This window comes from Cervus elaphus, chromosome 8 (assembly GCF_910594005.1).
Source record: "Cervus elaphus chromosome 8, mCerEla1.1, whole genome shotgun sequence".
In the NCBI taxonomy this organism is placed as follows: domain Eukaryota; kingdom Metazoa; phylum Chordata; class Mammalia; order Artiodactyla; family Cervidae; genus Cervus; species Cervus elaphus.
Window position 1 is genome coordinate 648428 of NC_057822.1, and position 138106 is coordinate 786533.

Below are 138106 nucleotides of genomic sequence, written 5' to 3' on the forward strand. Positions count from 1 at the left end.
TCAGCAAAGTATATCTCTTCTTTTTAATATGCTGTCTAGGTTTGTCATGACAAGGCTGTGATCCATGAAGGGGCTGGGCCTGGGTAGGGATTCAGCAAATCTGGAGATTCTGGACAGGTTGACATAGACCTGAGCCACTCTGGGGAAGTTGGGGGCCCGGCCCATCTCCTTACTGGCAGAGGTCAGTCAGCCCTCCTCAGGCTGGGCCAGGGACACCACAGGGAAACTGCCCTTCTCCAAACCTCACACCCCTCCTCATCCCAGACCCTAGGGATTGACCCAAATCTTGGACCACAGCTCTCAGGCCTGGCCCAGGTCGCAGCCTTGCTTGCATCATCCCCAGGTATCAGAGCCCGAAGGACACATTGGCAGCCCCTAGTAGTTTCTCAGGTGTAAAACCCAGGCTTTGACGAAGATAAAACTACCATTTAGTGAGCTTCCCAGGTAGCAAAGTGGTAAAGAATCCACCTGCCGAGCAGGAGATGTGGGTTTGATCCCTGGGTCAGGAAAATCCCCTAGAGGAGGAAATGGCTACCCACTCCAGTGTTCTTGCTTGGGAAATCCCATGGACAGAGGAGCCTGATGGGCTACAGGCCATAGGGTCACAAAGAGGTGGACACAACTGAGCACCACCACCATCCATCCCCTCCTACCGGTGGGGAAACAGAACCATCAGCTGTAGGCCTGCTGCTTTTCTTTGTGGGAATTTACTTTTTTCCAAATGTAAAATCACAAAATTAAACATGCTTTTTCAGATAAAACATTCCTTCCTCTACCCTAGAGATTCAGACCTACCTGCCTCCCCCTTTTGAAATGGATCCAGTGCCTTCAAGAATGCAGGGAAGTTGAGGCCCACTGAGAGGATGGACATGTAACCTACTGTTAGAAAAGACAGGATGCATCGCTGTTTAGTTTCAAACCTGCTTTCCTCTATGGTCTCATCTCCATTCCATGTGGAGAAGGCACCCAAGCTTCTCAGACTGAAGGGGCAGTACGTGGGTTTCTGCCATTTTACCCACGAACAAGCTGAGGCCAGAGTGCCTCATCCGCGACTGCAGGACAGTCAGGAAAACAAACATTCTCCCCACAGGTCAAGTAACTGATGACTCCCAATGCTACTGTGGGCTGCGTAGCAGGGCTGGCACAGCCTCAGCCTGGTTGGGTGATGGGTCGGGGCCAGACTTTAGGAGTTTAAGGCCTCGAAGGCAGGGCCAGGGGGCACAAGGGCTTCCCAGGTGGCACAGAGGAAAAGAATCCTCTTGCCAATGCAGGAGACGGGAGTTCAATCCCAGGGTCGGGAAGATCCCTTGGACAAGGGCATGGCAACTCACTCCTGCATTCTTACCTGGAGAATCCCAAGGACTGAGGAGCCTGGTGGGCTACAGTCATGGGGTCACAAACGGTCAGACACGACTTAGTGACCAAACAGAAGGGGACACAAAACCCCAGACTGCCACTGGGTCTCGTTTCCAAGTCGACTGTACCACCTTGCAGCTTCCAGGCCCTGAGCTTAGTCCAGGCTTAGTCTTCAATTTCCCGTTTTGGCATAAGGAGCTAATAATCCCTGTTTGGGGATTATTACTGTCCGGAGCAGTAAACGCAACCCTGTGGGAAAAGCCCTCCGTCCAGTGTGGCTCCCGGATCAGAGCCCGCCTTACGCTCCCTGCGACCAGCCCCGCCCCGGGCCCAGGGCGCGCCCCCGACGCGGCACGACGCGAGGACGCGGGCAGGTTGGGCGCCGGCCCCTCTCGACCCCGCCTCTGGCCCCGCCCTCCGACCCGCCATTGCCCCGCCCACCTCTGGTCCCGCCTTGACCCCGCCCCCCGGCGCGGCTCGCTCGGTCGGCGCGGCAGCGGCGTTGGCGCGCGAAGGTAGGAAGCCGGCGGCGCGCGCTGCCGTGGGCCAGGGGCTCGGGCGCGCGCGGCGGGCGGCGGCCGCGGGTGGGGCGGGTCGCGGGCGCGCGCGGAGGCGGGGAGGCGGGCTCGCGCGGAGGCGGGCCGGAGCCGCGGTCCGGGGGCCTAGGGGCCTCAGGGCGGGTGCCGCCCCTCGCGCTGCCCGGCCCGCCGCTGGCGGAGAGCGCCCATGGCCTCTGCGGACGTCCTGCCCGCCGTCCGTCTCCAAACCCCGCCCTATCCCCGCGGCCTAGGATGGGCGGGAGGAGGCGGGGGCTCGCCTGGGCCTCCAGACGGACGCCTCTCCGTCGGGGCGTCGCCTCGCGCGCGGTTGGGCAGGCCTTTCCCAACTCGGCCACCAGCAGGCATCCCTTTTTGCGCTTCCGGTGGGCCAGGCGCCGGCCCTGCCCCCCATGCTTGGATTTTGTTTCAGTGCAGCCTGCGAAGTGGCAAGAAGCCCCCTTTTGCCCGTGAGGAGACTGAGGCCCAGCGCGGTCCACTGAGTTCCCCAAGATGGCAAACCCTGTAGGGATTTGGGCCCACCTGGGGCCTCTCACCGTGGGGCCCGAGACCCCCATCTCTGGGGTTGCCCTTGTGAGCGGGCTCCCTTGTGATTTTTATGCAAATACGAGAGTGCAGCACTCTGAGCCAGTGTCTGCCTCCTTGGGGGCCAGTCTCCCCAGCTCCCTCTGGGACCTCCACTTATCCAGGGGATTGGCAGACAGTTGGAGGGAAGCGACAGTAGGGTACCATCTGTTCTCATCTGAGATTTCCTGTTTTCCTTAGCTAAGCTCACAGCAGGTGTTTACCAACCAAATCCTGTGGCCCTATCAGAGCGGAGGCTAAGGCCAGGGCAGGCTCCTCAGGAAAGACCTCAGGAGTCAGAAACCTTGGATCTTGGAGGTTTCTTTGACTCCTCACTGTCTTTCTCTCAAGCCCTGGGTCAGCCCTTGGGGACTAGGTACCCCTCCCACCCGGGACTCCGCTGTGGGGGACTTGGCCGGGTTTTTAACTTGGGGCTCCTGAGATGTAGCCAGTGTTGGATATGTGTTTCCTGGGTCCTTGTGGGATCCTCTGTGGAGAATACACAGGCCAAGACTTGCCCTATGTGACCCCCAACAAACCCAGGGAAATTTTCTTTTCCTTTCAATTTTTTTCTTTTTCATTTAGTTTCCTATATTACTACTTGTCTCCTAGCATTCCTTCACTCACTCAACAAGTGTTTATGGTGTTTGGGGCCTTAAGCTCTGCAGAGACAGCGGTAAGCAAGGCCGACTTGGTTCCTGCCCTTGGAGCAGAATGACAAGCATACTATAGGAAAAAAACAAAAAAGCAGTGAACCGCTACTGGCAGGAACTGCTATGGCTGGAAGATCAGGGTTCACACTCTCATAGCGTGACATTTTTGGCCGAGGTCTGGTTGAGAAGCAGGAGTCGGCCCTGAAAGGAAAGGGGAAGAGCATTCCAAGCAGAGAAGGTGACAGGTGCAAAGGTCCTGAGGTGCAGCGTGCTTGGTGTGTTTGGGAATCAGGAAGGCCAGCAAGGCTGGAGAGGAGTGCCCTGGGGGAGAGGAGAGATGAGGTGGAGAGGTGGACCAGGGCTGGATCGAGCGGGCCTTGTGGGCGTTGTAGGACTTTGAATTTTATTCTGAGCGTGATAGCTGGAGTGGGGGTTGAACAGAAGAGGGATGTGTGAGAACAGACTGGGGTGGGGGACGAGAGGAAGTAGGGACACCCATGAGGAGCCATCTCAGCAGGCTGGGCAAGAGGTGGCAGTGGCTTATATAACACACATCAGAAACCTCGGGTGGTGACTGGCAGGCAGTAAGGACTACATAGTGGTAGCCATCGTGTGATTGTTTAAAACTGGAACTAGGCACACGTGGGTCTCAGCTGTGGCTTCAGCTCTTCATGGCTGGATGTGGTGTTGCTCAGTCGCTCAGTCGTGTCCCACCCTTTGCAACCCCAGGGACTATAGCACGCCAGGGCCCCCTGTGCCTCACTGTCTCCTGGAGTTTGCTCAAGCTCATGTCCATTGAATTGGTGATGCCATCCAGCCATCTCATCCTCTGTCACCTTCTTCTCCTTCTGACCTCAGTCTTTCCCAGCATCAGGGTCTTTTTCCAATGAGTTGGCTGTTCTCATCAGGTGGCCAAAGTATTGGAGCTTCAGCTTCAGCATTAGTCCTTCCAATGAATATTCAGGGTTGATTTCCTTTAGGATGGACTGGTTTGATCTCCTTGCTGTCCAAGGGACTCTGGAGAGTCTTCTCCAACACCACAGTTCAAAAGCATCAATTTTTCGGTGCTCAGCTTTCTTTATGGTTCAACTCTCACATCTGTGCATGACTGCTGGAAAGACCTGACTAGACTGACCTTTGTCGGCAAAGTGATGTCTCTGCTTCTTAATATGCTGTCTAGGTTGGTCATAACTTTCCTTCCGAGAAGCAGTTGTCTTCTTACTTCATGGCTGCAGTCACCATCTGCAGTGATTTTAGAGCCAAGAAGAGGAAATCTGTCACTGCTTTCACCTTTTCCTCTTTATTTGCCATGAAGTGATGGGATCGGATGACATGATCTTAGTTTTTTTAATATTGAGTTTTAAGCCAGCTTTTTCACTCTCCTCTTTCACCCTCATCTAGAGGCTCTTTAGTTCCTCTTCGCTTGCTGCTATTAGAGTGGTATCATCTGCATATCTGAGGTTGTTGATATTTGTCAACAATCTTGATTCCAGCTTATAACTCATCCATAACTGGATGACTAAGCAAATAATTTTTGGGGCGGAGAGGAAAGGAAAGATTTATTACTTGCAACAAGTAAGGAGAACACATGGGATTGTTCCTAAAATAGTGTTTCTGAGCAAATCATTTAACTCCACCCAGGCTGATTGTAATCTGTAAAGTGGGTGGAACAGTAGTAGCATCCTGGGGCTGTCAGGAAGGTTTAACAGATAAGGTACAGGTGCAAAATTTTGGCACAGGGTCTGGCTCATGGTAGGTTCAGTATTTTTATTATAATTTCTAGCCAGCAACTGGTGAATAAAGGGATAATGGGTAAGAGCAGCTGGTACATTTGAGATACATGAGTAGCCTTTGAGGGACTTTTTGGCTAGTGCCTGCAGCTGGACCTGGCAAACGGCAGCTTTGCAGGGTGGGCAGAGGGCTAAGCAAGAGTGGGGAGGGAATGAGTGCAAAGGGTGTCTTCTCTGTATTTATTCACCCAAAATGGCTGAGGGCCTACAGTGCGCCTGGCAGGGTTCTAGACTGGGTCCTGGGAGGAGCTGGTGATGCTAGTGATGACAGCACCAGCAGCCAGCACGAAGGACTTCCGTGACCTTCCGGTGGTTGGGACTCTGCACTTCCACTGCAGGGGGCAGGCATTCCATCCCTGGTGGGTGAACTAAGATCCCTCATGCTGGCAACCACAAAACAAACAAACAGTATTCACTAGGTAACAGTGGGGCGTCATTTAGGTAATTCTGGCTGATGTGATGGGCTTCCCTTGTGGCTCAGCTAGTAGAGAATCCGCCTACAATGCAGGAGACCCCGGTTTGATTCCTGGGTCGGGAAGATCCCGTGGAGAAGGGATAGGCTACCCACTCCAGTATTCCTGGCTTCCCTGCTGGCTCAGACAGTAAAGAATCCACCTGCAACGTGAGAAACCCTGGTTCGATCCCTGGGTTGCGAAGAAACCCCTGGCGGAGGGCATGGCAACCCGCTCCAGTGTTCTTGCCTAGAAAATCCCTTGGACAAAGGAGCCTGGCGGGCTACAGTCCATGGGGTCGCCTAGTCGGACATGACTGAGTGACTAAGCACAGCACAGCTGATGTGATAGTGAAATCCAGAAATCTCGGTGGCTTAGCACAACAGAAGTTTATTTCTCATTCATGAGAAGTCCTGTTAAGTGGCATTCTATATGGTGACCCACAGACCCAGACCCCTTCCAGCTTGTGGCTCTAGCATTCTCTAGGAACCCAGCGTTATTTCCTTCTAGCTGGGGGACAAGGAAGGAGAGAAGTCCTCGTGGGAGGTTTTTATGGGCCAGGTCTGAAGTGGCACACTTTAGTTCTGTCTTAATTCTGCTGTTGTTATTCAGTTGCTCAGTTGTGTCCGACTCTTTGTGACCCCATGGGCTGCAGCACGCCAGGCTTCCCTGTCCTTCACTATCTCCCGGAGCTTAAACTCATGTCCATCGAATCGGTGATGCCATCCGAGCATCTCATCCTCTGTCGTCCCCTTCTCCTCCTGCCTTCAATCATTCCCAACATCAGAGTCTTTTCTAATGAGTTGGCTCTTCGCATCAGGTGGCCAAAGTATTGGAGCTTCAGCTTCAGCATCAGTCCTTCCAATAAATATTCAGGGTTGATTTCCTTTAGGATTGCCTGGTTTGATCTTGCAGTCCAAGGGACTCTCAAGAGTCTTCTCCAACACCACAGTTCTAAAGCATCAATAATTCTGCTAGTGAGAACTAGATTACATGGCAAGGGAGTCTGGGAAATAACTTCTAGCCATTTCCCATAGAAGAACTGGAAATGTTTTTTGGTGAACACATAGCAGTTCCTGTCACACCATGTCCCGGTACACAGCTAAGCATGGATCATCTTATTTAAACCTCATGGTAAAAGCAGGCACTGTTATTGTCCCATTTTACAGATGAAGAAACTTGAGGCTCAGAGAGGCAAAGTCATTGGCCCAGGCTGATGGGGAGGCACAGCCAAATCCTGGCAGTTAGATGCTAAAGCCATAATACCCAGAGCCTTCTGGATAATTGTTGTTTGAGAACTGGATGGACGCTCCGAACATTAGAAAGTGCACATACACACAGGGTTTAGATATGGTTTCTTGGGCTCTGATAGAACCCAGAAGGACTGACGGGGAGAACTCTGTGGGCAGGGCCAACGGTTCTGGCATCTGACTCCCTTCCCCCATCCCCTAGGGCCCTGGCTGGGGAATGATTTAGTTCAGCTCACCAAGCGCGTCTGGGCCCCCTCTCTGCCCATCTGGGCAAGCAGGGCTGCAGAGCTTGGCCGCAGAGCTTGTGGCCCCTCTCTGCTCTGGCTGTGGGTGTGCAGCCTGTAGGGGGAGTTCCTGAAGGCTGTGTCTGGAGGTGGAAAGATGGAGCCCCAGGTTTTTGTGGTGAGAGCTCCCTGCCTCTGAGTCTAGTTTTGCCTGAATCTGGCCTTGGTTGTCATGGCAACATCGAGGCACTTATTTTTTTGGCCCTGTGTGGCGGTTCCTGGTTTTCCATTCCTGATTTTCTATTTCCAGAGCAGATTCCCTAGTTGGGGGCAAGGGTTTCAGGCTCAGTTACACGGCACCTGCTGCATTCCTGGGTCTGACCTAGACAAGGTTGGTAGAGCCTTGGAGTGCAAATGCCCCTGCCTTGCCCTCAGGCCCTCTGGGAGGCTGCCTGGCTTAAGTGGAGAGTTTAGGGCTGCTTCCCCTTCCCTGCAGCGCGGCAGTTTGGATTAGGTGAGAGCCCCCAGCTCTCTGCGCCTGCTTTTCTCATCAGGAAATGGGTTGAGGTGAGAATTCAAAGTGACCGCGCGAATGTGACACAGCGTTAGGGTAGAGAGCACCCAGAGGCCAGGGGTCAAGAGGCAGCAGGAGCCCAGACGGGCGATGCCAGCGACGGCGGGAACAGCAGCCGCCTTGCGGTGGCTGCCCGTGACGTGCCAGCCGTGGTCAGACCCTTACGCAGTGCAACCCATTTAATGCTCGCTGTGACTCTGGTCGGTGCCGTCAGTTTCGCGAGAGAACTGAGCCTCGGTAACTCGTTGGTCACACGGCCGACAAGGGGCAGAGCGGGACTCCTCTGTGGCCCTGATTCCGGAGCTGAGCCTACCCGCTGCACCGCACAGCCTCCTTGCCCCAGGGGAGGAGCAATGGGAGGCTGGGGGTGGAGCTCGGAGCCCCAGGGCCCGGGTACAGCGACCCTACGGGTCGGATTTTCAGATGAAGGAAACCAGTAATGGCTCACACGTTCACTCTAAGCCCGGCGCTCAGTCACACGCCCTTTGCCGCCAGACGACGCCCCGAGACGGGTGCCAGTGTTTGCACCTCGTGCGGGAAGACTGAGGCTCAGAGAGGCAGAGCCGCTTCCCCTGGGAGGGAGGGGTGGCGGGAGTTGGGGAAGGGGGATTCGGTTCCGTGCCTGCGCTGGGCAGTTCCGCAGCCCGCTCCTGATGTGAGAAGTCGTCGGAGCGCCTTGTAAACACATTTTCAGCAAAGCGTGTGACCCCTTTTCTGGGTCAGTAAAGATGATCTCGAAGACTGGCCTTTCCCGCCGCCTGGATGTGTGTGTGGACCCAGCAGCTGGAGAGGGTGTGCATGCGTGTGTATTGGGGAGGGTCTTCTCCGCCACGCCCTCCCCCTCCCCACCCTTCCCTCCGTTTCCCACTCCTTCCTCCCCTTCTCCTCCACCTCCTCCCCTTGCCACTTCACCCCTTCTCCGTCCTCCTCCAACAGGCTCCCCTCCCCCACCCTCCTTTCCCCTCCCCGGCCCCGCCCACCCCGTGATCACGTGGGGCCCGCCGGATTTAAGCCTAATCTGCCCGACGCTCCGCCGGCGGTCTGGCTGTGGGGGAGTCTGGGTTGGTCTCTGGGACCCTAGCAGAGGCCTGGAGAGGGTGCCCAGGGCCGCCCCCCATGAGCTTGGGGCTGGAGCAGTCGTTGGAGGTGGTTATCCAGGTGGGTCCGGGGCTGTGCCCCGTGCAGGACAGGGGCGCGGAGCCTCGCCGGAGAGGGTGAAGGGCGGCGCGTCTCGGGGTGCCGGCGTGGGTACGCCGGGGGGCCCCCGCTTGCAGCTCTCGCCCAGGGTGGGGGCGGAGGGGTTCTGGGGTTCAGTTCCGGGCCTCTGTCCAGGGCCCCTCGAGTGAAGGGGAGTCCCCATTTCCAGGTTTTAGGGTTGGGGTGATCCCTGCTAGCACTGTGGGGTCCTCACCCCTCTCGGGCGGGAGCCCCCAGCACCCCGCCTGCCCGAGGCGGGGTCTGTGAGGGGCCCCCGGGGGCCTCCTTCCCAGGGCAGGGCGCGCAGCGTGTCCTCCCGTTGGGCTTCGTGCCAGTCTGACGCCCAAGCTTCCTTCCAGGTGGGGGTGTCCTGAGCGCCTCCTAGGCACCCATGTCTCGGGTGGAAGCACTTTGTTTCTTTGCCACCCACACCAGGGAGCCCCGGGTATCAGACCCTCCCGCTTTCCCCGCAGACTCTGGAGAGGAGCCTCCTGGGGTCGGGCCTAGAGGCGGGCCTGAACGGGAGGGGCCCGGCCCAGGACTCGCGGCCCGCCGGCCTGCCTGCCCGCATCAGGGAGATCGTCACCCGCAGCCTCTCCCAGGCTGAGAGCGCAGGTACCGCTCCCTGCCCCGGCCCGCCCCAGACACTCCTGCGTCCCCGGTTTCCCACGTCCTCTCCACAGTCGTGACAGCTGTAAGGACTGCAGCTTCCCTTCTTGAATCCTCACTGTGAGGCAGGCACAGACCCCAGATGGAGGGTCCCATTTTACAGATGAGAAAATGGAGGCTTGGAGGTGGCATTTGCCTAGACTTGTCTCCATGTGCTGCTGTGAGAAGGCGGGGCTGAGCATCCCCTCCTTGCTTGCAGGCAGCCTGCTGCGAAGACTTAAACCGCAAACACCACGTTCTCTCCCAGGGAAGGGGTGAGCTGGGTGAATCCAAGACAACAGGGAGAAGGCAGCTCAGCTTAGCTCAGGGCTCTGTAGATGGCCTGGGTTGGCAGTGCCCGTTCTCCACCTGGGCAGGAATGCTCATGGGCCCCCATGCCCCTGGAGGGCGGCCCCCACAACCTCCTGTGTGCTTTGAGAGTCTGGGAAAGGCCCCCCTCAGCTGCAGCTCCCCTCGGGGACCCCATCTGTCTTCCTGCCTCCAGGGATGGGTGGGGCACCTGTTGGGGGAGGCGGTCCCTCTGGACACAGGTGGAGGCCAGTCGTGTGCCCGCTGTCCTTCTGCAGGCCCAGCCCCCGAGATGGCCTCCATGCTGTCACTGCAGGAGGAGAACCAGCTGCTGCAGCAGGAGCTGTCCCGTGTGGAGGACCTGCTGGCCCAGAGCCGGGCCGAGCGCGACGAGCTGGCCATCAAGTACAGCGCGGTCAGCGAGAGGGTGGGTGCTGCGGGGCTCGGGGCTCCGGATGGGGAAGGTGGGCCCTGGAGCCAGGCGGCCTGTGTTCAAGTTGCAACTCGGCCCCCTCGAGTGGCCTTGAACATGTCCCTCCACTCTGCACGCCTGCTGCCCGCAGTGGGGACAGTGACGACATGGAGCTGCGAGGAATGGATGGGACGAGGGGATGAAGCTCCAGGAGCCTGGGTGTTTCATCCCCAGCTGTCCCTGGCATGCTTGGGGGTGGGGGAGGCGGAGAACAGGACCCTCGAGAGTCCCCCACCGCTCCTTGAATCTCTGGGCATCGCCCTGTGCCCCCATGTACCTGGGCCTTGGGGTCCACCCAGCAGGCTGGGGTGGGCACAGACCTGCCCTGCTCTCCCAGATGAGGCCCCGCCAAGGAAGGAAGGGGTAGCCGGGCCTGCGTCCAAGTCCAGACAGGGTTTGTGTCCGGGGGCCTGTGCCGTGGGGCCGGGGCAGGAGGTCGGTGTGCTGGGCGCAGGTTGTTCTTAGTGCGTTGTCTCCTTTAGGCCGCCAGGCTCGGGGCAGGCGACCCTGGGGCATTGATGGTGGCTGCAGGTTGGTGAGAGAGCTGCATGAGGGAGGGAGCGTGTGTGCCCGCGGGAGGGGGTGTGTGGGTGGTAATGCAATAACACATAATAGTATCTGTTAGTGTTTGAGGCCCCGCTGTGTGCCAAGAGTGTGCTGGGAGGTTTACATTTAAGATACCAAGGTTGGGACCGTTAAGATGCTCACGTAACAGAGGCGCTCCCCGAGGCTCAGACTCACACAGCCCAGGGCTCTGCACTGTGGCTCTGTTTCCTGGGGATGGGAAGAGGCAACTGGGCTGGGAGTTCCAGGGGGCAGCTGGTCCTGGGAAAATGGGAAGGACCTCAGACGTGACCCCCTGTTACTGCAAGCGGAAGGCTGAAGCCTGCAGATTGAAGCTGGCCCAGGGTCCCCTGAGCAGGACTGGCAGAGCCAGGGTTGCCCAGGACTCACTGAGCTGGGCCTGTCTACACGAGGGCTTGTAACCCTGCGGAGGGAGGAGGGAGCTGTGTCTCCCTGTGGGTGTGGGCTGTGCCCGTGTCCTGGCATCCGCCCGCCGGGATAAGACTTGTTGGGACTTGCAGAGAAGCAGGGCAGGGGGGCCTGCAGTGGCCCCTGGTGCTGGGCACAGGGCGGGGCTCGTTTTCCCAGAGTTTGCAGGGGGTGTGGGGGGCAGGCTGGACTAGTGCACATTGTTGGTGGCGGCCGAGCCAGCCCCTCCCCATTGAGGCCAGTCATCTTGGGGCTCTTGGCACAGTGTCGGGCCGGGTGGGGGGGTGCTGCCTCTTAAATGCCAGCTTCTAACCGACAGTGAGGCTAGCACAGCCCCCCCACCCCAGCTGGGAGGGGAAGGGAAGAAGAGGTGGAGGGGGCCGCTCCCTTTCCTGGGAGGACGCAGCTGGGGGGCTGCGTTAGTCTAGAAAGCTCCCGCCTGTGGCTGGGATAGCGTGCGGAGGGAGCCTAGCATGAGACTGTCCCCTGTCTGCGATGGTGTGCATGGGCCCCACCTGGTTAGATGAGGATGACTTTGAGGCCTGTCCTGGGGGTGGGTCCCCAAGGAACATCAGAGCCTAGAGATCACCTCATCAGAGGTGGGGAGACAGGCCCAGGGAGGGCATTGCGGGGCCAAGGCCGCTGGTAGAGCTGGGCTGAGCTGCTGGTCTGGGCGCCGTGGCCCTGGGGCATCCTCCCTCTCTGCGCACATGGCCTGGTTTGAGGTTGTTTGGACCCCTTTAGCCCCACAGCACCTCAAGGAGGGGTGGAGCTGAGGTCGTGGTCTGTATCCTGCAGCTGCGTGTGGGGAGGCTGAGGCGGTGACCCCTCAGGTCCCTGTGAGGCCCCCACTCTCCCGTCCCTGAGGAGCAGGTGTCGGGCCAGCCCTGCTAGCGCAGTGTCCATGGTAACCTGGACCCGGTGAACGGAGCAGCAAGCAGTGGGGCGGGGGTTGCTAGGGGAGACAGTAAACTTCTTTCATCCTTGGCTTGGGAGCAGCCTCCTTCCATTTTGACTTATGAGTGAAATTGAAAGGCTGTTTTGTGAGGGGCAGAGTCTGTGGAAAGGGGTGGGGTGTGCCCGGAGGGGCAGGGGTCTGGCTGTGAGCCCTGGGAAGCAGCGGAGCACCGGCAGTGGCAGGACCCCTCTAGACCAGAGAGACGGACAGTGCCTGGTTCGCACAGCTGTGCGAGGCACACGCCGAGGCCACGACAGGCCCTTTCTACACGCACGTGGTGCAAGTTGCTTCAGTCGTGTCTGACGCTTGCCGACCCCGTGGACCGCAGGCCACCAGGCTCCTCTGTCCATGGAGTCTCCAGGCAAGAATACTGGAGGGGTTACCCTGCCCTCCTCCAGGGGATCTTTCCAACCCAGGGGTCGAACCCAGGTCTCTTACATCTCCTGTACTGATAGGTGGGTTCTTTACCACTAGTGCCGTCTGGGAAGCCCTTCTATATACACACACCAACACAACCCACCAAGAGGATACACTCGGATCCACAGAAGCTGCACCAGACACCACACCATCCCACCGCACGCACAGCCACACACCGTGGCGTATCTGGTGTGCCCACACTGCAGACAGCCCAACACTGGCTGGTCATCTACAGCCAGACACAGGTGTGCACAGAGGCACGCAGACCCACCCTCGTACGACTGTGCACACAGGCGTACAAGTGCATGGACACACGGGCACACGCGCAGATGCACCCATCTACTTCACCACAGTGTGCGCCTTGGACCATAGGCGCCAGCTCCCCCAGCTCCCCATGAAGGCCCAGCCACAGACACACAGGGTCACACATGGAGACAAACGACAAAACACCCCACCCACGTCCAGGACGCACCTGCACTGGTGCTCGACGCACACAGCATCTCGGTGCCGCGGCCAGCACGCAGGCGCTCTGCCCTTCACCTGACTTGGGTGGGCTCCACGCAGATGCTGGCCACAGGCTTGCTGCCCACCCTCCAGGCAGAGAGAGACCCCCTGCATATCGCCTGCTCCCGCACCCTCAGACCGAGTTCCCCCAAATGAGCTGCAGCTGCCACGCGGCCTCCATGGGCACAGTCGCCCTGTCCCAGCACTGTCCCCCGGGTGGGGGTAGAGACGAGGTTGTTCTCAGCTTGGTGGCTCTCTGAGCCTCTCCTGGCGCGCTGCTTAACTCCAGCCTGGAGGGCCGGCTTGGCCTGGGCCCCTGGTCCACGTGGGTGACGGTCATCGTCCTTGCGGTGGGCTTCCCCAGGACCGGACATGGGTGGGCGTGTGAACGGATGCCCCGTCCCGCCTCTCGCAGGCTCTGGGCTCGGCCCTGCACTGTCGGTCCACTCTGGGCACCATCCTCCTCTGAGCCCTGCTGTCCTCGGCTGCCTCCTCCCTCCTCCTCTCTAGGACGGATGGAGGAGGCTGGGGGCCCCCTGGGACCAGCAGGTGCCTGGAGGAGTGAGAGGGTTTGGGCTAGTGGAGTCGGTCAGAGCCGGCAGGCGTCCTGCTGCTGACCCCAGGGTCGGGTGATGAAGGGGCTGCAGGCTGCCTGGGCGTGGGGAACAGGGTGGAGTGGGGTTCCCCCCAGTGAGGGGGAGCGGGGAGCTTGGGGCCAGGCTGGGCATGGGGGATGGGGTGGAGTGGAGGTCCCCCCAGTGAGGGGGAGTGGGGAGCCAGGGGCCAGGCTGTGCTGGGAGCCCGTTCATAAGCCACGCCGTGTGTCAGAACAGTTGTGCTCGCCTCTTAGAAACCTGAGCACTGTGTGTGTGGGGAGTGGGAGCCGGGTGAGTCCGTCTGTGTCAGCCTGGGGGTGTTTGAGACGACCTGTGTGTGTTGTATGTGCGCATGTCTCTGAGCTCGCATATGTGTATGTGTATTGATGCCTCTGAATGTATTCACGTGTGCTCATGCTGTTCATTTGTTAGCATGCTATTCTAAGATAGCATGTTCACCATTTTAAGATACAGTGGGGAACAAAATCGAGGTTTCCTGAGGGTTCGGGTGGGGAGACAGGGGTGTGGATCTACTAGCTACCCACGCAGGGCGCTGGGTGACTTGGAGCGTGCCCAGGGCCTTTAAGGTTTGCCCCAGGGGCGTCTTTGTGCTTTGCGTGCACACGTGTGTGGGCCCACCTGCATGTGTCCCTGCACACCCAGTCTGTGCACACCCACTCTGTGCACACCCAGTCCCTGCACACCCAGTCCCTGCACACCCAGTCCCTGCACACCCAGTCCGTGCACACCCAGTCCCTGCACACCCAGTCCGTGCACACCCAGTCCGTGCACACCCTATCTGTGTGTCTGTGCTTTGCCTCGTCTGTGTTTATGCTTGGCCACGCACACTGCGTCCTGGGCTTGCCACCTGGGCCTGCAAGGCATTGTGGGTCGGGGTCCTGCCTGGCGCCCCCTACAGAGGCCTGAGGCTGCCTTCCGGGGAGGCACAGGACTCTCACCAGGGGCCCTTCCCTGCAGCTGGAGCAGGCTGTGCGGCGGGAGTCTGGGGAGCCAGAAGCCCAGGAGCCCAGGGGGCTGGCCCTGCAGAGTGTGGAGCTGCGGCGGCAGCTGCAGGAGGAGCAGGCCTCCTACCGGCGCAAGCTGCAGGCCTATCAGGAGGGCCAGCAGCGGCAGGCACAGCTGGTGCAGCGGCTGCAGGCCAAGGTTGGGCCACCGCCCTGCTCCCTGCACCCTTCTTCCCCCCCCACCCCCAACCCCCGCAGCTAACCCACTCTCCGGCCACCCCCAGATTCTCCAGTGCAAGAAGAAGACCTCAGAGACAGAGCAGCAGCTGCTGGAGAGATGCGCGGAGCTGGAGCAGCTACGGCTGCGGGTGGGCACCGGGGGGGCAGGGCTGGCCCTTCCTGCCCTGCCCAGCCTGATGCCCCTGCTTCCCCACCCCCAGGACGCAGGGCACAGCCAGGACCTGGAGAGCGCCCTCGTCCGCCTGGAGGAGGAGCAACAGAGGTGGGCCCGCGGGGGGCGCACGGGGGCCAGCCGCCTTCTGCTCAGGCACCCACCGGCTCTCCTCTGCCCCGCCCAGGAGCGCCAGCCTGGCCCAGGTGAATGCGCTGCTCCGGGAGCAGCTGGACCAGGCGAGCTCGGCCAACCAGGCCCTGCGGGAAGATATCCGCAAGGTGACCAGCGACTGGGCACGCGGCCGGCAGGAGCTGGAGCAGCGGGAGGCTGCCTGGAGGCGTGAGGGCGAGGTGGGCAAGGGGGCCACGGGGCCCGGGGGTCTGGCCTGACCCCAGGAAACGGCCTCGCTGGTCTGGCAGGGGAGGGGCCTCGAGCCAGCTGAGCCCTTTGATTCTCCAGCAAGAACACCCACGTGGGTCGTCATGCCCCCTTCTCCAGGGCATCTTCCCGAGCCAAGGATGGGACCCCGGTCTCCTGCACTGCAGGCAGATTCTTTACGATCTGAGCCACCAGGGAAGCCCCATTAGGGAGAAAAATGGTTGTCATAACAATAGCCTTGATTAACGCATACTATGTGAGAGGCCGGCATCTTCTCTGATCCTCTTAATAACACACATGGATGGTGCTTCCGTCCTCCTAAAGAGAGGTTGAGCTGCTGCCCGGTCATGCGGCAGGCAGCTGGGATGCAGACCGAGGTCTCCGGCATCTTCTGCCCTTTCCCGTGGAGGCTTTGACACCCGGCTCCCTGGGCCAGGGGGAGGCATGGGTGGTGAGCGAGGCAGCTCCGACCCAGCCTTGCGTGTGAGCTGGCGTTGGTCACGGCACGCTCACCCCCAGGGCGGCCCTCGGGATGCTGGGCATGGGTGGGACGCGGGTCGGCCGCTCCGGCCCTCACTTCACTCTTCCGTCCCCCAGTCTTTCAACGCCTACTTCAGCCATGAGCACAGCCGCCTGCTCCTCGTCTGGAGGCAGGTCGTGGGGGCCCGCCGGCTGGTCAGCGAGGTGAAGACGGCCACGGAGAGGTGAGGCTGGCGGCGGAGGGGGCGCTGGCGGAGGCGAGGCCGCAGCGGGAACAGCCCTGCTTTTGATCACTCCGCCCAGCTGGGCTTCGGTCCTACCTGACCCGCCTGCTGTGTGCCTGCCCTGCGGAGAGGCAGAGGCACCTGGTGATAATTAACTCTTACCAGATCAGGGCAGTCATTTCGTATTTGCTTAATGTGTTTACTAAACTGACTGACTGTGACTAAATAGTCATATCTTACTAAACTAAAAACTTGCTTTTTAGTAAATTATTTTTTTTAGTAGTTCTAATAATTTTTAGTAAAAAACTAATTTTTTTTTGGTTTAGTAAACATATTTTACTAAACTAAAAACTATTTTAGTGTTTAATTTACCGTTTCCTAGTTACTACTAGTACCCTGGAGGAGGCCATGGCAGTCCACTCCAGTATTCTTGCCTGGAGAATCCCCAAGGACAGAGGAGCCTGGCAGGCTGCAGTCCGTGGTGTCATAAGAGTCGGACCCGATGGAGCGACTAAGCACAGCACAGTCATTACTAGTAACTAGTAAACATTTACTAGATATTTGCTTCTAGCTAGGCTCCTTGTGCCTTTTATTTCATTTCATATCCCCAGTGTTCCTGTGAGGTAGGAACTGTAATAGTCCTCACTTGTCAGGGGAGGACATTGAGGCTCAGAGAGTTAGAGTGACTGTTCACAGATCACAGAGCCGTAGGAAAGAGGCTGGTCAGGGTTTATCAGCCTGTTTTTAGTCCACTAGACTATTCAGTGTCCACTGCCGAGGACCTTGCAACCTTCAGGGAATTCCCTGGCAGTCCAGTGGTTAGGACTCTGTGTTTTCACTGCTGAGGGTCCAGGTTCAATCTCTGGTCAGGGAACTAAGATCCCGCAAGCTGTGTGCAGCCAGAAAATTGAAAAATAAAAACAACGGACCTTGCAGTCTCTAGATTGAGGAAGTGAGTGGTCAGTGACATGAAAGTGGAACAGAAAGGATGTCCCAGATGCTCAGAAGGATAGAAGGGATTGTGAAAGTAAAAGTTGCTCAGTTGTGTCTGACTCTTTGTCACTCCATGGACTGTGTAGTCCACGGAATTCCCCAGGCCAGAATACTGGAGTGGGAAGCCTTTCCCTTCTCCAGGGGATCTTCCCAACCCAGGGATTGAACCTAGGTCTCCCGCATTGCAGGTGGATTCTTTACCAGCTGAGCCACCAGGGAAGCCCAAGAATACTGGAGTGGGCAGCCTATCGCTTCTCCAGGAGGTCTTCATGACCCCAGGAATCGAACCGGGGTTTCCTGCACTGCAGGCGGATTCTTTACCAACTGAGCTATGAGGGAAGCCCCCAAGGGAAGGGGTTGGGAGGCCGGAAAAATGCTTCATAGGGAAGATGGAATTTGCACTGACCCCAAAGGATAGGTAGAGTTTTAACTAGCAGAGCTAAGGACCCTCCAGGGAGAGGGAACAGCAGGAGCAAAGGCTTGGAGGTGGGAGAAAGTGGCAGACAGTGGAGCTGAAGCAGAAGGCAAGTGAGTGGGAGGTCAGGTTGGAAAAGAGCCTCACAGGTCCCTTCTGCCCCCGCCCACATCCACCACACACAGCTTGTAGCATCTTAGTTCCTCAACCAGGGATCAAACCTGTGCCCCCTGCACTGGAAGCGTGGAGTCCTAAGAACTGGACCACCGGGGAAGTCCCTTCCTACTTGCTCTTTAAGCAGGTGAGGCTGTGGGGAGAGCCCAGAGGCAGGCAGACCAGTCTGTCTCCTTTTGTGCCTTAAGCATTTGTTTAAGTAATGACCTTTCGGTGAGATATCTCATATTCGCTCAGTATCCAGATTTCCAATTGATTCATCAGTATCACAGATGGTTTTACTTTGGTTTCTGCCTTTAAAATTGTTTGAATTGGGATCCACAGATGTTCACAAAGTGTGATTTGTTGATTTGTCTTTTAAGTCGAATATTTTATTTGTTACAGAAACTGGGACAGTTGTCCTCAGAGATTTCCACAGTCTGGATTCTGTGGTGTCCTTTAACACCTTTGTCCCCTGTATTTCTTGTAAATTGGATGTTGGATTTAAGGCTTCATCAGATTCAGGTTCGGGTTGTTGTGTTTTGACACAACTTTTTCACAATGCTGTGTACCCTGCCATCAGGAGCCTCTCTTTTTGTGTGTTGGCAGCCCTTGACACTTGCCAAGGTCCAGACATTCTTCAGAGATTGCAGAATCGTGATGGTCTCATTCTGTCACTGTGTCATGTATTAGCTGGAATTCTTCTATAATAAGGCACTTCCTCTTCTTACCATTTGATACCCAGTGGTACAGTTCATTCAGGAAAGGGAAGAATTTAACCTATTTGATATATTTTAAGTATGTATTATTTTAAATTAGCATTTAACATTTTAGCACCTTGCTTTTGAAGAATTCATATAAGCCCAAGGTTCAAATTTCAAAAGGTGTACTGCAACAAGCCCCTCCCACCTTTGACCCAGACACTGAGGCACATTTGATAAAAGCAAATACAGCAGACTGTACATGTCTCCCTCTCCCCTGGCTTCCTCCACTGCTTTTTTGAAAAACAATATTTATTTATTTATTTTTGGCTGTGCTGGGTCGTAGTTGCCATGAGGGCTTTTCTCTGCAGCAGGTGGGGGCCACTCCCTCATTTTGGCGCGTGGGCTTCTCATGCGGTGGCTTTTCTGGTTGCAGAGCACGGGCTCTTGGGCGCTTGGGCTTCAGTGGTTGCAGCTCCTGGGCTTAGTTTTTCCACGGCACATGGGATCTTCCCAGATCAGGGATCGAACCCATGTCTCCTGCATTGGCAGGATTCTTTACCACTGAGCCACCAGGGAAGCCCCCGTTGTCATTATAATTTACACTTGGAAGTCCACCCCCCCTCATCCGACCCCCGTTCTGTGTCCTCTCCACCAGGGACCTGCTGCAGCTGGGAGGGGAGCTGGCCCGCACCTCACGAGCCATCCAGGAGGCGGGCCTGGGGCTGAGCGCGGGGCTGCGGCTGGCCGAGAGCCAGGCTGAGGCGGCCCTGGAGAAGCAGGCCCTGCTGGAGGAGCAGCTGCGGAGCAAGCAGCTGCAGGAGCAGGAGCTGGCCCGGCAGCAGCTGCAGAGCAACCTCGACAAGGCCAGCCTCAGTGCCAGGTGGGTTCCCGGAGGCACCGCTTGAGGCAGGCCTCACTGGAGCGGACGGCCGGGGGTCTGGGGCGGAGGGGTGTCTGTTCACCAGTGATGGGCCCTTCCCCTGTGTGCGCTTGGCCAGTCTCCCCAGGCCCTCCGTTTGGCAGAGGGGAAGACGGAGGTTCAGAGGGCTCTTGCCCCAGGTTGAATTTCATGTTTGCAGTTCAGCCTCTGCTCCCAGTGGTAAAGAACCCATCTGCCAGTGCAGGAGATGTAAGAGAGGCGGGTTCGATCACTGGGTCAGGGAGATGCCCTGACCAGGAAGATCCCTCCTCCTCCTGGAGGAGGGCATGGGACCCACTCCAGTCTTCTTGCTTGGAGAATCCCATGGACAGAGGAGCCTGGTGGACTACAGTCCACAGGATCGCAAACAGTCAGACATGATGAGTGGCTTGGCGCCCAGCAGCACTCTACTCCTGAGATCTAGGCAGGTCCCAGAGTGCTTCGCCGTGAGATAAAGTGCCTGGCACCTCATTCTCATTCCGAGATGAGAAGTCTGCAGCCCAGAGAGGAGACACACTTGCTCCAGGTCACACAGCAAGGGAGGCAAACCCTAGTGTCCCTGCCTCAGGTTTGGGGGAGCTGGGGGTTTGAGGAGAAGCTGGGTGGGTCTCCCGTTCACCTGTGTGGCTCCCCCACCTCCAGAGTGACTGAGTTGGCTCTCACAGTAGAGCGCCTTCAGGACCAGAATCTGGAGAAGGACCAGCTCAACAAAGCCCTCAGTGAGAAGCTTGAGGCCCTGGTGAGACGCGGGGTGGGACGGGAGGGACTGGACACAGGCTGAGGGCTGGGTTGCTTGGGCATCCCACTCAGAATCAGCGTCTCCCCTCATTAACTGAGCACCTAGTGTGTGCCAGCTCTAATGTGAGCACCTAGTATGTGCCAGCCGTAGTGGTTAGCACATTCACTTCCTTTATCCCATTTCATCCTCTCAGCTGTTCTGTAGCATGATCCCCATTATACAGAAGAGGAAGCTGAGGCCCAAGAGAAAATACTTGTTCAGAGTCTCAGAGCCATGATGCTGGCGAGTCAGGACTGGAACTCATGCCTGTGCCCTGCTAGCCCAGGGCTCTTTCTGTTGGAACTCAGCTGCCTCCCCACCAGAGGGACACCCCTCATGGGTACTGCCTGGGTTGGTCATCCTGTGTGAGGTCTAGCCTGGATTCCATGTCCAGCTCTCTTCCAATAGGCTGTGTGGTCTGGGGCAGACACTGTACCTGTCGGGGCCTGGTCAGTTCAGTGAGGGCGCTGGTGCCGCTGTGGGGTCTCCCAAGCCGTTGGCCTCTGGGCATGGCCTTCGAGGCGCCCTGATAGGCAGTGGTCCGGGTAGGGAGACCGTGGAGTTTCTGACTAGGGCAGAGACCCTGACCACTCTTTCTTTGTCTCCCCAACACCACTCCAGGAATCCCTGCGGCTCCAGGAGCAGGCAGCCCTGGAGACAGAGGAAGGAGAGGGGCTGCAGCAGACCCTGAGGGACATGGCACAGGTTGGAGCCAGGCCAGCACTGGTGGGGGCCTGGGCAGGGCCAGGGCAGGTGGTCCTGGACCACCTCATCCCTTGGTGGCCTTGAGCTGAACTGCAAGCTGTTGAGGGTGCTGGAGCCCTCCCTGCTGTTTAACACCCCTTCTATTAATAAATAGCTCAGCTAAAACTCTGCCCAGGAGAGGAGGCACTGCCTGTTCCCTGCCCATCTGAGAAAGGCTCTGTGGTGTCTTCCCAGTAAATGGAAGGCGTCCCGGTGGGCTGAGGGCTGTGATCAGGAAGCCATTTGGGGAGGGGGCCTAGGGTGTGCTGCGGAGTCTGGGGTGAAGCTGGATGCCAGGACTCCAGTGGCCACGCTGCGCCCCACTAACCGCGCAGCTCCCCTCTCCCACTCTCTGACCCGCCCCCAGGCCGTCCTGTCGGACACGGACAGCGGCGTCCAGTTAAGTGGCTCTGAGCGCACAGCGGATGCCTCGGACGGCAGCCTGAGGGGGCTCTCGGGGGCCCGGACTCCGTCCCCGCCGAGGCGGCCCTCGCCTGGTCGCGGCCGCTCCCCGCGCCGAGGCCCGTCCCCCGCCTGCTCGGACTCCTCCACGCTGGCCCTCATCCACTCGGCCCTGCACAAGCGCCAGCTGCAGGTCCAGGTGGGACGGGGCTTGAGCGTCCTCCGCTGGGGCTCCAGCCCGGGGGCGGGCCTGGGGCCTCCGTGGGTTGAGCCTGAGCACCCTAGGGAACCCTAGGGAGAGCCAGAGCCTGGGGAGAGGGCAGACAGCCAGGACTCCGAGGTGGCCGAGCTCTCTGCGTCTGGAGTGGGAGGGGCTTGAGCTGCTGGGGGCAGAGCCTGGGGGGGAGCTAGAGTCCCAGTATGGGAGGGGCTTGAGCCGCTGGGAGAGGAGCCTGGGGGGAGCTAGAGTCCTGGTGTGGGAGGGGCTTGAGCTGCTGGGGGCGGAGCCTGGGGAAGCTAGAGTCCTGGTGTGGGAGGGGCTTGAGCCGCTGGGGGCGGAGCCTGGGGGGGCTAGAGTCCTGGTGTGGGAGGGACTTGAGCCGCTGGGGGCGGAGCCTGGGGGGAGCTAGAGTCCTGGTATGGGAGGGGCTTGAGCTGCTGGGGGTGGAGCCTGGGGTGGAGCTAGAGTCCTGGTGTAGAGGGGAAGACGAGTGCCCACATAGACCAAGCCAGAGAGCCTTGGGTGAGGGCGTCAGACGCGGGGTGGGGAAAGAAGTGTGCTTGGTGTTTGGCAGACTTGGGTAGGAGTTGCCTGGGGCCCCAGGAGGTGGAGGTTCAGAGACCTGGCAGAGGTGTCAGAAGGGTGGGAGGGCCCCGTGGAGGGGAGTGGAAACTGAGTCTATGGGCTTCGCTCCACTTTGCCGCCCAGGGATGGACACAGGTCTGGGTCCCAGCACAGGCTGGTGTACATCCTGCCGAGAGCAAGGGCTTCCCTGGACTCAGTGATTCTGCCGCAGGACATGCGGGGGCGCTATGAGGCCAGCCAGGACTTGCTGGGCACCCTGCGGAAGCAGCTTAGTGACAGTGAGGGTGAGCGCCGTGCCCTGGAGGAGCAGCTGCAGCGTCTGCGGGAGGAGACCGACGGGGCCGCCCGGGCCCGGGAGGACGCGCAGCGGGAAGCCCAGCGCCTGCGCAGCGCTGTCGACCTCCTGAACAGGTGCCGGGGGCCAGAGGTGGGGCGCCCAGCCCTGGGGATGAGTTAGCCTGTGTGTGCTGGATTTGCATTAATATGGTCGTAACTGGCCATGTGTGTCTGTTCAAATACTCAACATTTACAAAAGTAAACATTCAGCCCCGCAGTTGGATTAGCCTCGTTTCAAGTGCGCCTGTGACTATGAAACATTTCCATCAGCCCCGAGAGCCGTATTGGCAGTGTCATTCTAGACTCTGTTTCTTGGGGATTTCAGAGACAAGAAATTATCCATTCTTGGTTGCCTGTTCTTTTTGATTTTTTGTTCTTGGTTGTTTTTTTTTTCTTTTTAAATGTAACTTCATAATAAAAAGGTTGAAAATGGAGGAAAATAAAAAGGGGAAACCTCTTCACAGCCCTCCCCCCCACCCATCTTGACCCTGTTAATGTCTTGGCTATGCTTTCTGTTGTGTTTCCTGACAGTTTGCAAACGTCCCCTGTACACCTGTGTGCCAGGCTCATTGCAAGTCCTTCATGTGTATAGTCTCAGTCTTCCTGTCAAACCCATGCAGTTCACCATTACTGTCTTGAGGTTGAGAGACTTGCCCAAGGTCACACAGCAGTGTCGCTGGGGTAGGAGATGGGATCCTGGTCCATCTGATAGCAAAACCAGTGCTTCCCATGCCTTCGGTGCTTTTATGTAGTTGTATTCTTAGGAAGTGCTTCATTTTGCATTCTGTTTTTCTTAATTTCACATTGTTATGTTTTCATCTGCCTACTATGAGCCTTCGTACCTAGTGTATTTACAGGTTGCCATTTTGAGCAAAGGGGAGTTGACACTGGAGGATATGACAGCCATCAGCTCTAAACCAGAAACTCCAGTCTTGGAAGGAGGCTCTTCCCTCCCTTGCCCTGGCTACCACGTGCTGCTGGCCTGGGCAGCAGACCCTGTGGGATCTGGACACACCCAGCTCTGTTGGGCCTCCCAGAATTAAAGGGCATGGGTGCTGTAAGGGGGCCTTTCCTGGCTAGGTGGACTAGCAGAGCTGGTGGCAACAGTGTCCACATGTCTCAGGAGCCTGGCCTGGCCTTTTCACCCAATGGCAAGGCTTCCACCCATTCCTCTGGGCCTCCAAGTGGGCTGGATGGGGGAGAAGGACGTCTGGATTCTCTTTACTGGAAAGAGTCAGCTCCAGGGAGACATGGATGAGATGAGTGGGCCACGTGCAGGGGCAGGAGCGCTTCCTGGAGGCATGGACCTCTGAAGGCAGCAGTCTGTGGCTCCTGGCTAGGACAGTAGCGTGGCCATCCTCCCCGGTGGAAGGGGCCCTGGCAACCCCTCCAGCTCCCCTTCCTTTCATCCTGCAGGGAGAAGGACAGCCTGGCCCACAGCCTGCAGGCGGCCAAGCAGCAGGCCGAGGAGCTACGGCAGGAGTGGGAGAAGCTGCAGGCGGCCCAGGAGGAGCTGCGGCGCCAGCGGGACCAGCTGGAGGAAGAGCGGGAGGACACAGTGCAGGACCACACGAGGACACGCCGGGAGCTCGCGCGCAGGCGAGTCGCTTCTGGCTCTCTGCCAGGGCCGCTCGGCTGGGCCCCGGGGCCCTGGCTGTCCCTGGGGGCTCGGGAGCATTGACTGTGTGCTGGATCTCCTCCCTGCACCCCTCTGCTGTAGGGTCTTCTAGCCAGACCCTACAGGAAGCGGGGGCTCGGGCAGGTAGAGTCGTCTCCCAGAGATCAGAGAGCTGGTAGGAGGTAGAGTGTGGATGATGATAATAACTAATAAAACAGGAGTTACTTTGTTGTTCGGTCAGCCAAGTGTCTGACTCTTTGCAACCCCATGGACTGCAGCATGCCAGGCTTCCTTGTAGTTATATTAACTATATGCATAACATTTATATGTAACATTAATATAACAGTTATATATAACTTCATATATAATATAAAGTAATATATAACATTCAGTTCAGTTCAGTCACTCAGTCATGTCCGACTCTGCAACCCCATGAACTGCAGCACGCCAGGCCTCCCTGTCCATCACCAACTCCCAGAGTTTACCCAAACTCAGGTCCATTGAGTTGGTGATGCCATCCAACCATCTCATCCTCTGTCATCCCTATTATTTAATTAAAATGTAACATTTTATATGTAACTATTATTTTAATAATATTAATATTATTTTAAAATTTAAAATTATAATAATAAGACTAATACTAACATTACAAAGTACCAGACGCCATTTTAAGCATTTAGATTCTCTTATTTCACCTTCATAATAACTCTGTGATATAGGGGATGTTATTAGCTCCATCTTATCAACAGTGAAACTGAAGCACAGATAGGTCATTTAACTTGCCCAAAGTCACACAGCTAGTTAATAGAAGAGCCAGGATTTGAACCCAGTCACTGGGGCTTCAGAGTTAACCTCTTAATCACTGTACTGTTCATTTATTTCTCTGAGGCATAAGTAACAGTGATGTTTAGTACGTTGTGGCAGTGGATATTATCCTTGTTTCTGAAGGCCCTTGGGGATGTATGTCAGGTTACAATAGGACACATGTCCTTTTAACAACTTCATGAGGTGGGTGTTACCCCATTTTGCAGATGTGAAAACTGAGGTTCAGAGCCACTGTGGGCTTGGCTGCCCTGTGGGTGAGGCTCCTGCCTTGGGCCTGGCCCTCGCTGCTCCAGCATGCCTGGCTGTGGGAGGCTGAGGGGAGTGACCTGGGGCACCCCCCTGCCCTCTGTCCCACAGCCACAGACAGCTAGAGCAGCTGGACGGGATTCGTTCAGGGCTGGCGAAGGAGCTGGTGGAGGTGCGGGAGGCGCTGAGCAGTGCCACGCTGCAGCGGGACATGCTGCAGGCTGAGAAGGCCGAGGTGGCCGAGGCGCTGGCCAAGGTGGGTCCCCATTTGCCACCCTGCCACAAGCACCCCTCTGCCCTGGGCCCCAGGCCTCCTCCCTCTGGCCACAGACTGACCCCCTCCTCCTGGACTCAGGCTGACCTCTGACCTGGACCATAAATGGACCTCTGATCCCGGCCATAAGTGAACTGCCCTCCAGGCCTGGTCATACCTCTGCTTTTCTAGATGCTTCTGGGGCAGGGCCTGTGGCTCAGGGCGTCCAGCCCCACCTCTGGGCACAGGTCCTGGGGTCTGTGAGGGCCGGGGGCACAGTTCTTGGTTGCTGTGTGTCCTGCTCCCTGTGGTCTAGGCCCTGAGCAGGCCCACCCGCGATGCCACTCTGGTACCCTCTGACCTCGGGCGTGCCCCGTGGCAGGAGCCAGCTTCGTCGGCCCTTGCGCAGCTCTGCGCGGGCAGCAGACCGTCTGCAGGGATTCTTTCCGGCTCGTGTTGTGTCTCTCTCCTCAGGTCCCCACCCTGTCTGAAGGCCTTGTCTCCCCCTCCACTCCCCCACCCATCTCTCTGCCTTTCTCCTCATCATTCCTCATCTCCATGTCCCTCGAGTCTCTTCCCCCATCTCTGTGCCTGACTGTCTGGCCACTGGTCCCAACCCTGCAGGCAGAGGCCGGCCGCGTGGCACTCGAGCTGTCCATGACCAAGCTGAGGGCGGAGGAGGCCTCTCTGCGGGACGCCTTGTCCAAGCTGAGCGCCCTGAACGAGGGTCTGGCGCAGGACAAGCTGGCTCTGAACCGCCTCGTCGCCCAGGTACGTCGTGGTCCGGCGGGCCCTCCTGCCTCGCCCCCGAGCCCCGCTCCTCAGAGACCCCACGGAGGCATCCCCAGGCCCAGCCCACCTCTCCTTGGACACCTCCATCCCTCTGTCTTGTTCTGTCTCTTGACTCCATCTGTCTCCTCTCTCGTGGTCTGGCGGAAAAGAAGGTCCGCAGGCCCTGCATCTCCTCCCCAGTGGTCTGATGGCCTCTGGCCCTGCACTTGGCCCTCGGGAACCTCCCCTCCCCGCCGGTGGGGGTGATTGATGGGTGGGCCCCCTCCCGGGATGAAGGCTGGGCTTGCCCCTGCTCTCAACCCCACCTGACCCGCAGCTGGAGGAGGAGAAGGCAGTCTTGCTGGGCCGGCAGCGGCAGGTGGAACAGGCGGCTGCTGCGTCTTGGGAGGAGCAGGAGCGGATGCAGCAGGAGCGGCTGGAGCAGGAGGTGGAGCGGCAGGGCCTGGAGGGCTCCCTGCAGGCAGTGGAGCGGGCACGGGAGGCGCTGGAGCGCCAGCTCCCCGAGCTGCACCGTGAGCGCTGCCGGCTGCAGGAGCAGCTCACCCAGGTGGGTGGGGGGTGGGGGGGCGCAGCGCTGGAGGGCTTCTAGACACCAGAAGTCACAGGCGCTGGAGCCTGATTCCCAGCTGAAATCCAGCCCTGCCTCTGCAAGCTGGGACCTGGAGCAAGCTCCCCAAAGCCCCCATGCCCCGATGGCCCCATCTGCAACACAGGGATGATAGTTCTTATCCCAGAGGGTTGTTCTGAAGAGTGCACCGTGTAAACACTTGGAGAAATGAGTCACCATTTAGTAAAGATACAATAATTGGTAGAGAAGTTCAGAACTGGAATCTTAGATGTGCTGGGAAACCACAGCTGTGAGGAACCTTAGGGTATCTGTCCCAGAGGGCCTGGCTTCCTGGGAGGGGTCGCTAGCAAACAGACCACGAGGTGCAGGGAGCCAGGGTCCCAGTTCCCTCTCTTGAGGCCTGCAAGGCAGCTCTCCTTTGATCTGTTCTATGTATTCACCTCTGGACATTTTGCGGGTACAACAAGCAAGAGTTTGATTACTGCCCAAACTGAGCGAGGACCCTCAGGTTTGCATGCAGTGTGCACTGCAGGTCCAGAGAAGGCTGTGATTTGCCCAAATAAACACAGCTCATCAGGGTAGACCCTGGGCTTGAGCCTGGTCTCCTGCCTGCCAGGCCGGGGCTGGGTCAGGCCCAGGGCTGGGATGCTTCAGGATGAGCCGGGGAGACCCCAGGGGTGGTGCTCACTGCACCTGGTGGGGGCCAGCTCTCCCGGCAGCTGAGCGAGCGGGAGCAGCAGCTGGAGCAGGCGCGACAGGAGACACAGCGGCAGACGGAGGTGCTGGAGCAGGCGACCCGGGAGAAGGAGGCGCTGGCCAAGGAGCGGGCCAGCCTGGCGGTGCAGCTGGCGGCTGCTGAACGTGAAGGCCGGGCCCTGTTGGAGGAGGCCGCACGCCTGCGGTAAGGCCTCGGGCTCTGCCCGGTCCGCTGGGGGTACCCACCCTGGGGGGAATCGGCCAGGGTTGCCCGCTGACCAGCCCCACCCACGAATTGGCCCATAGGGGCAGTTACTTAGGAGCCAGGGCTCAGGCTTCCCCGGGGAGCGTGGACCTGGCTGGGCAGGTAGGCTGGCACCTGGCCCTGCCTGGCCACGCCCTGGAATCTGCTGAGGCCCAGGGGGCTCAGGCCTCAGGTATTGCGTGTGCTGCAGCTTGGAGAAGGAAGCCCTGGAGAGCAGCCTGTTTGAGGTGCAGAGGCAGCTGGCGCAGCTCGAGTCCCGGCGGGAGCAGCTGGAGGCAGACGGGCGGGCCCTGCTGCTGGCCAAGGAGGCCCTGGCCGGTAGGCAGGCCTGGGGCAAGGGGCGGGGAACAGCAGGCTCTAACCCAGACTGCACCCCATGGAGTTCTGGGCTCTCCCTGAAGTTGGGTTCCTTGGCTTCGGCTGACCTGGCTCCCAGCCCCTCCTCTTTCTGGGCTGCGGGCTCCTCATCTGACAGTTAGGAATGAGGAGCCCCACCTCCTGAGACTTCACCAAGACGAGGTGAGGGAAGCATGGCCTTGGCATGATGCCTGCTGTTTATCGTCACCAGGACCCTCAGAGAGCCCTGAACTCTCTGTGGAGCCGCCGTCGGCTGCTTTCACGATGACTTTCACTGCCCCCAGTCTCTGAACTCGGGGTTTTTTCTCGCTCAACAAACACTGAGCACCTCAAGAAGGGAAATGCCGACAGACCCTGGCGGACCTCCAGCCCCCAAGGTGGTTTTTAGATTGTCCAGAGTGGGGTGCACCCTCATCACGGTCATTTTCATTAGCGCTGACAGTCCCCCAAGGATAGTATGGCAGTCAGTCATTAAAGGTGGCGTCTTACGGAAAGCTGCGCTGCCTTGGGAGGTCACCTGTCTCCTCTGAGCCTCCCTGTCCTCATCTGGGAGTCGGGGGTGAGCCGCCTAGTTGTGATGTGAAGCTGTGATGTGCCCGCCAGGTGCCTGCCAGAGTAAGCACTCGGTGACGGGGGTTGCCGTATGTTTGCGTCCTCCCCGTTTTGATGCCGTTCCAGGTCAGCATGGCCACTGGGCCCATGCAGCAGCCAACGGGGAAACTGCGGCCTAGAGAGGGCAAGGAGGTTCTCTAAGGGAACTCAGCCTTGATACCAGAGGGACGCTTTCCCCTCTGGAACTTTGCCCCCGTGGCTCCCCTGGCCCGAGTCTGCTGGCCCACTGGGGAGTTCCCCTCCAAACCTGACTCCATCCCATCTCTCCTGTACAGGGGAGCTGGCGGGCCTGCGGCAGCAGATGGCAGCCACAGAGGAGAAGGCTGCTCTGGACAAGGAGCTGACGGCCCAGAAGCTGCTGCAGGCTGAGCGGGAGGCCCAGGCCTCTCTGCGGGAGCAGCGGGCAGCCCACGAGGAGGACCTACAGCGACTCCAGCGAGAGAAGGTTCGGGCCGCTGGCTTGGGGCGGGCTGGGGCGGGCTGGGTGGGGAGGGGTGGCTCTGAACCACTGGCTTTAGCTCCTCTGTGACCTCAGGCAAGTCAGCCTTCTCACTCTGCCTCAGTCTCCAAATCTGTGAAATGGAACTTCAACTGTGTTTCAGAAGCCCTGGGGGCAGCTGGGAGGATCCATCAGGGGCCCCTTCTTATCAACCATGCAGATTCCCAGGCCCCAATCTGTTCTAGCCCTGGTAATCCAAGGCAGGAGGTCCACAGACATGTTTGGAAAATGCTGATCTAATGTATAGCAGGAAAGCACTTTAATTTGCGAAGAAGTGCTATTTGCATTTGAAAGTAAATTCTGGGGACCAGAGTACATAGGAAAGTGAGGGCCCAGGTCACTGAAAGAACAGAACAGAAGTATCTAAGAACACTGGCTCTGGAGCTGTATTGCCCAGGCTTAGACCTGATCTTGGCCACCTGCTGCTTCTGTTACCAAAGGTCTGTGCCTTCACATCCTCATCGTAACCATGGGGGATGGTGATAGTCTGAGGCTGGCCAAAAAACTTGCTCGGGCTGGTGTGGCACACCTGAACGAACTTTTTGGCCAGCTGAACTACATGAAGGGCTTCACACAGAGCAGGCGTTTTATGGGTGCTGTTGTGGTCATTGCGCTGAAACACTCCCAGGCGGGCCTCTGGGCAGGGCCCTGCGTCACCCGTCTTGGACTGGGCTGCCTCTAACAGAGGGTTCGGGCTGTGGCCCTGTCCACCAGCGGCCCATGCACCCCATCTTCTTGGATTTGGGTGGATGGAGCCCCCCTTCCCAGCAGGGGTGGCACCGCGTTTTAGGCAGGCAGTCTTCACAGCTGTTAGGACGAGTGCGGGGCCAGGCGTCCCCCTCAGGCCCCGGGGGGGCTCTGCCTGTGGGTCTCACCCACCCAGTCCTGGTGGCCAGACTCCATGCCCGCCCTCCCTCCCCCTGCACCCCCAGACTCAGCCTCTTAATGTCAGCAGATCTGCGGCTCTCAGACCCAGGCCTCCTCAGTCCTCACAACTGGCCCAGACCCCTAGGCCCAGGCCTTCTTCCACATACTGCGTGTGTCCGTGCTAAACCACTTCAGTTGTGTCCGATTCTTTGCAACCCCATGGACTATAGCCTGCCAGGCTCCTCTGTCCATGGATTCTCCAGGCAAGAAGACTGGGGTGGGTTGCCATGCCCTCCTCCAGGGAATCTTCCTGACCCAAGGATCGAACCCGAGTCTCTTACATCTCCTGCATTGGCACATTGGTTCTTTACTACTAGCGCCACCAGGGAAGCCCACAACAACCCAGTGTTCTAAAATTCAGATTGCCCCTTATCACCCTGGCTTGAGACCTCTGCTGTCCCTAGGAATCAGATCACTCCTCCCTAACGCCCACTGGTCTGGTGTGGTCTGGCCTGACTGCTGCCTGTGGCTCTGGCCCTGGCCTTCTCCCTGTCCACCTTGTAATTCAAGCTCCAGGGACCGTAAATATCATGGTTTCCCTGTTCGTCTTCCTCCTTCCTCCGAGCTATCTCTGGGGCTGTACTCTGGCCCAGGATCCTTTTTCTTTTTTCTCTACGTGACTGCTGCTCATTTCCTTTAGGAAACATTCTCTGCCCCTGCTCCACTCAGCCCCCATCCTCCCAGCCCGCTAGCCACTGCTCCTTGGGGCTTGCACAGCCCGGCATGTCCCCGGCACAGCCCTTCCTCTCAGCCACCCCACCTGCCCCGCGGCCCGGCCGCCCCCTGGGGGTGGAGAGCGGCTGCCCACCAGGCCGCGTGGGTCATGCACACCTGGGTCTGGCCCTCAGGAGGCGGCGTGGCAGGAGCTGGGCGCAGAGCGGGCTCGCCTGCAGGGTCAGCTGCAGCGGGAGCGGGAGGAGCTGCTGGCCCGGCTGGAGGCCGAGAAGGAAGAGCTGAGTGAGGAGATGGCCGCCCTGCAGCAGGAGCGCGACGAGGGCCTGCTCTTGGCCGAGACTGAGAAGCAGCAGGTGCGTGGGCTCCGGCGGCCGCCCCCTGGGGGCTGGACCCACTTGCCACCCAGGCTTGCGGCCAGGAGTCCTTTCCCGGGCCTCGGTTTCCTCACCACACAGTGGGAACTCAAGGGGCGTTTGTGAGGCGTCACCAAGACCCCCATGTCCAGCGGGTGGGTCTGGCACACGGCGGGAGCTTACCGAGTGGCCACCGCAGTCTTGACACCATGAGTGTTCCTGAAAAGCTGACCCCCTGCGCCCACCCCTCCTCCACCCTGGGCCAGGCATGGCATCCCTGTGACTGCCTCCAAGCAGTCCCCACAGAGCCTCTGTGCGGCAGCTGACCCTCCTCAGAAAGAACTAACTCCTGACCTTCCTGTAACGTAATGGAGACAGGGCAGGCTGCATCCATCTCCTCACACCCGCCGTGTCACCCGGGGCAGGTCACTTTACGCCTTTGAGCCTCAGTAGCCTCATCTGTAAAATGGGACTAATGAAAGGCCCTTCAGGATGTGTGATCTCCAAGTTGTGTCCGTGTACAGGTTGTTAGTGCTGTCATAACAACAGTGCAACAGCTCTTTCCTGGGGCTGCGCCGTGGCCCCGGCTCCACCTGCGGTGGCCCGGTCAGGCCCCATGCCCCCCGGGGAACCGTTCCCAGGGCAGGGTGGGGGAAGGCCCGAGCATCCGCGCAGGACCTCCCAGGGCCCTGAGCCCTTTGCTCCCGCCTCTCCCCAGGCCCTGTCCCTGAAGGAGTCCGAGAAGACGGCGTTGTCCGAGAAGCTGATGGGGACGCAGCACAGCCTCGCTGCCGTCTCCCTGGAGATGGAGCGACAGAAGCGGGACGCCCAGAGCCGCCAGGAGCAGGACCGGGTAGGGCGGGGGCCAGGCGGGGGGCGGGGGGGGGAGGGGGGGGTGCGGGGTGGGGGGCGTGGCCCGGGGGCGGGCAGAGGACCGGGCGAGGTGGGGGCAGGGCAAGGAGGCGGGGCCCGGGGAGGGGGGCGGGGTATTGGCGGAGGTCGGGGCTGGGGTGGAGCGGAGGTGTGGCCCCCGGCGGGGTGGGTCCGGGGCTTGGAGGCGTGACTGTACCCTGTGGCAGCTTCCAGGCTGTGCGGGAGGCGTCACCCTTCCTTGGGGGTCCCCACTGGAGGGAAAGGGCACAGCTGGGCCCTGTGAACCCCTAGTCTGAGGGGGACAAGCTGCGTGCAGAGCACCTGCTGAGTGTCAGGAGATCACAGAGGGCCTGATGGGCCGGTGTGCGGGGCTGCCCTGGGAGCCGACAGTGGACCCCAGCTGCAGTCAGGGGCGGGCTGGCGGGGGCAGGGCCGGGGCGGACACCACAGGGCCAAGTCTGAGGAGCCGTCGGTTCTAGAGCACCGTGAATGCTCTGACGTCCGAGCTGCGGGACCTGCGGGCCCAGCTGGAGGAGGCCTCCGCGGCCCACGCCCAGGAGGTGAAGAGGCTGCGGGAGCAGGCTGGGGACCTGGGCCGCCAGCGGGAGTCCTCCCTGCGCGAGGTGAGCCGCCCGCCCGTCTGCTCACCCCTCCGCCGCAGCACAGATGAGGCCGCTGGGGGTCCCAGAAGGTGCCCTTGAGAGTAAGGGAAGGAAGGCAGAACGGAAGGCAGCAAACATTTATTAACAGCCTGCTGTATATGTGGAGCTTGAGCTCTCACAGAAAGGTTGGTGGGGTCCCCGCCTTCTTAGCTCATTATTGACCAGGGATTTTTGCAGAAACTAATGCCTGTGGCCAGCAATTTGTAAGTGAATATTGAAACGTCTTTGGTCAATGTATTCAGGTAACAAAAGTTGTATTAATACATCTTTGGTCAATAACGTGTTAAGGTTGATCTATAGGATGGTTGATCTTTTTGGGGGGCTGTGTTGCACGATGTGGCAACTTCTCCAACCGGGGATCACACCCGTGCCCTCTGCAGGGGAAGTGGGGAGTCTTAGCCACTGGACCACCACAGAGGTCCCGCAGGGCACTCTTGATTGATGATTAGGTAGTAGTAGTATTAGTTGCTCAGTTGTGTCTGACTTTACAACCCCAGGGACTGTAGACCACCAGGCTCCTCTGTCCATGGAGGCAAGAATTCTCCAGGCAAGAATACTGGAGTGGGTAGCTGTTGTGCTTTCCAGGGGCTCTTCCTGACACAGGGATCAAACCCGGGTCTCCCGCATTGCAGGCAGACTCTTCACCATCTGAGCCACCAGGGAAGCCCCGATTGATGATTCTTTCAGGCCAGAGCACCCTTGACTCCAGCATGCTTTGCCCCAGATCATAACCTGCTCACCTGCAGGCCCAATTGCAGCAGAGGGATGGGGCCGGCGCCCTGTGCCCAGGGAAACAGGGATGGGCGGGCTCCCACCCAGCCCATGGGGGCCTAGCCCCCAGCTGTGGACACCCGCTGTCCTCACAGGCAGAAGAGCTCCGGACCCAGCTGCGCCTGCTGGAGGAGGCACGCGGCGGGCTGCGGCGGGAGTTGCTGGAGGCACAGCGAAAGGTGCGGGAGGGCCAGGACGGCCGCGAGGCCCAGCGCCAGGAGGCGAGTGAGCTGCGGCGCAGCCTGAGTGAGGGCGCCAGGGAGCGTGAGGCCCTGCGGCGCTCCAACGAGGAGCTGCGCATGGCCCTGAAGGCAGCGGAGAGCGAGCGGGTCAGGTGGGCCGCGGCCGCCCACCCCGCCCCTCACCGACCCCCGCCCCTCATGGTCCTCAACCTCATCCCTGGGACTAACTCCACCCCCAGGGTTTTGGGGGAATCGTACAGGTGGGGTGTCCCTGTCCTCGGACCAAGCTCAGACTTGATTCATTTGAGGTGATTTTCCTTCCCTGCAGGAAGGGAAGTGGTGGTGGCCAGTGGGCGGGCGTCCAGACCCTGGCCCCACCTGCCGGCATCACCCTGGAGACCAGTGTGCGTTGTTGGTCCACCTCTCCCGGACGAGGGCCTGCTCCCCGTCCCTGGAGGGCCTGGCCCAGGGGAGGACCGCGTGGCAGGCGGCACTGGGCACCTGTAGGCAGGAGGCTCCCAGAGCCCCTTCAGAAACCAGGCAGAAGGGCTGCTATATGGGGTCACTCAGGGTGCCCTCCCCAGGACCTCAGGCCACCTCTGCCCTCTGCTCCCTCCAGCCTGAAGCTTGCCAAAGAGGACAAGGAGCAGAAGCTGGTGCTCTTGGAGGAGGCCCGGGTGGCTGTGGGCAAGGAGGCCGGGGAGCTGCGGGCCGGGCTGCAGGAGGTGGAGCGCTCGCGGCTGGAGGCGCGGCGGGAGCTGCAGGAGCTCCGGCGGCAGGTACTCCCCTCCCCCCGTCCCCCCGCTGGCACGTGCTGTGGGCCCCGAGTCCACTGCACCCCCTTCCTGGAGCCGAGGCCCCTTGTGTATTTAAAACCAAGGGCTTGAACTGTAACAAGGCCTGTTAGCTGTCCTTGGCATTAATGGATGGTCTTCAAGGAGTCCTCAAACCCTGAAACTGTGTGCGTGTGTGTGTGTGTACGCTTGTGTACACATTTGTTCACATATCTCCAAAGATTGGGTCCCGGGCTCCTAGCCAGTTCTCAAAGGGATCTGTGAACAACCGGAGGTGCAGATCCCATGAACTAGGTCAGGAGCTGGCAAACCCTTTCTTGTAAAGTGCCCAATAGTAAATATCTCCAGGTTCCTGGGCCTCTCTGTCACGACTACTCTACTCTGCCATGTAGGATGGTACCTACATGAGTGGAGTGTGTTCCATTAAAACTTTGCCTGTGGACATTTAAATTTTAATTTTATATACTTTTCATGTGTCAGAAATATTTTTCTTTTGCTTTTCTTTCAACCATGTAAAAATGAGTCATTTTTAACTACTTAAAAACATACAGACCATCTTTAGCTCAAACCGTTATAGAAACAGGTGACTAGTGGAATTTGGCCTGTGGAATCTTGGTCTGCAGCTTGCAGAGCACTGACCTAGATGACCTCCAAGGCCACCAACAGCAGCAAGCACTTAACAAGTGCCCGCTGTATGCTGGGCACTGGCCAGCAGGACAGGAAACAGCCCCCTTTGGCACCCAGGCTCTGCCTCCCCCAGAGATACTACAGCCTGAATAACAGATCCCGCCCACCTTCCACCAATGCGCCCCTCTACCCAGGCCCTGTTAGGCTGAAGTCCTGGGAAACCACGAATCTGTGAAGGGAACTCACATCTGTGTGCCAGGCTCTTGCTGGGGTTTTGTGTGCCATAGCACATTTTCAAGTTCCCTGCTACAGTGCTTCAGGGTATGTAGGCCTCATCCTCACCTGCTCCTGGGGAAATAGGGGGCTAGAAACATCCGTTTGATTCTACTTGTCTGAGATCAAATCCCAGTGTGCTGCTTGTGGGCTGTGTGACTTTGGGCAAGTCACTTCACCTCTCTGAGTTTTCATTTTCTTGTCTTTAAAGAGGGATAATTTTAGTACCTATCCTGTATTAATGAGTTCACATGACCAAAGTACTTAGAACAGGGCTGGACTTGTGGTAGACACTCCATAAAAGTTAGGCATCATTGTGGAGGTGAAAGATGACCTAGAGTCCCTGCCCTGCAGAACTCCGAGGGGCTCAGCACTCCCTACCCCCACTCTCCGTGGTAGGTAGCTGTGATTAGGTGGTACACTGAGCTCACTGGTGCCCAGGTGCCTGGCCTTGCTGGAGTTATCAGGCATGGGCTTCCAGTGGATTAGGGTTGTGTTCAGTGTATGTATCCCTAGGCTCCCTAGGTGACTCAGTGCTAAAGAATCCACCTGCCAATGCAAGAGGTGTGAGAGATGTGGGTTCCATCCTGGGTGGGGAAGATCCACTGGAGGAGAAAATGGCAGCCCGCTCCAGTGTTCTCGCCCAGAGAATCCCATGGACAGAGGAGCCTGGTGGGCTGCAGTCCACAGGGCTGCAGAGGGTCCGACACTGAGCACGCGCGGCCGTGGTCTCCAGAGCAGGGGGTCCCAAGTCCCCTCTGCCAGGTTTGGGCCAGGCAGGTACCGGGGCAGAGCTGGAGGACTGCCGCTGGAGCTTGTGGCCCTCACGGGCACCCTGGGCTCGAAGGGAGCACGGGTGCTGAGAAGGGTCCTCGGTCCTGCCTGTGCCCATTCTTTCTCCCAGATGAAGATGCTGGACAATGAGAACGCCAGACTGGGCCGAGAGCTGCTGGAGCTGCAGGGCCGCCTGGCGCTGGGCGAGCGGGCAGAGAAGGAGGGCAGACGGGAGGCCCTGGGCCTGCGACAGAAGTTGCTGCGGGGTGAGGCCAGCCTGGAGGCCCTGCGGCAGGAGGTAACCAGGCGGTGGGCAGGCAGCCTGGACGGGAGGACCCTCGGGGCAGTCAGAAGGAGCGGGGGACTCCGATAGTGGAATCTTTTTTTTGCCCACACTGCTTGGCATGTGGGATCTTAGTTACTCGACCAGGGATTGAACCATGCCCCCTACAGTGGAAACAGAGTCTTAATACTGGACCACCAGGGAAGTCCCTGCTGGAGTCATTCTGAGAGATCATGCTTTAGGACTGGTCCCTGATCCCCACTCCTTGGGATTCTTCCCCAAGTATAATAATAAGAATAATAACTGCAAGAACTGGGTAGCAGGGGTGGGGAGAGCTTTGTAGACAGAAACTTGTTTGATTCTCCCAGCAGCCTCATGAGGTAGGTATAATTAGCCTCAGTTTAGAGAGAACCAGATACCGAGGCTCAGAGAGGTCAAGGGAACTTACCCAAGGTCACAGAGCCACCCAGGTCTGTCTGACTCCAAAGCCGACACTCTTTCCACTCTTTTCTGGCACTGAGTCTACTGTGTGACCTTGATTAAGTCACTCAACCTCTCTGTGCTTCAGAGCAATTACAGGATAGGGGCTGGCCCAGCCGGGGGTGTACACCAGGCCCTGGTGCAGGTCTTGGCATCCAGGAGGCGTTTCAGTGAAAGTAAGGGCAGTGAGCAAGAGGTTGACTCATTCTCTGACCCAGAGGCATGTGTCGTGTATGTCATCATGCACATGGCTGGCAGAGAGTTCTTTCAGCACCTCCTGTCATTGTGTGATGTGTTGGTAAATTCCGTGCACTGAGAGGCACTGGTCTAGCGGTTAAGAGAAAAGGCTCCGGAGCCAGGGTGGCTGACTTTGAATCCTAGCTCTCGGTTTTCTAGCATTGTGGCCTTGAGCAAGGTACATAACTGCCCTGTGTCTCAGTTTCCTCATCTGTAAAATGGAGATGATTCATAGTGGTAATTAGACTTGATTTTCTAGGTGGGGGGGGCAGTACTTAGTGCCTGGCACTAGTAAGTCCTATCTGTGCAGACCTTAGCTGCTAGTTTATTACTAGTAAACGGTGTACACTGCAAGGCACATACAGAGAAGGAAGAGAGAAAACAAACGCTAACCGTTTCCTTCCATACTCCCACGACGTTCAGGCATCTCCGGCTTGGGTGGAGACCACAGGTGCTGCGTACCCTACTTTTGGGCCCGTGGGCTCCAGGCCGGACCTGGGAGGCTGGATGTCGGTTGAGGGGTGGCCTTGCTGACCCCTACTCCCGGGCCTTGTCCCCACTCCAGCTCCAGGGGGCCCAGCGGAAGCTGCAGGAGCAAGAAGGCGAGTTCCGGGCCCGGGAGCGAGACCTGCTGGGCTCTCTGGAGGAGGCGCGCGGCGCCCGGAAGCAGCAGCTGGACCATTCCCGCAGCCTGGGACTCAAGCTGGAGGCCGCCCGGGCTGAGGCCGCGGACCTGGGTCTGCGACTCAGCGCAGCCGAGGGCCGGGCTCAGGGCCTGGAGGCCGAGCGGGCCCGCGTGGAGGCGCAGCGGCGCGCGGCAGAGGCCCAGCTTGCCGGCCTGCGCTCGGCCCTGCGCCGGGGCCTGGGGCTCGGGGGGCCGGTGGCTGGCTCCCCCGCCCGGGGCGCGCCTGCGGGAGGTGAGAACGGAGGTGGGGGTCTGCACGCGGGCCTTGCGGGATCTCCGCCCCTCGTCCGCCTCCAGGCCTAGCTCTGTCCTGCCACGAGGCACCCTGGGCTGGGCTGTACCTCCTCTGATGACCCTGCCCTGCAGCTGGTTCTGATGGCCTCGCTGAGCCCGCCCACCTGAGGTCCAAATCACCTTCAGGCCCCTTAGCCGGGCCTCCTCCCCTGAGCGCATCTCAGCCCCGCCCCCTCACGGAGGCAACCGGGCACAGGTGGATTGATTGCTTCTTTTTAAAGGAAGCAGAAGGTGCATTTTTTTTTTAATTGAATTATAGTTGATTTGCAATGTCATCTTGGATGTAGAGTGACGTGATTCACTTATATGGATGTAAGTGGGCTTCCCCGATAGCTCAATTGGTAAAGAATCCGCCTGCAGTGCGAGAGATACCGGCTCAATTCCTGGGTCGGGAAGATCCGCTGGAGAAGGGAAAGGCTCCCACTCCAGTATTCTTGGGCTCGCCTGGTGGCTCAGCTGGTAAATCATCCATGTGTAGTGCAGGAGCCCCGGGTTCCATCCCCGGGTTGGGAAGATCCCCTGGAGAAGGGAAAGGCTCCCACGTCAGTATTCTGGCCTGGAGAGCTCCGTGGACTGTGTAAGTCCATGGGGTCGCAAAGAGTCAGACACAACTGAGAGACTTCCACTTCACTTTATGTATGTATGTATATTTTAAAATATTCTTTTTTGTTATGGTTTATTACAGAATATTGAGTATAGTTCCTGTTTATTTATTCTATATAAAATAGCTCGTATCTGATAATGCCAAACTCCCAGGTCAACACTGTCCTAACCGTCTCCCCCTTGGCATCCACAGGTTTGTTATTCATTTTTGTGACCCTGTTTCTGTTTCATAAGAGTTTATTTGTGCCATATATTTTAAAAAATATTTACTCACGTGGCTGTACTCAGGCTTAGCTGTGGCACGCAGGACCGTCCTTCTTCGTTTTTGGCGTGCTGGATGTTAAGTTAGCTGGGAGAGTTCCCTGAGCAGGGATTGAACCCTGGCTCCCTGTATTGGGAGTGCGGAGTCTTAGCCACTGGACCGTCAGGGACGTCCCTGTGCCATATTTTAGATTCCACATGTAAGTGAAATCATACGGTATTTGTCTTTCTCTTTCTGACTTGCTTCACTTAGTGTGATAATCTCTAGGTACATCCATGCTGCTCCCAATGGCGTTGTTTTATTCTCTTCCATGACGGGTAGTAGCTCATTGTATACACGTACTGCATCTTTATCCATTCATCTTTGATGAACGTTTGGGCTGCTTCCGTGTCTTAATACTGTGAATAGTGCCGCTGAGAACACAGGGGTGTGTGCATATTTTTTAATTATGTTTTTTTCTGGGTAGATGCCCAGGAGTGGGATTGCTGGGTCATATGGCACCTCTAATTTTTAATTTTTTGAAGACCTCCTATACTATTTTCCATAGTGGCTGAGAGTGCTGCATCTTAACGTCCTTAACTCCTCTGGGTCTGTGTCCCTGTCCTCTATAATTGACTCCTGCCCCCTCTCCACCAGCTCCTCATCTTCTTCCGTCTCCCATCACAGCCGCCCACTCCTCCGTTCTGGCCTGTGGCCACTATGTCTACCCTAGAAAGATACACACTCAACCCAACCCCATTCCAGGAACTTCAGAAGAGATCCTCCCAACTGCCGTCTGCTCCCAAGGCCCAGGGGGTGACACTGGGAAAGTCAGCACTGCGCTTCAGGGGTGCAGGCAGCCTTTCGGGAAGCCCTCCTCTTGTCTCAGCCTAACCCCAGTCTCACCTTGACTCCTAGGGCTAGAAAATAGGTAAGGAAAAAGTCAAGGGATATTGCTGGTTGGAATGTAAAATAGAGCAGCCACAGTGAAAAAATAGTTTGACAGTTCCTTAAGCAACTAAACTTCAGAATTACTATTTGTTGTCGTTGTTGCTCAGTTGCTAAGTCATGTCCGACTCTTGGTGACCCCGGGGACTTCAGCGCGCCAGACTCTGTCCTCCATTATCTCCTGGAGTTTGCTCAAATTCATGTCTATTGAGTTCGTGATGCTATCTAACTATCTCATCCTTTGCTGTCCCCTTCTCCTTTTACCTTCAATCCTTCCCAGCATGAGAGTCTTTACCAATGAGTCGGCTCTTTGCATCAGGTGGCCAAGGTATTAGAGCTTCAGCATCTGTCCTTCCAATGAATATTCAGGATTGATTTCCTTTAGGATTGACTGGTTTGATCTTCTTTCAGTCCAGGGGACTCTCAAGAGTCTTCTCCCACACCACAGTTCAAAAGCATTAATTTTTCAGTGCTCAGCCTTCTTTATGGTCCAGCTCTCACATCTGTTTATGGCTACTGGAAAAAAACATAGCTTTGACTATGCAGACCTTTGTTGGCAAAGTGATGCCTCTGCTTTTTAATGCTCTGTCTGGGTTTGTGATAGTTTTCCTTCCAAGGAGCAAGCATCTTTTAATTTCATGACTGCAGTCACTGCAGTGATTTTGGAGCCCAATTACCATATGACTCAACAATTCCACCCCTAGGTATATACCCAAGAGAATTGAAAAGAGGCACTTGAATAGATATTGTGCAGCATTTCAAAGTGTGCATGAGCAGGTGAATTGATAATGTAGTATTTGAATACAATGGAGTTTATTCAGCCTTAAGAAAGAGGGCCATCTTGACCTGTGCTGCAAGGTGGATGAATTTTAATAGCATTATATTAAGTGAAATAAGCTGGTCACAAAAGGACAAATACAAGGACTTCCCTGGGGATCCAGTTAAGACTCAGCACTTTCACTGCAGGGGGCATGGGTTCGATCCCTGGTGAAGGACCTAAGATCCCATAAGCCATTTGACCCCCCCCAAAAAAAAGAACAAATATAATTCTACCCATAGAAAATATTTAGAACAGACATTCATGGAGACAGAATTTAGAGATTGCCAGAGGTGTGGGGAAGGGAGGATTAGGAGTTACTGCTCACTGGTTTTAGAGTTTGTGGTTGTATCTGCTAGGGCTACTGTAACAAAGCAGCCCAAACTGAGTGGCTTAAACAAGGGAAATTTGTGTCTTGTGGGTCTGGAGACCAGAAATCCAAGGTCTGGGTGTTGACAGGGCCATCCTTCCTCCGCAGAGTTAGGGAAGAATTTGCTCCAGGCTCCGAGCTTCTGGTAGCTTCTTGACGGCAGCAGCATATCCCGGTCTTCACGTGGGGTCTCCTTGAGGGTGTGTCCAAGCCCCCCCTTTGTGGCTGTGCCAGCTCTTAGTTCCAGCGTGTGAGCTCTCAGTTGCAACCTGTGGGAACTAGTTCCCTGACCAGGGATCTAACCCAGGCCCCCTGCATTGGGAGCATGGAGTCCTAGCCACTGGATTCCCAGTGAAGTCCCCCAAATGTCCCCTTCTGTTAGGACACCAATCGTATTGGATTAGGGTCCCCCCTCCTCCAGTGTGGGGCTTCCCTGGTGGTTCAGGCGATAAAGAATTTGCCTGCAGTGTCGGAGAGGCGGGTTCCATTCCTGGGTCTGGAAGATCCTCTGGAGAAGGGAATGGCAACCCACTCCAGTATTCTTGCCTGGAGAATCCCAGGGACAGAGGAGCCTAGTGGGCTGCTGTCTCTGGGGTCGCACAGAGTCGGACACGACTGAAGTGACAGCAGCAGCAGCAGCAGCAGGCAGAGACTGGAGGATGCTAAGGGCAGGCAGACTCCTCATCCTGCAGTTCCCATGTTGACCTCTAGGTGCCGTCCTGTTTCTGTCTGCCCTCCCCGCTCCCTCCTCTTCACTGCCCATCATCTCCCAAGCAGAGTTTGTTTTTCTGCAGGGAGATATGGGCACCTGCATTCCAATCTCAGCCCTGGATCTTCCAAGCTTTGAGGCCAAGCAAATCACTTAAGAAAAGGTGGCAAGGATACCCAGAAGAACTATAGAAAAAAGATCTTAATGACCCAGATAACCACGATGGTGTGATCACTCACCTAGAGCCAGACATCCTGGAATGCAAAGTGAAGTGGGCCTTAGGAAGCATCACTACGAACAAAGCTAGTAGAGGTGATGGAATTCCAGTTGAGCTATTTCAAATCTAAAAGATGATGCTGTGAAAGTGCTGCACTCAATATGCCAGCAAATTTGGAAAACAGCAGTGGACACAGGACTGGAAAAGGTCAGTTTTCATTCCAATCCCTAAGAAAGGCAATGCAAAAGAATGTTCAAACTACTGCACAATTGGCACTCATCTCACATGCTAGCAAGGTAATGCTCAAAATTCTCCAAGCCAGGCTTCAACAGGACTTGAACCGAGAACTTCCAGATGTTCAAGCTGGATTTAGAAAAGGCAGAGGAACCAGAGATCAAATTGCCAACATCTACTGGGTCATCTAAAAAGCAAGAGAGTTCCAGAAAATCATCTACTTCTGCTGTATTGACTATGCCAAAGCCTCTGACTGTGTGGATCACAACAAACTGTGGAAAATTCTGAAAGAGATGGGAATACCAGACCACCTGACCTGCCTCCTGAGAAATCTGCATCCAGATCAAGAAACAACAGTTAGAACCGGACATGGAAAAATGGACTGGTTCCATATTGGGAGAGGAGTACAGCAAGGCTGTATATTGTCACCCTGTTGATTTAACTTATATTCAGAGTACATCATGCAAAATGCTGGGCTGGATGAAGCACAAGCTGGAATCAAGGTTGCCAGGAGACATATCAATAACCTCAGATATGCAGATGATACCACCATTACGGCAGAAAGCAAAGAGGGCCTGAAGAGCCTCTTGATGAAAGTGAAAGAGGAGAGTGAAAAAGTTGGCTTAAAACTCAACATTCAGAAAACGAAGATCATGGCATCTGGTCCCATCACTTCATGGGAAATTGATGGGGAAACAGTGGAAACGGTGGCTGATTTTATTTTTTTGGGCTTCAAAATCACTGCAGATGCTGACTGCAGCCATGAAATTAAAAGACGCTTGCTCCTTGGAAGAAAATCTATGACCAACCTAGACAGCATATTAAAAAGCAGAGATGTTACTTTGCCGACAAAGGTCCATCTAGTCAAGGCTATGATTTTTCCAATAGTCATGTATGGATGTGAGAGTTGGACCACAGAGAAAGCTGAGTGCCAAAGAATTGATGCTTTTGAACTGTGATGCTGGAGAAGACTCTTGAGAGTCCCTTGGACTGCAAGGAGATCAAACCAGTCCATCCTAAAGGAAATAAGTCCTGAATATTCATTGGAAGGACTGATGTTGAAGCTGAAACTCCAATACTTTGGCCACCTGATGAGAAGAACTGACTCATTGAAAAAGACCTTGATGCTGGGAAAGATTGAAGGCAGGAAGAGAAGGGGACGACAGAGGACGAGATGGTTGGAGGGCATCACCAACTCGATGGACATGAGTTTGAGCAAGCTCCGGGAGTTGATGATGGACAGGGAAGCCTGGCGTGCTGCAGTCCATGGGGTCGCAAAGAGTCAGACACGACTGAGCAAATGAACTGACAAAATCCACTCTGAGCCTGTGCAGCCTGTGAAGGGGGGAGATTGGTCCTTACCTCTCAGGGAATTACTGTGAGGATGAAATGAGGTGATGTAGGGAAAGCATCGGTCCAGCGTCTGGCCCATTGTAAGCACTCGGAGTGTGTGTGTTAGTCGCTCAGTTGTGTCCGACTCTGCGATCCCATGGGCAGTAGCCCTCCAGGCTCCTCTGTCCATAGAATTCTCCAGGCACGAATACTGGAGTGGGTTGCCATTCCCATCTCCAGGAGATCGTCCTGACCCAGGGATTGAACCTGGGGCTCCTGCACTGGTAAGGCAGATGCTTTACCGTCTGAGCCGCCAGGGAACCCCTAAGTGGTCAGTATAGGGAGGTACTGAAGCGAGGCAGTGTGAACCCATAGCCTGGGCCCTGGGATGGAGCCTTCATGGTGCTTGTGGTCTGGGTGGGGGGCAGACACTGGACCCCCAGGAGGTGGGGAGGAGCTCACCCCAACCCAAGGCTGGGGTCAGGGAGGCCTCTGAGGAGTGGTCTTTACATTGAGGCCTAAAGGAATGGGCCAGAGAAGCCTTGGGGAGAGAAGAGAATAATAGCATGTACAGAGACCCTAGAGCCTTTGTAAGGAGGAATGTGGGACCCTGGGAGCTGTGGGTGGTATCAACTGGCCCGGTTATAAGGAGAGAGATGGATGCTAGGGCGAGCAGCAGGGGATGGCCAGGACAGGGGTGTGATTTTGAGGGTTGTGAGTGGTGATCAAAGGTGAAGTGAGAGGGTGAGCGGACCCAGCCGGTGCCATGGGGAGCTCACGGGCGGCGGGGCGCAGCAGGCACGATGCACTGGGGCTGTGCAGAGGCCCGTGGCTCCTGTGTTCCCCAGCCTGTCTCCTCCTCTAGGAAGCGTGGAAGGGCTCAGTAGCCCCGACCCCGTGGAACACGGCCCCGCGTCCCAGCCGCCCTCCCCAGGACCGGCCGTCTCCCCGGGGCCTGCAGACCTGGACCCGGAAGCGGTGCGGGGCGCCCTGCAGGAGTTCGTGCAGGAGCTGCGGGACGCCCAGCGAGAGCGGGTGAGGGGCAAGGGGCCACGGAGGGAGCCGCGGACCAGAGAGAGCGGGCGAGGGGCGAGGGGCCGCGGGGGGAGCCACGGCCAGGGCCCCGCGCGGGGCTGCCAGTCAGAGCCGGGTCTCCTCCCCGCCTGACCCGGGCCGCAGGATGAGCTTCGCGTCCAGACGAGCGCCCTGAGACAGCAGCTGGCTGAGACGGAGGCCTCACGGGACGGCGCGGCCTCGCGGGCCAGGCAGCTGGAGAAGGCCGTGGTCGAGAGCGAGGAAGGTGGGTCTACCCCGGTGTCCTCGCCTCGGTCTCACGCTTTTCACATGGAGGCAGGAGATAGTCTCCTCCGGGGGGGAGGGAGGTGCCTCACGTCCAGACCCACACCCCCCAGGGCTCGGATGGCTCAGGTCTCGGCCGAGCCTGACGGGCCGGGTGGGGCCACAGCCCGCCGCAGCATGGATGGGCGGCTGAGCGGGGCGCAGGCCGAGCTGGTGCAGCAGGAAGAGAACTCGCGGCGCGCTGAGCGGGAGCGCCGGGCGGTGCTGGACCGCGTGGCCGCCCTGGAGAGGAGCCTGCAGGCCACAGAGAGTGAGCTCCAGACCAGCCAGGTAGGCGGGGGGCGGGCCACGGGGGGCTTGGGTGTGCCTGCGTGGGTGTCTGCGAGCGCTCCCGTGCATGGGTGTGTGTGAGCCCTCCCATGCATGGGTGTCTGAGTGCTCCTGTGCGTGGGTGTGAGTGCTCCTGTGTGTGGGTGTCTGTGAGCACTCCCATGTGTATGTGTCTGTGAGTGCTCCCGTGCATGGAAGTCTGTGAGTGTGCCTGTGTGGGTGTCTGTGAGTGCTCCCATCCGTGAGGGGAGGTCTGTGAGTGCTTCCGTGCGTGGGTGTCTGAGTGCTCCTGTGCGTGGGTGTGAGTGCTCCTGTGTGTGGGTGTTTGTGAGCACTCCCATGTGTATGTGTCTGTGAGTGCTCCCGTGCATGGAAGTCTGTGAGTGCTCCCGTGCGTGGATGTGTGTGCCTGTGTGGGTGTCTGTGAGTGCTCCCATGCGTGCGTGTTTGTGAGGGATCCCATGTATGGGTGTTCTGTCTGTGTGGGTCTCTCAGCACCTATTGCAGTGATCAGCTTGTGACTTTCTCCAAAAGCACGTGCAGATTTTGTTGTCTGGTTTCATACTGAAGTCATTAGTCTGTAGAAGAAAGAGTCTGGGCATTTACAGCTGACAGACATAGGTTCAAGTTCTTGCCTCACCATGTGATTTTCATTTTTCTCATCTAGGAAAGGGGGAGACTAGTAATTCTCTCGTAGAGACTGTGCATGTACACGGTGAACACGCAGACGGTGCTCACAGGACCTCTGTTTCCTTTGCCTCTGTAGTCGCGCCAGGGCTGTTCTGGGGGTTTATGTGTGTTTGGGGATGTCTATGTATTCATGTGTGTGTGTGTGTGTCTGGGGCAGGACACACAGGTCCTGGTGCCGACGGTCAGGCTGCTGGAGGCTTGAGCCCTTCTTACAGGCACAGATTCCCCCATACCCTCCCCCAGCCCTCCTGCCTGCCCCCGCAGCCCGCCCCCCCCCCCTGGCTGCAGGCCGAGCTTGAGCTGGCTTGTTGTGTCTGCGGCTCCAGCTCTGGCCGTGGGCCTAGCCGCAGGGGCGCGGGAGGCGGCCAGGAACAAAGCTGGGACTGAGCCAGCGCAGGGCAGTGGGGCCCAGACACGGCAGGGCTGGGGCTCGAGCCCGTGGACAGGGGGCCGGGCCTGGGGGGCTGCAGTCAGAGCACCCCCGTGACCTGCCCGGCTCTGGAATGGCGACAGGAAAGGGACTCTGGTCTGTCTTCCTACACTGTCCCCAATCCCCAGGTCCCTTCAACAGCTCACCCTGCCTAGGGTGGGGAGGATCACCATTCCTTACAACCCCGGGGGACCCTGGGCCCCTGCCCACCTGGCAGCTCTGGGCCGCTCTCTAGAGAGCCATGGTGTGGAGCAGGGAGGCCCTGGAGTCTGCACTTTTACACCCCCCACCCCCCAGTGCTCTGTGAGCACCCAGGTTGTGGGCTCCCTGGATGTGCAGGGAGGGAGGCTGAGCCTGGACCACACGGCCCGTGAGACTCGGGTGGAGCTGGAAAGCGCCCTGGGGTCCCCAAGTGACCCCGCGAACGGGGGAGGCACTGAAGCCCCAGGAGAGTCAGGCTGACCCCTGATCCCACGGCGAGTGGCTGGACCGGCCCCTTCCAGGCCGACCCTCACTTTCTCCACGGGCCCTGAGGGATGTGGGGAGCATGGGTGGTCTGCCCTCACCCTCCCCCACCCCCAGGAGAAGCTCAGCAAGATGAAGGCCAACGAGGCGAAGCTGGAGAGCGACAAGCGGCGTCTGAAGGAGGTGCTGGACGCGTCAGAGAGCCGCAGCGTGAAGCTGGAGCTGCAGCGGCGTGCGCTCGAGGGGGAGCTGCAGCGCAGCCGCCTGGGCCTGAGCGAGCGGGAGGTGCAGGCGCAGGCCCTGCAGCAGCGGGCGGACTCGCTGCAGAGGCAGGTGGGCCCGCCCCCCGCCCCGCGCCGGGGGCATGGTGGGAACCCCACGCCCCCAGCAGCCCCGAGGCAGCATGTGCATCGTCATCACCCCGTTTCATGGATGGACAGGTGGAGGCTCACAGACCTGGTATCTTTGCCTGAGATCATGGAGCTAAGCAGGGGCAGGGCAAAAATGAGAATGTAGGACTGTTTGATGATGGAGTCTGCACTGAAAGGAGGTGTATGGAGAGACAGAGACTTCACTCATTTTCTTTTTTTCTTTAAATATTTATTTATTTTGGCTGCACTGGCTTAGTTGAAGCATGTGGGATCTTTAGTTGTGGCATGCTAAGTCTTAGTCATAGCAGGTGGGATCTAGTTCCCTGACCAGGGATCAGTCCCAGGTCCCCTGCATTGGGAGTGTGGAGTCTTAGCCTCTGGACCACCAGGGAAGTGCTTAGTTTTCCTTTTTTTGCCTTGGCTGCCAGGAAGCTTGGCTCTTAACTGGAATGTTCAGTAGCTCTGCTAGCCCTACACCATCACCCGCCTAAGCCAAGAACACAAAAACTGTCAGGGTGGTACCCTTTCTCCTCCATAGCGGTGGGGAGACCACGGGGTCTGGGGCAGCTGGGTTGATGGCACCTGAAAGAGGGTACTTAACTGGCAGTGCTTCTCGGGCCAAGCGGCCGTTGGCAGAGCCTGTGGGAGCGCCTGGGAACAAGGCGTGTCTATGACAAAGGCCTGGAGAGAGGTGGCAGGCTTGGCCTGGGCACACCTGGACTGTTCAGGCCGTCCTCTCCCAGGTGGCGGACGGCGAGATGAAGGCGGGCACTCTGCAAGTGACGGTGGAGCGGCTGAGCGGGGCCCTGGCCAAGGTGGAAGAGAGTGAGGGCCTCCTGCGGGACAAGGTGCAGGGCCTGACAGAGGCCCTGACCCGGAGCAGCGCCAGCCTCACCAGCACCCAGGACAAGAACGTGCAGCTGCAGAAGGCCCTGACTGCCTGTGAACATGACCGTCAAGTGCTCCAAGTATGGGGGATCCCAGGGCCCAGCTGTGGGGGGGGCCGTGGAGAGCTGGCCCCTGGGAGCCGTCCATGGGCGCATCCCTTGTGGGGGGTGCGGCCCAGTACGTGGATTGGCCAGTGAGAGGAGGCTGTGGGGGGTCACGATGGCCAGGATGGGGTGCAGAGCCCCAGGGCAGGCCCACGGGAGCAGGGCTGGGGTGTGGGGGCTTCCCGCCTCATGAGGGGCCGTGGCCAGGCCTGTGCTCTGGCTTACCATGCAGGTGAGAGGACTGCTGCTTTACAGGCTGTGAGCCTGGTCTGGAGGTACTGGGCAGAGGGGAGCCCTTTGCCCAGGGCCCCCGGGCAGCTTGGCCCTGTCCGCCTTTTCCCCCAGGAGCGGCTGGAGGCCGCGCGGCAGGCGTCATCCGAGGCGCGGAAGCAGAGCAGCTCCCTGGGTGAGCAGCTGCAGACCTTGCGGGGCGAGCTGGCAGATCTGGAGCTGCAGCGGGCGGAGGCTGAGGGGCGGCGGCAGCAGCTGCAGGAGGTGAGGGCCAGGGGCGCCCCACTCGCCTCCACCTCCTCCCAAGGCCGGACCCCGCCTCCGGGAGGCAGCGCGGCTCCTTCGTCGTGTCCCCGTTATTTACTCAGGTGCAGGACTGAGGCCCCAGGACTGTTCCTTGCCGCGGGCCTCCTAATAGCCACGTCTCTCGCGTGGGCCGGGTAGCTGGCCTCATCATCCCCAGTGTGATGGGGCTCCGGTGCCCACCCTGAGGCCTGGGGGTCAGGGGCTCGCTGGCTTCTGCTGCAGGCGCTGCGGCAGCGGCAGGAGGCTGAGGCCGCGGCCCTGCACACGGCCCAGAAGGCGCAGGACGAGCGGCGGCAGCTGCAGGAGCGCCTGGGGAGCCTGCAGCGCACCCTGGCCCGGCTGGAGGCTGAGAAGCGGGATGCGGAGCGCTCAGCCCTGCGGCTGGAGAAGGAGCGGGCAGCCCTCAAGAGCACACTGGGCAAGGTGGGCTGTGCCCCTCGGGCCCTCCCTGGGCTGCCCCCGGGTCCAAGCCCTGCTTGTGTGTGCCCGCTGGCCTGGCCCTCTAGCTCAGCACCCCTCCCTGAGCCCTCCGGGACCTCCCTCCTTCCCCGGGCACCCTGATGCCCCCTGCCCTCCCCACCCAGGTGGAAAGGGAGAAGCTCCGCAGTCACGAGGACACGGTGCGTCTGAACGTGGAGAAGGGCCGCCTGGACCGCACGCTCACGGGGGCAGAGCTGGAGCTGGCTGAGGCCCAGAGGCAGATCCAGCTGCTGGAGGTCTCAGTGCTGCCCACCCCGCCCCTCTGCCCCTCTGCAGCCCGGGACCCAGCTCCCTGCCCCTACAGCCTGCACGCCCAGACAGTCCTGAGGGGGCGGCCCAGAGCCAGGCCTGAGAGGGAGGGGTCCTCTCCAAAGTGGAGAGAGATGGAAATGCTAAAGGCCTGTCAGCGCGTATGCGTGTGTGCTCACGCTTGGGGGGGTGTGCTCACGCTTGTGGCCATAGAGAGCCATGAGTGTATGCGAGAGGACTGTTGTGCGTGTAGCGTGGACCTTGTGGGTGGATGTGGCGTATCTCGGGACTAGGATGTATCATCTGTATAGTGTATCTTTGTGTACAGATGCTTCTCTTTTGAATACTTTTACCTGTGGCCATGCCGGGCCTTCATTGCTGCGGGCTTCCCCTGGGTGCAGAGGCCCCTCTCAAGTGTAACCCCAGCCTCTCACTGCAGCAGCCTCTGGTCGCAGCGCGGGCTCTGGAGCCCAGGCTCAGCAGCTGTGGTGTGTGGGACCCCCAGGACCAGGGATCGAGCCCGTGGCTCCCGCACTGGCGGGTGGAGTCGTCACCGCTGCGCCCTCGGGGGAGCCCTGGGTGTCTTCTTGGACGTGTGTGTGTGAGAGTGTTGGGCTTTTGGACACATGTGAACACAGGTTGTTACATGCTTGCTTGTATGACTGTATGTATACGGGCTTGTCTCTGCATTTGAATGTGTGTGTGTGCGCGCGCATGCTCCTGAGTGGATCACTCAGCAACCTGACTCAGGATTCGCAGGCCAGGAGGGCTGGGTGGGGGAAGACAAGGCTCTGGTCCTGCAAGCCTCGCTTTGCCTGCAGCGACCCGCGGGCTCCCACCCAGAGAGGGCCTGGCCCTTCACACTCGCACACATGTGTGTGCGCCCATCGAGGCCCCAGGCCTGACCGGCGGCCCCTCCCGCAGGCCCAGGTGGCAGCGCTGGAGCAGAACCACAGCCCGGCCGGCCTGGAGGCCGCGGAGCTGCAGCAGGAGGTGGAGCGCCTGCGCGGCGCCCAGGTGCGGACGGAGCGCGCGTTGGAGGCGCGGGAGCGCGCCCACCGGCAGAGGGTGCGGGGGCTGGAGGAGCAGGTAGGCGGGGGCTCTGTGTCAGGAGGCTGAGCCCGGAGCTGGGGGGTAGGGGGAGGGGCGAGAGAGGGCGGGCCTCACTGCCACTTGCCCCTTTTGGGCGTAGGTGCTCGCTGGTGCCCGTAACTGAGGCGGTCGGGGTAGACCCAGGCTGGTGTCAGCCACGGCTGGACCCAGGGGCTCAAGTGAGGTCACTGGAGCTCGGTCCCCTCTCCGTAGCTCCGTGCCTGGTCGGGCCGTCTTGTGGATGGCACAGCTGGCCTCAGGATAACCTAGCGATTCAGTCCCGGGGGCTCAAGGGGCCGTTTTCCCTGAGAGCAACAGCCAGAGTCCCAGGGGCGCTCCTCCTGGACGAGCTGAGCTCATAGGCTCCCCGTGGCCGTCCCCATCACGTCTGCAGGGCAAGCCTGCCCCGTGGGTCAGGCCGGGGCCCAGGTCCACCCTGGAGTCCAGCTAGCACCAGGCCTGTCCTGGTGGTGGGAGGGGATGGGGCCCCTGAGGAGAGGCCGGGCAGTCCGGAGAGCCCCAGCCGCTCCGCGGAGTGGAACGAGAAGGGGAGGGGATACCCCGGCTGTTAGGACACGTGGCTTTTCCTGGAACGTGGCCCCCGGCCTTCTGGGGTCCCAGCCCTCTCCCCGGCGCTGAGCCCAGGCTGGGCCTGGGTGGGCCCTGCTTCCTCGTTCTTCTCCAGGTGTCCACGCTGAAGGGGCAGCTGCAGCAGGAGCTTCGAAGGCGCTCAGCCTCCTTCTCCCCGCCCTCCGGGCCCCCGGAGAACTGAGCACCTCTGCCGGCATCCTGGCGACGGGGCCTGGGGCTGGGCCGGACTGGAGGGGCGCCCTCATTGGGGTCCAGGGGGCCTGAGCCGGAGCTCGCAGGGGCGAGGGGTGGGGTGCCAGGGCCAGGATGGGGCTCCAGCCTGTCAGAGCCACCCCTTGGGGGCCCCCTCAGCCCCTTCCCGGGAGGGCCCCCTGAGGACTGGGCTGGAGAGACCTGCCCCCACTGACCCTGGGCGCAGGTGCGCTGGCCGTGAGGGTCGCGCCTGGGGCAGGCCTGCTGGCCACTCAGAAGTCTGTCCGTCTTAGTTCAGTGCTTGTCAGCAAGTTCCTCAGAGTTCAGAGTCACTGTATTTTTATACCTTTTTACAATGTTAACTGTTCAAAACTGTTGTGTTTTTTGTAACAACTCAATTTTTTAAAGAATGCTTTGTACAGATGTGTCCTTTTGCTGTTATTATGCCTCCTGGGAGGTGGGGAGACTGGAGGACCCTGGGGCCAGAGTTGGGGTCCCCTAGTGAGGGGTGCGCAGGGACGTGGAGGAGACTTTAGAAAGGCCCGTGGGGAAAGGTAAGGAACCTCACAGGACGGCGGGGTGCGGAGGCCGCCAGAGTCCTGGGCCACGCACCCATTTAACAGACGGAGCCGTTGAGGCTTGGGGCTGGGCCCAGCTCTGCTCTTCCCAGCTGAAGCTTTCTGCCCTTTTCTCTGGCTCCTCCTCAGGACAGGGTGCACCCCCGAAGCACCAGCAGGGCTTCCAGGCGGCACAGTAAGAAGGGCAGGCCTGGGCGTGGACCTGCGTCTGGCCTAGCCCTGCTGGGTGATCCCGGGCACAGCTGCTTAAGCTGTCAGCCTCAGGAAGGTGGGGACCTGCCTCCCAGGCCGGCGACAGGGGAGCACACACAGCACCTAGTCCGTGCTTCCAAGGAGACGTGCCTCTCAGCCCCCGGAGCCCAGCGGCATCAGGGTCTGCCCTGCCACTGACCGCTGTGGGCCCCAGGGGTGGGGAGTTACGGACTGACTCTCGGCTTGGTTTCCTGTCTGTAAGATGGGATGTTACCCGTGCCCACCGCACAGGTTAAAGGCTTAAAGAGGACTGTGTGCTGACCCTCAGACAGAGCCTGGTCTCCCTGTGCTTCTCAGAGGGTGCTGTTCAAACGGCCGGCCTGCTTCTGCCCTCTGAAATGCACCAGGCCTCCCTCCCCGCAAACGCCCTTGACGCCAGAGCCCACGACCCAACCCTGTAGCACCCTCAGGTGCCCGCACAGGCGGCCTCCACCCTGCCGGAGCCCTTCCCGGTGACAGGGGCCTCAGAGCCCCCGCAGCCCTGACAGTGAGGAGGCTGTGTTCGTAAACCTTCCATTTCTGATACAGCCTCCTGCAACGCACACAGAGCCCGGGGGCGGGGCGGTTGTCAGGGCCCACCTTTCCGGGCAGAGCTGAGCTGAGGCAGCCGCGAGGGGCAGGGCTGGCACTGCGGAGGCCACGGCCAGAAACGGCCCTTCCCCAGGGGGGCTGAGCAGCCTCGGGGAGGACACACAGGGTTGGAGGTCCGCGGCCATCTCCTCTGCACTCCCCACCGAAAAAGGGACTCCGTGTCTTTCGTAAAAACCTGTTTTTAATTTTGTATAAAACAAAGGTGGTCTACGCCCAGGGGCTGTAGGAGATTCAAGCAGACCAGCTGGGGTGGGGGGTCACCGCCTACCTTGGGGGGGGGGCGGGACGAGGGACACACGTCAGGGACCCAGGTCCCACAGAGCGCCCGGGACATCCCCCACCCGGGGGCAGAGACTGGCCCTTCGGGAGCCCCCTTGTGGCCCCGGGGGTGGCCCCAGGCTAGGGGAGCAGCCGCGGCAAGCCCCAGGCCCACAGCCCTCTAACAGGACAAGAAGAACGTCAGACGGGAGGAAAGCACCAGGTCGGGCAGAGCCTGGGGGCCCTGGGTCGGCAGGGGGCCAGCTCCCCCTAGCAGCCCCCGCAGCTCCGGGCACAGGCGGCTGCCACAGACTGGCACAGGCCGCTGCTGGCCAGCACGCCGCACTTGGAGAACTTGTCACGGCACAGGTCAGCTGTCGGGAGGGCAGGAAGGGGCTGGGGTCAGCACAGGGCCAGGTGAGGGAACTGCCACGCGCCCCAGCCTGGGTGACCGGGTTGTCTGAGGATGAGACGGGCCGGGAGGGGAGCCCAGCTCGGAGCCACGATGGATAAATAAGAGGTCAGGCAGGGGCTGGGGCCAGGGGAGGGGCGGGGTGGGGGCTGCCTACCCCGCAGGAGCTCCTCGTGGGCGCAGACCGTCCGGACGCAGATCTCCTTATTGACGACATACACGCGGCGGAGGCTGAGGGGACGGACCAGGAGGGCTCAGCCCGGGGAGGGGACCCCATGCCCAACCCCGGCTGGGGGCTCACTTCAGGATCACTGTCTGTCCCCACCCCACGGGGCTGGCTGGAGCTCCCGCCCCCTCACCTGTAGAAGCAGACCTCGTTCAGACACTGCTTGCAGGGCTTGTGTATGGAGTAGAGGCGGGTACACGGGTACTGCTCCTCGCGGCAGTCTGGGTGACACGTGGGGTCAGCGCGCTGCAGCTCAGGGCTCAGAGCTGGGGGCCGCCCCCAACCGCACCCCCAGGGGCCTGGCTCTCGGGGCCAGGAACCCCTGCACCCTCAGGCCCAGCCTAAACACACGAACACACACACTTACAAAGACACACATGCCCACGCACACACAGCACTGCCGGACCTTCCAGGCTGCCCAATTTTATCCAACACTTTTATACACATGTGAACTCACAACCACACCAAGAGGCCTATATCCAAACAGACTGAAGTTCAAACACAAACCTACAGCCACACACAGGCCCGGAAACGCACGGCAGCCTCACAGGAGGGCCATCATACGGGATGGGTCCCCCACACACAGGCCAGCGGGCTCCTGGCCGGGGCAGCCCCGAAAAGCTGGGCTTCCTGCCCCCCAGCACCACCTGCCGGGGGGACTTCCTGCCAGCCGCTCCCCTCCCTGTGTCTAGAGGCTCCTCCCAAGGCCACAGCCAGTCCAGACCCCTGCCCAGCACAGGGCAGAGGGGTCTCCCGGAGCTGCCAGGGGCCCTGCTGACCTCAAGCAGGGGCGCCTCTGCAAGGCCCCCAGCCCACCACCTACCCCAGCAAGAGCGAGAGGCCTGGCTGTGTCCAACCTCCCAGGCCCCCCACCCCCTAACTCCCGGGGCCCCTCTAACTCCCAGGGCCCCCTCTGTCTGACCTCCTGGGACTCCCCCACCCCCTAACTCCCGGGGCCCCCTCTGTCTCCGACCTCCCGGGACCCCCACCACCCCCTAACTCCCGGGGTCCCCTCTGTCTCTGACCTCCCGGGCCCTCCTCCACCCCCTAACTCCCGGGGCCCCCTCTGTCTCCGACCTCCCGGGACCCCCACCACCCCCTAACTCCCAGGGCCCCCTCTGTCTCTGACCTCCTGGCCCCCCCACCCCCTAACTCCCGGGGCCCCCTAACTCCCGGACCCTGCCCCGTCTCTCTTACCCAGAGGCCCCGGCTCCGTGGGCTCCGTCTCCACAGTCCCCGGTTCTGGAGTTAGGGGGGAGGCAGGCAGAAACCATTGGGACAGATGGTCCCGGGCAGGCTGGGGTCCCCTCTCCAGCCCTGGGCAGCCCTCCCCACCCCCAGGGTTGGCTGGAGCTGGCAGCCTACCTACGGTGGGGGCTGGGATGACTTCCTGCTGGACTTGCTGCTGGGACTGGAACTGGAACTGTTCCTCGGGTGGCCGAGGCGTCATCTCTGCCAGGAGAGGCGGTAAAGGGGTCTGCTCCCTCCCCCAGCCCCCGCAGGCCTCCACGGACTCCCCACCCCACTGCCTGTCCATGCCATCCTACCCTCAGCCCTTTACCTGGGTAATCATAGTAGTCCGGATTGTCTGGAAATAAAGATGTGGAATTGGTGGGGGTCAGGCTAGCCCCCAGGCACAGGGCAGCCAGGGCCCACAGCCCTGAAAGTCTGTCTCCCACCGCCCCACCTGACCCCCGGCCGAGCCACGCCAATCTAGGGAGCGGGCTGGGGGAGCCTGGGGGCGGGCGGCAGGCTTACCGATCTGGTCGCTGTAGTGGGTGTACTGCACGTGGTCTGGGTACGGAGGCAGTGGGTCCAGATCATACTGGCCCTGAGCCAGCAGGCCTGCTATGGGGAGACAGAGCTAAGTGGGTGTCCGGCAGGGAGAGGCAGCAGGGGCCCGGAGGACCCCTGAGGAAGGCAGAAGCCCCTCAGGTAGGCCTGCGAGATCCCCAGCAGACTCAGACCCACAGGATGCAAACGGCTTCCTTGTCCACAAAGGCCCTTACACGCCCCGGTCCTCAGCTGCCTCCCTGACCCGCTCCCCCATGCTGGCTCTTGGGCGCTCCTGCCTGCCCCAGGGCCTTTGCACTTGACTCTTCCTGGGCCTGACAGCCTGGTTAGCGTCTCCTTTGAAGCTCCTCCACTGAAGCTTCTGCTCTGCTCGGGGGCTTCCCAGGAGTCCACCTGCCAATGTGGGGGACCAGGGTTCGATCCCTGGGTCAGGAAGATCCCATGGAGATGGAAACGAACAACACCCACGCCAGTGTTCTGCACTGGAAAATCCCACAGACAGAGGAAACTGGTGGGCTATAGTCCCCGGGGTCACCAAGAGCGGGACAGGACAGTCACAGGGACAGGCGACTGCCCTGGCGGTACAGCGGCTAAGATTCTGTGCTCCCGGCATGGGGCCCGGGTTCAATCCCTGGTCAGGGAACAGGAGCCCACATGCCTCGACTAAGGCCACTGCAAAAGATCCCACGGGCCACAATGAAGCCTGAGGTTCCCACGTGCTGTAAGACGCGGCACAGCCAAAGAAATTAATATTGAAAGACAAGAGAAGACTTCGCTGGCCTACCCACCCACACCATCGCATCTTCCTGTTTATTTCCATCACAGCACTCAACACAACCTGGTGTTTATCACCTCGCCCTTCTCTAGACCAGCAGGGCAACACCACGCAAGGCAGGCATTTGCCCGCTAGATCACTGTGTCGCCAGGGCCTATCCCAGTGCCTGGCACAGAGGAGGGGCTCCAGAGATACCTGTTAAATGAACGAATGTTAGACCTGGCAGGCCCTTTGGGATCCCCACTGACAACTCTTTCAAGTGATGACCAGGGACCTCTCCAAGGTCAGGACTGTAGCTGAGCTGGCCCCAAAGGAGTGCAAATCCCAGGCCTTCAGACCCCCTTTCAGGGGCCTCCACTCCTGCACGGCGGCTCCCGGGAGGACCAGCCAGTAAGTGGAAAAGCGTGGACCCTGGTGCCTGGGCCTTGCCTGCTGCTGCAGAGGGTTGGGAGGCGCCCAGAGATGCCTCCAGACTTTGTGTGTGGGGGGGTGTTGCCAGTCCAGCCTGTGGTCCAAGGGGTAGGAGGCCCTGGGGTTTGGGAAACTGAGTTCCGGCCGCAGGACAAGACCTGGAGGCCAGCTCCCTGTCTGCACCCACGCGGGCGCCCCAACAGCCCAGGTGCCGCTTACCAGGCAGGATGAGCAGGAAGAGGGAGGCGGCTCTCATGGCTCTCAGTGAGTGGGCTGCGCCGGTGTCCGGGGACAGCTGGAGAAAGAGGAGGGGCGAGCTGCTCCCCAGGCCAACACCCCAGGGCTGCAGGGTCACTTCTGCTCCCGGAATTCAGCCTGGAGAAGGGGGGCCCAGAACAGAGGCCAGGCAGACGGAGGGTCACGGAGAGCGGGCCTCAGGGGCGGCGACCACTTTGGAGGATCTGTCCCTGAGAGCCCACTGGGCGTTCGGCACCTGAGGGACTCCAGAGCTCCAGAGCTGATCGTGACAACAGACCCTACCCTGCCTGCCCACGCTCCACGGGCATTTCTAATCCCTGGCCCTGCTCTCCCCGCCACACAGATGCCCACCCTCTGCTCAGCACTTCTCCAGGAATCTAGTGCCCAGACCACGACCCCAGGCCCATCCTTGGGACCCCAGTCCTGCCCAACCAACATCACAGCCCAGACTCAGCAGTCGGCCAGGCCAGACCCGCACCTGCTCCCAATTAGCCCAGGGCCCAAGGCCTCCTGCTCAGCAGGAAACCACATGACCCCAGGCCGGAGGGACGGCCAGGCCAGGCTGGGCCAGGCTCCCGCCCCAAAGACGCCTCTCCCGCCAGGCCTCCCAGGACCCGGCTGACTCCATCACACGCTCACGGGACTGAGGGCTATTTGTCTGCTGGGCAGGAAGCACTCAGGGCGGGGTCTGGAAAGCGTCTCTCCCGAGCCTGGAGGGCAGCGCTCAAGGGGACTGCGGTCCCAGGGGCTGTGGACCGCCTGAACGGTATGACGAGAGTAGTTACGGGGGGCGGGGCCAGGCTCTTGAAGCTGGAGAAGCCCTGGGTGAGTCCCCTCTCCGGTCTGGCCCCACGGTGGACTTGGCAGAGTCGACAAGTCCTCACGGCCAGCCCCAGCTCAGTGGGGGGCAGCCTCCAGACTGTCCGCCCTCAGGCGGCGGGGTGGGGGGGGCTGGGAGAGAGTCCTGGGCTCACCCACGGTGGGGGGGGGCCCACCCTCCCACAACATGAGAAGTACTTCCAGACTGTTAACTGGAAACCTGCCTGCCTACCCCTGCCCCCTCCAGGCGGCGGGGACTCAAAGGAGGGGGGGGGGACGGGGGCAGAGACCTGGTACCTCTCCTTCTGTAAGCCCCCCCACCCCTCCACCACCGGGTACCTCTCCTTCTGTGACCCCGGTCACCGCACACATTCCTCATCTCACTCCCCTCTCAAGCCTTACTGAGGAGGGAAGGGAGGGGAAGGGGTGGGGAAGGTGAGGCCTTTGACCCAGCTGCCCCGCAGGCTGGGTGTCCACTCTGAAAACTCTCGGCCTCCTCCTCGCCGGGGACCCAAGGCCTGGCGCTCCCCCAAGTCCTTCCTGTCCCCCATCTGGCTCCCAGGCGGGTTGGCGCTGTCACCACTTGAAGGCCCCACTTGGGGAGGTGGTTGGTGGGTTGGGTTGGGGTTCTGTCTGTTCCCAGAGCCCCTCCTAAGCCTCGAAGCCCCCCGCACGGGGCGCCCTGGCTCGCTGGGGGAAGGGGCCCCGGGCCAGGCCGTCTGGAGGAGAATCCGCGCGGAGGAAGGGGCCCCTCCAGGAGACGCGTCTGCAAGCGCGTCCAGACGGCGGGAGATCGGGCGGGGAGGGAGGCCGAAGCTGCGGGGCCGGGGGAGGCCCAGCGGGCCGGGGACGCACCCTGGGGGCCCGGCCTGCCCTGCCCTTTGTCTCCGTCCCCACCGCCCCGCGGACACCCCCGCCGGCCGCCACCCCTCTCCTCCGGGGAGACAAAAGCCGCCCCTCCCGAGGACCCAGGCTTCCCGGCGCTCTCTTACATCTGCTTAGACGGCCCCGGGGCCCGGGACCCTCAGCCCCTGGGGGCCCGCCGACGTCGGAGCCCGGGCCCCGCGCCGCCCGCCCGTGCCCCCTGCCCCGGCCCGCGCCCCCTGCCCGGCCCGAGCCTACCTGCGGGTCCCTGCGCGCCGCTCCGAGTCCGCGCGCCGCCGAGCCACCCCTCCGCCCCCCGCGCCCCGCTCCGGGCCCCCGACGGGGCGGGCGCCGCCCTCCCGCCCGGATCCGCTGGGTCCTAACGCGAGCGCCGCCGGGCCGCCGTGCTCCGGGAGGTGGGGGGCACGGGGCTGGCCTCGCGTCCTCTCGGAAGTTCGCACCTCGCAGGATGCGCCCCCGTCCTGTCCCCATCCCGCCTGGCCCGCTGTCAACGCGGTGAGGCGGGCGTACAGCCTCCGCCGGACACAGGACGGAGCCAGGCTCCCGAAGGGGACCGCGCGCCCTGCCCTCCGCTCCGGCTTCTCCCGGCTTCCAGGACGCCCTCCCGGGCCTCATGCGTCTCCCCAGGCAGCTCGCGGGCCGCAGCGGGCTTCCATAACCAGCGATTCTCTGGACCCACCGGCCACAGGCTACGGGGCCTGGCCCCACCATGTCCCCAGGACCCCAAACTCAGCGAGGATTCAAGTCCAGAATCACAGCCTCCTGACCCTCACCGCCCCCGGCCCCAGCCCCGGCCCCGGAAGGTGTTCCCTTCAGGGAGTGAGCCCACCACTCACACAGCTAACCCCCCACCCTCAGCCCGCTGAGCCCCCACTTCTAATCCTGAGTCCCTGATGCCTGCCATCTAGGCCTGCCCACGTGGCACTAGTGGTAAAGAACCTGTCTGCCAAAGCAGGAAACGCTGGTTCCATCCCGGGGTCCGTAAGATCCCCAGAGGAAGAAATGGCAACCCACTCCCGCATCCTTGCCTGGAGAGTCCCATGGACAGAGGAGCCTGGCGGGCTGCAGTCCCCGGGGTCACAGAGAGTCGGACGTGACTGAGCCAGTTAGCAGCAGGAGTAGGCCTTCCCAACAGGCCCGCCCTCACCCACTCACGGCGGACAGGGTGGGCGAGGGGAGGCTTCTACCCGAAGCCTTGCACGGGTGTCCCGAGGTACCTGGGAACAAGGCTGAACTCCCCTGGAGACCCCAAGGACCCAACCTTCACCGCAGTCCAGCTCTGCCTTCCCATTCCCTCTGCCTGGCCTCCCAACAGCCTCAGTGGCTTTTTGGCTGTTTCTCATCAAACCCCTTCCTCTACCTGCCACAGGGCCTTTGCCCAAGCTGTGTCTCACTCCTGCAACACTGATGAGTCGCTCCCCCGTCAGATGACAGATCAACCCCCCCCTCCTGAGCAGAGGCACCCCGTCCCCCGTCCCCAGCCATGGCCCCGGTGGCGCCTCTCCCCCCGAGCCCGTCCACCGCGCGGAGACCGGGACAAGCTCGGCTTCAGCCCATCCTCCGTTTTGCTCACTCAGCACAGAGCCAGGCTCAGAGCAGCTGTTCAGTAAACATGTGTGGAATGAATAAACTAACACACAGTGGATTCTCCTGGGAGACGAGCCAGGTGTGGGGGTTGAGGTCTCCTGCCTCTGGGGCCATCCTGCCTGGGCACAGGGGTCTAGGCCTGGCAGGGGACTCGGGCTGGGAGGGGGACTGAGACGCCCTCAGGCCCCCTTGCCTCGCCTCAGGCCACTTGCCCCTTAGACTCTGAGTCCTATCAGGCAGGACTGAACACAGTCCAGGGGTTATTTGCTCCCCAGTGCTGGTTTGTCAAATGAATGGGTGGATGAGTAACTACCTGCCCCCCACCCACTGCTGGGAGAACAGTGGGGGTTTTTGTCACTGGGAGCGCTCGGGACCCAGGGGCCCTGCCCAGCCCCCCCGCCCTCCCTAAGCCGCCCCTGCCCTCCCTAAGCGCCCCCTGCCTGCCTTAAGCCACCCCCTGCTGCCAGGCGCAGGCCCACTAGGGTGTGAGAAGGAAACGCCTGGCTGGTGGCTCAGTGGGTGAAGCACCCCGCAGGAGGGCGGGAGCCCCAGGTTGCATCCCCGGGTTGGGAAGATCCCCTGGAGAAGGGAGGGGCAACCCACTGCAGTGTTCTCGCCTGGACAATCCCATGGACAGAGGAGCCTGGCAGGCTACAGTCCACAGGGTCCCAAGAGTCGGACGCGACTTAGTGACTAAACCACCACCACGCTTGACAAAGGGGGACACTGAGCCCCAAGCTACTGCCTCTGGATATTGACCCCCAGACCCTCCACTTCTTCCACACGCCTCTGTCTTAGGGACGTGCGCACAGGTGGCAGCTCCTTCTGAGTGGGGTAGCAGGTAGGGCACTCTTGTCCCCATCTCCTTGGAGAGCTGCCCCTTCCCTGCCCGCCTCTGCAGGCGAGCACCCAGGCAGAGGTCTTGTCTTTGTTCACTGCTGTAGCGCTGTACCTGACGTGTACATGACTGCCCAGCGCAGGCAGGAGTGGCCAGTTAGGGGCAGAAGGGACTCACGGCCAGGCCTGGCGGTATCCTCCGGCCCCCGAGCAGCATCTGCCTCCTGAACTGCCGCTGAGACTCAGCGTCCGGCGGAGGGTCTGTGGATGCCCCTGGTGTCACAGAGGATGCCCCTCCACACCCCACGTCCTGGTCCTGTTTGAGCCAACATTCACTGAGCTCCCACGAGGGCAAGCTGGGGAGGGACCGCGGCTTCCGGGAATGAGGCTGGGGAGGGGCTTTTCTTTCCTGTCACCCCCGCCTAGCACAGATGACTGGATGACCAGCCGCATCTCTACGGCGGGGCTCGGCCAAGGCCCCACTGCTGGGATGACGTCAGGAGCACCCACCCTCCCCTGGGGGACAGTGTACATGGTTCTAGCTGAGCCTGAATCTTCATGTGAGGGAGGGGCTGGACCGCAAACACAGCCCAGGATGTGGCGGCTGGGAAAGCAGGGAGCTGCCCCCGTTAACGCCTCGTAGGCGCTGGCCTCCTCTGAGACATCCTGTTCTCTCTTGTCTCCACAGGAGGGTAGAAAGGTTAAGAGCGTAGACTCCCGGGTCAAAGTGACCTGGTCCCAGCTCTGACTATGTGCTGCACGACCTCTAAGCCTCAGGTTCCGTATCTGTAAAAGGGGCGCTGGGAACTCCTTGGTGGTCCAGTGGTTAAGACTTCGTGATTTCACTGCTGTGGGCCCGGGGTTTGATCCCTGGCTGGGAAACTAAAATGCTGCAAACCTCGTGGCACGATAAAAAATAAAACCTGAAAGAAGAAGGGGAGGAACGGTACTCCACAGTCCTAAGGATTAAATGACGATACATAAAAACGCTGAACAGAGCACTGCGCACGCGCGTGAGCTGGAACTATTACTGTCAGAAGAGGACACGGAAGCGCAGAAAGGGGCGCTCCACCGTCATTCGAAAAATTCAGGGGATGCCAGGAGCAGACACACGAGCGGGTACCCAGGTCTGTGGTGTCAGGCAGCAGACAGGCACGGCCAGGAAAATAGGATGACTTTATTTGCTACGTGGACAGCGGCTCTGCCTGGGGCGGTAGCCGTCATCTACATGGAATGTCCGGAGTGGGGACGCAGGTAGCTAGCGTCTCCCCGGGGGAGGCGGGAAGGTGCGGGCTCGGGGCTGCGGAGGGGGATGGCGGAGGGGCTCTGGGGTCCGGTCGAGGCTCAGAGGCAGCAGGTCCAGTGTGCAGGGCGCAGGCCGGCGGACAGCACTACCTGACGGGGCCGGCGGGGGGCGCTACTTTACGGGCCCGGTGGGCAGTGGCCACGGCCGCTCCGCCAGCTCCTGCTCCAGCTGCTTGAAGCGCTTCTTGGAGGCCCGTTTGGGCCGGAACTGCCGCAGGCAGCCAGGGAGGTACTGGTCCAGCAGGCTCTGCGGGGACAGGGCGGTGCGAGGGGCAGCTGAGGCCGAGGCCCCCCCACCTCCAGGGCCCCCCAACCCCAGCCCTGGGCGGGCCCCACCTCCAGCATGAAGGCCGCCACGACGTTGAAGGCGACCAAGCCCAGCAGCAGCAGCTTGAAGCGGGTGTTGGTGATGCTCTTCAGCGTCAGCGGCCCCTGCAGGGGCCCCGGGGCCAGCATGAGGCCCACCAGGACGGAGCCCAAGAGCACCAGGGCCGCCAGGAAGGGCACTGGGGGGGGGGGACGGAGCCCATCAGGTCAGGGGGCCCCGCGGGCACCAGCCCCCCAGCCCATCGTCCAGCACGCCGCCCCCGTCCAGCGCATCCCCCACGTCCAGTGCATCCCCCCTCATCCAGCGCGCCCCCACCGTCCGCGCTTCCCCCCCTCGTCCAGAGCGTCCCCCCCTTGTCCAGCGTGTCCCCGCCATCCGCGCGTCCCCCCCTCATCCAGTGTGTCCCTGCCGTCCAGCGCACCCCCCTCGTCCAGAGCGTCCCCGCCTCGTCCAGCGTGTCCCCGCCGTCCAGCGCACCCCCCCTCATCCAGCACATCCCCCCACCGCCTTCATCCAGCGCATCCCTGCCCAGCGCAGCAGCACCGTTGGTGTACAGAGGCCGGCGGAAGGGCGCCCCCTTGGACACGGCGGCGGCCAGGATGAGGTACTGGAAGCTGGACAGGGAGAAGACCACCGTGTTCTCGTAGTTGGGCAGGTTGTCCGGTGCGGGCACGGTCCCGTTCAGGGGCACGAACCTGGGGGCACAGCGCCTGGGGTGAGGGAACGCGGGGAGGGGGACAGGCCGCAGGGGGGACGCGGACCGGCTCCCGTTACTCACCAGGGCTGGGCTGCAGCCAGGAAGTAGCCCCCCAGCTGCACGCCGGCCACCAAGGCCACCTGCAGCAGCAGGCTGCCGAGCACCGGCCCGCTTAGCAGGGACCCGGGCGGCCGCGCCCGCCCCAGAGCCCGCGCCGGCCCTGTGCGGCTCATGAGCACGGCCACCGTGGTGGTGATGACCAGGTCCACGGCCAGGAACTGCAGGTCACCCAGGTTGGTGTTGACCTGCCGGCGGGGAGGAGGCAGGACAGCTCCCAGTCTGCTGGGAGGACCCACCCTGCCCTGAAAAGCTCTGCTGCGGGAGGCGTCCTGGCGCCCTGCCTCTCCGGAGCCCCTTGCGGGTCTGGGGAAGGTGTGCCCGCTGACCTGGGCGGCCTCCGTCTGATGGGAGCACCCAGCCTGAAGGCGGTCCTGGAAGACCCAGAGCTCCCACCCTCCCAAGGCTGTGGGTGGACACGAGGCAGAAGCCAGCACAAGGCTTCCGCTGCCCGTGGCATCACCTGCTTCTGGGGGGTGCTCAGTGTGTGCTCCCAGCAGAGAGGGGACGATGCCCGCTGGCAGGATGCTGGGGGCACAGCTGAGGTCCAGGTCAGGGCATGTGCGGAAACGTCGCTCTGTGGGAGAGAGGCCGCCGCCTCCTTCACCCCAGCCCGGGCTCTGCCTTAGTCTCCTTGCAGGTAGAAGCTCCCGGGGAGTGGGGGGGCGGGGTAACGCGAGCCCAGGACAGCTGCTCTGGTTTCTGAGGACCTACTGTGCACCAGGGGCTCAGCGCTTTCACCATCTCAGACAATCCTCGCCTCTGAGACCCACGGTGCCCACGCCACGTGGCTAGAGCAGGATCTGCGGCCACGCCAACTATCCCAGAACCTGCTGGCTCCTCACCCCCCGGCCGAGGGCCCAGGAGACGCTCACCGTGTATAGGATCAGCACAGAGATGAACTGGGTCAGGCTGTACAGGGCCATGTACTTGAAGACGCTGAACGACGTGTCCAGGGAACAACGGCCTTCCCTGGGGAGCGGGCATGGGTGTGGGGAGTCCAGGCCCCGCCCAGCACCCCCCCGGCCCCTGCCGGCACCCGGCCTGCCTTACCTGATGACCATGGGCACACACTCGATGCTGGCCACACTCGAGGTGAAGGGCGAGACCACCGAGGCCTCGGCCTGGGAGAGCGAGATGCCCACGTCCGCCGCCTTCAGCGCCCCGCAGTCGTTGGCGCCATCCCCGCACATGCCCACACAGTACCTGGTGGGACCGGAGGGTGGGCGGCCCAGCTCACCCGCCAGCTCTGGGCCCACAGGGACCTCTGTGGCTGGGACACGACCCCCCGCCCCGGGGCCTGCAGGCACAGCAGGGGGCTGGCTGCACCCCCTGCCCGCAGGGTGCCTGGGAAATGCTCGGGAATGGGGCGCCGTGTGCCCCAGCAAACAGGTGCAGTTAAGGTGTCTGCGGGGCCTAAGTTCACGGACGCAGAGGGCCGAGAGTACTAGGCCATTTTACGAAAGGGTCTTGAGCACCTGTGCGTTTCGGTATCTGCAGGGACTCTTGGACTCCGTCCCCCGCAGACATCAAGGGCTGGGGTGCCTGTTAGCAGGACGGACCCAGGGCCCACAGGCCAGCCGCCCCTTTCGGCCCACCCGCAAGCACTCACTGGAGCTTCTGCAGTTCACACACCAGCTCTGTCTTCTGCTCGGGCGCCATACGGGCAAAGACGGTGCCCTGGACCAACACCTGGGGGCGCAGGGAGGTGGGAGGGGCTGAGGCAGCCCGGAGGAGGCAGCTGAGCAGGCGGGGGGTGGGGTGGCCGGGGGACCCCGGGGCGGCCCTACCTTGGGCAGCAGCTTGGGGAAGTGCTTCACAAGGACGCCGAAGCTGGACCCGCTCAGGGCCAGGTGGCTGGACCGGGGGTCTGGCTCCATGGTGTAGCTGGCGGCCTGGTCAGGATCCTGGGGGCCCGGGAAGCTCAGCTCAGTGCCCCCTGCCCCCTTGAGAGCTAGGGCCTGGGGCAGGTGACACAGGGGTGGGGGCGTGGGGGGCTGTGGCTGGAACTCGGGGTCAGCCTCACCTGGGCCCCGTTTGTGGCTGCGAAGGACTCCACTGGCTGGAGCTCAAGGGAGGCAGGCTGGCCCTGCTCAGGGGGGGCGGCGTGGACGATAACCAGGTGCTCCCGGGGGCCCACCATGCCGCAGCCCTGGGCCACCGTGACCGCCGTCTGCAGGTTGTCCCCTGGGGGTACGGGGCAAGGTCAGGGTCCGGCTGCCGTTGGGGGGCCATCCTAACCCGACGTGTGTATAGCGGGGAAAACTGAGGCTGGACGGACTCCGTCCACTAGGACTGGCTGAGCGAGCTCAGGCAGGGCGCCAAGGTCTCTGAACCTGGGTCTCCTCATCTATAAAACTGTGTGTCAAAGGGCCTAGGAGAGGGCTTCCCTGGTGGTCCAGTGGCTAAGAATCTGCCTCCCAACGCAGGGTCACGGGTTTGACCCTTTGTCTGGGAAAGTTCCACGCGCCACGGGGCAACCGAGCCCATGCGCCGCAACCACAGAAGCCCACGTCTTGAGGCCTGCAAGCTGCGACCACTGAGCCCAGCGCGGCCACCGCTGAAGCGCGGGCTCCCGGAGCGTGTGCGCCACGGAGGAGCCACAGGAGCCCGCGCACCGCAGCGAGAGCCGCCCTGCTCGCTGCAGCCAGAGAGCCTGACACAGACCCAGAAACGACGCGCAGCCAGGACGTGGGCCAGCAGACGTTCAGGGTGGTCTCAGGGGAAAGCGGGGGAGTGGGTTCCAGTTCCACACGTACTATTTAACGCTGTGGGGTCTGCTGGGAAGAGTGTGTGTGTGTGGAGGGGCGGAAGCATGAGGGAAAGGACACAGACCTATTGAGCCCTTCCGTGTGTCTGTGTGTGTACATGTGTGTGTGTGTACGCGTGTGTGTGTGTGTGGAGGGGCGGGAGCGCAAGGGAAAGGACACAAACCTGTTGAGCCCTTCCGTGTGTCTGTGTGTGTACATGTGTGTGTGTGTACGCGTGTGTGTGTGTGTGGAGGGGCGGGAGCGCAAGGGAAAGGACACAAACCTGTTGAGCCCTTCCGTGTCCCCGAGTGCAGAAACAAAGACCCAGTGCAGCCAATAAGCAAACTAGTTAAGTTTTGAATACTGGTCTTAGGAGAGAGTGGGGAGCCTGAGTTCAAGTTCCACATATACTATTTAACGCTGTGGGACTCTGCGAGGAGGAGTGTGCACGTGTGGGACTCTGCGAGGAGGAGTGTGCACGTGTGTGTGTGTGTATCTGTGTGTGTGTAGGGGTGGGAGGACAAGGAAAGGACTCAAACCTATTGAGCCCTTCCGTGTGTCTGTGTGTGTACGTGTCTGTGTCTGCGCACATGTATGTCTGTGCACATGTGTGTACATGTGTGTGTACGTGTCTGTGTCTGTGAATGTGCGTGTGTGTACGTGTGCTGGGGTGGAAGGACAAGGGAAGGACACAAACCTGTTGAGCCCTTCTCTGTGTCTGTGTCTGTGTGTCTCTGTGTGTCTGTGTACATGTGTATGTCTCTGTGTGTGTGTGTCTCTGTGTGTCTGTGTACATGTGTATGTCTCTCTCTGTGTGTGTGTACATGTCTGTATACATGTCTCTGTGTCTCTGTGTATGTGTGTGGGTGTATGTGTCTGTGTGTACACATGTGTGTGTACGTGTGTGCATGTATGCATCTCTGTGTGTGTGTCTGAGTGGGTGCATGTGTCTGTGTGTACACGTGTGTGTGTATGTAGGTATCTGTGTGTGTATGTGTGTGTGTGTCTGTGTACATGTGTATGTCTCTGTATGTGTGTGCACGTGTGTGTACATGTCTGTGTGTCTGTGTGTGGGGGGTGTACGTGTCTGTGTGTACACATGTGTGTGTACGTGTGTGTATGTGTGCATCTCTGTGTGTGTGTGTCTGAGTGGGTGTACGTGTCTGTGTGTACATGTGTGTGTGTATGTGTACATGTGTATGTCTCTGTGTGTATATGTGTGTACATGTCTGTGTGTCTCTCTGTGTGTGTGGGGGTGTACGTGTCTGTGTGTACACCTGTGTGTATGTACGTGCATCTCTGTGTGTGTGTGTCTGAGTGGGTGTACGTGTCTATGTGTACACGTGTGTGTATATGTGGGTATCTGTGTGTGTATGTGTGTCTCTGTGTGTATATGTCTGTCTGTCTCTGTGTGTGTACGTGCGTGTGTATCTCTGTGTGCAGGGGCTGGAGGACAAGGGGAGGACCAAAACCCACTGAGCCCTTCTGTGTCGCCCTGGTTGGGGTCTTTCCTCCTCCAAGAACCGGGAGGCCGTCCGGGCTGACCTGCCCTTCCGCCCTCAGGGGCGCTCACCCAGCGGGTGGGTGCCCGGCTGCCACTCCTGCCTAGCCTTGCCTCCATCCTCCATCAGCTGGGGTGACAACTATCCCTCGGAGGGAACCGTGAGGATACTGGAAATGTCTGAAGAGGACCAGACCAGGAGCAGAAGCCCAGCAGAGATGCCCCGGAGCGGACACCGGGCACCCTGCCCTCTAGGGGCCCGCCCCGCCAGCGGTACCTACCTGTCACCATGACGGTGCGGATGCGCGTCTTGCGCAGAGCCTGGATGACGCCCGGCGTCTGCGGCTTCAGCAGGTTCCGCATGACCAGCAGCCCCAGGAGACTCAGCTCCTGCTCCACCGCGTCCCTGGGAGGCAGGTCTGGGTCAGAGGCCGCGGGCCACGTGCCTCCCCAGCCCCCACAGGGCACCGGGCCTGGCGTTGCATGAGCGAGGCGGGCGCTTGGTCCCCACCTGGGCAGTTGCTGAACGGCTTCCAGGCTGGCTGGGACGGGAAGCGGCTTGCCCGCGAGGGCCACCACGCGGTAGCCCGCAGCGGTGTAGCTCTGCAGCCTCGGGGCGAAGTCGGCAGGCACTGCCAGGGGACAGGCGGGTCAGGGGGCAGGGTGGGGGCAGGGGCTGGGCGCCCACCAACCTGCAGCCCAGGGGCCCCTTCACCTGTCGCGGGGTTGCAGAGAGTGGCCACCAGCTCGGGAGAGCCCTTGACGCAGGCCTCGGGCTGGGCGGCACCAGGCCAGGCCACCACCACGCTCATGCGCTGCAGCGCTGACAGGAAGGGGAAGCGGCCAAGGATGCTGACCGGTGCCGGGGGCTCCTGCAGGGCCGGAGGGCAGCTGAGGACTGACCGGTGGGCCCCCACACCCCCACGCCCCACGGGCACCCCCGAGACTCACCATGCCCTGCAGGTGGGGCTCCTGGGGCGGGGGTTTCATCACCGCCAAAACCTGGGTCCCACATGTCGCGTCTGCAGTTGGCCCCTCCTCCAGGACCTGGGAGGCAGACAGAGGATGCGGGCATCAAGGGGCTGGACGCTGGCTTGGCCTGGGCAGCCAACCCTTGGGCCCGGGAAAGAGGCAGTAGGAGAGGCTTGAGTTAGACCCGTGGAGGACTTCCTTGATGGGAGATCGGATGGAACAGACGTCACAAATGTGGGCTCTAGAGTTGGAAGGACCCGAGTTCAAACTCTGGCTTTGCCATTTACAAGCTAGTTGGTGACCTTGGGGGCTTCCCTGGTAGCTCAGAGGTTAAAGCGTCTGCCTACAATGCAGGAGACCTGGGTTCAACCCCTGGGTCAGTAAGATCCCCTGGAGAAGGAAATGGCAACCCACTCCTGTATTCTTGCCTGGAGAATCCCATGGACGGAGGAGCCTGGTGGGCTACAGTCCACGGGGTCGCAGAGTTGGACACGACTGAGCGACTTCACTTTCACTTTCACTTGGTGACCTTGGACACGTTATTCCAAACCTCCCCATCTCCTCCTGGTGAGGCAGCTCTTAAGCTCCCCCCCACCCCCAGATGAGGCCCCTGCAGCAGAGCGCTGGCACAGGGTCGGCACAGGCCGTGGCCTCTGCTGTTCTTGGTGGTGGGTGAGAGAGAGACCCCCTGGGAGTCCCACAGTGGAGACCAGGGGTCTCAGGGAAGGCCTGGGTACCCAGAGGCGGGGGCGAACCTGCTTGGGCTCCTCACCCAGCCAGTCGACTCCACCATCTTGAGGTCCATGGGGTCGCCCACCAGGGTGTCCCGCAGCCGGCTGAGGGTGTGGCAGGCGGCCAGTGCCCGGAGCAGGGGCCCCACAGGCAGGTGGTGGGGCTCCGAGACCAGCGGCAGGAACTCCTGCCCCTTCAGGGGCACCACACCCATCACATCCAAGCCGTCCTCAGTGAGGGTACCTGTCTGCAGGGGGCAAGCGGGCAGGTCAGTGGCGAGTCCTAGGTGAGCTGTCCTACTGAGCTGGGCACCCACGTCACCGCTGGGGGGGCCCCTGGGAGCCCCAGGAGCCAGGGCTGGAGCCAGAAGAGGTCTCTGTGCTCCTGGGCCTTTGGTAAAGCGGGTCCCTCGGCCAGGATGCCCCCCCAGGCTCCGGGGCTTCTCTGGCATCATTCCCTCCAGGGAGCCTGCTTCCTCGGGGCTCCCACCCACAGCCTCGTTATACCTTGCCACTTGTCCACTGTGGCACCAGAGGGCCTGGCTATGCCCGGCTCCCAGGGAGATGAAGGAATGAATGAATGGATGAATGGGGTGAAAGGATTCCTGCATTCCCCGCACTGTGCTTCAGAGGCTCAGTTCCACACTGGCCCTTTCACGAGCCTGGGAACTCTGCGATCTGACCACGCTCCACTCTTTCAGTTTACATAACACCCGGGGCTTCCCTGGGGGTGCAGCGATAAGAACCCGCCTGCCAGCGCAGGGACACAGGCTCGATCCCGGGTCCGGGAAGGTCCTACATGGCGTGGGCCACTAAGCTCGTGCGGCACAAGTACTGAGCATGCCCTGCGGCGGGAGACGCCGCGCAGAAAGGTGCCTGAGACAGGAGACGCCCCACAACGAGAAGCCTGCACACCGCCAAAGAGCAGCCCGCTCGCTGCAACGAGGACTCATCACAGCCAGAAACAAACCGCGCGGATACCATGCAGCCTGCTCACCAGGGCTGCCAACCCTCGGTCAGCCAGGGCTCCTCACTGTTTCCCATGGTCTGTTCCTCCAAGGAGCCAGGAGCCACATGGCGTACCCCCTCCGCCGGGCCAGCCCCGCTCTCATCGCGGCGGGGACAACCCCTCAAAGATCACTGCGGGACTCAAGGAGCCTCGACTGCCCTCTCTCTAAGGGCGTGCCCCCGCTGCCTCCTCCCATGTACCCCCTCTCTTCCCTCCCTAGAGCCCATCGCCATCTGCAGCTCTCCATGGTCCCTGCTTCACTCATCCTGGTGGCTGGCACATTTCTGAGGGGCTGACTGCCGGATCCCCCGTGTTGCCAGCAGCCCTGGGTACCCAGGGGCTTCCCAGATGGTGCTATTGGTAAAGAACCCGCCTGCCAATGCAGGAGACAGAAGAGACACAGGTTCAATCCCTGAGTAGGGAAGATCCCCTGGAGGAGGGCATGGCAACCCGCTCCAGTACTCTTGCCTGGAGAATCCCATGGACGGAGGAGCCTGGCGGGCTACGGTCCGTGGGGTTGCACAGAGTTGGACACGACTGAGCAATTTAGCATGCACGCTGGGTACCCAGTAGGCCCTCAGCGGTCTTCAAGCAAATTAGGTGATTTCAGACATTTCGCGTTTCAGAACGTGAGCACAACACAGGTGGAGTGGAGGGTGAAGGGCGCCTCTGAGTGTCTCCCTCCCAGGACACAGGGTGGGGGCCAGTGCTCAGAGCAGGGGCCACGGGCTGGCAGCGGGGACCTTGGTCAGCGCTGCGGGGTGAGGGGTGTGTGTGGGGGGCCCGACCGTGACGTCGGCGTCCCCGCGGCCCCTACCTTGTCGAAACACACCAGCCGGAGCTTGCCGCCCAAGTTGATGCGCGGCGGGTGGATGCAGAAGACGCCTTGGCTCTCCAGCCGGCTCTGGGCGTAGAGCGTGCACATGGTCATGGCGGCCGGCAGGGCGGGCGGCACGGCCACCGTCACCACGTCCAGGGCCCGGATCACGATCTCGCCCAGGGGCACCTGGCGGGAGGCGCTGTCAGGGCCAAGGGCCAGCCCGGGTGGGCCGTGGGCCCCCCCTGGAGCCCCCCAGCCCCCCAGGCTTACCTGGTTGCGGAGAAGGATAACAATGCTGTAGACGGTGCCGAGCAGAGCTGGGGAGACAGGAGGGGCTCAGCAGGGCTGGGCCGGGCTCCGGGCCCCTGCAGGGCGGGGGGCGGGGGGCCACTCACCCACGACTGAGAGAGCGGCCACGAACTTCATGCTGTGCTTGTAGAACTTGAAGCTCAGCGGCCGGGGGTGCAGGATGGAGCTCACCAGGCCCCCCTTGGCTGTGCAGAACCCTGGGAGGGGAAGCAAGGGTCAGGAGGGGTCACCTGGCCCGCCCCCACACCTCCCACAGCTCTGGGGGTCAGTGATCGCCCAGCTGGGGACCCACAGCTCCTGCCCAGACTTCACAGGTTTACTTGACACAGAACCAGTAACACCCGCTACAAGCTGGGTGGTTTACTTCACATCCAGATTGCAGCTCTGGCTGAAAAGAAGTCCAATCTGGTGACATTGGGACCCCTTCCCACGCGGCAGGGGCCTCCTGGGGAGCACAGGGCCGCTCTCTCCCTCAGGGGGTCCTTCCTTCTCACCAAGGTTCCGCCCGCTGCGCCCAGCCGCCCCCCGGCTCTGTGTCCCCTCTCCCCCGGCTGCTGACCCTGGTGTCCCTGCCCGAGTCCCCGCCTCGCACCTGTCTGCGTCACCACCGCCAGGACGTGGGGTCCTACGAAGGCCCGGGCCTGCAAGATGAGGGTCCCGCAGAAGAGTGTGTGCCGCCGGTGGGCCTCCGGGAGGTAGGGCGCCGGGCCCTCAGGCAGGGCCGTCTTCAGCACTGGGATGCTCTCCCCTGGGGGGTACATGGCATGAGGCCCAGGCGGCCCCCCACCAACCAGATCGAGCCCTAAGCAGAGAACAGTTACGGAAGCCCTGGGCCTCACTCAGCTCTTCTAACTGCGTGTGAAGGAGTCACTGCCCCCATTTCACAGAGAGGAACACTGAGGCCCAGAGCGCGCAGAACAGAGGCACAGTGAAGCAGTCTTGGCCCAGGAACCGTCTCTCGAGGGAGCCGGAAAAGCTGGGGGGCCAGGGTCGGGGAAGGTGCTGCTGTCTGTCCACTGGGGTCACTGCAACCAGCTCTGTCACTCATGTACTCAAACCACCACAGAGACTGACTCCGGCCCAAGCGGCTGCCTCGAGGCAGCAGGGCCTCCCCGGGGCCTGTGGGGCGGGAAGCCGTGAGGTCAGGACAGTTACCTGAGAGCAAGGGGGAAGAGAGCTCCAGCTAAGACGGTTCTGAAAGGCAGAGGAGCTCAGCGGCCGGGGTGGGGGGCAGCGCCCGGGGCAGGGGCTGACCTGTCAGGGAGCTCTCGTTGACCACGCACTCGCCGGCCACCAGGGCCGCGTCACAGGGCATCAGGCCACCCTCCTGGGGCAGCACCAGGCAGTCTCCGGGCACCAGCTCGCTGGAGTCCACCCACTCCTCTGCGGGCAAGCCGGGGGTCAGCAGGGCTGGGGGCGGGGCGCCACTGCCTCCTCCCCTCCCCCAGCCTCCCTCCTCCCCGGCTTCTTACCTCCCCCAGGCCTGCACACGCACACCCGTACAGACAGCTGGACCATGTCCCTCAGGGTCTGGCTTTGCTGTGGGCAGGCGGACAGCAGGGCGCGGGTGGGCGGAGGTCCCGGGGAAGCCTGCCCCGTCCCTGCTGCCCCGCCCACCCACCTTTCTGGTCCTGTAGACTGACAGGCAGATGGAGACAGCGGAGACGAGCAGGATGCACAGGGCGTACCAGTAGTAGTGGTCGGCCAGCCACAGCGCGATGCTGAAGGCCTGGAACCCATAGTAGGGGTTCAGTGCCTGGGGGGGCGGGGAGGCAGCGTCAGGGCCCAGGGCTCCCCGGGGGTGACCAGCTCCAGGCGGGGCCTCCTGAGCCCCAGAGCAGAGGGACCGACGGCTCCGAAGGACGGAAGGCAGACCGGCTCCTGGTCGGTCCCGCCCTAACTCCCTTGGCCCTGCTCCCTGCTCTAAGGGGACACAGGTCTGCAGGCCAGGCCCCCACCACGCACACTGTCCGCCTGTCACACAAGGGTGAGGGCAGCTCCGCAGGCCACTGCTGCCAGCTCCATCGTGCCGCAGGGGCGCTGGGGCACGGAGGGCTCAGTCTCTGCCTGACTCAGTCTCTGCGCGGCTGACGGCTGCACCAGGCCGGGCTCCGGGCCTCCCCTGTCTTGCCGGCGTCCGCCCCAGCTCAAGGGCCGTGTCAGCCCGTACTCCCGGTGTGTCGGGCACCGGCTTCCCTCCATCCCATGTGACCCTGCCCGTCTCCCCCAGACGGAAGCTCCAGTTCCTCGCGTGTGAAAAGTGTCTCTGCCACGAGGCTGTGGGAGCAGGAAGGTGGGCAATGCATGCAAGGACCCAGGCGCTGGAGCCTGGCTCTCAGCAAAGCGGGAGCCCTGGCCATGTGGTGTGTCATGGCCTCTGAGCCCAGCCTGGACCAGAACTTCCGATCCCTCTCCCTGAGCCGACTGGGGTAGGATCTGAGTCATCTCCACTGCCGAGAAGAGGACAGCAGGCAGGACCTGCCTCTGCTAAGGGGCCCAGAGAGAGCAAGCCCCCGGTCCAGGTCACACAGGGCCAGAGCTGGGGCGAGGCTGGGACAGCCCTACCTCGTCCACCAGCAGCTGGGGATAGGACTTGACCGGGACGCTGATCACGTTGGGGCCATAGACGGCCTTCCTGTAGGTGGGTGACAGAGCCGTCAGATGGGAGGCGGGCAGCTGGGCCCTCCGGCGGGGATGGAGGGCCCCACTTCACAGCCGGGGAGACTGAGGCCAGGGAAGGCAGGAGACTGGAGGCAGGCTACACCCCAGGGTGCAAGACAGAGGCCCAGCCCTCAGGCAGCTCCCACCTCACGGTGTGGTCCTGCAGGCTGAGGCCAGCGCTAGAGCGGCGGAGGTCATCACAGGTGCGGCTGTGGTCCAGTAGGCTGGGGGAGGGGAGGGGGGCTTGAGCAGGCGGCGGGGGCTGAGTGCCCCTGCTCCTGGACCACCTCTTCCACCCCAGCCCCCTGGAGAAAGCTCGTCCCACACTAATTCTGGGCTTGAAAGAAGTGAGTGTCAGTCGCTCAGTCATGCCTGACTCTTTGCCACCCTGTGGATGGCAGTCCACCAGGCTCCTCTGTCCAAGAACACTGGAGTGGGTTGCCATGCCCTCCTCCAGGCGATCTTCCCCACCCAGGGATTGGACCCAGGTCTCCTTCATTGCAGGCAGATTTTTTACTGCCTGAGCCACCGGGGAAGCCCTAACTTTCCCCTTTTGTTCCTCTGATTGGGCCTCAAAACCTGTCACCCAAGAAAAACAATGAGAGATGATGAAAATACTTAGCAGGGACAACAGCTGCTATTGTTCAGGGACATTTAGTGCCGCTATTATTTACTGACATCAATGCCAGAATGAGTAAAACATGCATAACATATTTTAAGCATTGTTACAAGTCCTCCGTTAACAGTTTGTGTGCCTGCTGCTCTGAGTTTGAAATACACACACACATATATATATATATAGATAAAGTTGGCATAAATTTTGTTAAAGCAACTCTTAAAAAAAGATGCCGCCTTAGGTAGGTCACTTAGCCTCTCTGGCCTCAGATGTTCACGTGCAGGATGGAGCCGGGGACAGCACCACGTCCCGGGGCTGCGGGTGGGGTCGATGGGGGAAGGTCTGCACAGTGCTCAGACACCGACTGAGCCACAAACACGGCTGTGACTCCTGGTCTCTCCCAGCGGGGGCTCCTGGGGCATCCGCACGCCCGCGGGGCGCTCACCCCTGGGCGCGCTGCCTTTTACTGCAACCACGTGTGGTGGCTTCAGGGTCCTCCTGGCTGTGTGAGCACGCTCTGCACACGGCCCAGGAAGGCCAGAATCGTCCCCGAGGTCGCGCACTGGGTGACCAGTGACGGCCGGGAGAGGACGGGGACGGCCCCCCGGTTTGCTCCTTGGGTGAGGGCACCCCCAGGCATGTGCGCGTCACTAGCTAAAGGGACCCCTGAGGCCTGCGCCCGGGGCGCCCACGACGAGCCCACCACGCTGCCTCCTCTTCCCTGCCTCCTGTCCCCGGCGTCTCCTGGCGTCACCTTCCAGACTCCCTGCACCTGAATCCTGTCTTGCGGTCTGCTTCTCGGGGCTCAAACTCAGACACAAAGTGAGCTTGCGTTTCCCAAGCCCTTAGTAGGTGGCAGAGCAGCTACAAGACCCAGCTCTGCGCCAGGAGGTCCGCATCCAGCGCTGCCACCGTGGGCCGGGTGCTGGGTCAAGCCTTGTGCCCCAAGTGCGTGCTTTGCATTCTAAACAGCGCTAGGATGGGGCTTCTTTGGTGGCCCAGCGGTTGAGAGCCCTCCTGCCAACGCAGAGAACACAGGTTCTAGCCCTGGTCGGGGAAAACCCCACGAGCCCTGGGGCAACCAGGCCTCCCGCTACAAAAGAAGGCGCCGCCCTAACTAGAAAACAGCGCCCCCAGCGGCGAAGACGCAGCACAGCCCGAAATAAACAACCGCAGTAAAACCCGGGACTCGAGGCCAGAATCCCCTTCACGACTTACTTAGAAACAGAAACACTGAGGCCCTAACAGGCTCCGTGACCTGCCCGGGGTGGCGGGGGTCGAGGCCTGGAGCTGAGAGCGGAGTCCACGCGGGGCAGCCCCCCACCACCTCCTCTGCCCGGCCCAGCGCAGCCGCGGTGCCCACCTGACTTGGCGGAAGGCCTGCTGGGTCTCCATCCAGACGTAGCGCTGGCCCCGGAAGACGTAGTAGCGCAGCCTTCGCTGGAGCGGGGACAGAGAGAGGTGTGCGCGTGGGGGGGGCGGCGGAGACGGGCGAGGCGCGGGGGTGTGCACCTGGGGGGCGGGCAGCAGGCGGGGCGGCGGGAGAGGGGTGGGAATGCAAGAGGTGATCCAGCAGGGACTCCCTGGGGCTCCAATGGCTGGGACCCCTCGCTCTCAACGCAAGAGCCGGGATTCCACCCCTGGTCAGGCAACTTCGAAGAGATCCAGCGTGCTGCAACTAAGGGCCAGCACAGCCAATAATTAATTTTAAAAAATGAATAAAAAATAAACTAAATTCAAAATAAGAAAGGTGATCAGCCGGTATCCTGGCCTCTTAGGAGAACCAGAGGTGCCTGGAGCACAGTGGAGGCCAGCTCTTATAGCAGAGGGTGTGAAACTGGGCCCTGGGACGGGCAGGGCGTGTCCGGAGCCCTGCTGTCCACTTACCGGCTCTTCGGGCCTGTGGAGCCCCGTGGTGTCCTTCCAGGCGTCCTCCGGCTCTGTCCCCACAGCCGCCTGGCTCCGGCCGTCCTCTGCCCGCGTCTGTGGGGGTGGCTGCAGGCTGCGGAGGGGCTGGGGTTACTGTGGACCCCGGGCCGGCCCAGCACCCCCCTGTCCCCACCACCCGGTCCCCACCCTGGGACGGGAAGCCCGGGTCGGTGCCTTCGTGGGAGGAGAGTGGGAGCAGGGCTCCTTGGAAGGGGGACGAGGCTGCCTCACCCGTCCGCACAGATGTCTTCCGTCTGCACTTGGACCGTACAGAGCTGCCACGAACTATCCTGGAACACGGAGGCATGGACTCGGTCCGGGAAGCGATCCCTTCCCTCCCCGGTCCCACCCCACGGCCAGGTGGTCCCCGATGGAGGAGGGAGGGATCAAGGATCTGGGGGACCTCCTGCCCTGCCCCATCTGCCCACTGCTCAGATGGGAAGGCTGAGGTCTAGGGAGGAGATGCTCCCGTGTCAGGCCCCACAGAATGTCAGCAGCCAGGCTGCAACGGAAACCCAGGCGTCCTGCACCCCCGAGCCCGACACACCGGCACCCACCCGCTCCAGGCTCGCCCCGCCCCGCCCACGCACCTCTCTGTCTCTTGTTTCGATGACGAGTGTTTCGGCGCGGGCCAGGGTGCAGGGCCGGAGCCGCAGCCGCACCCCCCACAGGGGCTTCCACCGGAACAGCAGCAATGGGAGCCCCGCCAGCATCCAGACCACGGCGTGATAGCTGATGGTTCTCCACGGACTGCCACAGTAACCGCTGAGCCTCTGCGCGGCAGGATAAGGCCAGGGCGGCTGGGCGGCTGGGCGGGCTGCCCCACCCCCACCCGGGCTCGCCGGCCCCTCCCCGTCCACATGCACGCGTGTTCAGTCACATCCGACTCTCTGAGACCCCCCAGGTCACGACCGCAGCCCGCCAGGCTCCTCTGTCCGTGGGACTTCCCAAGTTAGAACACTGGAACGGGCTGCCATTTCCTTTCCGGGGGACCTTCCCGACCCAGAGATCGAACCCACGCCTCCCGCGTCCCCCACAGCGGCAGGCGGGTGCTTAACCACTGCGCCCCGGGGACCCTCCCCCCCCACCCACGTACCACGGATGAAGCTGAGGAGCTGAGGGGATCTGCAGATGTCTCGATCGTCAGGGTCCCATAACCGGCGGGCGTGCTGCCCACGAGCGGGCTGCTGTCTGTGGGCAGAAGGGGAAACGTCCTTAGTGGGGGGCTCCTCCTCCTTCATTAAACACAACTTAAGCTGATACACCCAGCAACTTGAGTCTTCCCGGCTCTGTTCTCCATGTCCTGCTGGCTCTCGCTCACAGCGTCTTTCTTCCTTGTGCCCCCGCTGATTTCTGACTGGCTGTGGCCCAGAGTCAGGGCCCCGGGCCCACCCGGCTTTGCCAGCACCCACACATCCAGCCGCTGGCTTCCTGGGAGCGCTGTGCCCCACTTGGCACCTGGTCTCCACCCCAAGGGCAGGGACAGGGCTCTTCATCCTTGATTAACCTTCACGCCCAGCACAGGCCTGGCCGTGAGAATCCGCTCACACTGAGAATCCGCTCACACTGAGAATCCGGACCAATAAAACGTTAAGGGCAGCCTCACTGTGAGGGTGAAATGAGGGGGAGAAGGGAAGAACCCCATCACTGGGGGTGGGCTGGGGGCGGGGAATGAGCTGAGCAAGCCCCCAGGGCCCAGGTGAACAGCGGGCAGCTTCCTTCTGTGAGGAAGGGGCCCATTTTAAAGATGGGTAAACTGAGGCTCGGGGAAGCATGGTGGGCATTTCTACTGCAGAAATCATTCTTCTCCTGCTTCCCCTACTGTAGAGCTACGGTCCTAGCAGAGCAGGCAGACAGGGGGCGATTTGGGGCCCTGGAAGGGGTAGGACTCACGGCTCCCAGCCTCTGCCAGGGTTTCTCCAACTGTGGTCCCCAGACCTCTTGGAGAAGCTGTTAAGACATGACAATGCCCGAGCCCCTCCCAGACCCGCGCGCATGAAGGCGGTGGTGCTGGGCAGCTGCATGCTTCCCGGGAAGAGCTCGCTGCAGGGGGTGGGAAGCCAGGCAGGTTGGGAGCAGCCTGCTGAGTTTCTGGGCTCCCTTCCCCGCCTCTCCAGACAGAACCCTGCAGAGGCCTGAGCTAAAGGTCCCACCCAACAAACCCAAGGTGTCCCAGGCAGCTGATCCCGTTGCAAGCCCCAGCCCCTCAGGGGCTCTGCCCCCAAACACTCAGGTTTCTGCAGTTGCTCCAAACCCCAAGGCAGCCAGGAGGGCCAGCGTTTCCCAAAGACCCACAACGTGTGAGCTCTGTTCCCGTTGCTTCTTATGTGAGTAACACAGTGACCCTGCCACGTGAGCACAGTAACTACCCCCTTTTTACAGAAGAAAGTTAGGCTCAGAGACGTTAGGTAGGATTTTAAAGCCCATGAGATCAGACCAGACAGTCTATTCTTTCCTCTTCCGGCCCCCACGCCTCCACCTAAGGATGGTGATAATAACTACTACAGTAATGACCAGTCAGAACTGCCAACATCCATTAAGCACCTCCCGGGTGACAAGACTGGGTTGAACCTGCCGCAGGAATGAGTTTTCACTCTCCAGCAACACGACGAGGAGCTGCTTATCTTTCCCGTGTGAGCAAACGGGGGAACTGAGGCTGAGCCACAAAGGCCCCCAAGCGACGGCGGAGCCAGCAAGTCACAGCCCAGATCCTGTGTTCTGGGGGCAGTGGGCACCATCGGAGAGCCCGGCACACGCCTGGGCTGCCTGAAGCCTCTCTCAACAAGATGACTCAAAACCCACATACACCCAGGCTCCACCACGGCCAATCCACCCATCCACTGGGTGACTCAGAAATCTATGGAGCTGCCACCAGCTCCAGGAAGGGCCTAGTCTGGGGAATACACACAGACACACACAGAGACACACACAGAGACACACACACAAAGAGACACACACAGACACACACACACACAGACACACACACACACACACACAGACACACACACACACAGACACACAGATGCACGCACACACACTTGAAGCCTGCAGCTCTCAATCACCTGGGCCTGGTCAGCCTTCCGCCCCGGGGCTCACAGAGACCCCCGGGGGTGGTCCTGTTTGCTTCCTGGCCCCAACCCAGTCGGCCTCTGAGGGAGGCTTGTCAGGACGTCATTTCCACCCGTCCCGATGGCAGCGCAGACAGCAAAGGGCCCAGTCCTCTGCTCTCTGTGGGCGGCCCTCCTCTCTCTGCGGGCCTGTGCGCCTCTGTGGCTGCAGGTGGGGAGCAGGCGGCTCGCCCTGGCGCAGGACACTGGGCACTCAGGACCCATCCAGCCTGGCGGCCCGGCTCTTGGGGCCTGGGCCCCCGGCAGGCTCAGCCCTTTTCCTGTTCCTGCTTCAAAGACCACAGTCCCTGCTGGCCTTCCCATCAGAGCCCCCGCCAGCCCTGGAGACCCGCCTCCTGAGGGGGCAAAGCGGGTGGTCTCTCCCCTTCAGGGCTGACCACAGGTATAAGGGGAAGAGCACCTCAAGGGGGAATTCCCTGGAGGTCCCGGGTTTAGAATTCTGTGCTTCCTCTGAAGAGGGCACTGGTTCAATCCCTGGTCGGGGAACTAAGATCCCCTGCAAGCTGCAAGGTAAAAAAAAAACCCAAAACCACCACCACAACAAAGGGGGCTGACACAGGCCAGGCACTGTTCAAGGGCTTGACACACTTCGATTCACTCATTCCTCACCACACTGTCAACTGGGAACTGCTTTTATCCCTATTTTACAGATTAAGAAACTGAGGCCCGGAGGGGTGGAGTAAGTCGCCCAAAGGGCATGCAGCCAGCGGGTGGTGGGATGTGATCCAGGCAGTGTGATCGCAGGGTCCCCGCTCTTAACCGCAGCACCATGCCTGCCATCACTGCTGTCCCCATTGGTGACCTTTCACAAGGGCCTCAGCCTCTCCGGCTTCCCCCTCTCCAGGATGGTAAGCCCGAGGCAGCCGGCCCAGGGGGTGTTTGAAGTTCCTGAAGCGTGGCCTGCAAGTTCCTGAAGCGTGGCCTGTGCAGGAGGGCGTCACCAGCTCCTCTGCCAAGGAGGTGTGGCTTCTGCCCCGACCCATTTCTCGGGCTCCCTTCCACGCTCCCATCGACCCGTCTGAAAACCCATAGCTGTGCGTGCAGCAGCCACTCCGCGGCCTCCACGCCCCGGCCAGCGGCCGGGCTGGGGACGGGGCTGCAGCGTGGTGCCCACCAACTTGTCTTACAACTGGAAAGGGCATTACTCCAAAGTCCTCTCTGCCCACTTCCCGCCTCCGCTGAGAGCAGCGCGTCAGGCCTGCACAGGCGTCACCCGCTCCTGCTTACAGCACCTAGAACCTACTGAATGAACGAATGAGTGAAAGGCTGCAGACCTCGGCATAACAGGGCAGGGAAGCAATGGGCAAGGGTCGCTGAGTCCCTCTCCAGCCCTGGGCCAGCTGGCAGGTGCAGAGGGACCAGCCTCGTCTTGAAGGGCCCCGCTAGAGCCCACCTGGAGCTGCCCTCACCATCTCGCTTCCCCCGGGATCTAAACAATGTTCCCTCTGGAAGTTCTTCCTTGTGTCTATCACACACTCATCACTTCTCCCAGTCAACCTAGGGAAGGAGGAAGGCAGCTTGAAGGAGGAAGTCACATCTGTGGAACACTCTAGATTCCCAGCAAGGTCAAGTCCAGGGCCCGCTTTTGCAGGACACCTGTCAAAATACTCAGGAGGCTTTGTTTATATCTTCTCGCGTCTCAGGCTCCCCAGGGATGGCACAGGAAGGTCAGGGCAGCGTCTGATCTCTTTCGGGACCACTAGCTGCTTGAGATGAGCATACTTTCACAAATGACGGCATTGCTCTTTTCAATAACAGCAACCAATCTTCATGCGTAACCCTCTGAGGGAGGGGCTGTTATCATCCCACTTTACAGCTGGGGAAACTGAGGAACACAGCTTCAAGGTCCCTTGCCCAGGCTCATAGAGCTTGAAAGGGGTGAAGCTGGAAATGAGTGGGTCTGAATGAACACATTCCTCCCGTTCACCCTCACAGCCACCTCTCAGAAAGTAAGGATTAGGATCCCCATTTCAATGAGGCTCAGGGAGGTTGATTAACATGTCCAAAGCCACACAGCTCTGAGTGGTCAAGACTAGACTTGAACCTAGTCTGATTCCACAGCCCCGGGGCAATGCCACGAGCACTGCAGAGCTGAGGGCTGGAGTCAAAACTATTTGGGAACCTCTTGTTTCCTGCGGAAGCATTGGTTTCCTGCTGATGACCCGGCGGAGGCCCAGGGCAGCCTCCTCCCTCGCTGCCCTTCTCCTGCAGCCCAGAAGCTCCTCTCCCGGGCCAGGCTGAGTCAGGGACAACCTGCCAGGGGCTCCCTGACCTTTGGATCTGGAGTCCAAGAGCCACAGTCCCTCAGCCGGTCTGCGCTCTAGAGTCAGGGCTGGGGGAGTGAGGTGGGAAACAGAAGGGAGGGGCCTGAAGGGTCTGAAGGGGCAGAGAGGATGCTCGGGTGTTGGTGGCCCTTGGCTGGGAAATGAGCACTCTCTAAACACCGGAGGTCTACTGGTCCCCTTCGCAGCAGACGGGATTTAAACTAGGTGGTCTCCAGACACACGGCTAGGAACAGGTGACTTGGATGGTGTGGTCCGTGGACAGGGGCACTGAGGCTTCCTCTGGAGGCCTGAAGTGACATTTGTACCCCAGGGCACTCCAGTCCAGAGATTCAGGAATCCTTGGCTCCTCCAGCTCCATTCATTTACTCAGCCCAAAGGAACACCTGCTCAGAGGCCCGGACGCAGCGACCTCCACGCCTCTCCCATCTGGACGCCAGTCTCCGCACGGGGAGGCCCGCGCCCGGGTTAACCCCCTGCACGGCGGCGCCGGGCGCTAAGCCGCCCGGGCTTTAGGAAGGCACCACCCCGGGCTCCCGGCCTCTCTGGGATCTGGAGTCGGGGCGGGGGGTGCCCGGCTCGGGGCTGTCGGGGCGGGGGGGCCCGGCGCGGAGGTGTCCGGGGGCCGCTCCCGCGGTGGGGGTCTCTCAAAGACAGTGGACCGCGCCCGGGTCCCTTCTGCCCCGGCGGCGCGCTCACCTGCGCTCATGGCGGCTCCTCGCGCTCATCGCCGGCGCGGCCGTCGCGAGGCCCTGCGGTAGGGGCCGAGGCGGAAGGCCGGGGGCGCGGGGCGCGGGGGAGCTGGGCCGCCCGCAGCACCTGCAGGACCGGGAAGAGGGAGCGGCGGCCACCGTGCCGCAGTCGGGTCTGCGCCCCCCGCGAGCCCCGCCCCGCGCCCCGCCGAGCCCCGCCCTCTGCGTCCACGCGCCCCGCGGGCTGCCGGGACTTGTAGTCCGAGCCGGCCTCGCCCCGCCCTCTGCGTCCGCGCGCCCCGCGGGCCGCCGGGACTTGTCGTCTGAGCCGGCCCCGCCGCGCGCAGGGCCTGGGCGCCCGGAGACAGAGGCGAGGACCCTGGGGCAGAGGCGCACAGCGAGGGGAAGACGGGGAGCCGACAGGACGACCCTCAGACGCATGAGCACAGGCGCACTCAGAGAACTAGTCCACAGATGCACGTGCGAGTGCGCAGCCCTGCCCTGCCCTCCAGATTCGCGTGCAGGGTTGTGACACAGCTACACGAGGGCACCCGGGGAAACAGCGCGGCCTTGTTACACAACCACGTCAGACACACGTGGGTTCGCATACACAGGCCAGACTCCCGGAAGGCAGACACAGCTCAGATTCACACACAGAGGTGATGCTTAGATACCAGACGCCCACACCTGGGAGCCCGACCCTTAGCAGACGCACAGGTAAGACCAGGCCGCCATCCCGCCTCTCCATTAGGTACAAGGCACGCTGGTTCAAGCTGCGCCCCCTCTTCTAGGCTCTGTGACCTTGGGCAAGCCACTGGGCCTGGGTCTCAGGTTTCTTTCTTTTCTTTTTAAAGCATAGTTACATTTTATTTATTTATTTTTTGATGTGGACTATTTTTAAAGTCTTTATTGAATTTGTTACAATGTTGCTTTTGTTTTATGCTGCTTAGCTCCCCGACCCAGGGGTGAAACACACCCCACCCAAGTTGAAAGGCAAAGTCTTAACCGCTGGACAACCAGGGAAGTCATTTATTGACCTTTAGGAGGGTGTCTGACGTGAGCAATACCTGCTTGATACTATTGTGAGGCTTACAAGAGGAAAAGTATCTAAAGCACTTGGGACAATGTCTGGCACCACTGGATAAATGTCAAAGGAAGAAGGCACACCTGCCCAGAGACTCACAGGCTCAGAGACGCCCCTGCAGAGCGCGGGGCGGCTCGGCAGTGACGCACAGAATGCTTCTGACGTGCCAGAGGAATGGCAGGGTTAGGGTTAGGGCTTCCCTGGCGGTCCAGTGGTTAAGAACCTGCCTCGCAGCCCAGGGGACACTGGTTTGATCCTGGTCCAGGAAGATCCCACGTGTCTCGGAGCAGCTAAACCCACACAACACAACCACTCAGCCTACATGTTGCAGCCACTGAAACCCGTGTGCCTAGAGCCCGTGCTCTGCAACAAGAGAAGCCGCCGCAGAGGGGCCTGCGCCCTGCAACGAGAGAGACGCCCCACTCAACCAGAGGAAGCCTGGGCGCAGCAGCCAAGACCCAGCACAGCCAAAAATAAATAGATAAGAATTTTAAAGTAAAGAAATAGAGGCATAACCTGGATCTCAGAAGCCTCACAGCATACTGCAGACAAGCCTGCACAGGTGGGAACAAGGAAGCCCGGGAAAAGCACCAGGGCTCCGGGCTGGCATGCGGCGTTAGCACGTTGTCCCATCGCTACAGGCTCAGACATGGTGTCCCCTGACCTGGGGGTCATGGCTTCTGGACTAAGGATCTCCAAAGGATTAAAGACCCCGGGCTCCAGGGCAAACCAGGAAGGGTCACATAGAGACCAGAACTGGGCCCAGTGCATCATTACGCATTTCTGCAATGCCAGGAGCTGCTCTCGGAGCTGGGAACAGAAGGGTGAACAAACAGACATGGGCGGCAGCCAGGGGCCAGCAGAGGAAAACTCCAGAGTAACCTAAAGGGGAAAGGGCTGCAAGGAGACAGAGCTGTGATGAGGAGCACTGGTGCGGGGAGAGACTCCAGGGGAAGGCAGAGAAGGCCTTGGCAGTGTCTGATACATACCGGAGACTCCGTCCATACGTTTGATAAAGGGGGCGGTGTTGGCAGGACTTGCTGATGAATGGGAGGTGGAGGTGCAGGTGTGGAATCAAAGGTGCCTCTCCTCACTGAGTTTGCTCTGAGCAGGTGGGGAGCAGTGGCGCCATTTGCTCGGCTGGGGCTGGGGGAGCAGGCTGCCACCGGGGGGTGGGGCCGGCTTCCCTCGGTTCAGGTGAGAAGACCCATTTCTTCTGCAGACTCTCCAGGGAGGGCAGCCTACTCCTCTGAGCCCCCATTTCCTCCCTCAGAACTTAGTAGGTGCCTGTGCAGACCAGTTAACCAGGGAACCCTGATTTCTGTGGCAGGCTGGATGGCTGGTTTTGCATAAATGACTTGTTCAGATGCCCCTACCAGGAGACTGTGTGGTACAGTGGCAAAGGGCTGGGCCTGGCCCCGGGGAGACCTGGGTTTGGATGTGCATCAGCTGTGTCTACTGTGAGAGCCTTAAAAAGTCACTTTCCTCTCTGAGCCTCTCTCCTCATCTGTGAAATGAACTCTTGAAATGAGGTGGCAGGAGCCAGCTGCTTTCATGAGACCCTGGCACTGGACTAAATCTTCCTAAAAGCAGGGGGCTTGGGGACTGCATCTCAAGATTTGTCCCTTATTTTTGATATTGCTCTTTAGGGCTTCCCTGGTGGCTCAGATGGTAAAGAATCCACCTGCAATGCAGGAGACCTGGGTATGATTGCTGGGTTGGGAAGGTTCCCTGAAGAAAGGAATGGCCACCCGCTCCAGTATTCTTGCCTGGAGAATTCCATGACAGAGGAGCCTGGCGGGCTGCAGTCCACGGGGTCACAAAGCCGTACACGACTGACTAACTCTTTCAGTTTCGCTTGGCATTTAAGAGACTGCAACCTCTGAACCATCTGGGAAGGAGACACACCTGCCACGTGGTCCACGGTCTTTATGGGAGGAGGCCAAAGGAGGCTTCCTTCCAAACCACAGAGGATCTGGGAGGCCCTGCATCTGCCCAGGGTCACCTTTGGGGAAGCGGCTCTTCCTGTGGTCGTCAGGCGGTCTGTGGGCCAGGACCCAATGAGGAGGTTCCCTTCTGTGGCTGCTGCTCCCTCGGGGACCCACAGGAAGGACATATGTACCTGGTTCTGTAATCCGATAGCATAGGGGAGCCCTGGGGGAAGAGCATCAGGCATGGCTTTCTGGACATAAGAGAGACCTTTTTGGCCCAAGCTGTTCTGCGATCAAAGCCTGTCCACGATGCTTGTCCTAGACCAGGTCTCAGTAACTAGTGACCTTAAGGGAACAAAAGAATAAAGGATTGTTATTCAGCAAGAGAAGTAACACTAGCAAAGATAATATATCAATTGTAAAGACTCTCAGTTCTGTATCAGTGGTGACAATTAGCCTGAAATGCTCAACCACCAGATCAACTGGAACCTGACGTCGACCTTCTCCGACCCTTGTGACTTCAATCAACTAAATCTTGGACTCTGTTGACTGCCCAAGCCCCTTCATGAGTTTGCGTGTACCCTTAGCTTAAAACTTCCCTAGTGTTGCTGTTTGGGAAGATGCTACTTTGGGGGGAGATAGATCCCTGGTGTTCTCTTTTCTCTGCAAGGAATAAATCTTTCCTAATCCGGATCTTTTGGCTTGACACTCCCCAAGAGGCAAACCCAGTTTTCGGGTAGCAGGCCCAGTGGCAAAAGGCTTGAGAATGCACTTATCTGGCCTGGTTTACTACAGAGCGTCACCTAACTTCTCCATTTCCCTAGTTTCACTATATCTTTGCAACAGAAGGGATTTTCTCATGTAGTGACAAACCCCATGACAAGATGATTGCTGTCTAGACAGATAAAGGGGAGTTTCAGCAGTTTGTCTTGCAGTTTCCCCGGCAGGGAGGAGGTGGGAAGAGGACCTGCCTGTCCCGCGTTGGTGGCCCGCCCCCTGGCACCCGGCCGTCTGTGTGACGTGGGCGGTGAGGTGAGAAGCCTTGCGCAGACAGCCCCCCCTCTGCACAGGGGGTCTCCCCCTCTGGCCACGTTGGAAATATGCCAGCGGTGACAGTCCTGATGGCTGGCGTCCAAATCTTGCAGGATCTCAGTTCCTGAATCCAGGGGTCTAACCTGGGACCTCTGCAGTGAAAGGGTGGTGTCCGAACCGCCGAGGAATTCCCAGGGGATTAACCACCTTGGAAATGTGACTCAATCTTCCCCACAGTAATGAGACAAGCCAGTTAATTGAATTTACGGAGCATTTACTCAACTGCAAGCGAGAAGCTTCTTTTTTTACATTATTAGTTTTTTAAACTCATAAGTGTTAGGTATTTATTTTTAAAGTTTTTTTTCAGCATAACTGAAGTGTAACTGAAAGCAGTGTGAGATATTTAAAGTGTATGATGTGGTGATTTGCTATACGTTGTGAAGGGGTTTTTCCCTCCTCAATTCAATTAACATATTCATGCCTCACAAACTTTTTTGGGGGGGATGGTAAGAACTCGTACTTATTCTTCTTTTTAAAAAATGCTTGTTTATTTATTTTTGGCTGTGCTGGGTCCTGTTGCAGTGGCTTCCTGCTGCAGTGGCTTCTCTGCTGCCCAGCACTGACTCTGGGGCAGTGGGCTTCAGTGGTTGCAGCTCACGGGCTCTGGCGTGCAGGCTCAGTGGTCATGGTGCCCGGGGGCCTGCAGCATGCGGGCTCTTCCTGGACCAGGGACTGAACCGGCCTCCTTTGTACTGCAAGGCAGATTCTTAAACACAGGACCACCAGGGAAGCCCCACATTTATTCTTATGGAGACTTTACCCACAATTCTGAGAGGCGAATGCACTTAATTCCCATTTTATAGATAGGAAAATAGAGGCTCAGAGGTTCAACAACTTGCCCAAAGACGGGGTAAGAAGGGATGGCTGGCTTCAACCCTTAGGGAAACTCAAAGCACTCCACAGGATGCCTTTTTGTGAATGGAAGCACATCATCTGGACACAATTAGGGCACAGAAGTAGCGTGAAGGACAAAACACCATCCCTGTTCAAGTCTGCAGTTTTATTAGAAAAGTCTTTGTGACTTAAAATAGAACATTTGCCTGCAGTCCAATTGAAGATTCAATAAGCAGTAAATTAAACGATCAGTAGATAACATATTCTAATTTAGCTCGAGTTTAAATGGGGTGAGAGAATGATCTACGGTTGCAAACGACATCTGATGAAGCTGATTTGAAGTGGCAACTCCCCTGCTTCTTGTCAGTAGCTGGCTGGCGCAGAACTCATCTTTAAAGCCATTAAATTAGTCCCAAGAAAACCCATCTTTCCCTACAGGTCTAGAGATTAGAAGCAAAATCAAATTATCCAGGAATGTGACCTCCTCGGGAGGCTGTCGGAGATCGGTTAAGTGTGAACAGAGCTGGAAGGCAGTTTGTGCCCTCCTGCGACCCAGCCCGGGGTAGGGAAGCTGTAGAGATTTTTCCAGGTCTCACTTCCAAACCTGGAGCTTGAACATCTGAAGACTGTGTGCTGCGTGGTCTTACTGAGGTGGTCCACAATTCTGAGATGCTAATGTTAGGGCTTCCCCGGTGGCTCAGACAGTAAAGAAGCTGCCTGCAATGCAGGAGAGCGGGGTTCGATCCCTGGATCGGGAAGATCCCCTGGAGAAGGCAATGGCAACCCACTCTAGTATTCTTGCCTGGAGAGTCCCATGGAGAGGAGCCTGGTGTGCTGCAGCCATGGGGTAGCAGAGCTGGACACAAGTGACTCAACAATAGCAACAGCAAACGGAAGGGCGAAGACTATGTTTTCTAAATTTCTAATAATTTAATGTATGTTCTTGTTTTCTTGGTGGCCTTGGCTCCTAGGTGAGAGGGGACAAGCCTTGCCCCTCACCTCTTGCAGTACCAGACGAGTGCCTTTGTACGGTCCCCTTTCATTTATGGGCTCAGTCTTTGTCGCTGTACACGGGCCTCCTCTAGCAGCAGGAGCCTGGGGTCTCCCTGTGGTGATGCCCCTCCCTGCAGGCTCTCGGGGAGTGGGCTCAGCAGCTGCAGGAGCCTGGGGTCTCCCCGTGGTGACGTCCCTGGTTGGGGGCGCAGGCTCTCGGGGAGCGGACTCTAGGGCACAGGCTCAGTAGTTGTGGTGTCCGAGCATGACTGCCCCTCGGTCTGTGATCTTCCTGGACCAGGGATCCAAGTTGTGTTCCCAGCATTGGCAGGCGGATCCTTTTTTTATTTCCTGCGTGGCATGTGGGATCTTAGTTCCCCACCAGGGATCAAACCCATGCACCCTGCATTGGAAGTGCAGTCTTAACCACTAGACCACCAGGGACGTCCCACGGCTGGCCAATTATTAACCGGTGGACCACCAGCGAAGGCCAAACTGTCTATTTAAGCCAGAAATGCCCATTAAGGTTCATTCTCAGTGAGTCACACATTTTTCTTAGCCTCCTGATACAAGAAGCCTTTGTTTCCAGGATAATCTCAGTGCTACAACTTGAAAAAACAGCCTTGGAGTATTCCTCAGAGTGAATGCACCAGAAGGTGTATTAGAAATGGGTAAATAAGTTACATCCTTGCCAAAGAGCAGAGAACCAGTGGGTAAATAAGCTAAAGTGGAAGGTAAATTTCACACACACACACACACACACACACAGATCTTTAGTAGCACCGTGGACCTCATATATCCTGGGGTAAAAGTAGAAAGCTGCTGTTATTCACAGTAGCTAAAACATGGAAGCAACCGAAATGTACATCAACGGATTACTGGATAAACAAAATGTGCTGTGTACATACAATGGGATTCTTCACTCTTAGAAAAAGGGATTCTGACACTTGCTGCAATAGGAATGAACCTGGAAAACTTTATGCTAACTGAAAGGTGTTACAAAAAAAGACAAACACCATTTAATTCCACTTATATGAGGTAGACTAGTCGAAGTCACAGAAATACTAAGTAGAATGATGGTGGCTAGGCGCTATGGAAGGAGAAATTTTAAGTGTTTAACAAAGTTTGAGTTTTGCAAGATGAAAATAGTTCTGGAGATGGAGAGGGCTGTGCAATAATGTGAATACTTAATACCACTGAATCGTCCACTGAAAAATGGCTGAGGTGGTAATTTTGTTATGTGCATTTTACCACAAGGAGGAAAAACAATAGAAACTTGCTACTATCTTGTACCTCATTTTTGAAGGAAATGAAGAACTCCACACATCTGAGATGACAAAGCTCTAGAGGAAAGAAGTGAACGGTCAGCAGGGGATGTGAAAGCTGGCGAGCTGGGGGGTTTCCATTTTTAAGTTGACAAGCTGCCACTTTTTTTCTCAGCGTTACCACTCTGGGGGCAGCAGCAGAACCAGGGCGGCCATGGTGGGAATCCACGCTTCCCGAGGTCGAGGCCTCTGGAGGGCTGCTGTGGAACTGGAGTTCACAGCTGTGCTGGGGGACTCTGTAATGTTGTCTCCACGAGACGGAGACAGACTTGGCGAGACGTGGTTTTAAGCAATTCTAATACTGGGAGCTGTAGAAACCGGGATGCTGCACACCATGGGCCAGAGCCTGCGGAGCACCCAGGGAGGGAGGCGCCTGCGCTCCAGGGGGCCGAGGAGACCCCCCTCCCAGACGGGCACACAGGGCAGCAGAGATGCCGAGTCCGGGGTCCTCCAGCTGGCAAGCGGCAGAGCTGGGAGCGCGCCCCCGCCCTGCGGCACCGGAGCTGCGCCTGCGCCCACGCACGCCCCACGGCCCAGCTCTGGAGCCGGGTCCCCTTCAAGGACCGGCCCCTCCTCACGGCACCTGCACCTCCCGCTGCAGCACGTGTAAGGAACAGGCTTGCTTTCTTTTGTTAATAAACTAGAATAACGTTTATTTCTTGGACTGTTTATTGTACATGCTGTATCTGTGGGAAATCACGACCTCTGAAGGAACTCGGAGGTCAACTGCATTCTGAGCCGGCTACAGTCAGGTTGAGCTCAGCACAGTCAGGCAGAAGCTTGCTTCTCTTTGTAGGTTGCCATCATCTTCTTGATTTCAGCAATAGCTTTCCCAGGATTCAGCCCCTTGAAAAAAGGAAAAGAGCATCAATATGACATGTAAGTGACACTGAACGAAGAGCCCGATGACCTTGGGCGAGACTCCCGCCCTCGCGGGCGCTGGGAGGCGGGTGGCAGGCCTCTAGCCCTGCCCCAGCCCAACACAGCCCCGGCTGCGGGCTCCGCTTCCCCGTGTGTGAAAGGCACGGACTCGATGGTTTCAGGGCCTGTGTGCAGCCTCAGAGCGCAGTGCGCGCCCCCGCTTTACCGAGGGGCGGGCGGGACGCCGAGCCGGCCCCTGGCTGGCCCGTCTGCTGCCCTCTGCAGTGCACACGTTCACGCCCAGGAGTCTCTGTGGAACTTTTAAGAAACACGCACACAAGCCAGGCCGCCTCGGAGCGGCTGTTCTCTGACGGACCGGCCAATCCGGCCCAGGACCTAGTTTGTTCTAAATAACAGAAGGTCCCCTTTCCTGAGCGCTCACTCTGTGCCAGGCCCTGTCCTGAGAACGTCAGCGGCGGGACCCGCCTCCAGGCCACACGGCTCACTGGGCAGAGCCCGGGGAAAGGCAGGCAGCGCTGCCTGCGGCCCGCGCTCTCCGCCCGGCAGCACCCAGCAGGCCCACTAATCCCCGCGCCAACGCCCCACGGGCAGACTGGGGCCGGGAGCCCGAAACAGGGCATGGCCCAGTCTGGATTTCACTTCCGCTGAGTTTTGCCGCCTTTTCTTTTTTAAACCGCTAACTGGCTGGGTGCGAGTCTTCCATCTTGCTGCCTGTCCTTTAAAAGGAAACTGCTCCGCCCACAGTCCCGCGCGGAGGGCGGTCTCCTGGCGGCTCCCCGCCCACTGGCCGGGAGAGCTGAGCTGGGCCACGAGCCTCCCGCCGAGAAATGAGACAGGCAGCTGCTGAGGCGGTAGGCAGGGCGAGCCCCAAGGTGGGAACAGGAAGAGGGAGTGAAAGCTAAACAAGCAGACCTCCGAGGAGGAGCGCGGTGGGCAAAGCCCTTGGGCCGGTGGACCGCAGCCCCCACGGCTGCCTGTGCTCGCAGCTTCCGTCCTGAGGTTCCTGCAGTCAGGGCGAACCCAGCGGATCCGAGAGCAGGAACCCGCAACCCAGCCAGCGGGAACCCTGCCCGAGACCCCTCCGGAGGGGCCGTGTCTGCTCCCGCGGGACCCTGCGCACAGCGCCGAGGTGCCGACACCCCCGGGTCCACACCGAGGCGACCGTGGGCTCTGCCTCCCAGGGGAGGCATACGCAGGCGCCGGCCGCAGGCCGTACCTTGGGGCAGGTCCGCGTGCAGTTCATGATGGTGTGGCATCGGTACAGAGAGAAGGGGTCCTGCAGCTTGGCCAGGCGCTCCTCCGTGAAGTCATCTCTGGAGTCGATCATCCAGCGATAGGCCTGGGGGGGCGGGCACTGGTGAGCCGGGCTGAGCCCTAACTAGCCGGAGCAGCCCTCTGACTGACACCAAAGCTCCCGGAGCGCAGAGCACCTGCTGGCCCAGCTGAGAGGTCGTCTCCACACCCTTCACTTCCCGTCCTCTTTCAGAGAAAGGCTCTCCACCCTTTCATAACATCTTCTGATCACATCGACTGAGGCCCAGGAACCTCTGAACCACACACCTGGTCCCTGGTGCTTAATTATACACCAGTGGGCGTCATGTCTTCAACTACTGATCTGCTCTCATTAACCTCCTTCCTAGACATGAAAGAGCAAAGGCAAGGATGGGATGCTTGACTCCCTTTAACTGCCTCCCCAGCACCCACTCACCTTCTCTGAGTAAACAGACTTAATGTTTATTCTACTTATTGATTCTTTTAATTAGCACAGCCAATCGCAGCCTGAGACCAGCCATCTGACCGCTGACTAAGCTCCTGATCACTAGGCCTGCTCCAGCAGTGTGACCGAGAGGACTTCTCCGCCTCCCAACAGCTCAGACACTGGCATAAGTGCCAACTATGAACATACCTCACTATTCAATCTTTAACTTGGCCAGGATCAGTACTGCTAACTGGTCACAGAACCACAGAACTTCTCTTTTTGTGGGAAAATGAGAAACAAGAAGTTGTTTTTTGAGCTGCTTAAGGGTCTATGAAAAGCACTGACCACAAATCTAAAAAGTATGAGCTTTCTGGGAACAAAGACAGTGACCCTTGGCCATGAACTATATATCCAGTCAAAGGCGATGAAAAGCAGCACGCCTTTCTAAGCAACCCCTCAACCCAGCACTGCAGGCTTTCATTAGCCGGGAAACCACCTCCAACCTCTCACTGGGTAACTGCCCCTCAAAGAAACTTCTCTCTGCCCTGCCTGCATGTTGAAAATCCCTGAGGGAGGTGAGGAGCTTTCTGACAGATGGAGTCAGGGAAAGCGGGCAAGTGGGCAGCAAAGAGCCAGCTGCACAGGAAAATGTCTGAAACACTTGCACGGCACGGCCTGCCAACCTGCAGCCACCAGCCCCTGGTGTGGCCGCCGCCACACTCAACGAAGGCAGCCTGCAGATGAAGCGCCATATTCATCGGAAGCCAAGTGAAGGCGATGCGACCCATGACCCTGTTTGTAGCGGGTGCCAGGGAAGGACACCACCGCCCCTCGGAACGGCTGCTTTCCAGCACACTGTCCTTCTGGAGTTCTGGATGCCCGAGTTTCAGCTTCCCTCACGGTAATGAGGGCACCTCACCTGCATGAGGACCGCGGGGCCCAGGTACTTGTCTCCATTCCACCAGTAGCTCGGGCAGCTGGTACTGCAGCAGGCGCAGAGAATACACTCATAGAGCCCGTCCTGTGTGGGGAGAAAGGGTGATCAGGAGCCCATCACGGGAGAGACGGCTGTGACCTGAGCTGATTAAACGTGGCGTGTGGGGTCAGCACACGGACAAAGTGCACTGAGTTTTGTTTGTTTTGCACGAGTTTTCTTGGCAAAATCCTAGGAGTGGTTTGCAGAGATTTACTATGTTCATAAAAAAGATCTGGGAACTATCTTCAGACATGTGCTGGATCAGAGCCCAGAGTTCTTAAGCCCACATGTGCTTATCCTTTAATAAATAACGCTTCACTTACCTTAAAAAAATACAAAAAACAAAAAACATGAAAAGAACTCACCACCTCGAATGCAGTCTAGCAGAAATTAAAAAGCCCCAAGTGCTGAGGCATCCAGAGTGTACACCAGCTTCTGCCCTGGGTCAGCAGGGATCTCAAGGTTTCCAGGGGGAACACCAGTACTGTCCCAAATAGTCAACCCACACTGAGCACTGGGTGCCTTACTGCCTAAATGACCTCATTTAACTGGCACAATAAGGCTGGGGTGAGTGTTGTTAGATTCCCATTTTACAAGTGAGGCACAGAGGCTCAGAGGAGTTAGGTCCCTTGCTGAGCATCACACAGCTGCCAACAGCAGAGCTGAGACGGGCCGCCGGGCAGCCTGCTTTGGAATGCCTCCTCTAACACTGCCACACTCACAGACTCAACCTGCTCAACAGGCTTCAACAAACCAGACTTTGATTTGGGGAACAACAGAAACTGCTTACAAGTGGCGAAACAGAAGGGCAAGCTGACATCTGAAGTGACAGCTATAAGCAAATGGCAGAGTTGATGGTCACCACGGTAACCACAGGTCTCCAACAAAACCTGTGTTCTCAGCTGGTGAGCGTGTAAGCTGGCCCCACGGTCTAGAAGGCATAAGGTCACAGCTTTTATGACCTTTTATTAAGGTCAAAGCCTTAATAATAGTCATATTATTTAGTCTACTTGATATGATAGACTCCCTGAAGTTAGAAATTAGGGGTAGCTACGTCCCGAGAACAAGAAGCTCTTGAAAGAGAAGTTGGTTGGTTGCTCTGACTTCCATCACCATGCTGACCCTCAACGTCTCCATGACGAGAGGCCTGGTTCTCACCACAACTTTACATTTGCTCTCTGAGCTGCACCGTGTGGCACATGGGGTTTAGTTTTCTGACCAGGGACGGAACCCACGCCCCTCACAGGGAGCTTGAGGTCTTAACCACTAGACCACCAGCAAGTCTGAAGGACTTTCCTTTCTTAACGTTTTATGGGGAAGAGGTATGTGTGAGTGCATGCTCAGCTGTATCTGACTCTACATGACCCCATGGACCACAGCCTGTCAGGCTCCTCTGTTGGTGGGATTTCCCAGGCAAGAATATGGAGTGGGTTTGCCATTTCCCTCTCCAACAGGGAAGAGAAGAGAGGCTAAATATTCCCCAGGACCTAAAAAGGCAAAATTCATTTACTCACTCACACAGCTAGTATTTGCTGGTAAGATGGCTCATGCCATGGGACCCAGAAAGGGTGAGGCGCGGCCCGCCGCCGAGGCGGGCTCGGCCTGCCAGTGGACTGTCCCGTAACTGAACGAAGCGGCGACCTGAGGCAGCATGAGCCCCTGCCTCATGCAGAGGCAGTGCTGGGACCTGTCTCCGTCTGGTCCCCCTTTCCACCTCTTCCTCTCCAGAGGAGTGTGCTGGGAGTGTGCAAGCCAGAGACTTAGAGGAGGTAAAAGTGTGCGAGAGACTAAACCCTTGATAATAACCCCTTCACCTTCGGAGACTTCACAGCCTGCCCCCAGGGCTGGCACCTCCCAGAGTGAGCAGGCCTGTCGCAAGCCCACACCGCGTTACCAGAGAGCAGCAAGCCCTAGTCCTGGCTCTGCCATCAGCTCACTCCCGGCCCGAGACAGAGCGTGGCAGCCGGGCCGCAGACGGCAGCACGTGCTTTACTCGCCTGCACTGTTAAGGGAGTAACCGACGCAGCTGTCACCTGTCAAAACCTGGCAACTGACAGACAAGCTTCCTGTGGAAAAGACAAGGATCTGGCGCCGTGGCAGCATCGTGCTGCTCCAGTCCCCAGTCCTCTCTGGGTCCTCTGTGGGTTCTCACTACCCACCTGGCTCTGACAGGCTGTGTGTCCAACCCTTGGACAGTTAGTTCCGCAGTTCCTTTCCGGAAGATGCTAAATGGTCCACACGCCAGCCTCCCCACCCCCATCCCAGCCCCCTGGGTAAACATCTCTGCAACAAAGTCCTCAGGTCAGACAACAAACGGGACTAATGACCAGTTTCTCACGGTCTTCTATGGACTGCAGGTACTGCTCCTTGCCCCCCTGGGACTCATCCTTCTTCTTTAAGTAAGGCTCGATGGACTTGTACTGCGCATAGAAGTTGCTCAGATCCTGAGGTGAAGAGGAAGAGGAAGAAATGGGTCAGATCCCACCGCCACCCTTAGCGTTCTTATTTACCCATTTCTTGGACACTGCCCACGCTCCCGCCCCGTGACAGCAGCAGCCAGCCTCTCTTTCTTTGGCACAGCTACACGCAAAGACCACAAAAGGAGAAATGGTCGCATGTAAGCGTGGTCAGGAAATCTCTCCTTTAGCCACGTGAGAAACTTTCCCATCCTGCAGTCCTTTCTCCTGATACCCTTGAAAGCACCCAGTGAGTGAAGGGAAAGGTGGTCAGATATCAGGAAATGGTAATTCAAGCACACAACAACGGCTGCTTTCCCAACGGAGATTTTCCACATGAATTCTTTGTTGTTAGGGCCAAATTGTTCATTTCTGAAACTGTTCCAAGTATAAAATCCTGTGCCCTGTTATTCCCAAACAATCCTCACCAAACAAGCGGCTGCAGGACCTTCTAGGCCAGTTACCTTCTGCCGTTCACATTCCTCAATTACACTCACGGCAGGAAAGAAACCTGCCCTGAAGAACTACAGCGAAACACACACACCTCCCAACCCATTTAGCAAATAGAAAACTTACAGGAACAAGATCCTTTATCACATACATATGTGGCAGAGGGTAGATTTTGGAAACTTTGCTGAGGTTGGTGTCGATCCTGCGGGTGCACGCCAGAGTGTTGCCTCCGTTGATGTTCATGGCGCAGGAGCCGCAGATGCCTGGAGAGATCACGGGGCGCGGTGACCGTGGCGCCGGCTCCCTTCCAGGCTCCAGCAGCAGCGGGGGCGCCGGCGCAGACACACCGTGCAGGTGCCCGCTGCCTTTCCCACCCCTCCTTCCTGAAACGGAGACTCTGGGAGACCAGGGGCAACCCTGAGGCTGGAAGGTGCCCGTCCAGGATGGCACTGCTGGCGCCCGAGGGCCCCCCCGGTCCTAGCTCCTCGCCCCATGTCTTCAGAGAGAAAAAACCGCCTTTTCTGTGTGTGTGTTTAAAGTCACTGTTACTTGAATTATTTTTAAAAATTTAAAAAACAATTTATTTATTTCTAATTGAAGGATGACTGCTTCACAGTGCTGTGCTGGTCCCCACTGAACCAAACTTTCTTTTTTGGTCTGGCCATGCTGCATGGCTTGTGGGATCTTAGTTCCTCAACCAGGGATTGAACCTGGACCCTTGGCAGTGAAAGCTCAGAGTCCTAACCACTGCCAGGAATTCACCAAACTCAAACCCTCAACAGACTAAGACTAAATAAATCAACACTGTCTGGGTCATCTTAAAGCTGAGGCCTGGACACAGGGGCCTCAGAGGTTGCTCTGATTCTGTCTCCACAAAGCGGCTCGGTGCCTCCTCTCTGGGTATGAAGCCCATTTGAGTTGCCTTAGCGCCGACTTCCCAAGGAGGATGAACTAATGTGAAACCAACCAAAGTAAGCAAAATGAGGTGCTGAGTAAGCACCATGAAATGAGAAATTCCTTAGCTTGCACTCATTTCCTGTGTATGGAATTTCCTAGGTATTTCAGGGTTACAAATGACTACACAGTCTAACCCCTGGCCACCACATCTCTAATTAAAAAAAAAATACAATGAAATTTCCAGGGCTTACCTGGAAATTTTCTTTACAAGAGAAACAAAAGTAGCCACAGTCACTATCATTCTGCCTTTTTTACTTTTAGCTAACATGGGCCACACCTTGTGTTCTTGGCTCAGAAAGATTACTGAAAAGTGTCTTTATTTCCTGTGCTGTGAGGCTGGTATTTAATTACAGCAGGATGTTCCCTCAACAGCAGGATCCAGCCAAATAATCATACGTGTCAGCAGCATAGGCTACATTAAATCCAGCCCTGTAAGATTAGCTGAATCAAAACAGACGTCTTAACAGCAGGACTTTAAAGGCTTGAGACTACAGCAGGACACAGATGAAGCGCGGTGGTGGGCTGACAGCTGTAACGACCTTTCCTTGTATGGAAGGTATTTTAGGGAGAAAGTCAGCCACAGCCCGTGGTCGGCCCCAGTGACCCTGTTCTGGTTTTATCCCAGGCTTCCAAGCCAGTCTAAGTGAGTGTACCGCCTGAGAGGACTAATTCCAGAATCTGACAGCTCTGCCTGAGTCCTGGCTCCCCCACTCCGGGGACCACCTCCGGGTCCGTCCGGAAGCCCAGACCCTCCCCAGGCCTCCGTCTCCTCACATGTGCGCCGAGTGTCAATGACCGCAATGCCTGTGTGTCTCACGTGAAGCGCCCAGCATGGAGTGCGCACAGTCTGTGCTCCACAACCGGCAGGATCGTCAGCCGTCACAGCACTCCTGTGGTTTTTCCCAAACCGGAGAACTCTCTGGATGATTACTTAGGAGTTTTCTTTAAATCAGCTCCTTTTAACTTAAATTCTTATTTAAAAAATCATTTCTATCACGGTTCCACTGTCGTAATTATATTTTTCTAGTACGTAGCTATGAAAGTAAACAATGTCGGTGCACACTGCCTGGAATCAGCAGCGCAATGTAGCAACCGCTGTTCCCACCCAGAACATCCTACTGACCACCTGCTCTGGCCATGTGTGATGCTGGGAGCTGGCAGGGGACGCGCAACTCCCCTGCTGGACAAGTGGTGAGTGTCTAGAAATCCACCCCCCACCACCTGAGTGGAGGGGCTCTGTGGCTGCCAGGCAGAGTATCTGAGCTGGTCCTGGAAGGGTGCAGCTGCTCACAGAGGCCGTCAGACACATTAACCATGCAAGTGAAAGCTCCTCAAGGGAAATAAACTCAGAAACCCGAACCTGTATCCGGAGTGCAAACTCCTAACACTTCTGCCCCAGAAAGGCAAGCGTGACTTGTGGCGGGGCTACCTGGCAAAGCGCTACAGCCACCGTCCAGGTAGCCCCAGTATTGGTTCTGGCCAGCCCAGGCCTCTTTTGGGAACCAGGACAAAAGTGTTCTAGCCTAACAATAGGAAAGCAAAGGCTTACCTTCTCTGCATGATCTTCGGAAGGTTAAAGTAGAATCAATTTCATTCTTAATCTTGATTAAAGCATCCAACACCATAGGACCACAGCTGACCAAAAGAAAAAAAAAGAGTCACAAAAATATCAGACGCAGCTGTATTTATGTGAAGCCCAATCTCCTGACACAGCCTGAGACAGTGACACGTGTTAGCGGCTCTTCTTGCCCATCTGGCCTCCTGAGGTCACCTTCAGTTTTTTCCAGTTCTCACTGTGTGCACACAGCAGAATGTGCACTCTCTCAGCTTAGGGACCACTGAGCTCTACTCTGAGGACCACACTGCACGTGCATTTCTAGGAAACGGAGCGTAACGAAATGGAGACATGTTTAGATTAGGGAACAACTTCTACACACTGGCAGCTTTTGTTTCTTCCTCTAAAGCTCTCTGAAAAGTTTTCCCAAATAATTTATTTCAAATTTCAGTTTTATTTTTTTGGATGAAAACAGTAAGTAGCTTTAAATGGTTAGTTAACAGCTTCTCAGCTCTGAGGCACAGAGAGCAATCACACAGGACTGCTGCAGGTGAATTAACACACAAGGAAAATCAAACACTGAAGAGCAGAGTCTGCCACATACATTCAGTCTAACTGTGACTGCAGAGGCTTTGATTCAATGAAAATGGCTTAGTCTCTCAGAGCCTCAGTTTCTGCATCTGTAAAATGGAATTAATATTTACATCAAATTATGAAGATTAAATAAAAACATGCAACAAGGTCCTACTGAACTATATTCAATATCCTGTGATAAACCATAGTGGAAAAGAAATGAAAATTAATGTGTAACTGAGTCATTTTGCTCTACAGAAATTAACACAATATTGTAAATCAACTACACAGTACTTCAATTTTTAAAAAAGTGCAATTTTCAGAGTAGCTGGCAGATACATGTTTAGCAAACCTATCTCCTGGTTGACACCTCCACCCTATTCTCAGTATTTCTCTATGCATGAGGTTTAAAAAAATATGCCCCCTCCCAATTTTCTATATGCCGTCTTTCTCTCCCCTACCCAACTCTGAGACTACGGACAAAGACTGTGTAAACTTAAGGCATGCTGTCGCTGCTGTTCAGTCGCTCAGTCGTGTCCGACTCTCTGCGACCCCATGGACTGAAGCACGTCAAGCTTCCTGTCCTTCACCAACTCCCAAATTTGCTCACACTCATGTCCATCGAGTCAGTGATGCTCTCTGACCATCTCATCCTCTGTCGTTCCCTTCTCCTCCGCCTTCAATCTTTCCCAGCATCAGGGTCTTTTCTGGTGAGTCAGTTCTTTGCATCAGGTGGCCAAAGTATTGGAGCTTCAGCATCAGTCCTTTCAATGAATATTCAGGACTGATTACCTTTAAGATTGACCTTTAAGATTACCTTTAAGATCTCCTTGCTGTCCAGGGGACTCTCAAGAGTCTTTTCCAACACTACAATTCGAAAGCATCAATTCTTCGATGCTCAGCCTTCCCTATGGCCCAACTCTTATATCCATACATGACTACTGGAAAAATCACAGCTTCGACGAGACGGACCTCTGTTGGCAAACTGATGTCTTTGCTTTTTAATACCTGTCTAGGTTTGTCGTAGCTTTCCTTCCAAGGAGCTAGCGTCTTTTAATTTCATGGCTGCAGTTACCATTTGCAATGATTTTGGAGTCCAAGAAAATAAAATCTGTCACTGTTTCCACTTTTTCCATTTCTTAAAGTGTATAACATGATAATCTGATGTATAGTGAGAGGACTGCCATAACAAGGTTGGTTATTTAACACATCTGCATTATCTGTATGTATTTCTACCAACAATATGTCACACCCTTTCCACTGTACCTCTGCTAACACTGGGAATTGTAACCTTAAAAAAAAAAACCCTGCTATTCTGAGAATGGAGATGTGTTATTACTGTCACTGTTTTGAGATTTTTGAACACTCCAGTGGTTGAATATCTGTCATAAATTCACTGATCTTTCCTCACATCAATTATTTATTGAAAGTCTGCTCTGTACCAGCTTCTGTCCCAGGTGTTAGACGTCCACCAGAGGACAAAGCAGGTACAAGTTCCTGCCACAGGCAGCGCTCATTCTAGTGGACTCATCTTATAGACTCAGTCTCTCCACGCTGTTTGCCTCTTTGTTTACTGAAGTCTGGGGAGTTTTCCTTTTTAAGGTCTGAACTACCATCTTCTAGAAGAGAAACTCTTCTGTTTTTCTCTATGCTCCTCACTCCCAGGACTTCACTTCCGGTCACCAACTGTGGGTGTTTTTTCCATGCCAAGTGATTCTGCAACATCAAGTGGGAATCCCACAGTGGAACTCAAAGCTGACACTATCAACTCGAGGTCCTTAAGACCCCCTCCTCCAGTTTGCTAGACTGACTCCCCCAGAATTAAGAAGAGAACCGTCTGCTGACCAGATCACTGGTTTACCATAAACAGTCAAAAGGAAGAGGCGCACAGGGGAGGCACTGGGCGGGAGGGGAGCGTCCTCGCCCTCTCCCTGCACAGGCCACTCTGCCCTGGCGCCGCCTGGGCTTTGCCGGTTCAGCTCTCTGATCCCTGGAATCAAGGATTCTTAATGGAGGTTTAATTATGTAGGGAAGACTGACTACATCCCTGGTCACTGATAAGAGATTCAACCTCTAGCCCTGCTCCCCTCCTGGGAGGTCAGCCCTCGAATCTTAGGTTGGTTGTCCTAGCAACCAATCCTAATCGAGTGGATTTAGGGGCTTTTAAGAAATCACTTAACATAAACTCAGGTGTGGTTGAAACGAGCTTGCTATAACAAAAGATACCCATTTCACCTCTATTATTTATCTGAAGCCGTTTGAGGAACTGAGAATGAAAACAAAACATAACGAAAGATGACCCTATAGTTGTTCGGGATTACAAGGATTTTAGAAACCAGAAACCCAAGACCAAATATATACCACAGTATCACACATCTAACACATCTGATGCTAATCCTGCTGCCTCCCTCAACCAGCAATTGGCTATCTGACTTCTGATTTTGGAAGTCAAAATTTTAAAACATGCAAAAAATTTAGATGTTCACACTGTTAAAAGTCGACCACTTTTCCTTTTATGATACTGTCCTCTTTTAAGTCTAAAAGACCATTCTCCTTCCTGAGGCCAGATGAATATTTTGTGTTTTCTTCCATTTCTTAACATTTTCTAAGAGTGTGCATGCATGCAGAGTCGCTCCAGTCATGTCCGGCTCTTGCGACAGGCTGCACTGTAGCCCCCCAGGCCCCTCTGTCCATGAGCTTCTCCAGGCAAGAATATTGGAGTGAAAAAACAACAAAAAAAACAACAAAAAAAAGAAAAAGAATACTCAAGTGGCATGCCATGCTCTCCTCCAGGTGATCTTACGACCCAGAGACTGAACCAGCGTCTCTTGTGTCTCCTGTATCGGCAGGTGGGTTCTTTACTACTGGTGCCACCTGGGAAGCCCTCTTTTCTGCCTTCCTTTAAGTAGTATTTTTACATTAGTATTTTAAAAATTCTATTTTAAAATATTTAATTTATATATTCCAATTCCATTTTACCTATGTCTCTTGGCATTAAAAACAGTTGTGTGTGTGTTCAGTTACTAAGCTGTGTTCGGCTCTTTGCAACCCCATGGACTGCAATATACCACGCTTACCTGTCCTCCACTATCTCCGGGAATTTACTCTAATTCATGTCCATTGAGTGATGCTATCCAACCATCTCATCCTCTGCAGCCCCCTTCTCTTTTTGCCTTCAACCTTTCCCAGCATCAGGGTCTTTTCCAATGAGCTGGCTCTTTGCATCACGTGGCCAAAGTATTAAAGCTTCAGCATCAGTCTTTCCAATGAATAATCAGGGTTGATTTCCTTTAGAACTGACAGGTTTGATCTCCTTGCCATGCAAAGGACTCTGAATAGTCTTCTCCAGCACCACAATTCGAGAGCATGAATTCTTTGGCATTCAGCGTTCTTCGTGCATGGTCCAACTCTCACATCTCCATGACTACTGGAAAAACCATGTGTGTGCCAAGCTGCTTCAGTCATGTTCGGCTCTTTACGATCCTATGGACCATAGCCCACCAGGCTCCTCTATCCAGGGGATTCTCCAAGGAAGAATACTGGAGTGGGTTGCCATGCCCTCCTCCAGAGGATCTTACTGACCCAGGGATCGAACCCAGGTATCTTGGGTCTCCTGCAATGGCAGGCAGGTTCTTTTTTTTTTTTTTTGGCAGGCAGTTTCTTTACCATTAGCGCCATCTGGGAAGCCATAGCTTTGACTATACAGACCTTTGTCGGCAAAGTCTGCTTTTTAATATGCTGTCTTTAATTTTATGGCTGCAGTCACTGTCTGAATTGATTCTGGAGCCCAAGAAAATTAAAATCTGTCACTGCATCCACTTTCCCCCCTTCCATTTGAAGTGACAGGACCGGATGCTGTGATCTTAGTTTTTTGAATGAGGAGTTTTAAGCCAGCTTTACCACTCTACTCTTTTACTTCACCCTCCTTTTTTACCCCTCATCAAGAGGGGTAAAAAAAAAAAAAATCAAGAGGCCCTTTAGTTCTTCTTTGCTTTCTGCCATTAGAGTGGTATCATCTGCATATCTGAGGTTGTTGATATTTCTCCTGGCAATCCTGATTCCAACTTGTGATTCACCCAGCCTGGCATTCTGCATGATGTACTCTGTATATAAGTTAAATAAACAGAGTGACAATACACAGCCTTGTCACACTCCTTTCCTAGTTTTGAACCAGTCAGTTACTCTAGAATTATATGTCCTTAACTTCTCAATGGATTGAGAGTTAATACTGTATCACTTCAGGTAACCACCTTCCAACTTTATAGGTGAACTTGCTCTCAGCTCTTATGATGGATACAGTTATCAGGACTTCCCTGGTAGTTCAGCACTAAGAATCTGCGGGCCAGTGCAGGGGACGTGGGTTCAGTTCTTGGTCTGGGAAGATCCCACCTGCTGTGGAACAACTAAGCCTGAGCGCCACGACCCCAGAGCCTGAGCTCCACAGGGCCCGGGAGCCACAGCTGCTGCAGCCTGTGCGCCCAGAGCCCGCGCTCTGCAGCAGGAGAAGCCACTGGAATGAGCAGCCCACGCACAAGACCAAGAGCGCCCACCGCCCGCTGCGACTACAGAAGACCCAGCGCCGCCACAAACACAGGAGATAGTCACCACACGCACTGCATCTGTGAGAGTCATACTGTATGTAATACCTTACAGATTGTTTTAAGGTCATCATCCACTTTAACAGTTAAGAGGAAAAGGTTTTATATTTATCCTATCTGGTGCTTTTTATTATTTTCCTAAGAACTGAGATTCCACAAGGTATTTTTCTTCAGCTTGAAAAACTTCCTCTTTCATGTGGCACAGGTCTCTGGCTATTACTTCTGACACTTTTTGTTATCTGAAAATGTCTTAATTTCATCTTCATCTTGAAGGATCTTTGTGCTGAATATAGAATTCCAGTTCACAGAGCTTTCCTTTTAGTAATTTAGAGAACTCATTCCATTGTGTTTCAGCTTCTGTAATTTCTGATGAGTAGTAAACAATCATTCACATCTCCGCATGCAATGTGTGTTTTTTTCTCACGGCTTTCAAGATTTCCTCTGTATTTTTATCTTCAGTAATTTGACCATGATGTGCCTGGTGGTTTTCTATGTACTACCCTGCTTGGAATTCGTTAAGATTCTTGAGTATGTAAATTATGCTTTTCACAGTTTGAGTAATTCTTGCCCATTACCTCTTCAAATATATTTTTTGCTTATTCTTCCATTGCACTTCTTCTGGGACTCCAATTACACGTGTAAGAGCTTCTGATACTGTTCCATGGATCAATGAAATGCTTTTTAAAAAATCTCTTTTTTCCTTTTTGTCTTAAGAACAGACAATTTCTAGTAATTTTCTTTTTTTAATTTCTAGTAATTTACTTTCAGATTCACCAAAGTTTCCTACTGTCAGTTTCAACCTGCTCTTAAACTAAGCCCATCCAGTGAATTTTCTACTTCAGATATTGTACTTTTCAGTTCCAGGTTTTCCATTGGTTCTTTAAGTTTCTAACTCTCTGCTGAGATTTCCTACCCAACTATGAGTATATCTTCCTTTATCTAAGAACACAATTGCTTAAAATCCTTTCTGCTAGTTCCCACAAGTGGGTTGGTTCAAGGCTGGTCTCTGTTGAGTGTCTTTTCACTTGAGCATGTACCAAGTTGCACTGCTTCTGTGTATGAGTAATCCTGTGTATTAGTAATTCTGGGTTGTATGTTGGACCATGTAAATAACACGATGCAGTAACCCTGGACTGTATTGTGCTTCTCAGAATAGTGATGATTTTTTTGTTGTTGTTAAAGCAACAATTAGAATGACTGAACTCAAGATCTGGGCAGTTCATGAACAGAATTTGGGACTCCCCCTCTGTACCTTTTTTCAGGATTTCCTCCTCATTTTCTGGTTGCTGTGGTAGCTTCCAAATGTATATTCTGGTTATGGAAGCTAGTGACCACAGTAAGACTGGTTTTTTAATTGCGTTTTAGCCCTTGCACTCCCACATCAGTGGGGGCTTGCCCTCAGTTAAAGAACATGCAAAAAGAGTTGATTTTTCCAAGTAACATTCTATACTTCCAACTGTCAACTCTGTCTCAGCGTCTGCCTGCTTTGGTTGCTCTCCTGCGCCTTTGGTCGCTGCTGCTGCTTTTTTAAGATTTACGTATCTTGCTTGTGCTGGGTCCTGGCCGCAGTGCACGGGCTCCTCGCTCAGGGTCCCCTGCTGTGGGGCACAGACTCAGGCACATGGGACCAGTACTTGCAGCATGCAGGCTACTCCCGAACCAGGAATCAAACCTGTGTCCCCCGTGTTGGCAGGCAGATTCTTAACCACTAGACCCCCAGAGAAGCCCCATTGCTTCTTATATTTATTTTATAAACCAGAGGAAGGGTTAGGGCTTCCCTGGTGGCTCAGATGGTAAAGAGTCTGCCTGCAATGCAGGAGATCTGGGTTCGATCCTTGGGTCAGGAAGATCCACTGGAGAAGGAAATGGCAACCCACTCCAGTATTCTTGCCTGAAAAATCCCATGGATGGAGGAGCCTGGTGGGTTACAGTCTATGCAGTTGCAAAGAATTGGACACGATTGAGCAACTAACACTTTCACTCTAACGAAAGCTATTCTGCCATTATCGGAACTAAATGCAATTGATCAAAAGAAATTAAAAGAAAAAAATTTTTTTTTGTCATTAAAAATGTTATAAATTTAACTCTTCCAGTTTTAATCACATTCTGTAGTTTTAATTTGCAAAGTTTTTATTTTTTAAGTATCTGATAATATTTTTATTATTCCTTAATCAAATAGTTATTTAAGAGTGCTTTTTAGTTTCCAAGTAATTATGGTTTTTTGCTGTTAATATGAAATTTTAGTTTTATTGTATTATGGTCAGAAAGTGTGATCTATACAATTTTCCTTTATTTGGATTCTATTAATAATTTTCAGTTGCTAAATATTTGATAATTGTGTCTGAGAAGATCATATATCAGTTAACTCTATTAAAAGAGTTTATGGGTTGACAGAATTTAAAAAAAGCATTTAGAATATTGGTAGTCTTCAAACATTTTTTTTGGTGCCATGGAAGCTTTTGTTCAAAGGAAATACTCACTTATAAATAGAACAGTGCTGGTGTTACTGGAGAGGCAGAGGTAGGCGGTAGCGGGAAGCTAGAGCCCAGCTCACTAGACTCTTCCCTCCTTGGCTCTCTGTGAGCACCGTTAAAGATGACGGAGTGGTTCAGAGACGTAACGAAAGGGACGTGACCTGCCGCTGCTGCTGCTGCTCTGAAGACGTGGACTGTGAGCCAAGACTGAGCTGGTCTCTAAACCCTGGGAATGGCCCTCAGCTGACTTCTGCCAACAGCTTGAAGGAACAGAAAAGATTCTCTAGTCTCCAGAAGGAACACAGCCTGCTGACACCCTGATTTTAATCAAGAAACCTTTATCAAACTTCTAATCTATAGAAATCTAAGAGAATAAATCTATGTTGTTTTAAGCCACTAAATCTGTGGCAATTATCACTACAGAAAGAGAAAGCTAATAAATAGGAATGGATCACTTTTAATATTTTAACTACATCCGTATCTTGGTCCATCACCATTCAGGACAAGTTTATGGTGCTTATAAACATACATCCGTATTCATAAGTTAACATAAAAACACTGAGTATTTTTAAACTGTTAATGTGTTAATGATTTCAGATCTATGCATAAAACCATCACTACTGTTATACTTTGAGATGGAAGTATTCCTAGAAACTGTTACACTTTGATTTGGAAGAAGGAAAAGAATTTCATAAAAGCTGTTCTTGGTATTATTGTTTTTTAATCTAAAATCCCAGATTATTATTTTTTTTAATTTAATTTTGATTGAAGGAGAATGTTACAATATTGTGTTGGTTTCTGCCCTACATCAACATGGATTAGCCATAGGTATATATATGTCCCCTTCCTCTTGAGCCTCTCTCCTGGTATTATCTTTTTCAATCAGGTATTGACGTCATTCTTGTTTTAAAAACTGGATACTCTCAGTTTTAAAACCTTCCAAGGATGGGAAAAATGTGTCCCTGAATCACATCAAGAGCTCACCTTCATTTATCAAATACCTAGCTTTCACAGAGATACTCACTTATTCAAATCAATCTCATAAGTCTGCATGTGAGGTTTGTCTCCAGTCTTGTCTGGGTCCCATCGATAGATGGCAAATTTCTTGATTCGTGGTGCTGCGGCTGCAGCTGTCTGGGCCCCACGGCAGGCCTGAAATTTAAAAAGTTCACAAGAAGGGGAAAAAAAAGGAATCATTAAAAATGCAAGATAAATCATTCTACTTAGTTGGCACTATAAACTGCAAGGCTGGATAGAAACTTGTGCATTACTGATATAGTCTTCCTGGGAAACACAGCCATCCAAGATCCCACCACGGCACTAAGCTATAATATGGCAGCGATGGCGCTGGGGCTGGTGGAACGGCGCTTAATAAACACACACAGCCTTTGCCCTCACAGAAACCAGTGTGCACTGAGCCAGAAGAGAAATGAAATACTCATAATAAAATACAGCAAGGGAAGATGCAGCAGAGATTTACACTAGTCTAAGTGGTCAGAGAGGTCTCCATAAAGGATACTTAAGCTGAGGCTTGATGACTAGGGGAGAAGGGCAAGGAGAAGGGGCATTATAAGCTGAAGGAAAATGTATAGAGGCCTGGGTGGGAGAGCACAGATCCCTGTGAGGACCGAGACGTCCATTGTGCAGCAGGGTGACCAGAGGAGGGATGGGATGGGGCAGACTCCAGGAAGTCAAGAAAGACTTCTAAGTTTTGATCTTATCTTAAGAGCAATGAGAAGCTAACAAAATTTTATCAGGTGGATGACATAATCATTTTATTTTTGAGAAGACCACCACTGGCTTACAAAGGAAGACTCATCAGATGACATCTAGGGAAACCAGTTAGACAGCGACTGTGGTGGTTGAAATGAGATGCTGGTCAAAATTAGATTGGGCATTTTAGTCTGAGCCACTGTTAAAAAAACACCAAAGACTAGTGGCTAACACAACAAACATTTACTACTCATGGTTCTGGAGGCTAGAAGTCCAAGGTCCAGCTGTCAGCAGATCTGGTGTCTAAGTGAGGACAGACAGCTGCATCCTGCTCTATCTTCACATGCTGCAAAGAGAGCTCAGGCCTCTCCTTCTCTCTATAAAGGCAGTAACCCCATCACACAGGTCCTGCCCTCATGACCTAATCTAACCCTAATTCCCTCTCAAAGGCCCCAAGTTCAAGTACCATCACACTGGGGATTAGGGCTTCTATGTATGAATTCTGGGGGAACACAAACAACCCACCCACAGCAGGACAGCAGTATGGGAAACACAATAAAGCACACTGGGTCTGAAAACGAGATAAAATCTGGGAACTAACAAGCGGCAGAGACCTGCACTCTGCAGGGTCTGTCACAGCTCCTGGGCTGTTACATCCTGTGATGGTCGGTCTCACGCAAGCCATGGGGCCCTGGAACGCCACCAGGGGCTGGGAGACAAGGGTGAGGGGGCCCGGCCTCCCGCCCTCCTTCCAGCAAAACAGCCTCCCCACAAAAACGCATTTGCAAAAGGGTGCTTTGCTCAAAAAGTTTCCTATTTAAATTTATACTCATCTTAAAAGTCACTATTTATTATTGCCAGGCACTGTAGTAAATGCTTTCTTTATATTAATGACTCCACTGAATCTTCATTTTTAAAGATGAGACAAATGAGGTTCAGAGATCAAGTGATGGGCCCATGATCAAGAGCTGGTGAGTGGAGCAAGGACTGGAACCCAGGTCTGGCTCCAGAGCCCATGTTCCCAGACACTATTCTGTTTATTTGGGAATCGTCTCAGGTCTCTTCTTTTATTTCTCTTGTTTTCTTTTTACATCCTAACTCCTTAAGCTCAAGTGTATTAGTCAGGGTTCTCCAGAGAAACAGAACCAATGGTGTGTACCTACATACACACACGTGTAAGAAGAGATTTAGTATAAAGAATCGGTTCACGTGATTATGGGGAATTGGCTCATGTGATTATGGGGATAACAAGTCCCAAGACCCTCAACTGGCAAGCTGGAGAGCCAACGGTGCAGCCACAGTTCAAAGGTCAGCACGCTCAAGACCCAGGAAGAGTGGTTACTTCAAGTCCAAAGGCAAGAAAAATCAATATCCCAGCCTGGAAGAGGGACTTCCTCTAATTTGAAGGAGGGCCAGTTTTTTGTTCTAGGGCTCATCCATGTTAGAAAGGGCAATATGCTTTACTCCGTCTATCATATTTTTTTAAACATAATTAAAAACTATTTAAATTTAAAAAAATATTATATTTTCTGGCCACACTGTGCAGCTTGTGGGATCTTCAGTTAAGGGCTGAACCCGAGTCTTCGGCAGTGAAAGCCTTAAGTCTTAACCCCCGGACCACCAGAGAATTCCCTCAAATATTCTGATACAACTTTAAGGCTTACTTTCCATTTACGGTTATTACAAAAGACTGGCTACAGTCCTCGCGTTGTCCAGTACCTCCCTGAGCCCATCTCACACCCAGCAGACTGTACCCACCCACCCCCGCAACTGCCCCCTCCCCTGCCCCACGGGTGACCATGTTTGTTCTCTGTATCTGTAAATCTGCTTCCTTTTTTGTTTTGTTCAATATTTTGTTGTATTTTTAAGGTTCCATGTATAAATTATATCATATAATCATTGTCTTCCTCTGTCAATCTATCAATTAAAATGTTAAACTCATTCAAAAACACTCACTGAAACACCCAGAAAAACATTTGACCCAATATCTGGGTGGAGTCAAGTTGATACAGAACATACAACAGTCTGGAACCTATACTTTACATATATTTTACGTCTCCCAGCATACCTGGTCCAGGCCTCTGCATATAGCAATTCAATCCACGGATAGGAAAGATTGAAGAAAAGAGCAAAAACTGAGCATTAGAATAATGCAGAAATGTGGTTTATTTTAAATGTACCTTAAAAGGCTGAATAGTGCAACCTACAGCAAGCCATTAAGAAATGAAAATACCCCTGTTTGTGGCATTCCCGTATAATGAATGCCAAGCCACCCCCAGCCCCTAGTCCTTGAAGCCCTTTTGCATTTAGGCAGAAAAAACAAGGCAGAGACCACACCAAGTCCTGCTGAGCTTCTACTGTGGCTGTGAGGAGGGGGGAAGGATCTTGCCAGTCCAAAGAGTACTTTGCAAAATTCAAACTATATTCCAGGCTAGCTAATTCTCTTATAAACTGCTAAAGAAAGCAAAAACTCTTAAAGTTAACTCAGTAATTACAAGAAATGCACTGGAGTTTACTACTGGCTGGCAAAAACCACCCCAAATTAAATAAAGCTGAAGATATCAGCCCTCAGTACGGGAAGAAAATGTATGAAGAAAATCAAAGTGAAGGTGAGGATGAAAACTGTATTTTATCAAATCACCAAGCTGATGAAGATCATTAAAAAAAGGAAAGTCATTTCTGCAAATGAACACTTTCCAACTAGGGACTCCATTTTGTGAAATGTCAGGAGTGCTTGGCTAACGCCACCTTGTGGTGATTAATAGGAGGTGAACATGATTCTTGAAGACATTTTTTGGCCGCGTCCTGACAGCTTGCCCAGAACCTCTGCCCTCGGCAGTGAAAAGGGGTGTCCTAACCACTAGACTGCCAAGAATTCCCGGCTGAAGGTATTAGCTCCAGCAAGCTTTTGCTTGCTTAACACCCCCCCATCCCTTTTTTGGGGATTTCCCTGGTGGCTCAGACAGTAAAGCATCTGGCTACAATGTGGGAGACCTGGGTTTGATCTCTGGGTCGGGAAGATCCCCTGGAGAAGGAAACGGCAGCCCACTCCAGTATCCTTGCCTGGAAAAATCCCCTGGACGGAGGAACCTGGTAGGCTACAGTCCATGGGGTTGCAGAGAGTCAGACACGACTGAGCGACTTCACTTCACTTCTTTACTTTTTTGTGAGATTTAATGAGGTATATTCATTATAATAAATTCACCAATTTTAAGTGTATGGTTTGATGAGTTTTGGTAAAATTGTGTAACCACTACCACAATCACAACAGAACATTTCCATTAAGGAAGTTCTCTAGTGTGTCTCTGCAGTCAGCGCCCATCCCCTACCCCCAGCAACGGCCTGGCTTTCTATCACTGCAGATCCGCCTCTGTCAGAACTCCATATAAATACCATTGTGAGCCTAGCTTCTCTTGCTCCACAAAATGCTTCTGAGATTCATTCATGTTGCCACATATACTCATAGACTGCTGCTCTTTTTTTTTAAGTTAACACCTTTCATTTGGAAATAACTATAGAATCCCATGCATTTATAAGAAACAATACTGAGGTCCCACCTGTCCTTTACTGGGTTTCCCTCAGTGATAACAATGTACAAAACTGCAGCACAACAGTATAACCAGAATATTCACCCCGAGATAGTCAAGGTGTGGCTTCCTTGGTGGCTCAGCTGGCAGAGAGTCCGCCTGCAATGCGGGAGACCTGGGTTCAATCCCTGGGTTGGGAAGATCCCCTGGAGAAGGGAAAGGCTGCCCACTCCAGGATTCTGGCCTGGAGAATTCCATGGACTGTATCGTCCATGGGGTCGCAGAGTCGGACACATTACACAGAGTACAGAACATTACTTCCATCGTCACAAAGATCTGCGTTTTTACAGTTACAGTCAGACCCCTCAGGCCTCCCATCCCCACTCCTTCACCCCTAGCAATTACTAATCTGTTACATTTCTATAATCCTGTCATTTAAAAAAAGTTATATAATGTAATCATCTCTTATGTAACTTGAGGGGGGGTTTCATTCAGCGTAACTCTCTGGAGATTCAGCCAAGTTACATGCCTCAACAAATTTCTTTTTATTACCCAGCAGTGTTCCACGGTCTGACGCACCACAGTTAAGCCGTTCAACCATTGGAAGACTGTTTCCACACTTGAGGCTATTATGAATAAAGCTGTAATGAACAGTTGTGGACAAATTTCTATGTGAACATAAGCCTCCATTTCTCAGGGGTAAATGTACAGGAGTGTAACTGGTGGGTTTAGAAAAGGCAGAGGAACCAGAGATCAATTTGCCAACATTCACTGGATCACAGAGAAAGCAAGGGAATTCCAGAAAAATATCTATCTTGGTTTAGTCGACTATGTTAAAGCCTTAGACTGTGTCGGTCATAACAAACTGTGGAAAACTGTTAAAGAGATGGGAATACCAGACCACCTTACCTGCCTCCTGAGAAACCTGTATGCAGGTCGAGAAGCAACAGTTAGAACCGGACATGGAACAAAGGACTGGTTCAGGACTGAGAAAGGAGTGTGAAAAGGCTGTCTGTTATCACCCTGTTTATTTAACTTATATGCTGAGCACATGAGAAATGCCGGGCTGGATGCGTTATAAGCTGGTATCAATGTTGGCAGGAAAAACATCAATAAACTCAGATATACAGATGATACCACTCTAATGGCAGAAAGTGAAGAGGAGTTAAAGAACCTCTTGTTGAGGGTGAAGAAGGAGAGTGAAAAGCCAGCTTAAAACTCAACATTTAAAAAACTAAGATCATGGCATCTGGTCCCATCATTTCCTGGCAAATCAAGGGGGAAAATGTGGACAGACTTCTTTTCCTTGGGCGCTAAAATCACTGTGTGGTGACTGTAGCAGTCATGGAATCAGAAGATGATTACTTCTTGGCAGGAAAGCTACGACAAACCTAGACAGTGTGATGAAAAGCAAAGACATCACCTTGCCAACAAAGGTGCATACAGTCCAGGCTACAGTCTTCCCAGCGGTCACATAGAGTTGTGAGAGGTGGACCATAAAGAGGCAGAGTGCCCAAGAATTGATACCTTTGAACTGTGGTGTTGGAGAAGACTCACAACAGTCCTTTGGACAGCAAGGAGATCCAACCAGCCCATCCTAAAGGAAATCAACCCTGAATACTCATCGGAAGGACTGATATTGAAACTGAAGCTCCAATATTTTGGTCACCTGATGCAAATAGCCAACTCATGAGAAAAGACCCTGATGCTGGAAAAGATTGAGGGCAGAAGGAGAAGGGGGAAACACTGGATGAGATGGTTACATGGCTTCACCAGTGCACTGGACATGAACCTGGGCAAACTCCGGGAGTTGGTGAGGGACGCGAGGCCTGCTGTGCTGCAGTCCACGGGGTCTCGAAGAGTCAGACATGACTGGGCGACTGAACAACGAGGATAAATGGTAGCAGAAGGTTTAACTTTCAATAAACGGTGTTCCAAAGTAGGGGCTGCTGTGCCTGAGCCAGGTAGTAGGGGGAGAGGGCAAAATACCTCTGTAAAATTAACTTCTGCAAATTTTTAACCCAAACATTAGCTAAACTGGGAATTTAAAAAGAACCTGGGACTTTGCAGTTGTCAGCTACAACTCCCTGGTTTTAAGACCTGATATGATAGTACTGTCAATGGGCATAGGTATCTGGCTCTATTAAGCTCAGTTTAACTCCCACAAAAGGCCTGTCAAAAATGACCATGGTTACTGCAACGGACCCTCACTTTTAACACCTCTAATACTTACATATTTGCTTCCTGTCCACTTTAAAAAGAGGCAAAGGTCTAAACTTGATCATGAAGATCATCCCAAAGAAACTGTGTTTGCTTAGAAACCATTAAACTCTCTTATCGTAAGGATGATGCAAGACAAAAACAAAACAAGTATGCACTGCAATAGAATATCGGAGTATCAGAAGGTGGTAAACCCCAACCTAAGTTCTGGGGTGCCCCAAAGTGTCACTGATTTTTTTCCAAAACAACTAATTTAATTTTGAGTTAAAACCATATTTTATACAACACTTGATACAGTAGGGGGGAGGGCTAACAGGCATGAGGATAGAAGACACTGACATCAAAATGAACAGAGCAGGCTGTGGTTCTAAAAGCGGAGGCGCTTTGCTCATCCTGAGGACGGCACTAAGAGCTGGTCCACAGGATCGTGGGAGAAGTGATTTAAACACACTCCCTGAAGAGAAATCTAAACATTTGTTCTGCAGGTGTTTGCAGTGGAAGTAAAAGTGGAAATAACAGCTTTCATCATTGAGCCCTCTACCATGTGCCTGACATCGTACTGAAGTATCTCTAATCTCCACAACATCTTTATCGGGACAGCTTTTTTATTCTTAAACAATAAGAAGAAGGTCATAAAACAAAAGAGACAGGATTCAAACACAGGTCATCTAACCCCAAAGCTCACCTTGTAGCTGCTATATGTAGTGGTGAAAATGCAAATCCAAAACAGAACAGCACAAAAAGATAATTCCTTTTCCCCAAACAGTGTAAGTTTTTTTTTGACTCATACAATCATCAAGATTTCAGGTTGCAGTTGGTCCAGATAGGCAAATTTGGCCTTGGAGTACAGAATAAAGCAGGTTAAAGGCTAACAGAGTTTTGCCAAGAGAATGCATTGGTTACAGCAAACACCCTCTTCCAACAACACAAGAGAAGACTCTACACATGGACATCACCAGATGGTCAACACCGAAATCAGTTTGATTATATTCTTTACATCCGAAGATGGAGAAGCTCTATACGGTCAGCAAAAACAAGACCGGGAGCTGATCATGGCGCAGACCATGAACTCCTTATTGCCAAATTCAGACTTAAATTGAAGAAACTGGGGAAAACCACTAGACCATTCAGGTATGACCTAAATCAAATCCCTTTTGCTTATACAATGGAAGTGACAAACAGATTCAAGGGATTAGATAGACAGTGTCTGAAGAACTATGGACAGAGGTTCATGACATTGTACAGGAGACAGGGATCAAGATCACCCCCAAGAAAAAGAAATGCAAAAAGGCAAAATGGCTGTCTGAGGAGGCCTTATAAATAGCTGAGAAAAGAAGAGACGCGAAAAGCAAAGGAGAAAAGGAAAGACATACCCATTTGAATGCAGTTTCAAAGAATAGCAAGGAGAGATAAGAAAGCCTTCTTCAGTGATCAATACAGAGAAATAGAGGAAAACAATAAAATGTTACAGATTAGAGAGCTCTTCAAGAAAATCAGAGATATCAAGGTAACATTTCATGCAAAGATGGGTTCAATAAAGGACAGAAATGGTATGGACCTAACAGAAGCAGAAGATATTAAGAAGAGGTGGCAAGAATACAGAAAAGAACTGTACAAAAAAGATCTTCACGACCCAGATAATCACGATGGTGTGATCACTCACCTAGAGCCAGACATCCTGGAATGTGAAGTCAAGTGGGCCTTAGGAAGCATCACTACAAACAAAGCTAGTGGAGGTGATGGAATTCCAGTTGAGCTATTTCAAATCCTGAAAGATGATGCTGTGAAAGTGCTGCACTCAATATGCCAGCAAATCTGGAAAACTCAGCAGTGGACACAGGACTGGAAAAGGTTAGTTTTCATTCCAATCCCAAAAAAAGGCCAGGCCAAAGAATGTTCAAACTACCACACAATTGCACTCATCTCACACACTAGCAAAGTAATGCTCAAAATTCTCCAAGCCAGGCTTCAACAATACGAGGACCATGAATTTCCAGATGTTCAAGCTGGATTTAGAAAAGGCAGAGGAACCAGAGATCAAATTCCCAACATCCGCTGGATCATTGAAAAAAAAGCAAGAGAGTTACAGAAAAATATCTACTTCTGCTGTATTGACTATGCCAAAGCCTCTGACTGTGTGGATCACAACAAACTGTGGACAATTCTGAAAGAGATGGGAATACCAGACCACCTGACCTGCCTCCTGAGAAATCTGGAGGTCAAGAAGCAACAGTGAGAACTGGACATGGAACAACAGACTAGTTCCAAATTGGGAAAGGAGTACGTCAAGGCTGTATATTGTCACCCTGCTCATTTAACTTATATGCAGAGTACATCATGAGAAATGCTGAACTGGATGAAGCACAAGCTGGAATCAAGACTACCGGGAGAAATATTAATAACCTCAAATATGCAGATGACACCACCCTTATGGCAGAAAGTGAAGAAGAACTAAAGAGCCTCTTGATAAAAGTGAAACAGAGTGCTTGCTTCGGCAGCACATATACTAAAATTGGAACGATACAGAGAAGATTAGCATGGCCCCTGCGCAAGGATGACACGCAAATTCGTGAAGCGTTCCATATTTTAAAAAAAAAAAAAAAAAAGTGAAACAGAGTGAAAAAGTTGGCTTAAAACTCAATGTTTAGAAAACTAAGATCATGGCATCTGGTCCCATCACTTCATGGCAAACAGATGGGGAAATAGTGAAAACAGTGACAGACTTTATTTTTTGGGGCTCCAAAATCACTGCAGATGGTGACTGCAGCCATGAAATTAAAAGACGCTTGTTCCTTGGAAGAATAGTTATGACCAACCTGAAAGTGAAAAAGTGAAAGTGAAGTCACTCAGTCATGTCCGACTCTTTGGGACCCCATGGACTGCAGCCTACCAGGTTTCTCCGCCCATGGGATTTTCCAGGCAAAAGTATTGGAGTGGGTTGCCATTTCCTTCTCCAGGGGATCTTCCCAACCCAGGATCGAACCCGGGTCTCCCACACTAGGCAGATGCTTCACCGGCTGAGCCAACAAGGAAGTCCTACCTAGACAGCATATTAAAAAGCAGAGACATTATTTTGCCAACAAAGGTCTGTCTATTCAAAGCTATGGTTTTTCCAGTAGTCATGTATGGATGTGAGAGTTGGACTATAAAGAAAGCTGAGCACTGAAGAATTGATGCTTTTGATCTGCGGTGTTGGAGAAGACTCTTAAGAGTCCCTTGGACTGCAAGGAGATTCAACCAATCCACCCTAAAGGAAATCAGTCCTGAATGTTATTGGAAGGACTGATGCTGAAGCTGAAACTCCAATACTCTGGCCACCTGATGCGAAGAACTGACTCATCTGAAAAGACCCTGATGCTGGGAAAGATTGAAGGCAGGAGGAGAAGGGGACAACAGAGGATGAAATGGTTGGATGGCATCACTGACTCAATGGAGATGAGTCTGAGTATCTCTGGGAATTGGTGATGGACAGGAAGACCTGACATGCTGCAGTCCATGGGGTGGCAAAGAGTTAGACATGACTGAGCAACTGAACTGAAGCAATGTGAAGGATGGCGCTACCATCAACTGAGACGGGAGGAGAAGGCCGGTGTGTGTGTGTGTCAGGGGGAGTGTCAGGATTTTGGTTTCACGCCAGCAAAGTTTATTAAATATCCATGTGGAAATTCTGAGAATATAGTTGAGTGGCCATCTGAGTCTGAAGATCTGGGGTGACGTCTCAGCTGGAGACATAAATTTAGGAGGCATCTAAAGCCCAAAGGAGTGTCTATGAAGACAAGGCCTAAGGACAGACTCCAGTGTTTAGTTTGGGGCAATGAGAAGAAATCAGCCAAGGGAGAGAGAGAAAAGGACTGCCAACATGTGAGGAGGAACACCTGGAGCCTGGCAGGCATGCCAAAAACATGTTTTGAGGAGGGAGTTAACAGTATGCCTCAGGGAGCAAAGTACCATGAGAACTGACATTGGAGTTAACAAAGCCGAAGTCATTGGTGACCCTGACCCAAGTTATCTTCCGTGAAGTGCTAAGGGTGAAAAGTCTGACTGGAATAGGTTCCTGAGAAGATGTGGAGAGATGAACTGTGGTTGGTGAGTTTAGACACCTCTTGGGAAATTTTTCTATAAAGACGAGTGGAGAACTGGGGTGGTGGCTGGATATGGCTTTCTCTGAGATGAGAAAAATTGTACCATGTTTGTGTGCTGCTGCTGATTTGATAAAGAACGAAAACCTGATCATGCGGGGGCAAGAGGAGAATTTCTGGAAAGCTCTCTGTGAATAAGCGATGGGACGAGAGCATGAGTGAAGGGTAGCCAGAGGAGTGTTGCCAATTTTCCCACAGTAACAGGCAGAAAGGGTCATTTACGGGCAGACATGAAGAGGTGGGCAAAAATTTGAGGTCTTTTTTTTTTGGTAGCCTACCTAGCAATTCATACTCCAAACCCAAGAGCGAGGCGGGTCCTTCAAAAGCATTTCTACCTCAATCTACAAAACTAAAGCATGTTCAAGGCTAAGCGCACCTTTGTAGGGCACCTTAGATAAGATGAAACACACAGTTTAAATTTAAGGGGAGAAGCGAGATCCTCAACAACTGGACTGAAATGGAACTGAGGATAAGTGTGGATTCTCCACCATACTGGAGGCAGCCGGTCTGTTCTCTAGGAAAGCTTCCTTAAGGGGCAGGTCTGGAGGGGCGACAGAAAGGTGAGAAATGGAGAGGAGGAGGGCAGGGAGGTCCGTACACACCTGAGGGGAACACAAGGTCAGGCTTGTTTCTGATGTGTGAGTGGCACTGGTGCAAATCAAAGCTCTACCACTTGGGGGTTGAATGTTCTTTGGCAAATTACATAACCTTTCTGATTTTAGTTCCTCTTTTGTAACAAGACGGGGAATATTAACATCTACCTCAGATGATTAACTGGAGGGCCAAGCTCCTAGAATTGTTCAGAAAATAACTTCAGCTTTTCAATACTGGCAACCATATCAGTTCCTGTATTGTTCTGATTGGCAGACAGATATCCTAACGCTGCCAGTGCTAGGAGCAAAGATATACACAAATGAAAGTAGGTGGTAATTGCCCTCAAGGAATACACAGTCTAGACAAGAAAATGAAGCAACATCACAAGCAACAATTAATACATTACAGTTAAATACTTAAGAGGCAGAACTGTGGTTCAGTGGTGCAAACTAAAGCATAAAAGAATTCAGAAGAGGGACTTCCTTGGTGGCCCAGTGGTTAAGAATCTGCCTGCCAAGGCAGGGGACACAGGTTCGATCCCTGGTTCGGGAAGATCCCACATGCTGTGGAGCAACTAAGCCTGTTCACCGCAGCTACTGAGCCCGAGTGCCCCAGAACCCGTGCTCCACAGCCAGAGAAGTCACCACACCCTGAGACTGCAGAGTGGCCCCCGCTTGCCTAACTCGAGAAAGCCCGTGCATAACGAGCAAGACCCAGTGCAGTTAGAAGTAAATAAACAAATAAATAAAATTTAAAAAAAAAAAAAAAAGAATTCAGAAGAGAAATCCTACTATGTTATAGACTCCTAGGAATCTGAACACACCCGAGGTAATACACCACGCTCATTACTTTTCAGGTGGCTTTTGAGGTATGAATGCATATTCCTAGAAGATAGTGAGAGTGGGGGTGGAATCTTCTGTTTTCTCTGCCCTCAGGGCCCTAGGATGGCCTCCCCGGAAATTACAACACTGACCTATGAAACCAGCCTTCTCTAGAATTCATTCTTGGAAGAGAGACCTGAGCTTTAGAACTCATTCTCATTGGTGGGGCTCTCACAATTTGATTGCTTGCTCAGCAACTATAAAAGGAACTGGTAAACAAGGTCATTATCAATCACCAATTTAATGCTCAGAGGGGACCAGCTTGAGGCTCTGATAGGCAGGCCTCACTCCCATCCCTGTTTTTCAGAATGACTATAAAATGACTTGTCCAGTTCACGGACAGCATATTGGAAAGAATTAGCATTAGAAGATGGGCCATAGGCACTGTGTTGTAAAACCACAGAAATTACTTAATACTAGATGTATTTTCACAGGAGTGCAAGAAGAGGAGAGAGATGAATATATTTTGTACACCTATCATGTGTCTTGATCTGTGCTAAGAGTTTTTCACACATTATGTTCAAAACAGTGAGTTTAGGTCCTAGATCAACTGGTTCTTGGCTGTGATATTTCGAGCAAGTGAAAAATAATCTTTCTGGGGGCCTCAGTTTTCAAAGGGAGAAGGAAATGGCAACCCACTCCAGTATTCTTGCCTGGAGAATCCCAGGGACAGAGGAGCCTGGTGGGCTGCTGTCTATGGGGTCGCACAGAGTCGGAAATGACTGAAGCAACTTAGCAGCAGCAGCAGTTTTCAAATCTCTAAAAAGGAGGTTAGAATTCCTGCTCACCCACCTCACAGGATTTTTTCCCAGGGGAAAATGATTTGAAAGGGATTTGTAAAACCTTAGTCTTTGATATACACAGACTGCAATGGCAGTTTCCCTTCCCCTTCTCCATGTTCTCATTTTCCTGACGATACAATGGATGTGGCGAAAAACTACTACCAACGCACCCTGAACGCTATAAATAAGAGCAGCGCCAACCTCTGGATCCGATCCAAGTCCAAACTGTGAGGTCGCTACACGACACTCAGGAGACCAGTGTTTTTTGGGGCGCTCGGGTCCCCGGGTTTTTTTGGAGCTAAGTGGGTCCCCCCGCTTCTCCCTTCTGTGCCTTCCCTCTTGCCCGAGTTCCCAACCGTGCGCCCTGCAGGGCTGCCTCCCAGGCCCTGCCCTTCACGCCCCGGCGGGTCTGCCTTTCCCAGACAGACAGTGATGGCTAGCGGGCAGAACAAGGACCTGGCGTCCGAACGCCTGGATTCGCGCTCTGCTTCCACCAGTCAGTCGTCACCCGCTCGCCATGTGACCTTGGCCAATCCAAGTGTCCTTCCTAACCCTTTTCCCCCACTATGTCTAAAAACCCCCCTTCGCTCTGACCACCTCACAGGCGGCAGAAAGGTGCAGAAAGAAACCGGCATCAGGACCCCGGGCGGCGGGAGCGGGTCGCGCTCCTCCCCGGGGCCCGCCCCGGGGCCCCCTCAACCTCCGCCACCGCCCCCTCACGTGCAGGCCGTCTCCGCGACCTTCACGCCAGCCCTCGTCCCCCGCCCCGCGCCGCGGCTCACCTGCAGGCGGGCCGCGCCGAGAGCTGCGGCCGGGAACCGGCGCCTCAAGGAGAGAGCGACCACCGCCGCCATCTTGGCTCCTGACGTCGAGCCCCACCCCTCGAGCCCGAGGTCACGCTCCGCCGGCGTCCCGCCGAGCACCGCGGCGCCACGCCAGGGCCCACCGAGTCCCCACTAGCAGCGCAGGCGCCGCCGAGTGGGCGGGGCTTCCGGTCCCCGAGAGGCGAAGGGAAGGCTGGGGAACCAACGCGAGCGTGCGCAGGTGCGGGGGCCGGCGCAGGCCCACTCGGCTTCCCAGGGTGGAAGGTGACCTTCCCAGAGGAAGGGGGCGGGGCTTGAGGGTGGGTCAGGGGGAGGGGAGGGGCTAAATGCGCGAGGGGGCGGGGCCCGATCCAAGTCCTGTCCCGGTTTTAACCCCTTTTTTCTGTTCAGTTCAGTTCAGTCACTCTGTCGTATCCGACTTTTTGCAACCCCATGAACTGCAGCACGCCAGGCCTCCCTGTCCATCACCAACTCCCGGAGTTTACTCAAACTCATGTCCATCGAGTCGGTGATGCCATACAACCATCTCATCGTCTGTCGTCCCCTTCTCCTCCCGCCTTCAATCTTTCCCAGCATCAGGGTCTTTTCAAATGTCAGTTCTTCGCATCAGGTGGCCAAAGTATTGGAGTTTCAGCTTCAGCATCAGTCCTTCCAATGAATATTCAGGACTGATTTCCTTTAGGATGGACTGGTTAGATCTCCTTGCAGACCAAGGGACTCTCAAGAGTCTTCTCCATCACGGCAGTTCTTTCTTCTGTAAAATTTATCAGTCATATCACTCACTCAGTCTCTGAGTAATTTCTGTGAGACACAGTGCAGTTTGCCTGAGACTTTACAGGTTTCAGCACTCCTGGGTTCGGATAAACTCCTCGTGCCTGCTAAGTCGCTCAGTCGTGTCTGACTCTGCGGCCCTGTGGACTGTAGCCCACTAGTCTCCTCTGTCCGTGGGATTCTCCAGGCAAGAATACTGGAGTGGGCGCCATTTCCTCCTCCAGGTGGTCAGTCCCAGGCAAATCAGGATAGCTGATGAATGAACCAAGGGGACTTAACAGACGGCGGGCAAAGGTGTAATTTATTCACTCATTATTCATTTTTTCGTCGTTTGTTCAAAAATATATATGGAGCACCTATGTTCCGGGCGCTAGGATGCTACAAGTGGGCAGCCAGGTGAGGTTGCGCCCTCACTGAATTTACTCTCAAATCGGCAAGTAACTGGACAATTGCAGTACCGTCAGCTCTGCTCTGTAAAGCGGGCTAAGAGGGAAGCTGGCTGTCCATGGCTTAGTCATCTAGTGTCAGCACCCATGTTTTGAGCACCTGCTATGTGCCATACGCTGTGACCCATCCTCCTAGTCCCCACACCAGTCTCATGGGCGAGCTGTGTGTTTGTGTTCACTGGCGCTTCACGGTGTTCTGTTCCTGTCTGCTGTGCAGCAGAGCGAATCAGCTGCACGTGTACATGTGCTCACGCTGCAGATTTCCTTTCTGTTTGGGTCACCAGAGTAGAGTGCCCTATGCTATACGCTAGGCTGTGCGAGTGTGTTTTAAGTTCCATCTCAGTCGCCTCAGCAGCTTTTCCAGACCCCTGTCCCATCTCAGACCTGGGACCTGGGACCCTTTGCCGCAGTGTTTGCATGGAGATAATTAGCTTCTGGAGCAACAGAATACAAAGAATTCTCCAGAATACTGGAGTGGGTTGCCATTCCCTCCTCCAGGGGCATCTTCCTGACTCAGGGATTGAACCGGAACTGTGTTGCCTGTGTTGCAGGCAGATTGTTTACCAACTGAGCTACCAGGGAAGCCCCAAAGAAACTATCAGGGACTAAAAATAACTGCATGCATGCTGCAGTTGGGGAAAATTATGAACAACATGATACAAAAAGACCAAAAACCCAACTGCCACTCCTGAAGGGCAAAACCAGGGTATTGGGAGCAAAAGCAGGGTTCCATGCATGCCCCCTGCACATAACACCGCCAAAAGGGTGGGCAAACCACCTAAGCCACCCTCCAGGCTGACCCCTGGTCATACCCCTACCCTCTCCACAGGTAAGGAGCCAGCTCAGTGACCCCCACCCTCCTAACCCTCCCCTCCACCGGGAGTGAGCAAGGGAACAGTCACTTGTTCTCACTCCGCCTGCTGCCAAAGGGTCCCCAGTAAAGCCTTGCCTGAATTTCTTGCCTGGCCTGTTGTCAACTTCTGTTGATTAAGGAGGCTGAGAACCCTGGTTGGTACCGACTCTGGTGGCTTGATTGCCTTGGGCAGGTGCGGCCTGTGTCTTCCAAGTTACTTGGTTTCGTCAGTCACCTCTGCAGTCTATGTGGTTAGCTAACTTTACAGGTACGTGTGTTTCCCAGAATAATGTTCTTCCTTCTCTGCCTACTTGTTTTTTGACACACGAAAGCCACCTTTTTAAAATATGGGCTTCCCTTGTGGCTCAACTGGTAAAGAATCTGCCTGCAATGTAGGAGACCTGGGTTCGATCCCTTGGAGAAGGGAAAGGCCACCCACTCCAGTATTCTGGCCTGGAGAATTCCACGGACTGTAGAGTCCATGGGGTCGCAAAGAGTCAGACACGACTGAGCAACTTTCACATTTCACTTTTTAAAACACTGAGGGAGTTCCCTGGGAGCTAGTGGTTAGGATTTGGCCCTTTTACCGCAGAGGCTGGAGTTCAGCCCCTGGTCAGGGAACTGAGATCCTGCAAGCTGCATGGTGCTGCCAAAAGAAAAAAAAATTGAAGTTATAGTTTATTATATAAGTTTTGGGTGTATGACATAGTCATTCACAAAATCTAAAGGTTATGTTTCATTTATAGTTATTATAAAATATTGGGTATATTCCCTCTATTGTACTACATATCCTTGTATCGTATTTATTTTACTTAGTAGTTTGTACCTCTTTCCCCTACCCTTGTGAAAGACACCATTTTATAGTCTTTGGCTTCCATGTTCACATAACTTAAATGCTACTGGAGAAATTAAGATGGTCAATTGAATTGGCGGATGAGGCTTCGTTTGTGGAGTCCTGGGCTTCCCAGGTGGTGCTAGTGGTAAAGAATTCGTCTGCCAGTACAGGAGATGTAAGAGACGTGCGTTCAATCCCTGGGTCAGGAAGATCCCCTGGAGGAGGGCAGGGCAATCCATTCCACTGTTCTTGCCTGGAGAATCCCAAGAACAGAGGAGCCTGGCGGGCTGCGGTTCATGGGGTTGCAAAAAGCTGGACACAACTGAAGTGACTTAGCGGAGCAGCTCAGGCTAGAACTGCCAGGAGGGCTCACTGGAGGCGGCGTGCAGTGAGGTGCCAGGAGTAACCAGCACCCCTGGGCTAGCCTGGACTCTCCCCCTGGAGGCTGCGTGACCATGGACTGGTCTTCCCGTGGGAGAGGCCCTCATCTCTGGCCTCCCTTGCCTGTATCATCAGTGTGTTGGACAAGCTGATTTTCTGTGAATCGCATGGCTGCCTCGGGGGGGCTGCTTTGAGGGGCTGGCCTAGGGGTAACTGGTGACAGGGCTGAGGTCACTTTGACTTTTCACTGGGGCTGACCCAGCATTGAAATAGAGCTCCTCCATGTCTGCCCCAAGGGGCTGCCCTAATTGGATGGAATCGTTGAAAGATTGTCACTTTCCCTTGAAGTCCTCCTAGCTGCCTTACTTTGTGAGATGAACGAAGAGTGACCTCTCCCTCCTAGGGATATGTTTCTAGAGAACTGATCCTGCAGGCATTTTAGGTTCTCTCATCTCAAATGCAGATGCTACTCCTAGGTTAGGGACTGCCCCTTTACTTTGTCCAGGTCACCTTGGACAGAGCGGTCTGAGGCCAACGGCAGCGAGACCTTGATTTATGGAGGGGCTCTTGGTGCCAATGGACCCACGTGCCCTGTGGTCACATCATTCCTGGGCTTCATAGGGATTTGGGGAGCTCAAATTTATGGAGAAATAAATTCCTGGGTGGCTGTACCTCCGCTCTGAACTTTGGGATTCCAGAAAGGCACAGGTGCAGGAGGACTGAGAGATTTTCATGGCCCGCTCCTGACGTATCTTCCCAAGGTGTCTTTGTGATAAGACCCAAAGTTTCTTGGCCTGTTTCCATTTGTCTAGCTAGTAAAGTATTGCTTTTCGCCAGTCAGCTAGATGCTTTATGCTTATTCTGAATCTCATCACTCACAAATGTGTTTACATAAGCAGTCTCCTTTACTCCTCATAACAACCCTTTGGGGTTGGCATGACCAAACTGCATTTCATTATCCAAAGACTAAAGTCTTTAGATAATGAAAAAGCTTGAGCAATCCTGGGTGGGAATCTTGCTTTAGGACCTCTTTCTTCTCCAAGGGCTGGAAATTAAAAATTTAAACCAGGAAGCCTAGAATCAATTGTCGTTTGTACACCCAACTATATTTTGAGTGTCTTGTGATTTAGGACAACCTGACTGCCCACCCCCCAGGCAGAGGCTAAAGAAGGTTGGATTTAGGGGGGGAATACCTGATGATTTTATCGCCTAGGAGATCTATTTGCCTCTGAGAGAAACTTACTTCACCTCAATACATCCCTGTGGTGGGACTCAGGGGCCTTCTCATCCAAAATTCAGGGTTTTCTTTGCCTTTGACCAATCGGCCTTTGTCTTCCGTCTGTCTGGCGGACCCTTTCCTGTTTCCAGCCATCTTCTGAACATCTCTTCCTGGGGCCCAGTGGCCTCTAAGACTGTCCTCTCTTGCCTCATCCCTGTGATAAAACCAGCTCTGTCCCCTCCTTGCCCCTCACCTCCAAGTCTTCGCTCACATCTACGCTGGGATCGGAGTGATCTTTCTCCCTTTTCCACGTGGCCAATTTAAGGTTCAGCTTCAACTGTCTCCTCTCTAGGAAATCACCTCTTGACCACCCCCATCAAAACATCCCTTGCATCTGCCATCCAGGCACATCACTCCTGGTTTCACAGTTACCCATTTACATGTCTGTTTCCCCAAACTGTGGGCATCTTGAGGGCCTGGACCATTCACTTTATTTTCTTTGTAGGACTGATTGCTATCTGCAAGTTTGTTTTTATTTTTTATTTTATTTATTTATTTATTTTTTTTTTCACAGAATCAGAAAGTTTATTTACTTAAAACATCTGACAACTATCATATTGGACAATCATTTATTTAAAATAATATCTTAAATACTTACAAAAATAAATCCAGTATCACTTCTATTTTTTAAGTGTCAAAGTCTTTGCCATAGAAAATAGAAAGAACCTTTTACAAACTAAAAATTACATTTAAGATACATCAAGTTTAATAACTGCATGCAAGTTTGTTTTTAATTCTTTTGAATATATTTATCATTTCAGCTTCTCATGCCAGGGGTCAAGAACCACGTCTTTCTTGTTCACTGTTATGTCCCCAGTATCTGGCACAGTGGCTGGTACCCAAATGGTGGCCAGTAAGCATTTAATGAGTGAACAAATTCGTCTTTGTTTCCAAAGTGCCTGGCTTGGGACCTAGCACACAGGAGGTATGTGGTCAATATTGGTTGAATGAAGAAGTAAATAAAAATATAGGATGAGCTGTCCTTGTTCTTCATAGAAGGTGGAAAGGGAGGCTGGGCTTGAGGGTGGGTGGCTGGGGGAGGAGGGAGCCCCCTGGAGACCCAGGCAGCTTTTATCTCTGGGCCAGGACTTGGGCAAAGTGAGTGCATGGCATTTACAGTGGTAAAAAAAAAAAAACCTCAGTCATTAAGATATATTTTAATGCACTATTAAAAATGCAAAAATGTCACGACTGAAACATCAACATTCTAAGTAAAGACAGCATTCTTCAAGAAAAACCAGTGAACTGAGTCAGTCGAGGGAGCTGGGAGCAATTCACCCTGGTTCCTTTTTGCCCTGGTGAAGACCAGAGACCACTCTTTCTTGACTTATTTTCAGTAACTTCTCCATCGTGTCTTAGTCTTGCTGATCCCTGTTTGTTTCCTTGTGGTTAGCACCAGAGAACTTTTAGGATACATCAAAGTGGTTGAGTGCTTTTTCAGGGACAAGGGTGAAGGAAGGAGTGGGCGTGGGTGGGCAGGAATGGAGGGAGAAAGTGGTAATGGCAATCACAGCCCAGGCCTCCAGCTGGTCTGGCTGTCTCATCTACAGGGAGGCCTTGGGTGCCCAGGGACAGCGGGACAGCCTTACAGAGAGGCTGGGGGCTGAGACAGTACGAAAGTGTTGCCTTCTTTCCCTTCAGCTGGGGAAGGAGTCCCTTCCGTGGAGCCCTGCAAGCAGGCCTGCCACCACTGTGAGATGTGCAAACATCTGGGCTCCTCCAAGTATACCCCAGCTCTCTGCCTGGGGTCTTTTTCTTCCAGGAAGCTGCTTAATTTGTCACTGTGGGGCTCTATGGAGAAGAAGAGGCAAAAACTGTCCCCCAGAACTGGAATAGACGTAGTAGGGAAAACAAAATGCTGTCGGGGGTACTTCCCTGGTGGTCCAGAGGTTCAGAACTCGCCTTTCACTGTGGGGGATGCGGTGCACTCTCTTGTTGGGGAACTAAGATCCCACGCGCCTGGAGCAACTACTCCTGAGCGCTGCAATTGCTGAACCTGCATGCTCTGGAGCCCGTGTGCCGCAGCGGAGACTCAACGCAGACAAGCAGACAAATAAGAGTACAAAAATAAAATTAGAACGGCTTACGATTCACTGAAGGCTCAGATGATGGTTAACATTAAAAAAAAAAAAACAATGCTGTTGGCCACCTGGCCCCAATCTCCAGCCCCCGACCCTGCCTGCCTGCGCTGCCTCTCCGAGGAGCCCTTCTCCCTCCGCCAGGTCACTCAGGGGTCATCCTCACTGCCGCTCAGGATGCCAGGGCAGGCGATGAGGGGGCTGTTGGGCTGCCTCCGCTGTTCATCGTCACTGCCGCATTAAGAAGACTTAACTGCGTCCCAGGACCTTTACAGAGCAGCTCAGGTGCGTTCTCTCTCTTTGATCATGAAGTAGGGATTTTTGTGCTCAACAGTTGAGGCAGCTGAATCCCAGAGAGGGTCACCAACTCACCCTGAGTCACACAGCTGGGAGGCGAGCATCTTCTGTTGGGAGCTGGGTGGGCTGTGGACTTGCCCCCCCGGCCCTCGGGAGCCCAGCGGTTGCAGGCCCTCGGATTGACCTGCAGAGGGCGCTCCTGTCGCACAGACCGACCCAGGGCTCCCCTAGCCCCTTCCACTCCGCCCTTAGAAAGGGCTCATCTCAGCCCTCTTCCCTTCAACTCTCACCGTGTAATGAGCCTGCTCAAAATATTCTCTCTGAGTGGGATGGGGACAATCATATGCTACAGACTTCTCCAGTTTCATGAGCTGACTCTATGGAACTCCCGGAGCAAAAGTCACGAGCCACCCCCACTCCAGACGGGGCTGTGTTTCGCACATCCTAAGTCAGCTCAGCCGCTGGACTTAGCAAGTGGCCCGAGGGCTTCCGGGGACTGTCCCGTCGCTGGGCCCTGCTGCGCCACACACAGGTGCGCGCACACACAGGCACAGGCACGCAACGAGAGCTCGTTTACTCCGCTCCCTGGGTCGCCTCTCGGCCTGGCACACCGCCAGCATGCTCTCAGATTAGCCGTGAACTTGATCCTCTGGCTGTGTGTGGGCGTGTGCTTCTTAAACACGGCATGTGATAAAACTCCCTTTCCAGCTGAATCTGAATTTTGAACACCCCTTACAGGGCTCAGAGACAGCGCCAGGTAATTGAAACGCAAAAAAGGGAATGGTGGTGAATATGCATTTGCTGTGGCTAGATATTGGCTTGCTGAAAGCAAATCAAATCAGAAGAATGCAGAATGTTAAAAGCAAGTTGAGCGAATTCCTGGCGGTCCAGTGGTTAAGATTCTGCTCCCAATGCAGGGGGTATGGGTTTGATCCCTGGTGGTGGAACTGCCCGCATGCTCTGTGATGCGACCAGAAAAAAAAAAAGCAAGACAGGCAGGAAGGCAGGAAGATGACATGGTTACGTGTGAAGGCCTTTGGGAGATTCGGCTCCTGTTGTATCAGACATCATTATGTGACCTTCAGCAGGTTGCTCCTGCGCAGTCGTTTCCTATTGTGTAAAACGGGGGTAAGAAAAATACTCCTCACCGGGAGGAGAGTAAATGAATTAGCATCAGTAAGGAGCTACCAGTCTTAAACTGGTGTTGGGAAGCCCAGGTTGTGGGTCAGAAAAAAGTAAAAGGGAACTGTGAAGTATTAGGGGAAGATTTCAGCATAAATAAAATGCCAAGGGTTTCATCATTTAAAAATATACATGTAATTAAATTCTCACTATGTAAGAATTTCAAACAACACAGATAAAGTTTAAATCCCCTCCGTCACACTTCTTTTTCCCAGAAGTGATTACTATTGTCAGTTTCATGGGATTGCTCCCGTATCTTTTTCTTTGCATATGTATATACATATGTATGTTTTTAGAGAAATCCAGAGAAATGCTTGACTTTGAAAAAACATATTTCTTTCTTTGTTTTTGCCTGGGCTCAGTCTTCGTTGCTCCATATGCGCTTTCTCCAGCTGTGGCGAGCGGGGCTGCTGTCTAGTGGTGCGTGGGCTGCTCATTGCTGTGGCTGCTTCTTTGTTCCTTTTTTTTTTTTTGGCAGAACGCAGCCTCTAGTCATGTGGGCTTCAGTGGTTGCAGTACCCAGGCTTAACTGCCCCGCAGCACGTGGGATCTTAGTTCCAGACCAGGGATCAAACCTGTGTCTCCTGCAATGGCAGGTGGATACTCAACCCCTGGACCACCAGGGAAGTCCCAGACTTTTTTTTAATACCAACATCAAGTGTTCTGTCTTGGAGCTCTTTCCTCGTCAGTACACATAGTACTTATTTTAAGTGTTGCAAAATATGTAGGTGTGGGGATGTACAATGGTTTGATCATTCCTCAGGTAGTTTCTTAATAGCAATGAAGAATGAATGAACATGTTACTGTCCTCTTCCTGAAATACAGAATCGGTCTAGTGGCCGAAGCTGCCATTGCTGCGGTGCTCCCATTGGTCAAAGCCTAGTGTTTCCAGGATGGCTTCAGTCTATATCTCTGCCGTTCTCTGTGGTCACTGTTTCTTAAACCTGTCATCCCCTCCACCTCTGTGTTCCTGTTCAGCTTGGCGGCCTTCCCTTCCTCCTCTGCCCAGTCCTTCCTCCCTGCATTCACTCATCCTGGCTCAGCTGAACGTCAGGGCTGCCCTCGGCCACTCCCCCAGTGGGAAATAATTGTGAGTGTGTGTGCATGTGACTCCACAGTGTTTGTGCCTTGTTTGTCCCTCCATTCAGCAAGTGTTTATCAAGTGTCTACTCTATCATTTTGCCTCTTTGCTCTGCTGTCTCCCTGACTCTCTCAGTTCCTTGAGGGATGAGATCATGTCTCAGACACAGGTTCCCAGGGAGAACAGACATTCTGGTTTGCTCAGCATGGTTCCAATTTTCACCTGTTAAACTGGTAGGATTATTACTGTTGTTGTTGTTCAGTGGCTAACTTGTGTCCGATTCTTTGCCACTCCAAGGACTGCAGTATGCCAGCCTCCTCTGTCTTCCACTGTTTCCTGGAATTTGCTCAAATTCATGTCCACTGAGTCAGCGATGCTAACTAACCATCTCATCCTCTGCCGCCCCCTTCTCCTTTAATCTTTCCCAGCACCAGGGTCTTTTCCAACGAGTCGACTCTTTGAATCAGGTGGCCAAAGTATTGGAGCTTCAGCTTCAGCCACAGATCTCTCAATGAGTACTCAGAGTTGACTAGTTTGATCTCCTTTTAGTCCAAGGGATTCTCAAGAGTCTTCTCCAGCACCACAATTTGAAAGCCTCAATTCTTCAGCACTTAGTATTCTTTATAGTCCAACTCTCATTCTGGTTTACATGAAAAATTATCTGATCACTCTAGTTTTACACACAATAGATGTATACAGTCAATATCAACAAAAAAATGAATGAGTGGATGAATGAATATAATTTGTTTTTCATGATTTTGAGGTGCCACTCAACTGAGTGGAAGACTTGAGAGCACATTCTGTATTGTTCAGTCTCCCAGTTGTCATTGCGATCCCATGGACTGCAGCATACCAGGCCTCTCTGTCCCTCCCCATCTCCCGGAGTTTGCCCAAGTTCATGTCCATTGCATCGGTGATGCCGTCCAACCATCTCATCCTCTGTCGCCCTCTTCTCCTTCTGCCCTTGATCTTTCCCAGCATCAGGGACTTTTCCAGTGAGTCAGCTGTTCCCATCAGATGATCAAAATACTAGAGTTTCAGCTTCAGCATCAGTCCTTCCAGTGAATATTAGGGAGTGATTTCCGTTAGGATGGACTGGTTGGATCTCCTTGCAGTCCAAGGGACTCTCAGGAGTCTTCTCCAGCACCACAGTTCAAAGGCATCAATTCTTTGGCACTCTGTCTTCTTTATGGTCCAGCTCTCCCAATTGTACGTGACCACTGGGAAGACCATGGCCTTGACTATATGGACCATGATCCATTCTGTACTATATAGAGGTTATTTCACTCTGGACTCCACTGTCTTTGAAGGGTTTTGCTGTTATTCAGTCGCTCAGTCATGTCCAACTATTTGTGACTCCATGGACTGCAGCACGCCAGGCTTCCCTGTCCATCACCAACTCCCAGAGCTTGCTCAAACTCATGTCCATTGAGTCAGTGATACCATCTAGGAATCCTATTATCTCCAGAAACTTGTTTGTAGGTGTTCTTGTCGTAAGATTCTAATAGTTTCTCTAGTATGCTGAAAAATGACGGGTGCAAAGGCAACATTTATTAATTAAAAGGATGGTGATGCTACTGAGTGAAGTAAGTCAGAAAGAGGAGGAGAAATACTGTATAACATCCCTTATATGTGGGATCTAAAAAGAAATTATACAGATGAACTTACTTACTAAACAGAAAGAGACTCACAGGCTTAGAGAATGAACTTAAGATGGTCATAATTGGGTAAGGGATGGTTAGGGAGTTTGTGATGGTCGTGTATATACGCTGTATTTAAAACGGATAACCAACAAGGACCTACTGTATAGCACATGGAACTCTGCTCAATGTTATGTGGCAGCCTGGACGGGAGGGGAGTTTGGGGAGAAATGGATACATGTATATATATGGAAGAATGCCTTAGCTGTTTACCTGAAATTATCACAACATTGTTAATAGGCTCTACTCCAATACAAAATTAAAAAGTTTTTTTTTTTTTTAAAGAATGACTCACTGAACTTTAGTTAGAAAGTTGTTCCTAAGATGCAATAGTCAAGAGCAGCGGCTCAGCCTGTGGGCTCGAGTCAGACACCTGAGTGTGTCAGGGTTTGGCTGCTTCCTGCTGTGTAAGCTGGAACAAGTCACTTCTTTGCTGAGCCTCAGTTTTCTCATCTATAAAATGGGGATAATAACCTTTCTGTGGCACAAATAGAAATGAGACTTTTCTTTCAATGAGGAAACAGTAAACTGGCTGGGGAAACAACATAAACAGGCCTGAGAGAGTTAGGCAATCTTGGTTATTCTTTAGCTACTACTACTAACAAGGAGATCAAACCAGTCCGTCCTAAAGGAAATCAGTCCTGAATATTCATTGGAAGGACTGATGCTGAAACTGAAGCTACAATACTTTGGTCACTTGATGTAAAGAGCCAGTCCATTGGAAAAGACCCTGATGCTGGGAAAGATTGAAGGCAAGGGAGAAGGGGGCCTCAGAGGATGAGATGGTTGGATGGCATCACTGACTCATTGGACATGAGTTTGAGCAAACTCCAGGAGACAGTGAAGGACAGGGAGGCCTGGTGCGCTGCAGTCCATGGGGTCACATGGAGTTGGACGTGATTGAGTGAGGGAACAACAACAACTAACAAACACTCACAGCTGGACTTGCCTTCCCAAAGCTAATCACGCTCTGACTCCATCTGGAATGTACTGTGCACCTGACGTTCTTCTCCGCCTGCACTCTCTTGTAGTATTCTTCATTTCAGAAAGAAGACCACAGGCCGCTAACTTCATAAAAGACCACCTCCAGTTACCAAGTTGCCTGATGCAACGATGGCTGTTTTGAAATTTTGCAAAAGGAAAAAAAAAAGCAAGAACCTCATGAGGATATGAAAGCAGGGAGCGGGGGCACAGTGGTTGACGCACTAGCCGGATGTTTCCCCTTTGCCTGGAAGGGAATAAAGTTACTACTCTTTTTTCCTCCAGACTCTGTCTCTGTGTTTCTACTTGGCATCAGTGGACAGTGAGCCAAAATTCTGGCATCAACCTCAGAGCTCTGTTGTGAGAATTAGATGAGGTAATGAATGTGAACTGTTAGGCTGAACCATATGAAGCCACCTCTGTTTGACCCTTATCAGCTTAAATGGCATATCACATAGTTTAACATGGCAGGTGCCTGGTAGGCAATCAGCATTTGAGAAACAGTGGCTAATACTGCATGCCTGGGATCTGGGGCCCTCTGCTGTCAAGCTTGCACCTGGACACACCTCTCTTCCCGTTATAAAACACGAAGCAACAGTATGGAACTGAAAATTGTGTGCATATGCAGCTGGGGGAAATTCTGGACCAAAAGAAACAAAAAAACACCCCCCCAAAACCCAATTGCCATTTCTGAAGAGCAAGGAACAAAAGCTGAATGTTGGGAACAAAAGCAGGATATTGAGCTTGCCCCAACTCAGCACCACAAAGGAGTGGGCAACCACCTAAGCCACACCCCCGGCCCACCCCGGACACACCCCATCCTCACACCACCATGGAAGGAAGAGCTTGCCCCTGACCTCCACCCCCTGGGGAAGGGAAGAAGCAAGGGGACCTGTTGCTTGTTTTCACTCCCTGCTGCAATCAGCACAAGAGTCTCAATAAAGCCTTGCCTGAATTTCTTGTCTGACCTCTAGACAATTTCTGTTGATTGGAGAAGGCCAAGAACCCTGGTCGGTATCAATCTGACTGGACTGATATTTCGGCTTCTGTGGCCTAACTGAACAGGAATTTCATTCTTTCATTCAAAACACGTTCTGAGCACTGACTATTAAGAGACACTTGTTCCTTGGAAGAAAAGCTATGACAAACCTAGACAGCATATTAAAAAGCAGAGACATTACTTTGCTGACAAAGGTCCATCTGGTCAAGGCTGTGGTTTTCCAGTGGTCGTGTGTGGGTGTGAGAGTGAGAGCCAGTTCCTAGGCAGATTGGTAAGAAGTCTGGGGTCCCCAAGGAGGAGATAGGGGTCTGGAATTCTCAAGGAGGAGGAAAGGACAAACTTTTTTTTCTCTACATTCCTTAGTCTTAGCCACATAAAACAGTTTTTTCCTTAAACCTGGAACTGATGATTACACAACTCAGTTTAAACTCTGTACTAGGGATTATATAACAACAATGTATCCTGCTTGAGGACAGTTTCTCCTTCCTGAAAACCTTCTGACTAGTCCTGATATCTTAGAATGTATATTATAGGAGTGGGTCTGGTAGGATCTATTAAATTCTACTCCTGTTATCCTAAAATGTAAATTGTGGGAGTGGGTCTGGTAAAATTTTCACAAGCTTGAAACATTCTTTTGATTTATTGTAATAACTAATTTAAAAGTATACAACTCCCTTGCTAACACTCGCGAGGGGGACACTCACCATCCCCCTTCTGATGTCTCTGTCAGAAGCTTTCTCTGTCCCTTCTCTTTAATAAAACTCTGCTACACAAAAGCTCTTGAGTGATCAAGCCTGGTCCCTGGTCCTGAAGTTGCATCTTCTTTGGAGGTCATGGATCCGACACTGTCCACCGTCAGCTACCCTCCTTGGGGCCTGTCCGGGATCCTCAGGACGAGGTAAGGATACTCAGAGCTCTAGCCTCTCTGCTTTCTCAGTGTTCACGTGTTCTGCTTCACTTTTTAACTCTTCGGTGTCCTTGTGTGAATGAATGACACGCCCTGCGCGAAGCAAGTGATGAGCCCTGCTCTGCGGTTTTGTGGTGCCTCGTAATGACTGAAGGCAGCCCCAAAAAGGGGAGCCTTGTCGGGGTTTATACCGACCTGCCAAGGCCAAGAGACACCCAAGGTTCCTGCTAGGGGAGCGGCCAGAGACGGGCAAAGCGTGTGGACTGAACTTTCCTTTCTCGGTCATCTTTTCCTGGTCTCTTTGACCATTTCATAATTGTGTGGGGAATTAGAACTACTAACCTAATCTGTCGGATCACAGACTTTCAAGGGAATTGTGATCCACGTTGTTACTCTGCGCTTTTACTCAGACCCCATGTATGGAAGCGCCTGGCGTTCTAGGAGCCGAAAGTTACAGGAGCATGTTTGGAGCGAGGCGGAGCTCTGGCTCCAGGAGTGTCTCTCAGGCTAGAGATCACCCTCTTGGCTGCCTGCCCCAGGGGCCAGCGACCTGAAAGTGAGTCTTTGTCACGGCCTGTCTCCTATCTCTGTGGAGAGAAGCGCTGCTGCTGACCCTGAGGCTTCTGAGGATACAGATCGGGAATCGCAGGATCTGGTCAGCGTGGAAACGCAGTGGGCTTCCTCCTTTGGAAGCGCTGGCTCTTAGTGGGCCAGGGGAGGCTCTCTGACGGCTTTTGCCTCAACTCCTCAGATATTCTTTCTGTGGAATCTGTGGGAATGAACTGGAAGGATTGGCCCTAATAGCTCGAGAACAAAAATCACTTTTTCCTCGCTGGCCCGCCCTCCACCACCTCTTTGCTATCACATACACTGGCGTGACACTCAGGAGGGACATCTTGGTTGCCGTTTGTCCCTTTATGACTCACACGCTTCCCCGAGGAGTCCTAGCTTGGGAAACGTTCTGGGAAAGCTACTCTGCTCCACCCTGGGAGGCGTCAGAAGAAAGGGGCAAGTCAAAGGTCTTGGTGGTATGGGACTAAGTCAGTCTGGGGTGCCATCAGGTCTACCCCTGGGGTGTCTCCACCCCGCCTTGGTGGTAGAACTGGGAGGGACGAATAAGATGCCTGCGTTGGTAACGGACAGACTAAGTCCAACCAGGGAAGGAAAGTTTCGTTGAAAAGTATGTCTACACTCCCATCTAGAGCAGGGAGGGACGCTTCTGGTGGAAAAAAGCCACGGCTGTGGATGCCGCTCTTCTCTTACAGATGGGGGCCAACAGTTCCAGAACCACTCCTTAACAATGTATTTTAAAAAAAAAATGGACAAGTTCAATCCCCAGAATTTAAAAAGACACGCCAGATCTGTGATACTGAATGGTCACAGCATCCTTTGGGAGATGGGGAACACTGACCTGTTGAAGGATCTCAAGTATTACAATTTTATACCTAGACTGGTTCTGTAGAAAATAAGGGAAATGGGTAGAAGTGCCTTGTGTGTTGTTCTTTATCTCTTTGGAGACAGGCCAGACTTACGTCCTCAGGGTGCAGATTTGGGTGTGAAACCTTTAGCTCCCTCCTGTTCTCTAACGTGGCCCCTGTATCCAGGGCTCCCAACTGAACAGGCTGAGAGTCAGCACACCCTTCCAGGACTGGTTGCCTCAGTCTCGGCAGAAATTCAAACCGTTCCAACTGCGGTCGAGACTATTTAGAGGATCCAGAAAAGTATATAGAAGCCTTTACAGGACTAACTTTACTTTATGACCTTACTTGAAGAGATGTAATGTATGTCTTAGGACAGACGCTGACTCCTGATTCGAAAATTTGACTTTTGGAGAAGCTAGTACTTTCGGAGATGAATGGCTTGAGCGTGAGGCAAGGGGAAAAAGGGAACGTGAAATGACTCTCCTTCCTACAGGGAGCCAAGAGGTTCCAATAACAGAGTCACTTTGCCGGATGTATTCTTGAAGGACTTCAGCAAGCACACGCTGAGACTTTAGACTATGCTAAGTTGGCTGACATAGAGCAGGGAGAGAAGGAAACTCCTGATAAACTCCTAGATGGACTATGGAGGCTCTCCACAAGTTTGCTGACATTGATCTTGAAAGTGCAGAAGAATCTATCTTAAAATCTATCTTAAAAGATAGATTTCTCACTCAGTCAGCTCCAGATAACTGCGGTAAGTTATGAAAACATGCGTTTGGACCAAATCAGTCTTTAGATAATCTGTTGCAGCTGGCTCAGATGGTATGTTATGGTAGAGAATATGAGGAGGAAAATAAGAGGAAAAAAAGAACCAGGCAGAAGACTGATGCCCCTTCAATGGCTGTGAGACCTGCTCTGAAACAGCCTGAGAAAAATGCCCAGAGGGACCCAGGTAAAAAGGGATGGGCTTGCTATTACTGTGGGAAGGAGGGGCACCTCAAGCGGGATTGCCCTCAGGTGTCTAAGCTGCCCCCAGGTCCGTGTCTGGTCTGCAGGGAACGCACTGGAGGAGAGACTCCCCCAGCTCCATGTCTGGTCTGCAGGGACCGCACTGGAGGAGAGACTCCCCCAGCTCCGTGTCTGGTCTGCGAGGGGCCACACTGGAGGAGAGACTCCCCCAGCTCCATGTCTGGTCTGCAGGGACCGCACTGGAGGAGAGACTCCCCCAGCTCCATGTCTGGTCTGCAGGGACCACACTGGCGGAGAGACTCCCCCAGCTCCATGTCTGGTCTGCGAGGTACCACACTGGAGGAGAGACTCCCCCAGCCTCATGTCTGGTCTGCAGGGACCACACTGGAGGAGAGACTCCCCCAGCTCCATGTCTGGTCTGCGAGGGGCCACACTGGAGGAGAGACTCCCCCAGCTCCATGTCTGGTCTGCAGGGACCACACTGGAGGAGAGACTCCCCCAGCTCCATGTCTGGTCTGCAGGGACCACACTGGAGGAGAGACTCCCCCAGCTCCGTGTCTGGTCTGCAGGGACCACACTGGAGGAGAGACTCCCCCAGCTCCGTGTCTGGTCTGCGAGGGGCCGCACTGGAGGAGAGACTCCCCCAGCTCCATGTCTGGTCTGCGAGGGGCCACACTGGAGGAGGGACTCCCCCAGCTCCGTGTCTGGTCTGGGAGGGGCCGCACTGGAGGAGAGACTCCCCCAGCTCCGTGTGTGGTCTGCAGGGACCACACTGGAGGAGGGACTCCCCCAGCTCCATGTCTGGTGTGCGAGGGGCCACAC

The 138106-nt window shown here is 55.5% G+C and overlaps 4 protein-coding genes and 1 non-coding gene across 16 annotated transcripts; 2 read left to right on the forward strand and 3 right to left on the reverse strand.

Moving 5' to 3' along the window:
* Nucleotides 1–1771: 1771 nt before the first annotated feature.
* CROCC (ciliary rootlet coiled-coil, rootletin) lies at nucleotides 1772–51440 on the forward strand. 8 transcript variants are annotated; one of them, XM_043908924.1, is made up of 37 exons: nucleotides 8412–8578; nucleotides 9091–9232; nucleotides 9853–10001; nucleotides 14493–14678; nucleotides 14764–14847; nucleotides 14920–14981; nucleotides 15058–15223; nucleotides 15849–15955; nucleotides 18876–19100; nucleotides 19782–19878; nucleotides 20539–20622; nucleotides 21029–21262; nucleotides 22080–22279; nucleotides 23621–23803; nucleotides 25005–25149; nucleotides 25771–25917; nucleotides 26255–26485; nucleotides 27214–27407; nucleotides 27658–27785; nucleotides 28712–28881; nucleotides 30711–30890; nucleotides 31609–31743; nucleotides 32243–32386; nucleotides 33292–33530; nucleotides 33998–34157; nucleotides 35977–36144; nucleotides 37412–37763; nucleotides 44162–44331; nucleotides 44476–44596; nucleotides 44762–44925; nucleotides 46628–46843; nucleotides 47625–47849; nucleotides 48219–48368; nucleotides 48633–48833; nucleotides 48995–49126; nucleotides 50064–50228; nucleotides 50917–51440. In XM_043908924.1, exons 1-37 carry the CDS (start codon nucleotides 8537–8539, stop codon nucleotides 51001–51003), a joined length of 5985 nt encoding a protein of 1994 aa, XP_043764859.1. In that variant the 5' UTR covers nucleotides 8412–8536; the 3' UTR covers nucleotides 51004–51440. The 8 variants fall into 8 exon arrangements, with proteins under 8 accessions (XP_043764861.1, XP_043764864.1, XP_043764858.1 ...); XM_043908926.1 differs by lacking the exon at nucleotides 8412–8578 and adding an exon at nucleotides 1772–1871 and having other exon boundaries at nucleotides 44476–44925; XM_043908922.1 differs by having other exon boundaries at nucleotides 8405–8578; nucleotides 44476–44925.
* Nucleotides 51441–52598: 1158 nt separating this feature from the next.
* Nucleotides 52599–58648, reverse strand: MFAP2 (microfibril associated protein 2). 3 transcript variants are annotated; one of them, XM_043908936.1, is made up of 9 exons: nucleotides 58511–58648; nucleotides 56531–56686; nucleotides 55090–55179; nucleotides 54893–54919; nucleotides 54697–54783; nucleotides 54529–54573; nucleotides 53465–53552; nucleotides 53263–53336; nucleotides 52599–53067 (listed from the first exon to the last, which is right to left on the reverse strand). In XM_043908936.1, the coding sequence occupies exons 2-9, from the start codon at nucleotides 56565–56567 to the stop codon at nucleotides 52964–52966; spliced, it is 552 nt and encodes a 183-aa protein (XP_043764871.1). In that variant the 5' UTR covers nucleotides 56568–56686; nucleotides 58511–58648; the 3' UTR covers nucleotides 52599–52963. The 3 variants fall into 3 exon arrangements, with proteins under 3 accessions (XP_043764871.1, XP_043764868.1, XP_043764869.1); XM_043908933.1 differs by having other exon boundaries at nucleotides 56531–56606; nucleotides 58511–58583; XM_043908934.1 differs by having other exon boundaries at nucleotides 55090–55176; nucleotides 56531–56606; nucleotides 58511–58561.
* A 3206-nt stretch (nucleotides 58649–61854) lies between these two features.
* ATP13A2 (ATPase cation transporting 13A2) lies at nucleotides 61855–82759 on the reverse strand. Of its 3 annotated transcripts, none has more exons than XM_043908931.1 (29): nucleotides 82552–82758; nucleotides 77539–77633; nucleotides 77033–77215; nucleotides 76674–76732; nucleotides 76401–76515; nucleotides 75877–75953; nucleotides 74044–74121; nucleotides 73802–73871; nucleotides 72858–72965; nucleotides 72709–72775; nucleotides 72491–72619; nucleotides 71829–71984; nucleotides 71323–71433; nucleotides 71198–71244; nucleotides 70925–71113; nucleotides 69140–69346; nucleotides 68347–68442; nucleotides 68111–68267; nucleotides 67907–68027; nucleotides 67677–67801; nucleotides 65171–65331; nucleotides 64935–65051; nucleotides 64757–64836; nucleotides 64198–64350; nucleotides 64020–64116; nucleotides 63109–63332; nucleotides 62874–63025; nucleotides 62339–62508; nucleotides 61855–62249 (listed from the first exon to the last, which is right to left on the reverse strand). In XM_043908931.1, exons 1-29 carry the CDS (start codon nucleotides 82559–82561, stop codon nucleotides 62115–62117), a joined length of 3489 nt encoding a protein of 1162 aa, XP_043764866.1. In that variant the 5' UTR covers nucleotides 82562–82758; the 3' UTR covers nucleotides 61855–62114. The 3 variants fall into 3 exon arrangements, with proteins under 3 accessions (XP_043764866.1, XP_043764865.1, XP_043764867.1); XM_043908930.1 differs by having other exon boundaries at nucleotides 72858–72992; XM_043908932.1 differs by lacking the exon at nucleotides 63109–63332 and having other exon boundaries at nucleotides 72858–72992; nucleotides 82552–82759.
* A 7671-nt stretch (nucleotides 82760–90430) lies between these two features.
* SDHB (succinate dehydrogenase complex iron sulfur subunit B) lies at nucleotides 90431–121331 on the reverse strand. The gene is made up of 8 exons (XM_043908937.1): nucleotides 121062–121331; nucleotides 107448–107575; nucleotides 98773–98858; nucleotides 96393–96529; nucleotides 95688–95804; nucleotides 93304–93405; nucleotides 91902–92024; nucleotides 90431–90649 (listed from the first exon to the last, which is right to left on the reverse strand). Exons 1-8 carry the CDS (start codon nucleotides 121131–121133, stop codon nucleotides 90572–90574), a joined length of 843 nt encoding a protein of 280 aa, XP_043764872.1. The 5' UTR covers nucleotides 121134–121331; the 3' UTR covers nucleotides 90431–90571.
* On the forward strand, nucleotides 116366–116472 carry LOC122699038. Its single transcript, XR_006342525.1, has one exon. It is a non-coding gene; the product is annotated as a U6 spliceosomal RNA (small nuclear RNA).
* Nucleotides 121332–138106: the final 16775 nt, after the last annotated feature.

Coding starts and splice junctions, on each gene's coding strand:
- CROCC (XM_043908922.1), top strand. CDS start 8,537: ATGAGCTTGGGGCTGGAGCAGTCGTTGGAGGTGGTTATCCAG. Junction 23,804..25,004: donor CGCCGGGAGCTCGCGCGCAG/GCGAGTCGCTTC, acceptor TCTGTCCCACAG/CCACAGACAGCTAGAGCAGC. Junction 48,834..48,994: donor TCAAGAGCACACTGGGCAAG/GTGGGCTGTGCC, acceptor CTCCCCACCCAG/GTGGAAAGGGAGAAGCTCCG.
- MFAP2 (XM_043908936.1), bottom strand. CDS start 56,567: ATGAGAGCCGCCTCCCTCTTCCTGCTCATCCTGCCTG. Junction 54,920..55,089: donor CCACTACAGCGACCAGATCG/GTAAGCCTGCCG, acceptor CTTTATTTCCAG/ACAATCCGGACTACTATGAT. Junction 54,784..54,892: donor GGACTACTATGATTACCCAG/GTAAAGGGCTGA, acceptor CTCTCCTGGCAG/AGATGACGCCTCGGCCACCC.
- ATP13A2 (XM_043908930.1), bottom strand. Junction 71,245..71,322: donor GGCCGCTCTCTCAGTCGTGG/GTGAGTGGCCCC, acceptor CTGTCTCCCCAG/CTCTGCTCGGCACCGTCTAC. Junction 64,351..64,756: donor TGTGAACTGCAGAAGCTCCA/GTGAGTGCTTGC, acceptor CGGTCCCACCAG/GTACTGTGTGGGCATGTGCG.
- SDHB (XM_043908937.1), bottom strand. CDS start 121,133: ATGGCGGCGGTGGTCGCTCTCTCCTTGAGGCGCCGGTTCCCGGCCGCA. Junction 95,805..96,392: donor TGATAAAGGATCTTGTTCCT/GTAAGTTTTCTA, acceptor TCTTCACCTCAG/GATCTGAGCAACTTCTATGC. Junction 90,650..91,901: donor GCACGCGGACCTGCCCCAAG/GTACGGCCTGCG, acceptor CCTTTTTTCAAG/GGGCTGAATCCTGGGAAAGC.